Genomic DNA, 143147 nt, shown 5'->3' with positions numbered 1-143147 from the left:
TATATGAATTGACAGGTGTAGTTTATCTATGAAGTAATCGGGTATTGTTTTCTGCCAAACAAAAAAATGGTGGAAATATTGCTAACATTCTTGGCAAAACCTTATAAGCCTATTCTACTTGAAAAAATCTCCGTTTTTCATTGGCATCTTTAGAAGTAGTAGTCACAGCTTCATAATTTGCATCAATAACGGAAGTGTTTAGAGAGTGGGTCCGGTCGTAACTCTTCAAGTGAACTTGAATGCCTGTAAAGTCAGAAGACAATTACTTGCTATTAGTTCTGTGGTTTTTTTTTCTTGACAATTTCGACTTTTTATGGAATCTTTTTTCTTCTCAGGATAAAGACTATGATAGCAATAAAACTTTAAATTTCCTTGGATGCGTTTCAATTTTGTACAATGCACATATAGTTAACCCTTCTATATTAGTATCTTCATAAAGTCACGGATGGCATTCGGTATATCGATAAAAATTATCGTGAAAGAATAAGTAACGGTATAAGATCTGGTATCGGATCGTCTGAAATACGATTAGATACAATTCAACTTCAAAATCTGTGAAACGATATATTGTAATAACAAAAGATGGAGACAATCAGATGAAAGATGAAAAAAATCATATGCCACATTGATTTATAAAATTATAAGATCCGTCAAATATTCATCAGTTTAAACATATTTTATTGTTCAAAATTACAAATGGATCAGACATAAGTTTTACAAAGTAGTAACGTCTTTTTCCAAAATATTCATTGTATCAGAAGTCCATCAATAGACGTCTAGTAATGGACTTCTGATTGTATACAGACAAATCTCCCGATTATTTTCTGTGGAAGCATTCTGTGCAATTCAGCTATTTTAGTCCTTGATTCTTTCTAGCGATAGATGACACATCATATGTGCGACCGATCGATAATATAAGACATGTCAGTTATTGCAGTAATGTATGGTTCGAGCTTTACCTAGACATTCAAATTTTGTTGAAAGAGATTTTAAAAGTTAGTAAGTAAGTAAGTAAGTAGTCGGTCGGTCGGTCGGTCGGTCGGTCGGTCAGTATCACAGTTTAACTAATACTGCTAAGTTGACAGTTGTTTTATTTACTCTTATTAAAGTTTATGCAAGTATATGATAAGGCAAAGTTTATTGGCCCCTTGAATTCGGAATTTTTTGTGTAAATATGTTAAAAGCATCTTTCAGATGTTTAAAACTTATTGCATTTAGTGCAAAACTGCAAAAACTGTCATATAAGCCTCATGTTGGGATCTTGACGTTAAGTGCCAGTCTTTGTACGAATCAGGCAATTTTGAAAAAAATCAAAACATGTCCGAAAAAAACCCACCGACCTAACCATCCTATTTTGAAGTTACCCTCATCCTGATTTAGAAATGGTAGGACTTTTGTTTCTGCGTGTCTGGTAATTCGATAAATCTCTAGATAAATTTTGGTTAGAATGATAGCAAATTACGGAGTTCGCTCCCCTTAATTTTTCATTTCTAGTGCATTTCAACCAAATTATATCTTGAATTACCAGAACAGGACAAGGAAACAAATGTTATATTCATGCACCATTATACATTTTGAACAAAAATTAATGTCAACCTGAGTGGGTTTTTGTTTGTCATGTTTTCACCACTGCCTGATTCTTAGGCAGATTGGCACTTAAAAATAGTTGGATATGAGCCAAGGCTTCAAGTGAACCCAAAAATCTATTTTGTATTTTAAAGATGTTAATACGCAATACGTAAAATATCGTATTTTCTGATACAAAATATATCTTTTGGGTCTTTTTCGGTAGCAGATTCACAGCCTCAGTTTAAACAATATAGCAAATGTTTATATTCTGGACAATGTTTCGCAACATAATCATTTATTGCAAACTTATCTTTTATAAGTTTTTTACCCGATTTGCTAAAAATCACAACTTTGGTTTTGTCAAAATCTACTGTCAATTAGTCCCAACAACTACAATTCAAACTAAGCCAGTATATAGGCATATTTGTGAGGCATTGGCTGTTTAAGAAACAAGACTGACTAAATCATCGGCATATAATAGACAAGATATATCATTCTAATTTGAATGTGTTGTAAAAAATTGGGGGTAAATCATTAAAATATAAAGCAAATAATGCAGGTCATGAGATACGTCCCTGATTCATCCCAACTGTTGAATAAAAAAAAAAAGCCAATGACAAGTCCAGAGATCTTCATCAAGTACCAAATTTCTTTATACATATATATCATTTCAAGAAATAGGGACCGTTTATGTTGTTATTCGCCAGATTTTTTTTTTTAAATAGGGTCTCTCTATAAATAGTATCAAACGCCTACCATAAATAAACACACAGTCATATTTCCTCTTGATGACGAACACGCTTTATCAACTGTCGTTTTAACTTCACTTTCTGAATCCAATTTGCTCACGAAAAATACCGTGCAATTTATTTTCAGATTTTTGTTTTTAATCTGTAATGTAGGACTCGTAGAAAAATATCTTATGCAAGTAGAAAGGGTTATACCTCAATAATAAGATAGACCGCCGTTTATGGTGGGTTTGATCATGAAATTTTCTCTCAATAAGGTGGGATAAATACCAGACGTAAGAACAAATAGATAATTTCCAATCTTAAGTCTGTTTGTTCTCAATTCTGGTATTTATTAAATAATTTTACATAAACATAAACATTCGCACAATGCATTTTCAACATTTCATTTGTAATACAATCTGAACCACTTTCTTCGTTATATGCTACACAACCCCCCTCATCGCCTGTCAGTATAGTGTTGTTTAAATTCTTAGTGCTACATTCTTTAAATGCAATTTTAAGTCTACGTTCTTATCATAATAAATATTCATCAGTGTATTTAGCTATTCAATCCCGCGTTCTTTAAGTTGAATGTTTGAGCTAGGATCCTTAAATTTCTCCTTCATTATCTTTTTAAGTTGAATGGAAAAGTCATTCGTCATGGGGGGAAAATCACAGGCACTTTATCTGAAAAAATACTTTAAAGTATGTAGATTATTTTTTTTCAGAGACAAGTGCCTGTGGAAAAATGTATTCTGCACCAACAAACGAGGGGTGGATGGGGGTCCTTCATCTCTGTATCCTTTATTTTTAGACCATCAAAGTTTTCTCTATTCCATTATAAAGTTTGTCCATTAATCTCCATTCTTTATATTTTACTCCGTTATTCTCTATTCTTTTTTTTTTCCTTTATTCTGCACGTTTTACCAAGGATTTGTATAGTAAGACTTACTATATATACAAATCCTTGGTTTTACTCATTATTCTCTCTTCTATAAACCCCATCCATACCCTCAGAAACATTGGTGTTCACAGTATGACAGTATTTTGATAATTGGACATGACTCATTAGTAATAAATATGGTACAATATTTTGCATTGGAGAGAAATTTTCTCAATTTATTTTCTTTTCGGAACTGAGCCAATCAAATCCTTCTTTCTATTTCAGTTTTGACGGGCACCTGTAAGAAATAGTTCTTCGTAAATAAATCCGCATTTTATATGACAGTTATGCAGTTGAATAAATAGAAGTAATACAAACTTTGAAAAATATTATATTTTACATGACTATGTAAAATAAAGATCGTAAGTCGTCTTCACTGAAATACATGGCACATTTAATCATGCCCTAACTCCGCGGATTAATAATATTGTCGAACGAAATTCGCCGGCTCATCATGTCAATGGATCATCGATCGGAACTATCCAATCTTCCGGAAGTAATCTAGTAGAATATGATATTTTAACAAGAATGTGATCAAGATGAAAGAATGAATAGTATACTTATGTCATATTGCTTGATGATTTTCTAAAATGGGAAACTGCTTGTGTCCGGACAATTCAAACCTTAACAATTCATCATCCCCAGCCACTGGAGCAGTTCAGCTAAAAAAGCCCGAGCCGAATGGAGCTGTTGTATCTCCAAATCAGATAACAATAACAACAAACCCACAGCCTGATAGTCCTGCTGTTTCAGTTGTTTCTTCGCAGCCAGCAGAGCCATCAGCTAGTGACGCCTCCACTAGTAATGTCAAAATATTTATTTCACTTTACGATTATGATGCTAGGACAGCAGAGGACTTAAGCTTCATAAAAGGCGAGCATCTAGAAATTCTAAATGACACACAAGGAGATTGGTGGTATGCCAAATCAAGATTGTCAAAAAAGGAAGGATATATACCATCAAATTATGTAGCTAAGTTGAAAAGCTTGGAGTCTGAACCGTAAGTAAATGTACAATCAATAAGTACATGTAATTTCATTAATAAATGAGGGGGATTGCTATACACTTTAACCCTATTTGGATGCCATTTCTGGACATAACAGATGTTCTTGTAAAATTTTTACTTGACAAGAGGAAATGCCTTGATGCCTAAAAGCAAGAGTGAATGTTGTTAGACATCAATAGTTTTTAAAGTGTCACAGATTCCCAAATATATATATATAGGGATAAGTACATTATTTTGTACGTATCATACAGATATATATATATAAAGAGCTTTGGCATTTGATTGATTGATAGGTGTTTAATGACACTTTCAGCACTATTGTGCTATTTCGTGATGGTCAGTTTTTTTATTGGTAGAGGAAGCTGGAGAGAACCTAACTACGGTAGGAAAACTGACAGTCCTATTTGATTAAGATTGGAGTCTAGTGTGCCTGCCAGGTGCAGGGTTTGAACTCACAACCTCAGTGTTGACTGGCTAGTGATACAGTAGTTCTACTACTTAGACCACTTGGGCACAGAGGCCCCTCTTTGGCACATGAATAGAAATATGACCCATTTATTAGTGATGCACATGAGGTTTGCAGTGTTCTACCCAGATATTTCATTTAGCATCCTGGTAAACAGGGGAAATTAAAATACCATCTTGTTTCTAAAAATTGTAGCATCACATCCATTACATAATCTATAAGAAAACCACTTCAGATAGCATCACATTTAAGATTATAGCATCACATTACCATGATGCTAAAAGGCCCTGGGGAGAACACTGGTTTGGGGTTCTACTTTTATTTGTGAGAAATGGCTGAAATGTATATATACATGTAACTACTCTATAGGTTATTCAGTGATCTCCTCAGGCCATTTTATCGTCGTGGCACCGAGACGCTATAATTTTTCTGCGACGCTATAATATTACGAGGATGCTATATTTTCTTGTCGCTATACATTGCAGCAAAATCGATGTCCTAATTTTTGAACTTTCGTCTAATTACCGCTTGTGATCATAAAAATTATATCACCTTTAATTGTAATCCTTTCAAGTCAGACAATAGAGGCAATTAAGAGTGATTAAATGGGTGTTAATTGCCCTTTGGGTGATAACTGTTTAGATACCAATACCCCAAGCTGACACTTATGACATGACTAATAACACGTGGTCCAATCGCAAATTTTGACATCTTGAAAATGAAATAAAAAATTCATAAACAATTCAAAATCTACGTTTGCATCATGGCATAACCGTCTCCTAAGAGAAGAAAAACTACACGGGGTACCTCGATGTTGACAAAATGGCTGACCAAACCAAGTTTTACAAATACGCATTTTTTTCATGTCGATTAAATAGCAATTTTTCATTTATAAGTAAAGAAATTAAACTTTTAAGCACCGCTTTTGTGCTATTTCGTGGCGGCCAGTTTTTATTGGTGGAAGAAGCCGGAATGCCCGGAGAAAACCACAGACCTTCGATAGGAAAACTGACAATCCTAGTCAATTAAGATTGGAGTCGAGTGCACCCGCACGAGCGGGGTTCGAACTCACAACCTCAGTGTTGACTGGCTAGTGATTACAGTAGTAACTACTTAGACCACTCGGCTAGCAAGGCCCCCGAATTTCAAAGATGAAAACGATTTTTTCAAACTAACAACTTAAAAAGAAGTATTTTCTTTCCCTTCCGGTACTTGTTACTCGAGAGCGTACAATGTACATTAAACATTCTGATTTTCTGCAAAATAAGTTTGATACTTCAATTGAACATGATGAAAATTGCCTTTAGTAAATGTTTCATCCATTTATTGCATTAAAAGCGTCATATTCATTCCAAATCGCTTGTCAAATATTGTTTATTTTCGTTAATTTTTCTACGATTGCCATTATAATATTTGTTCAAACTACGGATCGGATGCGGGATTTTATCGTAAGCGCACCAGCTATGACCAAAATCCACATTTTTAGGATAATAACTACAGAAGTGGATTTTGGTCATAGCTGGTGCGCTTACGATAAAATCCCGCATGGCACAGCTGACAGAATAATAATAATCCAAAAAAGGAAAACTACGCATTCCACACTCATTAACAGACCTCCTTGCTAAATGTATTTATTTCTATGTAAATGCATTGTTTCAATTTACTGATTAAAGTAGCTTAACATTGTTAAAAATAAATATCTTTTTGATGAGAAACAACTGGGACTAATACATTGAGTCCCAGGAAACAATGAATTTCATAAACATGAAGTCATGATAAACAGAATAGTTTTTTAATTGAAATTTTATTAATATATGATACTTTCCTTTCCTTTTTGATATAAAAAAAAGTTCTTTTTTGTACTAAATATTTAGTTGTAGTTTCTGACACGAGGAAAAATGTAATTCTGTAAGAGGAAAAATACAATTCTGTAACAATATAATTCTGTAAGAGGAAAAATATAATTCTGTAACTATAAATGAATATTGAAGACATAAACTGAAACAAATGTTCTACTTTAATTGTATTCTCAGTTATGAATTGAACAATATAAACATTACTTAAAGGAAATACACATCATCACATGTAGAGCATTTTACCTAACTCTTAGCTGACAAGTCTGCTCTTACCCCCTGAATGTTGTGTGCTTAGGAGAGAAGCAGCAATTTGACCAGAGCAGAGATTCAAACCATTGAATTCCGTTCCTGCATTCTAGGCAAACATGAGACAATTAGGCAGATAAAACATCAAAGAACATCAAAGAAGGGTACAATGTACATTTATTCAGAAAGATAAATGTACATTGTACCCTTCTTTGAATGTTTTAACTGCCTAAATTATTCATCAAACATTTAAACATTAAATCAAATAATTTGGCTGATTCTACAAACTTCTGCAAAGCAGGGTTACATATATATGTTTTTTTTGTTTTTGTTTTTCTTCTTCCCTGTTTGGCAAATTGCGGACCATATGGTCCGCAAATTGTCAAAAAATATCATATGGACCTATGAGTTACATCCACAATCACAGGTACATTGTGTAAGCCAGGGGATAAGTGGTAGAATAAGTTCACTTAACATAATCTGGCCTTCGGCTGTTGTCTACTCTTTGGTCGGGTTGTTGTCTCTTTGACATATTCCCCATTTCCATTCTCAATTTTATTGACATAAAATTATATGTTTATGATCATCGCCCCTTTATCCTAACTTATCTTTATACATGCAGACAATCTTTGAGTTTATATCATCATTTGCACTTTAATGAAGCTTACACCTAGAGGTGAAATCTGCTGAACCACATGAACCATGTGCACAGGAATAATCAGTGCCTATTAGGACTTCATGAGTTTATCAATTTTTCAACCCTCATCCTTCAAACTTTATACATGATATACATGTATATGCAAAACAATTGTACTGTTACTCTTGAAATGTCATAAAGAAATTGCTTGCTTTATTTTCATTCAGATGGTATTTTGGTAAAATCAAACGAGTGGAAGCAGAAAAGAAACTCCTTTTACCAGAAAATGAACATGGAGCATTTTTAATTAGAGACAGCGAAAGTAGAAGAAATGACTATTCACTTTCAGGTAAGTTATACTCATCATACATGAATGTACAATGTACCTCATGTTGTATACATTTTTATACGACCGCAAAAAAAATTTTGTGGTCGTATATTGGTATGACGTTGTCGTCGTCCGAAGACACATTAGTTTTCGCACTCTAACTTTAGTTTAAGTCAATGGATCTCAATGAAATTTTACCATAAGGTTCAATACCACAAAAGGAAGGTGGGGATTGATTTTGGGGGTTATGGTACTAACAGTTAAGGAATTAGGGGCCAAAAAGGGGCCAAAAATAAGCATTTTTGTAACTTCCAGACATAACTTGTGTGTAAGTATATGGATCTCTCTGACATTGTACCACAAGGTTCCATATCACAAAGGGAATGCTGGGATTGATTTTGGGGGTAATTGCCTCCAAATTTTAGGAATTAGGGGCCAAAAAGGGGCAAAAAACAAGCATTTTTCTAGTTTCATGACAATAACTTGTGTGTAAGTGTATGGATCTCTCTGACATTGTATCACAAGGTTCCATATCACAAAGGGAATACTGGGATTGATTTTTGGGGGGTAATTTCCTCCAAATTTTGGGAATTAGGGGCCAAAAAGGGGCAAAAAACAAGCATTTTTCTAGTTTCATGACAATAACTTGTTTGTAAGTGTATGGATCTTTATGAAATTGTACTACAAGGTTCCATATCACAAAGGGAAAGCTGGAATTGAGTTTGGGGGTAATTTCCCAAAAAGTTTAGGAATAAGGGGCCAAAAAGGGGCAAAAAATAAGCATTTTTCTAGTTTCCAGACAATAACTTGTGTTCAAGTGTATGGATCTCTCTGAAATTGTACTGCAAGATACCATACCACAAAGGGAAGGCTGGGATTAATTTTGGGGGTAATTCCCTCAAAATTTTAGTAATTAGGGGCTATAAAAGGGCAAAAAAACAAGCATTTTTCTAGTTTCAGGACAATAACTTGTGTGTAAGTGTATGGATCTTTATGAAATTGTACTGCAAGGTTCCATATCACAAAGGGAAAGCTGGGTTAGAGTTTGGGGGTAATTGCCCAAAAAGTTTAGAAATTTGGGGCCAAAAAGGGGCCAAAAATAAGCATTTTTCTAGTTTCCAGACAATAACTTGTGTTCAAGTGTATGGATCTCTCTGAAATTGTACTGCATGGTACCATACCACAAAGGGAAGGCTGGAATTGATTTCGGGGGTAATTCTCTCAAAATTTTAGTATTTAGGGGCCATAAAAGGGCAAAAAAACAAGCATTTTTCTAGTTTCAGGACAATAACTTATGTGTAAGTGTATGGATCTTTATGAAATTGTACTGCAAGGTTCCATACCACAAAGGGAATACTGGGATTGAGTTTGGGGGTAATTGCCCTAAACGTTTAGGAATTTGGGGCCAAAAAGGGGCCAAAAAAATAAGCATTTTTCTAGTTTCATGACAATAACTTGTGTTCAAGTGTATGGATCTTTATGAAATTGTACTACAAGGTTCCATACCACAAAGGGAAAGCTGGAATTTATTTTGGGGATAATTCCCTCAAAATTTTAGTAATTAGGGGCCATAAAAGGGCAAAAAAACAAGCATTTTTCTAGTTTCCAGACAATAACTTGTGTTCAAGTGTATGGATCTCTCTGAAATTGTACTGCAAGGTACCATACCACAAAGGGAAAGCTGGGACTGAGTTTGGGGGTGATAAATCATAAGGGGGTTCAAAAAATTTGGGGGAGGGGGGGTTTCCTTTTATTTTCTTTAAAATTTTCCATTTTAAATTGGTTATTTCTGATTTATATATAAAAGCAAATAATAATGATATGGTTTGAATAGGTAAATTAAAATTTTTTAAGTTCTTAGACCATTTTCATTCTGTGTCAGAAACCTATGCTGTGTCAAATATTTAATAACAATCCAAATTCAGTGCTGTATCAAGCTTGAATGTTGTGTCCATACTTGCCCCAACTGTTCAGGGTTCGACCTCTGCGGTCGTATCAAGCTGCGCCCCAGCGGAGCATTTTATTTTACTAGGCAGGGCCTATGGAAATGTTGATATCTGTCCTTGTGACATTGTAAACATTCTCACATCTACAGTTCTCATCAGATTTCAAAAATTATTCTGTAAAATGTTTGCTTCAGCAAGATCTCTTCACTTGCTATATATGTACAAAAAAAATGTGTATGTCCATGTCTAATCATTTTCCTTAACAAATTTACTGCTATACATTGTCATTGTGTAACTAAGTGTTTGTCATTATAGTGATATAATACCAACATATTACAGTAGACTCTCAAATAGGATACTCAAAATGTAGGGAAAAATATATCATTTCCTGATATACACAATGTATTCCATTAGACGATAAACATGTATAAGTTCCTGAATTTGGCTGAAAGATTGTAGGTTTGAGCATGTGTTTAGGTTAAACATCCAGAAATCCATCCTTATATGTACATGTACGTATGGGCAGGACTTCAGGGAAATGGAATATACATGTAATTTATGTGTACTTAATATTTTTGGTTGTAAACAGTGGCAGTATTAAGGGGGGGCAGGGTTTATGGAGCTTCAGATATGATTAATGCATAGGCTTTTTATAAGTATCACGCCAAACATTGGCTTGATAGTGGTCTTCCCCTTTTTCAAAATCCTCGATCAGTACCTGGTAAATGAAATACAATTCAAAGTTATATGTGCATGTTTACTTTGTATTGCAGTGAGAGATGGAGATACAGTAAAGCATTACAGAATTAGACAACTTGATGAGGGAGGAATTTTCATTGCTAGACGAGTGACATTCAGAACATTATCAGAATTAGTAGACCATTATTCCGAGGAGGCTGATGGACTGTGTGTTAACCTTAGAAAACCATGTACTCAGGTAAGTTTATAATAGTTGTTGCTGTTTGTGCTTGTGGTCATATTTTGTAAATTCGTAAATGGGAAAAATTTCATGTTCTTCCATGTGCGGAACAATATTAATATGAATATATATTTTTTAAATGTATCAACTATTTCAGGTACATGTATGTGTACTTTTTTGGATTAACACTGTTTGTCTTATTTTTTGATGAAGGTTATTATTTACTGTTACATGTATCATGAAAATTTTATGTCTTTTTTTGGGGGGGGGGGGGGGGGGGTAGGATTATTCAAAATTTTGCACACAACTTTACTTTTGGCATTGCACAAAATCTTGTCTTCTTGCAATGTTCATGAGGATGCTGTATAAAATCAATTTGAAAGTACAGTGGCAGATATTATTTTATAACTCATAAGCTGCCCTTAATCTGGAACCTCTTTGGTGTTTGTATAAAATTCAAATGTATATCTTAGTGTGTTTGATCTTTTTTAGTGAATTTTGTGTTTATCTCAGATCTCTGGTAGCTTCTGTGATATTTATTCTTTACAAGTTTAGACTCAGTTTGATCTAGACATGGTATGGTGGCTTGTCTTTTGTTGAAGACTGTGTACATGTATGTTGACCTGTAAATGCCTTATGAGTTTTTTCTCTTGTGTTTTGTGTTGCTGTAGACTGTGTACATGTATGTTGACCTGTAAATGCCTTATGAGTTTTGTCTCTGTGTTTTGTGTTGCTGTCTCATTGATGTATATACCAATTTACCCAAATCTTAAATAGTTGTTTCACAAAAGAGTGATGGTTTTGCTTATTATATGTAAACTTGTCAGTTTTGAATTTTCTTTACATTTATATGCCCCCGCAGTAGGCAACAGGGGCATTAAGTGTTACCCTTGACTGTCCTTCCGTTTGTTTGTCTTTTCATCCGTCCCATTTTTGTTTCCGCACTCTAAAGTTTGCCTCATGCAAATTTTATGAAACTCATACACAATGCTAAGAATCACAAGACACAGACAGAGTTGGAATTTGGGGTGTGAGTCATTTACCATTCTAGAGTTATGTCCCTTTTTATCTTGGAAAATTGCAAAGCTTGAGCGTGGGCATTTGTGTCCTCAGACACATTCTTCATTATTTCATGAGAGTTTGGCATCAGTATGCTGCTATTTTTTTCAATAGGCACTTGTATCCCAGTATTTTATATCATACAAAGTAATGTTTCTATTACAGATTTCCAGGGTAGGTCGATATTTCATTTACCCCACATATCTTTCTCATATGTACATTTTTATTAGATGAATTATGTTATTACAGTTGAACTTCATTCGGTTCAATGTTACATTGATGATGTAGCTTCAAATGTACATTGTACTAGCAATCTATAACAGACTTTAGTAGAGTTTTTTCCCATGTAATTACAGTTAATTGGCTTTGAGTGAAGTTCAATATTTAAAACATTATAGTACATGCAAGCTCTTTACTTTTTGCATCAAGTTTTATATTGATTTTGTAGTAAAGATGATTTGTACACATTTAAACATCCCTACATATAGCTTGTATAGTGCAAGGACATAATTATTGGTCTCTTGATATTTTTCAATTTATTTATTTTATGCAAATCCACATTTAAATAAACTTGGGAACACAATAGATGCAAAAATGCCACAAATTTATTTGTGTATGGGGCTATAATTTTTTTCCTGGTTTGCTGAAGTAGCAGAAAATAGACTTCGCCCATTTCAACTGATTTTTATACGACCGCAAAAATTAAAAATTTTTTGGTCGTATATTGGTATGACGTTGGCGTCGTCGTCTGGCGTCGTCCGAAGACACATTGGTTTTCGCACTCTAACTTTAGTTTAAGTGAATGGATCTCCATGAAATTTTACCATAAGGTTCAATACCACGAAAGGAAGGTTGGGATTATTTTGGGGGTTATGGTACCAACAGTTAAGGAATTAGGGGCCAAAAAGGGGCCAAAAATAAGCAAGTGTATGGATCTCTCTGACATTGTACCACAAGGTTCCATATCACAAAGGGAAGGCTGTAATTGATTTTGGGGGTAATTGCCTCAAAATTTTAGGAATTAGGGGCCAAAAAAGGGGCAAAAAACAAGCATTTTTCTAGTTTCAGGACAATAACTTGTGTGTAAGTGTATGGATCTTTCTTAAATTGTACTACAAGGTTCCATATCACAAAGGGAAAGCTGGAATTGAGTTTGGGGGTAATTGCCTGAAACGTTTAGGAATTGGGGGCCAAAAAGGGGCCAAAAATAAGCATTTTTCTAGTTTCAAGACAATAACTTGTGTTCAAGTGTATGGATCTCTCTGAAATTGTACTGCAAGGTACCATACCACAAAGGGAAGGCTGGGATTGAGTTTGGGGGTGATGAATCAGAAGGGGGTTCAAAAAATTTTGGGGGGGGATTTTTATTTTTTTATTTTTTTATTCTATTTTTCCTTTTTTTTTTTTTTAAATTTTCCATTTTAAGTTGGTTATTTCTGATTTATATTTAAAAGCAAATAATAATGATATGGTAGGAGATACACACCAAACAGGATGTGTAAATTTTTATATAATAAGTATTGTGCAATAGCAAGAAATTTTCAATTGCACAGTATTGCACAATAGCAAGAAATCTTCAATTGCACAGTATTGCGCAATAGCAAGAAACTTTCAATTGCACAGTATTGCGCAATAGCAAGAAATATCCAGTAGCACAATATTGTGCAATAGCAAGAAATTGTCAATTGTACAGTATTGCGCAATAGCAAGAAATATTCAATTGCACAGTATTGTGCAAAAGAAGATACTTCTTATAAATTGCTTATTTCTTGATCAATTTCAATGGGGTTTTATTCTTGAATTCTTGGGGTTCTTTAATATGCTGAATATAACCGTGTATTAAGTTTTTTGATTTTGAGCCCCGTTTTTAAATTGGTCCACATTGAGGTCCAAAGGGTCCAAAATTTAACTTTGTTTGATTTCATCAAAAATTGAATTATTGGGGTTCTTTGATATGCCAAATCTAACCATGTATTTAGATTCTTAATTTTTGGTTCCGTTTTCAAATTGGTCTACATTAAGGTCCAAAGGGTCCAAAATTAAACTTAGTTTTATTTTAACAAAAGTTGAATTTTTAGTGTTCTTTGATATGCTGAATCTAAACATGTATTTAGATTTTTGATTATGGGCCCAGTTTTCAAGTTGGTCCAAATCGGGGTCCAAAATTAAACTTTGTTTGATTTCAACAAAAATTGAATATATGGGGTTCTTTGATATGCTGAATCTAACCATGTATTTAGATTTTTGGGCCCCATTATCAACTTTGTCCACATTGAGGTCAAAAGGGTCCAAAATTAAACTTTGTTTGATTTCATCAAAAAATGAATTCTTGGGGTTCTTTGATATGCTGAATCTAACCATGTATTTAGATTTTGGATATTGGACCATAACAGGTGAATGTCCAATTTAAAATTTTTAAGTTCTTAGACCACATTCATTCTGTGTCAGAAACCTATGCTGTGTCAAATATTTAATCACAATCCAAATTCAGAGCTGTATCAAGCTTGAATGTTGTGTCCATACTTGCCCCAACTGTTCAGGGTTCGACCTCTGCGGTCGTATCAAGCTGTGCCCTGCGGAGCATTTTATTATAGTTTGTTGAGATATTGTACTCTTACACCACTGTCTCAGGTTATGGGGAGGTATGAGCACCCGCAAACATGTTTAACCTTGCTACATTCTGTATGTGCCTTGCCCAAGTCAGGAACCTATAATTCAATAGTTTTCATTTGTTGCTGTATACATGTATCATATTTGTTGTACGTTCATTGTTTTTTACATAAATCAGTCTGTTAGTTTTCTTGTTTGAACTGTTTTACATTAATCATTTCGGGGCCTTTTACAGCTGACTGTGGTATGGGTTTTACTCATCGTTGAAGGCCATACAGTGACCTTTTGTTGTTAACTTCTATGTCATTTGGTCTCAGGTGGAGAGTTGTTTCAATGGCAATCATACCACATCTTTTATATTAGGCATGCGGTTTCTGGCATAGCCTATATTGATGTCAACAAATGTTAAACTTTATGCTTTAGTCGGTTAAAAGTGAAACCACTTATTGTAATTTAATAATATTTGGTATGCAGTTGTATTAACATTGGCACATCACATTTCTGTGGAGATTAATTGGGGTTGTCATAGGCCATTTATATATAATTTCGTTGAATAAAATATTTGAGTTATACTATACACATGATACAGGTGGGAATCATTTCTCTGTGTCAACAGTTCATGTTGTGAGGTGTAATTATTTTTTTTAATGTAAACATATTTGCTATACATGTATATTTGTACAAAACATACATGTAATGACTAATCTAAATGATTATCATGTGTGTTTATATAAGGCATGTAAGGAGAAAACAAAAACATCCTAAGACAAAATTATGACCAAAAAACCAAATAAATTGCAGACAATTCTGCATCTTTCAACACATGGTTGGCAGAAATCAAAACTTGAACACCTTCAACATATTTTATGGGGAAAATGTGTTATTACATGAATTATGTATGTGTACCAAAACATCGAGGTGACAAGTACTTATGTCCATGCACTGTATCTTTAATAAGTTTGTAAAATCAGAATTATTTGTATTGAATGCTATATTAATGCAGATAAAACAGTATTTCTAAAGAAATATTATCAAACAGAGTTATTCTATGCCTGCATGTCAATTATACTATCAGTTTCCACTGTCAGCTTTCCCAATGAAATTCAGATATTTTTAGGCACTTGCATCATGGACTTGTCAATTTTTTATGATGACTGATAGACTTTTCCAAGAACTTACAAGTATGAATATGACAAGCAACTGAAATTTACAATGATTTAAAGGTTCAAGGTTTTAACCTTCAGTATGTTAAAATCTTTCTGAATTAAAAAATACAGAGTATAAAAAAATTATTAGATCAGAGTGTTCAGCTGGTGAAAAAATTCATAAGTATTACATTTATTTGATTAAGTTAATTTGTGTAAACATGATTAAAAGAGATTTTTTTTATGACAAAATTTAAGATTCATCTTGCAAAATGATTAGTTGAAAACTTTCAAATTAAATATTGTGGAAAACATTAAAATTTCTTAAATTTGTAAAACAAAAGAGTTCACAGAATCATAACAAATTAGAAATAAATGATTACAGTATGCATACTAATTTACCAACAAGTAAATGTGTTGTCAATGGGAAGAACCAAAAGAAAGAAAGTAATATGTATCTGGGTTCTTTTTGATAAAAAAAAAAAAAATAAAAAAAAACACAATGTAATTGTAATAACTCATGTGAGTTCGAAAAAAAAACTCTCAATTTTACAAAGATTTGATGAAAGATCTTTAATATTGTGAAATTAAACTTTTTTATCTGAAAAATGTGTATAGTTTTCAAAAATTGTTTTGGACTATCAGCTGTCATTCAGTTTGCACATTTTTATGCCCCCGCCGTAGCAGAGGGGGCATTAAGTTTTACCCTTGTCCGTCTGAACATCCATTTGTCCCGAAATTGGTTTCCGTTCTCTAACTTTAGTTTACCTCAACCAAATGTTATGAAACTTAAACACAATGCTTATTACCACAAAACACAGATCAAGTGTGAATTTGGGTGGAATCACTTTTACCTTTCTAGAGTTATGCCCCTTTACAAATGGAAAAATAGCTGAATTTTTTATTTCTGTTCTCTAACTTAAGTTTGCCTCAACAAAGTGTTATGAAACTTATACACAATGCTTATTACCACAAAACTCAGATCAAGTATGAATTTGGGTAGTGTCACTTTTACCGTTCTTGATTTATGTCCCTTTATAATGTTATATGCAAGCAGGGGCATAATCTGTGTCCCATGGACACATTCCCCCATTTATTTTAAAACTGCAATCCTGGTTCACATGGGAAAAATCACTCAAGGTCACTATCTTCAACAGAAAGACTTAACAGTTGATAAATTAATTAGTTGCAGTCTCAAGGTAAAGAGACAGTATATGACACGGATGTAGTCATTGCAGGTCATTGGAACAAACGTAATTATAATACCGGTAGTCATATAGCTGTCAGTGTAATGAACAATAAGAAGTGTTTTAGATTGAAATAACTTGTAATGAAGATTTGTGGAAGTTGGTACTTATATATTTTGTATTGGGTTTGTAATGAGATACTATGAAATACACCTAGTATGTTAAGTAGGAACTTGTGTCATGTTCTATATTTCCTACAAACACTCTAGCTCTGTTAGCTGAGAAGTATTGTTAATGAAGAGATCGTCATCATATGACATTGTTTAAGTTCTATTCACAATATGGATTAAGAATAACATTGATTAATTTGTACTGTACAGCATTGTACAGTGGACATATATAAAAATAAGGAGATGTGGTATGATTGCCAATGAGACAACTATCCACCAAAGTTCAAATAAAGTGGATGTAAGCAACTATAGGCAACTGTACGGCCTTCAACAATGAGAAAAACCCATACCGTATAGTTGACTTTAAAAGGCCCCGACATGAAAAATATAAAACCAGTGAATTGAGAAAACTAACGGCCTAATTTATAACAAAAACAATTTACAAAAAAAAAAATATGACGGACATGAACCAATGACAACCACTCAACTAAAGGCATCTGACTTGGGACAGGCACATAAAGAATGTGGCGGGGTTAAACATGTTTGTGAGCGCTCAACCCTCCCCTAACCTGTGAGAGTAGTGTTACAGCACAACATAAGAACAAACTATAAAAATCAGTTGAAAATGGCTTAACTCATCAGATGGATTCAAAGCAGAAAAACATCCAACAAAAACACAGATGAGACGTGGCAGGGTATTTATAGATCCCTAACAACAAAAAAGACACAAAAGTACTGTTCTGAGAGTACTTGCAGTTACTGACAGCTAGTTCAAAGCCAATAACAACTAATAAAAGAAATCATGTATCTAAGACTAATATATCAATCAGTACACATCCCAGTAATAAGTGAATGACACACATACATTTTTATGTACTTCAAAGAAAAGTCAAAGTACAGACTTACTGAACTGTTAAAGATAAATTCTTGTGGCTTTTTTTGAACCCATACACACTAGTCTTTGCATTTGCTACTCACTGCCGTGTGGCAATTGTTGAGAGCGAAATAGTCTTTAATTTGATATGGAAGGGAATTGAACTCTCAGCTTCACACACTTGAAGGGAATATCCTATGGGTCAAATTCATTTGTCTTTTTCTTTTTTCTGCTGTTTAGCTGATCTGTAAATGATGATAGAAGCTGTGATTCTGGTTTAATAAATTTTACAGTTTATTTGGAATTTCTTTCCAGTAAACATCTAACTGTAGTTTAAGTTTTAAGTTGGTAAAATTCACTAATGTATTGTTTTGGAAAATATATATAATTGACCTTGTTCTGGTACTCTTTTTACGATTGTTACTATGTTATATAAACATATAGTGTTCAAATGTACAAGTATATGTATACTCATGTCTTTTAAGTTGTAAATCATTGTCAGGTGAAGTATATTTCCAGTGATACATTTCTAGATTTGTTGAGATTATAGTTTGTTTTTGGTTGACACATTCTCCCTCTTGTAAAGCACTGGTTGGCACTAATCATGACCTTTTCTGTAAGATTCTTAATCTTGACTTGGCTTCTATTAAGGTCTCTACACAGTGCATGATAAACTATGTTTGATCAAAGTTGAGGAAACACCCAAATAACAACATCAAACACATTCAACATATAGGATAAAGTTACATCAAACTTGTTTGATGAAAGTTGGATGATTTCGAATTCATCTTTTTTAATCCAACACAATATTGCTGACTAAATATTTAAAGTTACAACTTGGTTTTATTCAGCAAGATACAATAATTGATATATTTTTGGTTACTAAAGGTTCACCAGTAAATATTTTAGGAATATTTAGAATGTGAACAAGCTCAAAAATAAAACTTATTATTCTGTACTTATCTAATTGAGAATAAGTTTTACAAATTCTTGCTATTGTTTTCGTACAAATTTTGTTGCCTTTATAAATCAAAAAGTACCGGGTATCAATTTACATTTTGTGATGTTACACTGCTATGTTTATTATGTTCGGTGATGTGAAACCCATCTATTATAACAGTGTCATCGGTCACTTCAGTACTAATACATGTAATTACCTGGGTGTTTAAAATTACTTAATACACTATGTGTGGTATGTAAGGGGCTTGTATCATTTGAGTAATCTTAGTTTTAAGTTCATAACTCTTTTCATACAAAATGATGAAGTTACTGGTGAACCTTTAGTAACCAAAAATATATGTATGTACTAAAATATTTGTGAAAATACCATTTCAGTTTATAATGTACAGTACAAAAATTAGTCAATCATACACTTCATGCCACAATATTAAATATCTCATGTGAAAGTCATTTCTCATGATTGAAATTCTTAGAAATACTTTTATATTGCATGCCACATTATTAAATATCTTCTAATGTGAAATAATAACTTTTGATGTAAATTCTTAGAAAAAGACTTTATTTCATGTCACATTATAAAATTATAAAATATCTACTCATGTGTAGTTGAACCTTTAAAATATTTCCTTTTTTAAAATTCTTTTTAAGAAATGATTTATAAACTTTGTAGATATCTGTTAATTATTAAGAAATTTAAAGCTACAAAATGTAACCAAGCATATAAATGTACATGTATATCGTGTACTAGGGAGAAGACTTTCTACCACAATACATAGAAAGAAACAATATTTCATGCATATTCAGGAAAACTACGATTGTTATTTGAAAAGTAGGTGGACTAGTTAGACAAGACAGTGGCAGATAATTTTTACTACAATGAATAAGGCAATAAATGTATTTGGATTAGTTATCTACGGGGATTGGGAATTCATTATTATTCGTTGGATACCAATTTTAAAGGTTTAGCTGTACCACAAATTCAAATGTTCAATGAAAAAATTGCAAAATTCTGGTACCCATGAAAATAAATGAATCCACAGTATATATATGGACCCCACATGCAAAAGAATGGGAGCTTTGGATTTAACATCCTCTTGCCAATCTAAATTGACTTGAGTATTTATACATTTCATATCCAATTGAACAGCATTCAGACACCAATCTTTCTGTCACATGTAAATAAGTAACTAAAAGGATAATTCTGTACCCTAGCTATCTGGGAAACTTTTCAATATTACTTCAAAGACTAAAAAAGAATTCACAAGATGATGAATGCCAGAAAATGCACATATGGTACATGTTAATTGGCTGTAAAGTCAAATAAATGGAAACATGGTATTCTTCATCTAAATTCAAACAAGCATAACTTTAACACTTTACCAGGAACACACAGCTGGCTATTTCATTAAATGATGTCATTATTTCTTAATCTGTTATTATACAATAGAGTTCAGTTTTTAAAACATCCAAGTAATTTTCTAAATAATTCATAAGATATTTATAGTAGGTGCATTTCAATTCGTTATGGAATACACTTATATAGCAGGATAAAGGAATCTTATTTTTTCTCTCTAAACTACAACCCTACAGTTTTTGCTGTCTTAATACACTTTCTCTTGATTGGTCAGAACCATTGTTTAAGACTTTTAAAGATATGCCAGTCTGAAAATATCTTGGACATTATCAAATGCTATGAAGTTACAAAGAACAGTAAAATTGATTTATTTCATGAAGAGCTTTTCTTTTTGTGGAATTCATAACTATTAAGGAATGTGGCGATTATTTATTTTTCCTGGAATTTCCATGAAATTTGCATTTAGGTTATTGAATTGAAGGTGAAGGGTAATGCTGAACTAGTAACAACAAGGATTTAGCGCTTAATTAAAACTATAACAAAACCACCTTCTCAGTGTCAATTTCTAATTTTCATGAATGAGTGTATAAACAAGTGTTGTCATTGAGTGAGGTTAATTTCTAAGTTAATGAATTGATATCATTTTTTTTCTGAGATATTGACATAATATTGATCGTAAAGAAAAGGTTGGTTCATGATTCAGGAATTAGTCACCGTCTGTCACTGAAGTTACATAACGGTTGATGAAGTGATCTTAGTCTTTATGTTTAGTGTGAGGATTTATAGGTTAAAATTTAGTTAATAATTAGTAATTCATATTGATTATTAGTTGTTTGGGGAATTGCTTTTGTAATAAAATTTACACATTTGAGATTATGCTGAAATGCACTTTTCAGTTATGTTTCAATTTCTTACAGCAGAGTACAGAATTGATTCATCGGTTTTAATAGAACGCTATGGCTGAGTCAGAATGACTAAAACAGACGATAATCATATAAAATAAAATCTATTTAGTACCTGTCAATACAAGTTCTACACCAAAAATAGGATTAATGATTGTCTCAAGATTGTTTGAAATTGTCTGTATGAGCTGTCCCTTTTTATAAACTTTTAAATTTTTTTATATGAGACTTTCAGGTACCTTTCCACATTGTTATATGTTAAAAAATCAGGAATTATTTGCGATTTATAGAGAAAAATCATTTAAATTTTGGAGCATTTAGCAATGATTTATTTTTAAAACTAGCCTGACTAACAAGAGCTAGCCATGCATACATGTCTTAGGGGTTAGTTAGTTTTATATTTACTTCTATGTAAACCCATTGAAAACACTTTATCATGCATGATTTACTATTTTTTTTCAAAATGTTCATGATTTTCTATTTTTTACAAAATGTTCAAGTTTTTATTTATTCCCTGTTATAAAGTTATTTGATAAGACCCGTTTGGATATTTAGCATTTTATTCTAGTAACAGTTTATACATTTTTCATCAGACAAAAACAGCTGATTTGGTCTTTGCTAACTAATGCTCATTCAACATGTATGAGCATTCATTGATGTTGGTTTAAATTCCTATTTACTAAGTGTACAAGGGTATAGTGAACTAGAATTCGGTTGTTGACTTACTCTATTATGTATCAAGGAAATGGTATAACCACATGAAAACAAGAAAATTATTAATGCACCTTGTAATATCTGAGGGAGATAGCATTATCAATGGAATAATATGGGAAACACATGCAGTAAAATAGTTGTAACTGTCCAAAACAAATAAAAATCGGCCTCATTAGACACATTGTTGTGAATATGAATATTTGCACTGTTAGTATAGAATAATGATTTTAACAGAAAGGGTGAAAAACCTCTTAGCCTACATATTACATTATACAGAAATTTTAATTGGTATTATATATTAATAGTAGCTTTTGTACAGTAAATTTGGTTAAAATTTTGGAAATCATTACTCATATTGTACTTTGTTGCTGTCTTTCTACAATATTTACCGAATGTGTCTTACAATATTATTGTATTGAAGATAATTATTATCCCTAGCCCTTGGTTGAAATAGTATGGATATTGTATAACATGATCTTCACTATCATATGTCTGACTAGGAGATGGATGGGTGTGCACAAGAGCAGTTTTGTTTACCATTAATGTAAAACCCAATTACACCACAAAAAAAATATAAAATAAAACAAAATATAATTTATTCTGACGGCAATCAAGATGATTATAAAATTTTAATTATTTCATTACAGATTGAGAAACCACAGACAGTTGGTTTATCATACAACACAAAAGATCAATGGGAAATTCCTAAGTCATCTCTGAAACTTCTACGCAAGATTGGTCATGGTCAGTTTGGTGAAGTATGGGAAGGAATGTGGAACAGTACTACACCTGTAGCAATCAAAACATTAAAACCAGGTAAGTCATCACATGTAGACAGATAAGTGAACAAAAACAACATCTAAGTTAAAGCATCAGAGAATGTCGTCATCAAAGAATGTGGTCTCATTTGTAGTCTGATCATATAATATAAACAGAAACAAACAATAAAGCGTAGGATGATGTCATAATATATGTAACCTCAGATCACTTAACCAACACATCTAAAACAGTTAAACCATGAAACCATAGGATAGTTTCATTCTACAACTTGAAAGGTAAAATGACAACACTTGAAACCTCAACATATGTAGCACTATAACCAACACAAACATGTAGTTATCAACATTTGTAAGCTGAGGTGAGAGTCACTGTGAGACAAATTCAAACTCAGTTTGTAATAAGATGAATGCCTGTCAGGCTTCTGGCTATTCAGAAATCAACATTATGGCTTGAAAATACCTCATGGAAAGACTATGATCTTTATTGAATTTGGGATCAATAGGTTGAAGTTCAAGTACATAGGAGCAATTGATAGATTTATGCAAAATTTTAGTTTTCAGATGTTTTCTTTTGAACCATATGTCTAACTTTTACCAACATTGGTTTGATAATGCCCCATGGGGTGAGGAAGACCACTTTTGTTTTTAGAGTCAATAAATAAACCAAAAAGGACACAACTGGTATTGACAAAATTTATACCAAATTTTGGTTTCCACATGTTATCTTTTGAGCTATATGTCCAACTTTTACCAAAATTCTATTGGTAACATCCCATGAGATGACAAGTGTCCATTTTGATTTTAATAGGACTATGGTCAAAGTTCAAGGTTACAGCAGCAAACGATAAGCTAAAATTTTGTTTTTGAATGCTATTTTTAAACCATATGTCCAACCTTCACAAGGCCTTGGTGACCAGTGGTCTAAGCAGTTTATTTACTGTATCACTTGTCAGTTTTAGTGCTGAAGGTCGATGGTTCTCTCAGGTCACAGTAACTCCAATATTGGGAACAGTTTTGTTTCAGGACAATATCTTTTGAGTCATAATTCAGATCTTTAACTATCTTCAGTAAATATTGTGCTTTGAAAAGAAGTCATACTTAAAGTTTACAGTCGTTAACTTATTCTTTCAAACCTAAAATGTGTTTCTTGTGCAACAGATCCCTAAAGATGGCAATATAGCTTATGCACCATTGATTCATCGATCATTTTCTATTTGAGGCAGTTAATTATCAAAAATCAGAAAGTTTTTGCTTTGTAAGCAAGAGAAGGACACCTGTTAGCAAAAGTTGAGTGTAGTGGGTTTTATTGTTAGAACTTGGACCGGTGATATAGCCATCTTTTCTCAAAAAGGATAATGATATATACATTTAAGAAACTGTTTGTATACCGGTAATTTCCTTAGAAAAACAGAAAACATATAATTAAAAAAATATAAGAAACAATGGCATACAGGAATCCAACAACTGCTGTTTTCCCACAGCTTATAGACCAGCCTATAAATTTCTAAATTGTGACTTCGTAAAGTAGTGATTCTGTCTGTGAATGCAATATTACTTTTGTAGTTAGTTTACTTGTTTATCACCTATAATTATTAAAGATAATCAGATTAACTTTGAAGTGAATTCCACTTTCAGGTACTATGGATGCCAAAGATTTCCTTGCCGAGGCTCAGATCATGAAGAAATTACGACATCCTAAACTTATACAGTTGTATGCTGTTTGTACACAAGACGAACCAATATTTATTGTTACAGAATTAATGAAACATGGAAGTTTATTGGATTTCCTACAAGGTTAATATGAATAAATATCAGTTCTGATTTACCACATTTAAAACATTTTCCATTACAAGTGACAAAAATATACCAGGGTGTATTATAGTGCAATTATTTATGCATCTATGTATTCATATTGTATGATGCACCAGTGCAATATCAAGATAATTGTATAAATCATACAGTGATACGAGATAACAAAAAACAAAAGAAATCAATAATCGCCTTATGCTTCTACATATAGAAAAATAGAAAAGTATTAGTTCACAAAGGGTGTCCAAAAATAACAAGTAATAATGTCATGGAATACAATTAAATTATAGCATTAGAAATAAACTTATGTAAAAATATAAACATGATGAAGAGAAGGTACAAAATCATTGTTCAAAGTAAGTACAAAAACAACAATGGTTTACTACAATAGTAAATGGCACACAAAATCATGAAACGGCAGTATGAATCCATGTAAACACTTCATGAAAATATTGTTGATACAGAAAACTGTGTGACACTAGCCATGACCAATGGGTATGCAAATTACCAGTGGAAAATCAATGCATAATAAAATTAAAATAAATTCTTCAAATGACCTACAAATTGGTTATTACTTCTCAAACCATAAAACAGGACAGGACGTTAAGTTAAGCAACAATCAATCAAAACATAATTCTGAATTAATGCAAACTGTTTCATTAACATACAATACACAGAACTTGTGAATGATACTATGGCATATGCATTTTAACAAGTACGACAAAAAAACAAGTGTTCTGTGTAATAAAACAATGACAAATAAGAATATGCTGTTATATACATGAATCTTATCTTATAAATATTATTTAGCATTTTGCTTATAATTACCAAGACAAATATTTCCACAAAGAATCAGTACAAATCTTCTTCATTGCATTAAATAAACTGTATTTTCAGTAGAATGGAGCAAAATTTTGTGAAAAATGAAATCAACAAACATTAAAGGACACTTCTTCCCATTAAAAATGTATTGTCCCTTGTATAAAAAAGTGATGTCAACAGAGAGTACAGGTGTTTTTAGAATGCCAATTTTCAAGGTTTATACACTTCTATATGAAGTGAATTTAATGTTGCACTCAGTACATGTGTTTCATTTATATAACATCAAAATTTTATCTGATTGTTTCAGTTAATGATCAAAGCAGAAATAAAATCTTGGAAAAATCAATAATGAAATATACTTTTGAGACCATTTTAAATGATATTTATTATGAATTAACAAACATCTATTTGAATAGAGAAAAGATTGGGGAAATTGGTTTTTGGTTGAAAACCATTAAACAAAACACTTGTTCTTGCATACCTTTATATTCCATATGGTTTAAGTTAGGCACAGCTGTTGGAAATATAGTAACATTTACACATAGATTTGAGTGAAAATAAATGGATTGAACTTTTTAGATGCAAATTATATGCTACAAAGTTAAAATGAAAATTACAACCCCATGTATTTGTCCCTTGATGACTCTGAAGATATATGAATTTTTCCAGAGGCAACTTGCAACCACATAATACCTGTAATAAGGAACATGGGAGATCTAGAAATTACAAAGATTACAATCCTTCCACCTTTGGTGAAATTCCAAGAAGACACTAGTTAATTTTTTATCAAAATTCTTATAATGTATTTGTAGTATCAGAAAAAAAGCAGCTATTACATGGGACAAATTTTCTTCGAGGACAGTAATAGAATTATAACAGGAAAACATTATGCATTTGTTGACATTTTATTTTCCTTTTATTACAGGTAAAGGCAGACAATTAAAACTGCCCCAGTTGATAGACATGGCAGCACAGATAGCTAGTGGTATGGCCTATCTAGAATCTCAGAATTATATTCATAGAGATTTAGCAGCCAGAAATATATTAGTTAGTGAGGGTAATACTGTGAAAATTGCAGACTTTGGCTTAGCCAGAGTAATAAAGGTAAAATTGTTTATGTGTTGTCATCTGTGTTTTACAGGTTTTCACAAACAATGAATAATAAAGATAGAATTTTTACATTTTGACATGTAAATATTAGTAATACCACAGAGGGTGTTAGTTAAATAGTACACCATGATTTTATTGTTTATGCCAAACGATAACTTTAGAAGGGTCTTTCAGGAATAACACCTTATTTTAGGATAAATCATGATAAATCTAGGACATTTAATAACATCATGGGGTAAATTTATAAACATGATAAAAAGATATGGTATGATTGCCAATGACACAACTATCCAGAAAGACAACTATAGATGAAGTGTTTTGGTAAGGGTTTCAATATATGCATCCTAGCTAAAAATGACTAAATATTAGAAAACATCATTTCAGTAAAAGTGTTATGTAAAAAAAAGAAATATGGATCTGTTCTAACCTATTTCACAAACTACTAATACACAAGTTCAGCCATAGCTGGAAATTAAGTAGAAGACTGTACTGTTTTTCCTCTTGATCTAAAATAATACTAATTTGGAAAAGATATTTTCCTATTGGTCAATAATCTATTTGTTATTTTCTAGGATAGTTATTTACCCATTTAGCAGAGTGTCTGAGCATGTCTTTTTTTTTAGAGCAAATGAATGTGTTGAAAAACATACAAATTTTAATTATTTTTTCACAGGAAGATGAATATGAAGCCAGAGTTGGTGCTAGATTCCCCATAAAATGGACAGCCCCAGAGGCAGCTAATTATAATAGATTTACAATCAAATCTGATGTATGGTCATTTGGTATATTACTTACAGAAATAGTAACTTTTGGCAGAATACCATATCCAGGTAGGTCTCAGTACTTATACAAGTATAATATTTACTGCATCATGATTTCAATGTTTTATGCAATCTATAAAAAAATATTGGTACACTGTTATCTGACCAAATCTTTACAATGGCTAACATTGATTTGTTTTCATTTTTTGTGATAATCTAAACTTCTTGAATCAAGTCTGTATTGTAAGAGCATTATATTAATTGCACTGGTATCCCTTACAACTCAGACAGGACTTCGAAGTGCAACCGGAGGTGGTCCTCAGCTGGCCCCTAAATAAAATTGTTTACTAATTCAGTGAAAATGGACATCATACTAAACTCCAAAACATATAAATGAACTAAAATTAAAAAACATACAAGACGAACAAAGGCCAGAGGCTCCTGACTTGGGACAGGCGCAAAAATGTGGCAGGGTTAAACATGTTTTGTGAGATCTCAACCCTCCCCTATACCTCTGGCCAATGTAGAGTAAAGAAACACATAGCAATACGCACAGTAAAACTAGTGTAAAAGAAGTCATTTTCTCATTCATGATTGTGAAGGAAAAGGACATAAAAGAAGATGGTTTTGAAAAAAAAAGAATGCTATGGGAGAGATAGCAAAGAAGTCCACACATGAGGATCTGATGGGAAAAAGTTTTGAAGTCATCAAGGAAATGATTTACTAAAGGACCTTGTTGATAATTTTCAAAAGTTTTTCATAAAAATGTCTCATGTATCTGAAAAGGATTTTTTTCAAAGAAGCTTGCTCTACTGTAAAACATGAATTTCATTAGTGAGACTTACAGTGCTTCACAAATCTGGATTTTTACTATTTGATTTATTATGCCTAAAAACATAATTTTGAATTTTTTAGGTATGACAAATGCTGAAGTGCTTCATCAAGTAGAACATGGATATAGAATGCCAGCTCCGCCAAATTGTTCACAGACTCTGTATGAAATCATGCTGGAATGTTGGAGGAAAGAAGAAATGGAAAGGCCAACGTTTGAAACATTACAATGGAAATTAGAAGACTTCTTTAACCTTGATGGCAATGACTATAAAGAAGCATCTAGCATTCGATAATGTTTTACAATTAAACTCATTTACATATTCTGATTTCTCGGTTATGGAAATACATAGTCACTGGGACAAAGTGCTGGAAAACATACCAGGGCATAATCGAGATTTACAAGGCAGCCTTGAAGATGATGGTTTTATAACAGATAACAGAGAAAAAATGGATGCTATAACATCAATTTTATTATATTTTTTCCTCAATTATGTTGTATGTCAGTGTATGTTTATATTGCTGAATGTGATTTTAATTTTATCAGGCAATTGTACATTATATTGCGAAAATGACTTCTGACAAAAACTTTTCAGCTCAGATTGTTTTTATGTTTAACCAATTGTTTTACAGAGGGTAATATAATAACAGGCTTGGTCACAAATATTAATAGTAGAAAAAAGTTGTATATTAATAAGAAATCCATATCCAAGAACTTGAAATACAAATTTCATTTCAACATTAGACTGTATTCATTATATAATAAAGAGATAGATCTGTTAGATGTACTGCTAAGGGAGCTACCATTTGATTTTTAGGGGGGGGGGGGGGGGGGGGGCTAGAATGAAATTTGAAAAAAAAGGCAGGACAGGAGTTTTGAGTAAAAAAAAAGGCAGGATGACAATTTATATAAAAAAAGGCAGGATAAACTAATAAAAAAAAAGGCAGGACCGAATAGAGTGAAAAATAAAAAGGCAGGACAGAGATTACAACTAAAAAAAAATGCAGGACAATATTTTTCATCCTAGACCCCCCCCCATAAAAATCAAATGGATGGTAGCTCCCTAATTCAGAAATTTGTGCATGCATTTATTATTAGGATTGTTGAACAATGGACACAAATGGGATTTTGGGAAATGCTGCATACAATTAATGCTATCAAAAAAATTTTTTGTTGTTGCAAAACCTATCCGGTTGCAATAATAAAAACAGTGCAAAGATTTCTGAATTAACAGATTCCTGCTTCATTCAGAACTAAATTAGATATTAGGAGAATCATTGCTTATATACCTCCTCCATTATATCTAACTATCTATAGTCCAAGCATTGTCTCTCATCATTTCAAATACAAGTCATCACCTTTTTGCATGCAAATGAGTCATAATAATTTACAGATATTCTAGTTGACCTAACACCTACCTACATTTGATGAAACTGCCTTTTGAACTGATAAAATGTCCAGAATTTGTCTTCATTGTGTTTTTGGCTGGCTGCTGGTTACTGTTTAGGTATCATGTAGTTCTTTGTGAAACTGATGATATTTCAGTTATGTGGACATCACAATGTGAAGGGTTTAAAATTTACTATTTTATGACCTGAATTTCATGGTTGCTTAATCACAGGTATTGAAAAAGTTTTAGGATAATATAGTTTAGTATAGAGGACTATAATGTTAGCATAAAATTTTGCCAATGAAAACATCAAAATTTGAAAATATTTAATACCTTTCTCTTTTCAAGACGGTTTGGTTTTGGTTTTATTGGTCAATCATGAATAAAGGGTTACAGTCATATTTTAATTAATGCTACTTTTGTGTTTTTTATTTGCCATGACAAAGTATTGACTCGTGTTTATATGTAGGTTTTATGTAATATGGATTCAAACATGCAATAAACATTTTGTTTCAGTTAGTGCAGTTCAAATTCTTATGTATTGTGGAATGTTTACTATAAATTGGCCATTTATGCTGTATTGAAACATCTTGTTAACTGTATGTAGCTACAAGTGATTTCCATACAAATTTAAACCTGCAAACATATTTTTTCTTTATTGTTAACCAAATCATTTTCGGAATGTGTGAAATTTCTATGTTCCATTTGTAAAAGTTTTGCAGAAAAGTGTTGTTCTAGTGCTCAAGATGGTTTATTTTTTTTCAAACTGATAATTCAATTCCTAAAAGTGTTCCCCATGGGCCTTTTCTTGTCCTTTTTCTGTAATTTAACACTTTTTTAACACTTTTTGATCAAGAGCTGAATTACTGAACTTATACCTGTGAGATACATAATAAATGAATCCAAACTCAAGCCCCTTCTGTCTGTCTTTGTGTGATGTTTTGGGTTTTTTTTGGGGGGGGGGGGGGGGGGGAGGTAAAAATACAATACTAAGAAGTCTGAATTTAGTTGCTCCACACAGAATAAGTTACACAAATGTCATTAATAAAGTTTTGAATAATTCATCAAATAATCATTGATCTGTTTCATAATTGTATCATAGATAGTTAAGAGTAATACCAGGTTTGCATACATAAAAGAAGTTAAAGGTCCAAATATATAAAGAGAGTGCTACAAAATAAGGTTGTGAAGCTTTGTATTTTGTATTCAATTATTGGTTGTATTAATGTGTATTGCTGTTTTATCATTAGTTAATAATTGGACTAACATTTTATGGGTCTGTTTAAAAGGCTTGTTTTCTTAAAATTTTTATCAGATTTTTTATATCCGTAAATTTTATATCATTGTCAGATGGTTGTTTACTAATTTAGAACCATGGTCAGGTCAAATGAGGTTGATAACATACCGGGCATTTCACTTTATATTTTGATATTGATTTGAAATTTCTGTTTTTAAAGCATCATTCATATAACAAATGTTCATATTTTATGCTTGTGCAATTAATAAGGGAGAAGTGTAGTAACAATTCATTTCCTGTATGAAAACTAATGTATTGAAAATCAAGCATCCTTTCCACACCTTTACTTACTTTGAATGTTATATACATTACATAACATATCTTAAGTGTTTAATAGGCTGTGAAACAATTTTGAAAAAAAAATTCTTCATATGTCAATATGTAGCAAGTATATGTTGTTTGAAAAAGTTAGATGCTTAATATTCCATTAACAGTTTAACCAGCTCATTTGCTATTGGATGTTAATTCTGAATGTGTATGTTAATGATGCTCAGACAGTTGTTTTACTAATATATAATAGCATTTTTAGTAGTGACACTTATAAGTTTTAGACCAAAATGGATCCAAAATATGGATAACTTGCCAAATATTTATCATTTAAAAAATAATTTCAATATTTAGCTATAAATTATACATGGGTCTATTTCTTTTATTTAGTCTCATCAATTTATATGCAAACATGTTTTTGGTTGAATTTGTTTAGAATTGTCGATTTCGTAAAATTTAATGATGTTGTTAGTATATACCTACTTTAGGTCTGAACTCAATTCCTTTAGCCATTTAAACATCATAAATTATTTCAGAATCTCCTTTTTCTCATCTGATTGGTATTGCTATTATTTCTATGGCTTTTTAGCATAGAAAATGATAAATAAATAGATGGACTGTTTTCCAATACCCAGTGCGTAGTAAATGTTGTAATTGTGAAAAGTTCTAGTCAATCTATTGTTCATTTTGACATCTTCCCAGCTTTCTTTGTGAAAGCATAATCTTCTTAGAGAAGTTTATATATATGGTGGCCAGATGTAATTAATGATAAAATTTACTATACGTCTATGATTAAACAATTGTCTTTTTACAGGTCACATTACCATGTGAAGTATGATGCACAATGTACGTGAGCTATTATGTTGTTCAATACACAAATTTTTCAATACAAAATGTAATACATTGATTAGAATAATTATAAATGATCATGAATACTCATCTTTCATCTGAGCCATTCATAATAAAGAATAACAAAAATAGTTTTTTGTTTTGTATTACCACTATATTTATTAGACATTTGAAAGTACATAAAGAGAGGCGAAATATACCAAAGACATATTCAAACTCAAAAGTCGAAAACAAACTAACCATGCCTTGGCAACAGACAAAAAACAATGAAAAGACAAACTACAGTACACAAAACACAACATAGAAAACTAATGACTGAGCATCAAGAACCCCACCAAAAACAGGAGCTGATTTGGGTGCTTATGAAGGATAAGCAGATTCTGTTCCACCTGTTTTACTGACCATTGATTTTATGCTGGAAGTCTTAAAGATAAAGGTTTTACTACAAGTATCACATAAACTTAACATTTTTAAAGATCCATGGCAATGAGGTCAAGGTCAGATAAAAACTGTCACACAGACATGTACACCTTACAATTATTCCATACACCAAATATAGTTGACCCATTGCTTATGGTAATTGAAAAAACAGACCAAAACACATAAACTTAACGTTAACCAATGAACCATGAAAATGAGGTCAAGGTCAGATGATACTGACTAGACATATACATACACCTTACAATCATTCCATACACCAATTATAGTTGACCTATTGCTATTAGTATTTGAAAAACAGACCAAAACACAAAAACTTAATACTGTGGGACAGTTTTTATCTGACCTTGACCTCATTGTCATGGATCTTTAAAAATGTTTAAGCTTATGTGATACTTGTAATAAAACCTTTATCTTTAAGACTTCCAGCATAAAATCAATGGTCAGTAAAACAGGCGAGACATTTCAGCGTGTGCACTCTTGTTATAACTAATCATGGAAATTGAATATTAAAATGAACAAGCATTCTGAGAGTATTGCATGGCAATACATAGTCCCCTACCGGTTAAAAATTCATTGTATTAGAACAAAATGCTAACTTGATCTATAACTTGTCATGGTGTAAACTATATAACAAATATCAAGTCAATATCTTCAAGCATGACGAAAAAAAGTGTTGAAAACTCATTTTTTAAGTGAATTTTCTAAATCAAAGGACCATAACTCTGCACAAAATCATCAGACCGGAACAAAATTCGAACTTGATCTGTAACTTGTCATGATAAAACTATATACCAATTATCAAAACAATATCTTTAAGCGTGACGAAAAAATGTGCGGGAAACTGATTATTTGAGTGAATGTTCTAAGTCCGTAACTCTGCACAAAATCATCAGACCGGAACAAAATTTGAACTTGATCTGTATCTTGTCATGATAAAACAATACACCTAATATCAAATCAATATCTTCAAGCACGAAGAAAAAAAGTGTGGAAAACTGATTTGCCGGACTGACGGATGGACAGACAGACAGACAGACAGAGTGCAAACCTAAAGTCCCCTTCGACTTCGTCGTTAGAGGACTAATAAATATCAAATTGGTCCAAATTGAGGTCCAAAGGGACCAATATTAACATTTTTTTATTTAAAAATTAAATTCTTGGGGTTCTATGACATACTGAATCTTATCCAACAGATAAACAACTGCATCTATCCACATACTTTTTTCAACACATTTGATCTCAAAGTGTATCAAGTTTACTCAAGCAATCCCTGTGAGCAATTCCATTTCACCCATCTGTTACATTTGTGTCATCTGTAAGTTTAACTAGCTTCACAGGATACATTAATTTCCTTCAGAGCATTGTACATGAGGCTTGTAAAGTTGAACTTATATTGTGACCTTGACATTGCATATTCGCAGATAGATTCTTAAAAAGCTGTAATATGGGCAAATATTTCTTAGCCCTTAATTGTGTCACTTTATCCAAAATTTATTTACTGTCATTTATAATAAAGACATTAGAAGTAAAACAAATAAGAGAAACAATAATACATTTTAATAACATAAGGTTTCAGTTATATTACATTACAACTGATGACGATTCTGATACACTAACATGATAAAATGTTTTCTAATTAATCAAGTTTTTATTTTCACACTTCTCTTTATACCAGCTCTGATGCCAGACACTTCACCACCATAACGATTCATTTCTGTACGAGCCTCTCGGACCTGAAATTAAAAAGATTAAAATATAATGAAAGTTCTATAACCAGTATACATTTGAAGAATTAATTTTCTTTTATAAAGAATTTTCTTATATATAGTTTCAATGTATGCAAATTCTCCTCTCTTTTTGTATGTCTGTTATGCAATTATGTGAAGATAATTAAACAGATGATTATTTTCTTATTAGTAAAACATGTATATATTTAATGTAATGGAAAACCGTAAAAAATGTTGAGGTCTTTGAGAGAACCAAGTACATTATAAGCAAATTGTCATGGAAATGACTCCGTCAAACATATAATTTTGTAAACAATTGAAGACACACTGTTAATTTCATGCATCATTTAAGTGAAAGTGTATATATATTCTGTCCATTGAAATAATTTTAGCTTTAATATCTAAGAATACCCAGACATATCAATGAAGAGGAATGGGTCGATATTCTGTTTAAACATTGTTGTATTTGAAAAGCAAATCTTTAGGTATCAAATTTTTTTTTCTTTTGTCATGAAATAGAAGTTCCTTCATTATATTAGTATCAAATTGAAGAAATATTCTGGAATATTATTTCCACTGGAACAAATATTACAGTATTTGTACTAAGGGATTATATGATACAGATACAGAATATCCAACCCGAACAGAATATAAGACATTGTTTATAGGAAAGTTTCCAGTGGAACTTCTGTTAGGCGGAAAAAATATACGTTGACACTTGTCATTTTTCTTTTGATAGTGTCAAATTACCTGTCCCTTTCTCCTAATCTTGGCCTTTCTAAACTTGTTCCTTAGTTTAACTCTTGGGTTTCTATCTTCCTTTTTCTTCTTTATCTGTATATTCTTATTTTTCTCAATCTGCAAATGAAAATCAAACATAGTTAAAGCTTACATGAGTATTTCAAAACTACTGTAACTGCCGCGGTAAAGTAATTAGAAAATGAAATATTTTATTCTCATGATATCTCCTGAGCATTTATCAGTGATCAACAAGTTATTTGTGTACCTTCTTTATCAATTAAATTGTAATTTTATGTTTTTCATAAGTAACAATTTAATTTGGTAATAAGAAGATGTCATTATCATATCTGATTTTTTTAAACAACCCCCTTCCAACCCAAAAATTGGAAGCGAAGCCTTTAATACATGCATTAAATTCATATAAAGTCATTCATCTTTTAAGCAGTCATAAAAGAGGAAAACCATAATTGATTCTTAAAAATAATTCTCACTTCTAATAATGTATATTTGAAATGGCTTTTTAGTTGTTCAATTTTGACAATGTTTGCAGTTTTTCTAGAATCTTACAATGGACTATTTCAAATGCATCAACACAGAGTAAATATTACCAGTACCTTGTGTAAAAACCCCCCTAACTAGTTATGCTTTTTTACATTGTTTTCAATGTATAAAATAATCTATTTGACAAATTCAATCAATTATGGAAAAAAAGGATATGTTGTATCAATGCATAACACAATGTCAATACACAAACACATGAAAAATAAATGTGGATAGTGTCCACATGTGGACACAGATGATGCCCCCCCTTGCATATCATATAGTTATAAAGGGACATAACTGAAGAACAGTAAAAGCGACACTACCCAAATTTGAACTTGATCTGAGTTTTGTGGTAATAAGCATTGTGTGTATGTCTCATAATATTTGGTTGAGGCTAACTTAAGTAGAGAACAGAAACTAAAAATTCAGCAATTTTTCTATTTGTAAACACCCATAACTCTAGAACGGTTGTGTATAAGTTTTATAACATTTGGTTGAGACAAACTTGTTAGAGAACGGAAACGAAAAATTCAGCAATTTTTATGTTTATAAAGGGACGTAACTCAAGAATGGTAAAAGTGTCGCCACCAAATTTCGTACTTAATCTGTATTATGTAGTAATAAGCATTGTGTATAAGTTTCATAACATTTGGTTGAGGCAAACGAAATTAAGTTAGAAAACGGAAACAAAAAATTTGTACTTGATCTTAGTTTGGTGGTAATGAATATTGTGTATAGGTTTCATAATGTTTGGTTGGGGCAAACTTAAGTTACAGAATGGAAACTAAAAATTTTGCAATCTTTCGATTTATAAAGGGGCATAACTCAATAATGGTCAAAGTGACAATACCCAAATTCAACTTGATCCGTGTTTTATCAGTGGAAGTCAAAATTAAACATTGCATTGTATAAAGCATTGATTGTAGTTGATTCAACTATAATCATGGACAAAGGAAGATAACTCCAATTTTAAAATTTACTTGATCTTTAGAAGAAAATAAAAATTTTGCAATTTTTCCATTTATAAAAGGGCATAACTCTAGAACTGTTAAAGTGACGCCACCGAAATTCAAACTTGATCTGTGTTTTGTTTTAATAAGCATTGTGTACAAGTTTCATAACATTTGGTTGAGGCAAACTTAAGTTAAAGAACAGAAACTAAAAATTTTGCAATTTTTCCATTTATAAAGGGGCATAACTCTAGAACGGTTAAAGTCCATCAAAATTCAAACTTGATCTGTGTTTTGTGGTAATAAGCATTGTGTATAAGTTTCATAACATTTGGTTGAGGCAAACTCATGTAAGAGAACGGAAACCAATTTTGGTACATACGTACGTACAGACGGACAAGGGTAAAACTTAATGCCCCCACCGCAACAGCGGGGGCATAAAAACAAAAGCAAAGTAGCAGGGCTTTAATTGCTGTTCTTCATCTCATTGTCAAAATTAGGTCTTCTACAAGCATGACAAGGTTTTGGGTCACATGCCAAATAAAATTGTAAAGAAATAAAAATAAGTAGTTCTATTTCATGAGATTTCATCTAAAAACCAAGTTTCTGGTAAAATTGCAATCTTTATTTAGCTGTCATGTGTTATAATACTTGGTATATAGAAACTCCTTTTTTGGCTCCCTCTAAAAAAAAATTGGGATTGGGTTCCCCTCATCTCCTCATCCTTGCTAATCCTCCTGGTCTGGGAGGCACAACATTTTGTTTAAAACATCTGTAAGCTAAATCAAAACTAGCGGCAAAGTTAACATGATGATACTCCGCTCCTTGCAAAATCCATAATTTGCAAAGGGAAACCCCAAAAATAATTCTGACCAAAAAACAAAATAAGAGGTTCACAATGGAATTATAGGGGATTAGGAAAAGCAGGTACAAATGTGTACTACAACATTTGTACTATAATGTACACATATGACAAAGTCCATGTACACATCATCTCAAAGTTAACCCCCAAAATCATACAGATGAAGAAATGAAATAGGAGGTGCAAAAGTACACCATGTGAGCAAGATTCTGTAAAAGTTTACAGGTTTTTATACGACCGCAAAAAAATTTTTGTGGTCGTATATTAGCATGACGTTGGCGTCGTCGTCGTCGTCCGGCGTCGTCGTCGTCGTTGTCAGCCGGCGTCGTCCGGAGACACATTGGTTTTCGCACTCTAACTTTAGTTTAAGTGAATGGATCTTTATGAAATTTTACCACAAGGTTCAATACCACAAAAGGAAGGTTGGGATTGATTTTGGGGGTTATGGTAATAACAGTATAGGAATTAGGGGCCAAAAAGGGGCCAAAAATAAGCATTTTTGTAACTTCCAGACATAACTTGTGTGTTAGTGTATGGATCTCTCTGACATTGTACCACAAGGTTCCATATCACTAAAGGAATGCTGGGATTGATTTTGGGGGTAATTGCCTCCAAATTTTAGGAATTAGGGGCCAAAAAAGGGGCAAAAAACAAGCATTTTTCTAGTTTCATGACAATAACTTGTGTGTAAGTGTATGGATCTTTCTGAAATTGTACTACAAGGTTCCATATCACAAAGGGAAAGCTGGGTTTGAGTTTGGGGGTAATTGCCCTAAATGTTTAGGAATTTGGGGCCAAAAAGGGGCCAAAAAACACATTTTTTTCTAGTTTCCAGACAATAACTTGTGTTCAAGTGTATGGATCTCTCTGAAATTGTACTGCAAGGTACCATACCACAAAGGGAAGGCTGGGATTGAGTTTGGGGGGTGATGAATCATAATGGGGGTTCAAAAAATTTTGGGGGGGGATTTATTTTTTTTTCCTTTTTTTTCTTTTTTTCCTTTTTTGTTTCTTTTAAAATTTTCCATTTTAAGTTGGTTATTTCTGATTTATATTTAAAATCAAATAATAATGATATGGTAGGAGATACACACCAAACAGGATGTGTAAATTATTATATAATAAGTATTGTGCAATAGCAAGAAATTTTCAATTGCACAGTATTGCACAATAGCAAGAAATCTTCAATTGCACAGTATTGCGCAATAGCAAGAAATCTTCAATTGCACAGTATTGCGCAATAGCAAGAAATATCCAATAGCACAATATTGCGCAATAGCAAGAAATTGTCAATTGTACAGTATTGCGCAATAGCAAGAAATATTTAATAGCACAGGATTGTGCAAAAGAAGATACTTCCTATAAATTGCTTATTTCTTGACCAATTTCAATGGGGTTTTATTCTTGATTTCATGGGGTTCTTTAATATGCTGAATCTAACCGTGTATTTAGTTTTTGGATTTTGGGCCCCGTTTTTAAATTGGTCCACATTGAGGTCCAAAGGGTCCAAAATTAAACTTTTGTTTGATTTCATCAAAAATTGAATTATTGGGGTTCTTTGATATGCCGAATCTAACTGTGTATTTAGATTCTTAAATTTTGGTTCCGTTTTCAAATTGGTCTACATTAAGGTCCAAAGGGTCCAAAATTAAACTTAGTTTGATTTTAACAAAAATTGAATTCTTAGGGTTCTTTGATATGCTGAATCTAAACATGTATTTAGATTTTTGATTATGGGCCCAGTTTTCAAGTTGGTCCAAATCGGGGGTCCAAAATTAAACTTTGTTTGATTTCAACAAAAATTGAATATATGGGGTTCTTTGATATGCTGAATCTAACCATGTATTTAGATTTTTGATTTTTGGGCCCTGTTATCAACTTTGTCCACATTGAGGTCAAAAGGGTCCAAAATTAAACTTTGTTTGATTTCATCAAAAATTGAATTATTGGGGTTCTTTGATATGCCGAATCTAACCGTGTATTTAGATTCTTAATTTTTGGTTCCGTTTTCAAATTGGTCTACATTAAGGTCCAAAGGGTCCAAAATTAAACTTAGTTTGATTTTAACAAAAATTGAATTCTTAGGGTTCTTTGATATGCTGAATCTAAACATGTATTTAGATTTTTGATTATGGGCCCAGTTTTCAAGTTGGTCCAAATCGGGGTCCAAAATTAAACTTTGTTTGATTTCAACAAAAATTGAATATATGGGGTTCTTTGATATGCTGAATCTAACCATGTATTTAGATTTTTGATTTTTGGGCCCCGTTATCAACTTTGTCCACATTGAGGTCAAAAGGGTCCAAAATTAAACTTTGTTTGATTTCTTCAAAAATTGAATTCTTGGGGTTCTTTGATATGCTGAATCTAACCATGTATTTAGATTTTGGATATTGGACCATAATAGGTGAATGTCCAATTTAAAATTTTTAAGTTCTTAGACCACATTCAATCTGTGTTAGAAACCTATGCTGTGTCAAATATTTAATCACAATCCAAATCCAAAGCTGTATCAAGCTTGAATGTTGTGTCCATACTTCCCCCAACTGTTCAGGGTTCGACCTCTGCGGTCGTATCAAGCTGCGCCCTGCGGAGCATTTTATTATTTCAAGCTGTTCAGGAACTGAAGCAGAAACAAATGTGAGACAGAAGGACAAACAAACATGCATATGAACAGATGGGCATCATCACTATATGTAGCCCACCTCAGAAAGCAAGGAGGATAAACAACTCAGGGCAAAGACATTTTTCAAAATAATCATTGTTTTACCTGCATTTGTATACGGTAAATTCAGAAATTATTGTGAGTTTTTATTAATGGGAATAATGCTTCTTGGTGATTATCACAAAAATAATAACTCGCATTCTGATATCTGATAGGTATATCTATATGTACAGTAGATTTTCCTGAAATCACACTAATTTTCACATTTTATCTATTCTTCAATAAAATGCTTCGCTGGGGCGCAGCTTGATACGACCGCAGAGGTCGAACCCTGAACAGTTGGGGCAAGTATGGACACAACATTCAAGCTTGATACAGCTCTGAATTTGGATTGTTATTAAATATTTGACACAGCATAGGTTTCTGACACAGAAAGAATGTGGTCTAAGAACTTGAATTTTTTTAATTTACCTATTATGGTCCAATGTCCAAAATCAAAATACATGGTTAGATTCAGCATATCAAAGAACCCCATATATTCAATTTTTGTTAAAATCAAACAAAGTTTAATTTTGGACCCCAACTTGGACAAACTTGAAAACTGGGCCCATAATCAAAAATCTAAACACATGTTTAGATTCAGCATATCAAAGAACCCCAAGAATTCAATTTTTGCTAAAATCAAACTAAGTTTAATTTTGGACCCTTTGGACCTTAATGTAGACCAATTTAAAAAAACGGGACTTAAAATTAAAAATCTAAATACACAGTTAGATTTGGAATATCAAAGAACCCCAATAATTCAATTTTTGATGAAATCAAACAAAGTTTCATTTTGGACCCTTTTGACCTCAATATGAACCAATTTGATAGCAGGGCCCACAAATAAAAAATCTAAATTCATGGTTAGATTCAGCATATCAAAGAACCCCATATATTCAATTTTTGTTGAAATCAAAAAAAGTTTAATTTTGGACCCCAACTTGGACCAACTTGAAAACTGGGCCCATAATCAAAAATCTAAACACATGTTTAGATTCAGCATATCAAAGAACCCCAAGAATTCAATTTTTGTTAAAATCAAACTAAGTTTAATTTTGGACCCTTTGGACCTCAATGAAGACCAATTTAAAAAACTGGACCCAAATTAAAAATCTAAAAACACGGTTAGATTTGGCATATCAAAGAACCCCAATAATTCAATTTTCGATGAAATCAAACAAAGTTTAATTTTGGACCCTTTTGACCTCAATATGAACCAATTTGATAGCAGGGCCTACAAATAAAAAATCTAAATACATGGTTAGATTCAGCATATCAAAGAACCTCATATATTCAATTTTTGTTGAAATCAAACAAAGTTTAATTTTGGACCCCAATTTGGACCAACTTGAAAACTGGGCCCATAATCAAAAATCTAAATACATGTTTAGATTCAGCATATCAAAGAACCCCATATATTCAATTTTTGTTGAAATCAAACAAAGTTTAAATACTGACCCTATCTTGGACCAACTTGAAAACTGGGCCCATAATCAAAAATCTAAACACATGTTTAGATTCAGCAAATCAAAGAACCCCAAGAATTCAATTTTTGTTAAAATCAAACTAAGTTTAATTTTGGACCCTTTGGACCTCAATGTAGACCAATTTAAAAAACAGGACCCAAAATTAAAAACCTAAATACACGGTTAGATTTGGAATATCAAAGAACCCCAATAATTCAATTTAAGATGAAATCAAACAAAGTTTAATTTTGGACCCTTTTGACCTCAATATGAACCAATTAGATAACGGGGTCCACAAATAAAAAATCTAAATACATGGTTAGATTCAGCATATCAAAGAACCCCATATATTCAATTTTTGTTGAAATCAAACAAAGTTTAATTTTGGACCCCAATTTGGACCAACTTGAAAACTGGGCCAAAAATCAAAAATCTAAATACATGTTTAGATTCAGCATATCAAAGAACCTCATATATTCAATTTTTGCTAAAATCAAACAAAGTTTAATTTTGGACCCTTTGGACATTAATGTAGACCAATTTGAAAACTGGACCCAAAATTAAAAATCTAAATACACTGTTAGATTCGGCATAACAAATAAATAAATGTGATCAAAGATTTTACAAATCTAATGCGCCATACTGTGCAATTAAAGATTACTTCTTGAAATTTTTCAATATTTGAAATTTGAAAAAAAAAAAATATTTGAAGAATAATTCTTTTTAATTTCTGAAATCTGAAATGAGAAAAAATTGGCCCCCCACAATTTCTTTTTATCCCCCCCCCCTTTTTCCCCCAAAAAAATTCTTTCCCTCAAGATATGGTCATAATCTCAATTCAAATTTCCAATGGAGTTGGCAACCATAATTACCCATTTAAATTTACCATAGTGCTAACTTAATCTATTTTATAATAGAATTAATAAAAATATAGTGTCAAATCTTTCATATGGATTTTTTTGTAAAAAAAAAAGATGAAAACATTTGCAGATATTTTTACTGGTCTTCCTTTATAAATATGCATTTCTTTAAACATAATTTAAAAGCAGTGTAAGGGAAGTAACCAAAACGTTGTATTTGGATTACCTCCCTTACACTGTTTTAGATTATCTTTATTGTTCATTAACCATTACTTTATACATAATTTAAAAGCAGTGTAAGGGAGATAATTTCAATGATGTATTTGATTTATCTCCCTTACACTGCTTTAAATTATGTTTTGTACTAAAGTATTTGTCCATTAACCAGGACAACCTTGTTTTTCCCCCTTTTTTGCCCCTAATTCCTAAACGGTTTGAGCCATAACCCCCCAAAGCAAATCCTAACCATCCCTTTGTGGTATGGAAACTTGTAGTATAATTTCAGAGAGATCCATACACCGTTCCACAGTTATTGTCTGGAAACTAGAAAATGCTCATTTTTGGCCCCTTTTTGGCCCCTAATTCCTTAACTGTTGGTACCATAACCCCCAAAATCAATCCCAACCTTCCTTTTGTGGTATTTAACCTTATGGTCAAATTTCAAAAAGATCCATTCACTTAAACTAAAGTTAGAGTGCGAAAACCAATATGTATTCGGACGACGACGCCGGACGACGCCGGACGACGACGACGACGACGACGACGCCAACGTCATACCAATATACGACCACAAAATTTTTTTGCGGTCGTATAAAAACCTCAATAATAAATGCATGCAATAATTTCTGAATTTACAGTATATAGAAATTGATTTGCAAGTAATACCAAGTTTGTAACCCTGTCATAGATGTATCATTACACACCTGATATGTAACTTTTCTTTTACCCTCAAATTCATCATCATCCCCAACATTTTCATCATTATTCATGTCTTCCATACCATTCATTGTTCCCTCATCCAGTTCCTCATCATCACTGCAAACATATTTTAAAATATTGATTATTGATATTTAAATTGTAGAATCCAAGGCGACCTCAATTTGCCAACCTGATTTGTATAGCAACTGACAATTGCTATCACATGACATTGCAGCAGCAATTTTGTTAATTTCCTTAGAGGTGATGTATAATGTAATCACATGTGAGTGAAGGTCAGGAAATCTTTAAGATCGAAGGCCATGATGATCCATGAATTGCCCTCATGTGCTATGATTGGTTAACAAGCTGATAAATTAATCCACAGAAGCATTGTCTATCATAGAGAGATATCAAATCACTAGCAATAAAACAATAGAACTTGAGAGATATTGCTTTAAATCTATTTTTTGTGCTACTCTGCAGAAACAGGTTATAATATTACAGTACAAAATTTACTTCCAATGTTTAAAATATTTTGAGTGTCTGTAATTTTGGCAATATGCTGTAAAATTCTTTCATTGTTGCACTCAAAAGACTTACCAAGTATCTAAGATTCTGCTTTATGCCAAAATTATATTTATCTGGACAAAAAAAATCAATGATAGAATAACAAACCTTTGACCTTTTCCCCTTGATTTCATCATATTGTAATACTCTAAAGCATCTTTCTCATCTTTCGTTTCATATCTTTTGTCTGTTGAATTCTTCTTCTACAATTATAAGCAAGAAAAGTAATTTTAAAAATCATTCAAATCTATTTATATTCTCAAATTTTTCTAAATCATAAAATTTTCTAGTCATGTATTACATGCACACTGTGATTCTGTTTTTATTTCCTTCCACAACCAAGTTGTACATGATATCAATTCTACTTTTTTACTTCATATTCCATAATTAATCATTGTGTTACAATTAACCACAAAGCATCTACAAAGTAAAGAGGAGTGATAGTTTGAAACTGTTGGATAGTTGTCTCATTTGCAATCATACCACATCTACTAATTTCACTGATTTTTGTCCATGGATACATCTTTTAAATTTCTTAACAATGGTCCAACAAAAATTAGGCAACCTTGACCTACATATTATGCATGAACAATTTAGTTAAGGCTTTTTGGTAATGTCAAGCTCAAAGAAAGTGGGCAACAGAGAAGCAGGATGTTCTGGTAATAACACAATCTATGCATGAATGATTCTAGATTACATATCTGTTTATATTCTAAACTAAATTGGATACAAATCAAAAACAGGAGAGAAAATAGATGCTTCTGTGACTGATTAGTTGTGGAAAAAGTCATCAGACACTTGTTAAGTTCCATTCTATTTTCAACTTTTCCTTCATTTCTTATCTTTTAATATCAAATGATAGATAAAAAGTAAATATTTGATTACCAAGAATGATAATACATTCTGCTTAATTATGGCACCCTCAACAGAGTTGGGGTGACATATTGTTATTCTACGTTTCTTTCTTATTTTTATTCTTCCACACTCTTTGTCCAGGCTATTTCTTGGAATTGAATGGACCAATGTTGATGGAACTATACCATAATGTGGACCACTATGTGAAGTTGTGCAAGACACATTGGAATAACTCAAAATGGCCACCATTACCATGGAAACAGAACAAATGTGAAAAAAAAAAATTGTTTTTGGTGCATTATGTGAGTAGGCATGAACTTAAAATCATCAAATTTTTACACATTGTTGGTGTCCACTATATACAGGTTTAAGATGATTTTGAGAATCTTTGGAACTACCATATTGCCATAGCAACTGGATATGTTTAGCATTAAACCCTATGGGAAAACCGTAAAGTAGCATTTACTCGCTAAACAAGGTTTGTGATTCCCAGTGAACTTTAATAGTAATGTTCCTGTTAAGTGCCAATGTTGCAGGTGTCATTGGAATTTTGGAAATGGTCACCGTTAACATGGAAACAGCAAAATTGTCAAAAATTTTCAAAATTCTCCAAACTTAATAAAACTTAACACAAATGTTAACTGGCAAGTAAAGATGATACTTTTGGCTTTGAAATTTTAAAAATGGCTGCCATTGTCATGGAAACGGCAAAAAACTGAAAAATTAAAAAATGCTCCAAACTTCGGGAAAATATACAGATAGATGTGTTGTGATGTTTTTATGTTTTTTGACTGTTTGAAATTTTCAAAATGGCTGCAGTTTAGTGGCAATGTGGGAAGGGTGCCATCCACTATTGCTTGCAATGGCAAATCTAGTTCTTATTATTTTTCTTCCACTTTTTTTGTTCTCGGCAGTTCTCAGAATTGTATGGACCAATGTTGATGGAACTATGCTATACTATTGACCACCATGTGAAGTTGATCCTCTGACTATGGAATGGTTCAAAATGGAATGGAAACAGCAAAAATGTCCAAAATTTAAAAATGCTCCAAAATTCATGAAACTTTATAACAATGTTAATTGGTATGTGTAGATGCTGTTCGACTTAGGAATTTTCGAAATGGCTGCCGTTACCCTGGCAATGGGGGGAATAGGGTGCCATCCGTTATTGCTAGCAATTACAAATCTAGTTTACCTTCTTATTTGATTGTAGAGCAGATTCATCATCTTCCTCCGATTCAGAGATCAATTCACTTAATTTCTTTTGCTCTATCCTATCTCTGCTTTGTTTTGATAGCTTCCTCCTGTTAAAGACACAATGTCATAATCAGCAACCTACTTTTAGAATGTCCTTTATGTGCTTATAGGTCAGAAAGGAAAGTAACAGATATTTTTTAGAACTTCTATGTTATAAATATATTGGTATTATGAGACAGGTGTTATCAGTAAGAGGATAAATTCATTATTTGAAGCATAGGTGATTGTTGGTGATAAGACAACATTTTTGACATGTTAAAGTGTGTGCATTATAGGATTAAACGCCTTTTTAAAGGCATTTATTCGTGTATAAACTGGACCAATTTACTCACAAAATGATATGTTTGTGAGTTACTTAGTCCAGTTTATGCAACAATTAATTCCTTTAAAAATGTGTTTACCGGTAATCCTTATAGTTCTTTGAAATTAAAGAAAACGAATTTAATTTCCCCACTCATAACCTCTATCACACGTAAATTGTATATTTGTGTCATTGAATTGGCCTAGTGCATGAATATATTTTTTGGTTAACACAAAAAATGTACTCCATGAAATTTGTACCTGGTAATCTGAGGTGAAAATAAATTAATCAATCAAATGAATATTTTGTGTTTATTATCTAATTTAACGATGAAGGCAAAGTGAAAATAAATATTTTAATGTTGAGCTGGTTTGTGTTATTATCGCCGCCATTTGTTTATATTGGTTACAAAAAAGAGTTCCGTCAACATCGTCTATCAAAAAATAAATAACTTCAAAAGCCACTACCGGAAGTCTTCTGAAACCAATCAGATAAACGTATTCCCTAATATGCAAATCATATAAGAATTATTGACATGTTATAGAATATGTTGACTCTTATCGTCTTTTTTTTACTTAAATCAATTTTTTAAACAACTGATGTTGTTGGGTTGCTGTCTCATTGACATATACCCCACACCTTTTATTCATAAAATACTTTTTCTGTAACTCCCAAAAACTGCATGTACCATATGAATAAATTATGCAAATGCAAGTAAATCTGGAGAATAAAGGTTATAACATCTAATGAATACTATTTTGACCTATTCTACAGTATTAATAAATAAGGACATGTATTTTAAGTCACCATGTCATACAAGATGTACATTTAATACAAAATAATATCTTTAGATATATACCTTCAACAGGCACATGAATTCATCTTCATAAAAGTTTGTTTTCCTTAGGAAAACCCCAAAAACAATTCTTATCAAAAATGCACAATGGCATTATATGGTTAAGATTTTAAGAAAGTTTTAATGAATTGTATACTGGGTTTCACAATTTTTTAGCTAAAACCACTAAAATTAGGTTTGATAAAAAACAAAATATGTGCACAATAGCATTATATACTGAAATATATACAAAGTTTCATTTAATTCTGAACAGGTGTTTTGGAGGAGATGCAAATAGATAGGTGTATTTTAGTAGTGGCTATGTCAAAGTCAATGTTATGCCAATGTAAACCCAAAAATCATTTGGATGAAGAAATGAAATAGGAGATGCAAAAGTACATCATGTGAGCAAGATTTTGTGAAAGTTTCCATTTGTGGTTTTGATGAGTGAAAACCTCCATCCTGTGAAGATGATCGGACAAAAAATGAAGGTGTTATCCTGGTGACAACAAAACGCTGATGGACAGACTGACAGGTGAAAAACACCATACACTAAAAAGCAACACTTTTGCATGGAGTATACATAACAGTATTGTACCTAATGAAAGTCTTCTGTGAAGATGCAGGTTCTGCAAAGTGAATTTCCTCTCCTTTGTTTAACTTTTCTAAAATGTCCTCAATCTCTGGTCTGACCTTGTCATCAACTGGTTCCAACTGCTTCATTAACTATAAACAAAATATATATAGCTCTAGGTGAAAACATAGAAATTATGTACTGGTTCATGCTTTGTAATAACAAAATTCTAATGATACCTCTAGGATAATCTCAGATTTTGTCAAATCTTTCAATGCAGGCATTTTCCAAATAAATCTATTTAGCCGGTATTTGTAATACATATATTATCTTACCTCCTATACATTTCTAGGAATTTCATTGGTTAAAAGCAAACACGTGGAGACCCTGTATATTTAATATTGGGTTAGTATTTTAATACTAGGTTAGTAGCAGTGTTACATCCCTTTATAAAAACAACATGACGTTGAAGAAAAATCTGAAACGTATTGCCCAGACAACAAATGAAGAAATTGATAATAAACGATTGAAAATTAATGCAGAAAACACATTAAAGGCTAACAAACTGTTATTTTTGGCAATTGTTTTTGTCTAGACCAATGAAAGTTGGTTGTTAATATTGAAGACTTGATCACTTTAATAGGTATCTAGTCTGAATTCCACATGTTAAGATAGTCAGTAAGATAAATTCGTTACACAGTGTGCTAGTGGGCTAATACGATATATACAGGGTCAGCTTCGCTCTCACACCATATAAAATTTACTGACCCCATATATATCGTATTAGGCCACTAGCACACTGTGTAACTAATAATTTCATGCCAGTCCTGTTGAGTCTTATTCAACTTATCACTCTCTCTGGACTGGTACTTTTCAAGATTTTAGTGGAGATATTTGAATGTTCGGTACTGGTATCTTCTGAAAACTTACATTCCTGTGTTGTACTAGTCTTTTAATGACTGGATGATTCTGCACAGGTACTTGCGTTGATTTTAACATCATATAGAAGCTTATGTTTGTACAATAACTAAAAAAAAACATTATAGGTATGTTATTTTAAAGTAAAATGTTATATCAGGTTATGCTTAAATTTAGGTATAATCCCTACAGTTGAAAAGGTCATACCACCTCTTTTTCTGAAGTCATAAACTCAAATAATCATAATTACTATAATCACAAGAAAATACTTTAGGTACTGCTAGCAAAACAAACAAAATCATTCCCTCCAGCCCAACACCCTTGCCCATCCCTTGTATTCATCTTGATATATGGATGTTTACCTTGCAAACAAACATTCCAACTTTATTCGCTACACAACCTCTGGTGGCAGCCAATAATAATACCAAGTATCATTATACTTCAAGGCATTCAAATTTTTTTAGCTGGACAAGATGTTGTATATTTGAATATGGAGATATTTATTTGAACTAAATTTGTGACCTTGACCTTGCACAGACATTCCAACCCAATAGTTCTGAGCTGTAACCAGCTAGCACAATCACACTGATTTCTATCTTAAAAAGACAGATATAGCAGCAAATTTTTTTATGACTTTTTTATGTTCAATTCACCATGATTTCAATGATCCAAACTAATGGTTGATAAATTAGTATCAGGCAAGATTGTTTTAATTTTTGACAACTTACTTGAGTAACAGTTTAAACTTTGTTTCCACATATTCCGCAGCTTTGCCTTGTATTTTTCCTTCCTTAACTAGGGTCAAAAGGGGATGATAAATGTCTTTAACCTCTGTCATCTACAACAAATCTTCACTCATTTCAAACTTTTACACAGAAATCAAAGAAACAAATCTTAAAAACATTTGATGAAATATAACTGGTATATCTGAATGCACAACTCAATCTCATCCTCAATTTCATGTATTTTATCAATGCGTTTAACACTATTATTCAACATATCTGTTCAAAATTATGAATCTATGAACTAGAATTCATATCAATTTGTTAAATGATAAAAAAAGGTTGGGATGATTCAGAATTGAAGTTATGAATCATTTTTCATTAAAAAAAATTACTATAATAATCATTATCAAAGCTGTTTCCGATCAATTAATGATGTTCAATAGAAATTAGAAAATTCAGCATTTTCTAATACCAACTCAGATAAAAGAAATATCTATTTCATTGTTTAACTAGAGGATAGTAATGGTAGTCATCACAGAGGGCCCTGCCATATGTTAATAAGTAAATTGTGATGAAATTTTATAAGTAATCAGGGTTATTCCATTTAAACACAGCTTATACCCAGGGAAGGCAAACTTTTTGCTAATGCACTACTAAAATCATTGATATTCAACTTTTATATAGAATTATGTTACAAAATTTAACATTGAAATATCTAGGCAGAAAAGTCATTTCCTTGTTCCTACATTGAGGTAAACTATGTTTAAATAGATTAGCCCTAAAAAATATTTACATCCTCTAGTGCATAACCAAGACAATTTGAGACATTTCTCACCAATCAGCAGCACTGTAATGAAAATTAGTCAAACCTGCTATATGGGTCACCTTTATTAAACCAAATACTCTCTTGTCACCCTCTTCTTGTCTTGCTGTAGTAATATATGTGCATTTTGAACAATCTGATTAAAACACAGATCCTGTGTCCAAGCTTTGCTTAACAAGGATCTGAAAACACTCTTGTTTTACTTTCTGTTTTAATGAATTTTTGGGATCCTCTGGCTTTGTCGGATTAATGCACACCTTCAAAAATTTGAAGACTGAAATTTCATTGGCTATGTAATAATTACCAGAACAAAAAGTAAAACAAAGTGTTGTCAGATCCTTGTAAACAAAGCTTTGACACTGTATCTGCATTTTATCAGATTGCATTTTGAACCTAAATTCAGAGGTCATCTCTTTAATGAGGTATATTTTCTTTAGTCTCAAGGTGACCTTTATATACAGGTTTTTATGTATCATCCCTCTACCTTACAATAATCTGGTCAAGATTTGATCCTTACCTTTACTTTAAAATCTTCAATCAGTGTCATCAGTTCAGGTGATTCTTTCTTTAACAGCTATTCATGTAAAGACACAATTCAATAGTTTAACATTAACATCTATTCATGTAAAGACACAATTCAATAATTTAACATTAACAGCTATTCTCACACAGACACATTTCAATAATTTAACAGCTATTCATGTAAAGACACAATTCAATAATTTAACATTAACAGTTATTCATGTAAAGATACAAATTCAATAATTTAACATTAACAGCAATTCTCATACAGACACATTTCAATAATTTAACAGCTATTCAGGTATAGACACAATTCAATAATTTAACAGCTGTTCATGTAAAGACACAATTCAATAATTTAACTGACACATAAAATCCTATTATTCTTCACCAAAAAGTTAAGTGACAAATGAGAATATATTTCACAATTCAACATGAATACATGACATTTGAAAGCTGCTCCATTTAACCAGTATATTTTCTGAAAATCCAATTAATTACTCTATTTGAACAACATTTTTTTCACTTAATATACAAAGCTTTCCTCAGCTTGCAGTGATGGGATATTCATTTTGTTATTAGAGGTTAAATAGTGACCGTTTGATTTTTTTAATTTCACTTTTTACCTTTACATTATAATTACGGATATTGCCTTCTGAACAGTATACCACATCTTTTATCTACACTGAATTGGAAACATAAATTACTTTGCAAATTCCTGACTTGAGTATAAAGATTAACAAATTTACATACAATTTGTAAAAATAAGATTGTAATATAACTGAACCAACCAGATTAAAAAAAATGCTATTCCATTACACTGGGAAATTGTAATAATCTGAATTAAGTTATAACTGTCTTCTCAATTCAAATTGTTTACACTCTGTAATTTCCTTCAAGTCAGCAAAAAGGATGATAATATAAATATACATATCCAAGCAAGAGCTCTGACAGTACTTCAAGTTACTACAGAATACTTGAATTAAAAAATAAAAATTTACCTTAATTTTTTCCTGTTTTGATAGTTTCGTCAAATCTTTAATAATCTTCTCTTCTCCTTTGTCTTTTTCCTCAACAACTTTTGTTTTCTGTAACAATGAAATAGCATGAATAAACACCTATCAAAAATATTTCTTTATTACAAATTCCTATTCTTACATATACATGAGAAAGAACTTATTTCATAGATGTAAAAGGGTAAACTGTATGGGAAAGCATATAATCTTATAATTGAGACAATATTGTGACAACTTCACAGAGTTCTGTTTTTCTTTTTCTTCATATTAAGATGGGAAACAACAATTAATTGTGAAAACTGAAACCTGATTATACTGATTCCAAAATGTGCTTCTTAATTAACTTTATTTTTTCGATAACAGATTATGTATTTACTTTAAATATGTCTAAATCAAAGTCCTGTTCATCAAGTTCTGCTGCCATCTTTTTCTGTAGAGCCAGAGCTTCCTTTTCTTCCATTACTGCAGCTGCTTCTTCATCTTCGGAACCTGACAGATCTTTTTAATGAAAGAAAATAAATGTAGTTTTTTTTTTAAAGATTGAGAGAATTCTATTATCTATTATATCAATTAACCAAAAATTTCCACTGAAGTTTGACAGCAACCACTCCTTCACATGATTTTTTCAAAATTGAATTATTGGCAAATTTTCTAGTTTTAGAAAAGTTGGTTGTCATATTTAAAAACAGTTTGGGTCTTCAATCATACTTCTTTAAAGGGGATTACAAATGCATAATTTCCATAAAGTCAGATAGCAATTTGTCCATAACAAGATTTAAAAAATTTTCTGATTTAAAAAACAATTTTAATCCTAAAAGGTATTTTTAGTCATAGCAGCCATAACTTTTAAAACTGACTCCTTACAGATGATGCAATTAAACTTTCCAACTGTCCTTGTCATTTGAGAGGACCAAACATTTTACTATTGATAATAAACAAAGGATTTACATACTAAGATTATGGCAAAAGCTCACACTGTCCCTATCAGATTTAACGTCTTGTAATTTATAAAATTAGAGCACTATCCATCCCAAAATCATTACTGTAATTCCATTTTATATGAATTTTTGTTGATTCCTAAATTTGGCCTAGCTCACAACTTACACTTTTTAAGGTGTATTAAACAATCAGTCTTATTATTTTAATAGCCGCTGTATAATAATTTCTACTCACTGCTTAGGAAAAGAAGAATGCATAACTTCACAGTACCCAAATTGCACCCATTTAGCAGAAATAGCAGCGGAAATCTTACAAGTCTTCTTAGAGACTAAACAATTCATATTTTTATGATCTGACACTATGCACGTCTTTTAACATAGCTAAATATTTTTTAAATATACATAAACCATTCACAGTATATATCAACAGATGAAGTATTCACTAGAAAAAATAAAATTTACTGTCAACATAGGTGCAATTTGGGTACCCTCACGTCACATACATTTCTTTTGAACTTATTTTGTACCTGAAATTATATCCATTTCTGAATGCATTCAGTCTTAAATGGTGAAAATAATTAGTAACCATGGTTATACTTACCCAAATCTTCATCTTCAACATCTCCACCATAATACTTTGACTTTTTTATTCCCCAAGCTTTGGAGTCTGGTAAGCCTAAATAGATTGACAAACTTTACAAATCATGTTTCATGTAACTCATTTAATCATGACATCACTACTTTACTTATACATCAATTTAAATAATTCTTTTGTGCTACTCTGAATGGTTTCTTAAAAAGGATTTTAATTTGTTTATTAAAGGAGTAGGTCCGGTAAGGGCCGATTTTGGCCTCAAATTTCAGGTTCATCTGATGAAATATTTTGGACACTTTTTAAACACTCAAGTGTCTACTTTAGTAGATTCAATTAGTTTATCTGAAAGATTTGGGCCGATTTAGTCACTAAAGACGCTCAAATGCAGGCTTAAATATTAAAAATCTCTCAATTATGCCATAATATGTCACTTTTCAGATGTTTTTTGTCAAAAATGAAAGTGGCCGCATTCGTGTTCATCCTTGACCTTTATATATGATATGTATTATCATCAAATACAACTTACATTTAAATATTAAGAATGAACACGAATGTGGCCACTTCCATTTAAGACGAAAACCGTCTAAAAATTAACTCAAATGCTAAAATTGTGAAGATTTCAGTAATTTAGCATGACTTAATGATGCTAGTACCCGATACATGTGCATTGTATTGTCAAAAACAGCCCATATTTACAGGGCCTAATCTAGGATTTTGAAGAGGGAGAAGTGACTTATCCTTCCATGAGGTAGAAGCGAGAAGTGGTCAATTTCTTGGAGAAGTGAGATTCCATTACCGTTTCGGTTGCATCGTGTTTTCATGATTATCACTAAGGAAATTGTTTTAACTTCAATAAAAGATATACTTGCAGTTTTTTCATATGTTATTGTACACCATGTATATATAGAAAGTTCTTAATAAAAAGGTTTAGACAATTTATAGTTGTTATTTATTTATTGATACCATTGTGTTGAACTGTTCTAAATAAAATTTGTTGATTGGGACATGAGGGAGTAGCCTAGTAATATTATCATGATTTTGATGCATTAAATTCATGTGCATTTGCCTCAATTTATTTTTAAAACTCCAGAAAAGTATATGACTCCCAGTTTACCTGATAAATTTCACATGACTGGGAATTTTATTTATATCACCACTTCAGCACTTGTCATTATTTTGTAAATCATTATTGAATGTCCAGGACATTGTGTTAGTTGTAAATTGAGATTATCGTTAAAGATTGTAAGTCTATGAATGAAAATATCTTTCAATCGCATATTAACTATCCAATAGAGAGCTAATTTCTATATTTTTTTAAAAATATCATCCATATCAACGAAGTGGTCATGAGAAAAAATCCACTGCTGATCACAATCTGGTCGAGTGTCGTACGTTTGCAATCACATTATCAATCAGCTGTCTTTCTACCTTTTATATTTCAATTTTTATTCAATGAATATAATAAATCTACCGTTAATTCCCACCTTTAACCTACCGAATAGTAAAATTGATCGACTCGTGTAAGTAATAAAATTAAAACAAATCAGCTGAGTGATTACGCAACATCCTCAGATGAAAATCATCGTAAAATGATAACTTAAACATACGGTCAGATTTCCATTTGAACAGTTTTGAAAGTTATATCCGAGGATGTTCAAAGTCGCCGTTGTATTTATTTAATTTGATCGTTGACAGTATTAGTCCTGGGTCGTATGAAAATCTAGATTTTCCTTGTCAGCCGCCATTTTTTATACGACTGCAAAAAAATTTTTGTGGTCGTATATTGGTATGACGTTGGCAACGTCGTCGTCCTCATCGACGTCGTCCGGCGTTGTCGTCCGAAGACGCATTAGTTTTCGCACTCTAACTTTAGTTTAAGTGAATGGATCTCTATGAAATTTTACCATAAGGTTCAATACCACAAAAGGAAGGTGGGGATTGATTTTGGGGGTTATGGTACCAACAGTTAAGGAATTAGGGGCCAAAAAGGGGCCAAAAATAAGCATTTTCTAGATTCCAGACAATAACTGTGGAACGGTGTATGGATCTCTCTGAAATTATACTTCAAGTTTCCATACCACAAAGGGATGGTTAGGATTTGCTTTGGGGGGTTATTGCTCAAACCGTTTAAGAATTAGGGGCAAAAAAGGGGGAAAAACAAGGTTGTCCTCATTATTGGACAAATACTTTAGTACAAAACATAATTTAAAGCAGTGTAAGGGAGATAAATCAAATACATCATTGAAATTATCTCCCTTACACTGCTTTTAAATTATGTATAAAGTAATGGTTAATGAACAATTAAGATAATTTAAAACAGTGTAAGGGAGGTAATCCAAATACAACGTTTCGGTTACTTCCCTTACACTGCTTTTAAATTATGTTTAAAGAAATGCATATTTATAAAGGAAGACCAGTATGGCGCATTAGATTTGTAAAATCTTTGACCACATTTATTTATTTGTTATGCCGAATCTAACCGTGTATTTAGATTTTTAATTTTGGGTCCAGTTTTCAAATTGGTCTACATTAAGGTCCAAAGGGTCCAAAATTAAACTTTGTTTGATTTTAACAAAAATTGAATATATGGGGTTCTTTGATATGCTGAATCTAAACATGTATATAGATTTTTGATTTTTGGCCCAGTTTTCAAGTTGGTCCAAATTGGGGTCCAAAATTAAACTTTGTTTGATTTCAACAAAAATTGAATATATGGGGTTCTTTGATATGCTGAATCTTACCATGTATTTAGATTTTTTATTTGTGGGCCCGCTATCAAATTGGTTCATATTGAGGTCAAAAGGGTCCAAAATTAAACTTTGTTTGATTTCATCAAAAATTTAATTATTGGGGTTCTTTGATATGCCAAATCTAACCGTGTATTTAGATTTTTAATTTTAGGTCCCGTTTTTTGAATTGGTCTACATTAAGGTCCAAAGGGTCCAAAATTAAACTTAGTTCGATTTTAACAAAAATTTAATTTTTGGGGTTCTTTGATATGCTGAATCTAAACATGTGTTTAGATTTTTGATTATGGGACCAGTTTTCAAGTTGGTCCAAGTTGGGGTCCAAAATTAAACTTTGTTTAATTTCAACAAAAATTGAATATATGGGGTTCTATGATATGCTGAATCTAAACATGTATTTAGATTTTAGATTTTTGGCCCAGTTTTCAAGTTGGTCCAAATTGGGGTCCAAAATTAAACTTTCATTGATTTCAACAAAAATTGAATTCTTGGGGTTCTTTGATATGCTGAATCTTACCATGTATTTAGATTTTTTATTTGTGGGCCCGCTATCAAATTGGTTCATATTGAGGTCAAAAGGGTCCAAAATTAAACTTTGTTTGATTTCATCAAAAATTGAATTATTGGGGTTCTTTGATATGCCAAATCTAACCGTGTTTTTAGATTATTAATTTTGGGTCCCGTTTTTTTTTAATTGGTCTACATTAAGGTCCAAAGGGTCCAAAATTAAACTTAGTTTGATTTTAACAAAAATTGAATTCTTGGGGTACTTTGATATGCTGAATCTAAACATGTGTTTAGATTTTTGATTATGGGACCAGTTTTCAAGTTTGTCCAAGTTGGGGGTCCAAAATTAAACTTTGTTTGATTTCAACAAAAATTGAATATATGGGGTTCTTTGATATGCTGAATCTAACCATGTATTTTAATTTTGGACATTGGACCATAATAGGTAAATTAAAAAAATTGAAGTTCTTAGACCACATTCTTTCTGTGTCAGAAACCTATGCTGTGTCAAATATTTAATCACAATCCAAATTCAGAGCTGTATCAAGCTTGAATGTTGTGTCCATACTTGCCCCAACTGTTCAGGGTTCGACCTCTGCGGTCGTATCAAGCTGCGCCCAGCGAAGCATTTTATTTTACCTGTGAGACTTGTCAATCACAAGTTGTCTCCCTTTTACCGATATTGATAGCGATTTGACTTCGCTATGAAGTCAGTCGGCTGAACAGATTTAGCGATTTTCAAAATTCTTTGGCGACTTAAATCGTCATTTCGCCGGCAAGATTATGGCCTGTATTTATGTAACAGAAGTATTCTTCTTTCCAATAAATAGCTAAAAGTTTACATTTTAACAACTTTGTAAAACTGCTATATTTTGGGGCCAAAAAGGGGTCTTACTGGACCTACTCCTTTCATTTAAAAACTTGTTATACTGCAATAGAACTATGGAAAGTTGTTTTATTATTCATCTGAGATTAAACATCTATATCAACTATACTTCAGTCTTATGAACTGTCACTTTAAGAGCACCAATAAGAAGAATGTTAATGAATGAAATAGCCTAAAATTTCAAATCTATTATGTGTTCATATGTTGTTTAATATATTTTTGAGACAACAGTTATCTCCACTTATGCCATAGTGTATAATTTAAAATTCAGAAAAAAGAAAATCAAACTTGAAATTTTCTAACAAGTTTACAATATACCATTAAGTAAACTAGAGTTTGAATGGACCTAATTTTATGGAGGTTAATTTTTACATTTATTTTATACTCTCCAAAAGTGAATTATCTTGGGAAATCTGGACAACCATTTGAAAAAAGAAGAAGGTCATCATCATCTTGGATGGGATTGCAATTTATTTTATCATTACTTTTGATCTTTTTGGAAGTATTATGCACCAACAAGCACACAAAAAGGTAAGAATTGTTATATGCAAAATTTTAGCCATCAGTGAAGATTTCATGGCATAATTGGGTCTCAAAGTTGAGAGGAAAAAGTCCAGCTAAAAAAATGGCTTCAGCATTATGATGTCGTAAGAAGGCATCACAGTAAAACATCAAAATAGCCTTTAAAGACATCATAATCATATGGAATAGTTAAATACCAGCTTCTTCATCCTCCTCTTCTTCCAAATCACTTCCCATGGCATCTTTTTTCTTCAATCTTTTAATTTGACGTAACTGGTGTTGATAGTTTCTTATTTCTTCATCACTTTCATCACTATCAACAAGACCCAAAACTTCATCCTATAATATTCAGAGCTTTTTAATATATTTATAACACATTAGTACAAGTTTTGTTTCTGGTGTTTTGTATAAACATGTTAGTTCTGCCAAAAGGGTCAAGTGTGCTTTTAACAATTGCTGAAATCCATATCTGTAACTTTCAAAAATAAACTGTTATCACAGAGATATGTCTCGCCTTTTTGTAATTTTGATAATGCAAATGTTGAAATTAAAATAGCAATACTTTAATATGTACCCGGTAAGTTATGCAAATATTCAAAGTCGATGAACCATGACTGAAGGTACATGGCTAAACAATCTCCATGGAATGAGATGTGCCAATGCTCATACAACTGCATACCAAATACCATTGACTTATTATAAGTCGTTCCCTTTAAACAAACCTAAACTTGTAAACTGTGTAAAAGTTTCAAAATCAATGAACCATGATCAGGGGTGGGGCAATAAAATTTCCATGGAAACGATACTTGCAAATGCCAATACATTTGCATACCAAATATCATTGACTTAACATTAGCAGTTCATCTTAAACTGATCTAATCACAAACTAATACATGCAGTGTTCCCGCCTGCCCTAAATAGAAGGGCGGCCCGCCCTTGGTGCCCTTACCCCCGGCCTTCTGCCCTCTAAAGTAAAAGAATGCACCCCTCTGCCTTTTCAAAAAAATAAAATTTCCAAATTTCATGCCTACCGGCGTTTCCGGTAAAATTGTTACCTGATTGTGTAACACTAATTAACTGACAATGGGATTAAGTTAAATACCTAGTGCTTTGGCAGTTTTATCACCTTTGTTAATGATTGTTTACTGCTAATTAGTGGATTTAAGATAATTGAACAAATACTAGATATTTAATACAGAATGAAATGTCCACATGTTATTCATTTGTAATGTTTATGTTCAGCATGTACACCTGAAAAATTTATTTCAGTAGGCATAACATAAAAAATAAAATCTTAAACAATTTTAAAGGCAAACATAGTTTTGGCTTAATTGGTAAAAAATGTTCTGTTTCATAACCATGAGTATGAAATTTAAAGAGGAATCAAAGAAATTTGTACTTTGAACATAACAAGATTCACTTCCTGTTTTTAATACTTCTTGTATTTTATAATCCTCCTGACATAGGAGCACTCAACAAATTTATTTTTAACAATGATGGAGAAAAAAGTAACTGTTTATACCTTCAGCAATATATTATTGCATCAATATAAAATATGATCATCTCCTGTCTCACCTGTTATATTTATAAAACTCCTTACTGAGGAGCACTTTGGTGTGCACTTAAAAATACTTTTTTGTAACAATTCAAATGATAATTAATAACTCTCAATAACATATATACTATATGTTTGAACAAGTAATTTAAATGTAGATAATTTAATTACATTCAACATTCAATTTTGCATGTATAACTCCATCTTCCAAAACTACTTGTTTATTTTGGTATAAGTTATAAAACATTGAAATTTCTGATTATTATTTTCCATACCAAATGTACAAGTTTGTTTAGATTAACATCAAAATGATATGCTTTGCTTCATGGTATGATAATTTGATGAAAAAAAATTCTTACTGGAACCAACATCAAGAACACATTAATTTCTGAATATGGTTTAGATACAACTAATGTTCTCCAGCAGAGCCTAGCAATATTCAAGGTAATTTACACACTGTCCAACATTGCCCTTAAAATCTTGGTTATAACGCTAAAGTGCCCTTTCAGACAACTAGCACCCTTCTGCCCTGAGATTCAAGCTGGAACACTGACATGTAAACTAAGCAAAAGTTTCAAAGTCAATAGACCATGACTGAGGGGGCGGGGCCATATATTCTCAATGGAAATGAGAGGTGCTAATGCTTATACAACTGAACACCAATTAACATTGGCCTACCACTAATGGTTCCCCTTGAACTGACCTAATCACAAACTAATACATGTTAACTTAGCAAAATTTTCAAAGTCTATAGACCATGACTACGGAGGTGGAGCCAAATAATCTCCATGGAAATGAGATATGCCAATACTTTTACAACTGCATACCAAATATCATTGACCTACCACTAGTGGTTCCCCATAAATTGACCTAATCACAAACTAATACATGTAAACTATGAAAAGTTCCAAAGTCAATAGACCTTGACTGAGGGGGCGGGGCCAAATAATCTCCATGGTAATGAGATGTGCCAATGCTAATACAACTGCATACCAAATATCATTGACCTACCACTAGTGGTTCACCATGAACTAGACCTAATCACAAACTAATACATTGTTGACGCCGCCGTCGCCGCCGACGCCGGAAACAGCATACCTATGTCTCGCTTTTTGACTCCGTCAAGGCGAGACAAAAATTATTTTAATAATCTTTCCTCTGATAACAGTTAAGCTATTTTTCTGAGTCATTCCTAGGTATCAATCTAAAGTTACCTTATGATTCTATTATTGCACAAATTTTCATTGCAAATACACAGCCTATTGTCAGTAAAACATACATGGTTGTCTATAATTGCTTACATCCACTTCATTTGAACTTTGGTGGATAGTTGTCTAATTGGCAATCATACCTCATCTCCTTTCTTTTATATGGAAATGGTCTGATAGTACCCTATTTGGAATGTCTAAAATTTGATACAATGATCCTTTGTGGAATAAAACAAATAGTAAAAATCTAAATTGAAGAAAAAAGTTTCTCTAATTCTTCGTCAATTTATCCCTTTCTGCACCCATTGTATAAAAAAAAATTAATCAACGTGTGGTTCGTTTGATCTCAGTTCTTCATTGGTTAAAGTCCGATTATGACATCGAATTTTCTTGCTTTCCTCTGAATTTCCTATTGTGACGGCATGAAAAAAGGCGACCATGCCTGATGACGTCACATAGAAAGAACACATCTTTTTGCAGATCATTCGAAAAGAAGGAATAAAGCCTGCGTATTGTTTGAAAATCATTAGAGAAACAGATTCCACCACAAAATCTTGTGTAATACGATATTTATCCACTCTCGACAGTTAAATTTTAAATATTTAAAACGCTTGTCAAGCCTCACGTTTTAAATTTGAAAATTTAACTGTCGAGAGTGGATAAATATCGTATCATACTTGATGCAGTGGTAGAATCTATATGCATCTGCAATTATAAATTTAACAGATGACTGTAATAATGCTCTATCAGACTTTGAAATATCTACCTCAGATTCTGATTCCATGTCAACATCATCTTGTATTCCTTTTCCTAGCAAAACCTATAAATTGAAAAAAAGAAATCTATATTAAGAAAGGAAATTACAATGTCTTAATCTTAAAAGTAATGTCAAAAGTTTGAAATCCAAAATAAATGGGACAGAACTGAAAACATTTATTAACTATTTAAAACTATTATTAACCATAATTTTCCTGAGAGAATACACTTTTTAGTACTACATTATAAGTAACAAAATATCAACCATTCATAAAATAGTTTTTGGCATCAATTTTACTGTTTTGTTTCTTCTTTTTCAAGGAGATACTGAAACTTCCTTTCCAAGCTGTTCTAATTACATGTATTACTATAGTGCACAATAAATCTAAAAGAAATAGGTATTCACAAATCTAATCATATACCAAGGATAAATAAAATGCTTCGCTGAGCGCAGCCTGATACGACCGCAGAGGTCGAACTCTGAACAGTTGGGGCAAATTTGGACACAATATTCAAGCTTGATACTGTCTGAATTTGGATTGTGATCAAATTTTTTCTGACACAAAATAAATGTGGTCAAAGATCTTACAAATCTATTGCGCAATACTGTGCAATTGAAGGTTTCTTTTTTCTTCTTGAAACTTTTCAAAAATTTGAAATTTGAAAAATTTTGAAAAAAAAATATAAACCCCTTAAATAATATCCACCCCTCCCCAAACTTTTTGAATCCCTCCTTGGAGCAATTACCCCCAAACTCAATCCCAGCCTTTCCTTTGTAGTATGAAACCTTGTAGTACAATTTCAGAGAGATCCATTCACTTAAACACAAGTTATTGTCTGGAAATTAGAAAAATGTTTGTTTTTGGCCCTTTTTTTACCCCATATTCCTGCATGTTTGGGGCAATTACCCCCAAGCTCAATCCCAGACTTCCCTTTGTGATATGGAACCTTGTGGTACAATGTCAGAGAGATCCATACACTCACACACAAGTTATTTTCCGGAAACTACAAAAATGCTTGTTTTTGGCCCTTAATTCCTTAACTGTTGGCACCATAACCCCCAAAATGAATCCCAACCTTCTACTTGTGGTATTAAACATTATGGTACAAATTCATAGCAATCAAAATACTTATACACAAGTTAATATCCTGAAACTAGAAAAATGCTTGTTTTGGGCCCCTTTTTGGCCCCTAATTCCTAAACGGTTAGGACCATCATCCCCGAAATCAATACCAACCTTCCTTTTGTGGTATTCAACCTTCTTAAAAAATTTCATAGAGATCCACTCACTTAAACTAAAGTAATTGTCCGGAAACCAAATGTGTCTTCGGATGACAACGCAGACGTCGACGACGACGACATCATACCAATATACAATCCCAAAAAAATGTTTGCCGTCGTATAAAAATGTGTTGGGATTCAAAAATAACATATTTATACAGTTACATGGAGACATGGATGAACCTTTGGTTATTTTAGAGCTTATAGTGAAGTGGTCAGACTATCCATGTCGTTTTCAATATCTAATTCCACCAATAAATAATGGTTATTGTGCTGAAGAAACAAAATAATGTGCCACCAAAAAGCCTTACATATTTTTTAAATATAACTCAGAGTGATAGTTTATCTAACCTTGTCCTTTTTAGCATGGAATTCATCAATATCATCCATAAAATACTCCTCAGATGTAGGATCTGGCTCATTCCCTTTACTGAAAGTATCTTCATCATCACTGTTATATACAGCTACTTTTTCTTTCCCTCCTTTTCTCCTGATAAAAGATATATATCAGCAATAAATAGAAAATAAGATAGTGGTAGGCCATATCTTAAGTTCTTTAAGCAAAATAGAGAAATTATTATTTTTTTATTAATTTATGTATTCCACATTTCTGGAGCACAGAAAATGCCATAAAGCAGACACTCATGGTTCTTAACTACCATACATGTATTTGCCAGTTTTGCCTGATTTCAAATACAAATGAATGAAATGAAATTCTAAATTTTGCTGCTCAAATTGGATTGAAACATTTATTTACACCGTGCATTTTTAATGCCCTTTTGTCTAATATTGCAATGATTGGTTATCAGTAACAAAAACATTATTGGCATGCTTATCTCATAATAATACTGTCATTCCGTATTCTGTTACTTTTTCAATGCCACTAGGGGATTATAAGCAAATGTTCAGGACAAAGGAACATTTTCATTGTCTGTTAGACTTAAACACAGGGACACATTTTGGAGTATTCATAAGTGCTGTGGTTAATTCAGAAATTTTTCTTTAAAGAGTAAAAAGAGAGATTGATTGAACGATTGTTAGTCATGTTGGTGTTTAAAGCCACTTTCAACACTTTGGGTTATGTCGTTGTGGATGAAGTGTAAAATGAAGTGACGTCTTCAACAATATAATACAGAGAAATGTGTCCAACAAAGTTATCAATGGTTTCAATGTTGAACCAGACTTGAGAAAAATGGATTGCTGTTATGTACCAATTAGCAAACTATCAAAATGTATCCAGTTTAATGTAATCACTGAAGCACCAGGCAACACAAACATCAACTGTTCACAAAGGAATTTATTTCAAAGCCTGATGAGGAAAACAAATGTTGTTGACTGGAAATAAAGGGCAAATAGAAAGCTAGAAAAACCTTCTGTCAATTCACAATTTAATTTGGAATTCATAATTATTGTCAATCTTCAAAAACTGATGATAACACTAGATCTATAAATGTGGTTCTCATATATGTTTTATAGAAGAATATTACAAAAAAATAATATTTTAAGGTGGTACCAAACACCTTGACTAAAATTAATTTGGCTCGTTTAATTTTCATAAAATTTTGACAAAATATTTACTTTGAACCTTTGACAAAAATATAAAAATTTCAAAAAACTTGAACCACACACTTTATCGAAAAAAATTCATTGGATATATAGCAGTTTGACAAACACTAATTTTGATCATTTAGAAGCTTAATATTTTCTTAACAATAGAACGTGATTAAAGCGTTCAGCTGATTTTTACAGAGTTATCTCCCTGTAGTGTTATGTACCACCTTAAATGTGAGCTTCAATTTTGGCCATATTAAACATTGTGTTAACTGCTTCCTCTTATTATATATGATTCACAAAATTCTTTTTTCTGGTCTAATAAAGAAATTTAGTTTATATCAATATCAAAGTTCCATAAAAGAATAATTTTCTAAAAAATAGTGGAAACATTGTCTTGTTTTATTCAATTATGTTATGCGTAAATGCATAATTTTGCTATACATTTACTATGAAAATATTACATCAAAATTGAATAAAATATAAAACTCAACACAGGGTCCTGTCTGGTATTGGGTCCATTCGCTCCCAATGCACGTTTGCACCCAACACAATCACCCCCTGGGTCAATTCGCACCCTATATTTATTCAAATACCGATTGAATATTAGATGTTTTTATATTTATAAATCAAAATATTTATATTTTCATAATAAAATTTGGGAATTTCAAAATTAAATATTTTTTGGAGGGATTTAATGTGTATGGACCATTAGAAAAACCAATTGACGATTTCCGCCACAGTAGACTTTAAACTTTGATTATTTGAATTTAATACATAAATTCTTAAATGAACTATTTATATTAGTGCATATTAGAAAGTATTGGTGTGTGAATGGTGTACAATGTGATGTGATGTTTCAGGTTTTTTTTTATATTATTTTAGTGCTCTTTTTTAAAAATTGTATCAAGTAGTTACTCTAAACATTTTAGTGCTGTTTTGTAAATGAAATACTTCATGTACGGTTAAAGAACCTGTTTACGTTTTTAGAATGTCACTTTATTTTGAAACAATAAAAAATACAAGTTTACTTATAGCAAAACACTAACTAAAAAAAGATTAAACAATTATCTGTATCTGTATATTATACAGTGCAGGATTGGATTGCGGATATATGCGCACTGGAAAGAGAGCTCGTTCATGTTGGTTAGTCAACACAAAACCAATAAAAAGGGTGCAAACAGACCCAGGGTACTAAAGTGTGGGGTGCGAATGTCAAAGGTGTGAACGTGAATGGGAGCGAACGTAATTTTGGACGAATGGACCCAGATTCATCCTGTCTTCTCATACCAATTGACTAAAATTATCGGTAGGATCCATATATTGGTGGTGGGTTTGGGGAAAATATGCAATTCATCTATCAAAACTTGTATGTTGGCGCTGTGTGACATAATATGAAGTCCCAAATTGCCTTTAAGAAATGTTCTCTTTCAAAATGGAAAAAAAGAAAAGGGGTGCTCTTGGGTGCCACATGCTGACATGGAACCCAAGAAGGGCTTTAAAACGGCGCGTTAGAGTGCACGGACAGAAAGTAGGGCAAAGACCTACACAATAAACCTTGAATAACAGCGGAGAAATAAATGACAAAAGGATCTTTCTCACTTTTTGGGCATTTTCAATGTTTTTTAACTTCACACGTGGTTTTGTTTTTCTTTAGTATATACTTCCGGAATATACTTTTTAAATCTCTCTTTTAGAGAGTACCGAATTACAACTTAGTGTAAAAGTCAAAATTAACCCAAAAGAAAGGTTCTTTGAAAGTCCAGCTTATATAAATTATTAGGTGAAAAAAAGGGATAAAAAAATTAAATCTTAGAATTCGAAATTAAGTAATTTGGGTGCTTTAAAAAAGAAAAGCAATACGTGAACTTAGAAAAATAAATGTCTTTTTTTATCCATTTGAAATACAATACAGAGTGGTGGCCCATGATTTTTGGTACCGTTTGATATAATACCCTAGAATATTCTTTTCAGAAATATTAGTAAATAAAATAAAAAAAAATATTTTAAATATGGATGGATGTGTGTTTGCTATATTCATAATAATTATTTGATTTTGAATATTGCAAAATAAATATTTATTTATACTAAAAATTGATTATCATTTAAAACAAATCAATATTATCTAGCAGGCTATTTCTCAAATTAAAAAAATATATATTAAAATTCCTGGTTTTGATTCTGTATAATATTTAATCAAACTGAATATTTGATATTAACAAAATCGTTTTTTTATTTATCTAAAATATATTTGTCAAATATAAATAGAAAAAAGAAACAATTTGTAATATTGATATATAATTTTCAATATGAAAATAGAATTAGGGTGACTGATCTATTAATCACAGATTCCCCAACCTGAAGAAATTGTTTTCTTGGTAACATGACCCCCACTTATGTCCACTAGCTAAATCAAATTGGACATGTATATTACATCCATTAAATCATAATGAAATTTTAAAAGATTCTGTCAAGTCAATCTTAAGTTATAATTGGGGAAAAAAACTGTTTTAAAGCTAATCAAGGGGCATATCTCTTGAACAGTAAATGCAAAAAACTGTTAAAATCAAAAAGGACTCATGACATATTGGGAAAATCTAAACAGATTTTGTCAAGTGTTATTTAACTCTTATCTGAAAAAAGATAACAAAAGTAAGAATTAAATAAAATAATCTTTTTTTTTAGATTATAAAGGAGCATAATTTTTTTACTGTAAATGCCAAAAGGGTCGAATATGACCAACAGTTTATGGTTTCCAGATTTTTTTTTTTTAACCATTTGTCTAACTTTAAACAAACTTAATTTGATAGTGCCCTATAAAGGGATGACAAACAGCCCTATCGATTTTGGGGTCAACTTGTCTAAGGTCAATTTCCCAGCAGCTATTGAGAGACTGAAATTTCAGCAAAACTTCGGTTTCAAGATGTTATCCTTTGAAAAATTTGTCTAACTTTTATCATAGTTGGTGTAATAATGCCCTATGGAATAAAGATGACCTTTATTGATTTTAATGTCACTAATTCAAAAGTCAAAGTCAATGTAACAGCAGCAAAATTTAAGTTTCTGGGTTATATCTGTTGAAATTAATGGTCAACATCAATAAAACATAATAATTCTGGACTTTGAATATTAATGAGTTATCATTTTATATAATATAAGAACAGAGTTCCAATGTTCTCTGTGTTGCACATATTTTATCTATCCAAGGTACAGGGGCAATGACTAAAAAAGCACTTTTTTTTGTTCTTTAAAACTTTTTATTAATATCTTAAGAGAAATGAAGGCTTGAGAGCAAATGCAATGTGATTTCCATTATAATTTATATTTCCAAGGGGCATAACTCGTTAAAAATATTTGATTAGAACTTATTTTGAAAGAGTCAAAGACATTGCTGATATAAACCTATGATATAAGTTTCATAAAATTCCTGCAAGAATTGAACACATGAGAGCAATAACATTGCAATTTTCCATATAATCAATATTTTCAAGGGGCATAACTCTTTTAAAAATGATTGATCAGCACTGATTTTTGAACGCTTCAAGTACATTGATGATATAAACCTATAATATAAATTTCATAAAAATCTGGCAAGAATTGTACACATTAGAGCGCTCATAACGCAATTTTTACATAAAATTAATGTTTCCAAGGGGCATAACTCTTTTAAAAATAATTGATCAGCACTGGTTTTAGAACTCGTCGAAGACATTGCTAATATAAACCTATGATATAAGTTTCATAAAATTCTGGCAAGAAATGTACACATGAGAGCGTTAACGATGCAATTTCCATAAAATTAATGTTTCCAAGGGGCATAACTCTTTTAAAAATAATTGATCGGCACTGATTTTAAAACTCGTCCAAGAAATTGCTGAAATAAACCTATGATATAAGTTTCATAAAAATCTGGCAAGAATTGTACATGTGAGAGTGCTTACAAGACCGGACAGACTCCCGGTATTTCCAGGTCCCCCACAACGCATTTTGCGGGGAACAACAAATCATTAATACATTCCTCAATGACCTGCCAAAGTGATTCCCCAATATTCACCATAATAAGTAACTAGAGGCTCTAAAGAGCCTGCGTCACTCACCTTGGTCTATGTGCATATTTAACAAAGGACACTCTCAAACATAGACGAGAATAGAATTCATGACAAAAATCTCTGTTTTGTTGATCTTGTATTGCTGATCATTAAGTCTGTTTAGTTTCTCTCTATCTTCTTTAGTTTTTGCTCAAAACACAAAAGAGGGTAAAAAAAAATTATCATTTAAGGGCAATAACTCCTATATAAAGTGACAGTCTACTAACTATATCGGCAAAATTTGACTTGTTAGTAGATCTTGCCTAGCTGATAATTTTTGTGATTTAATGTGTCCATTTATCTATAATAATTTTTATCATATAAGGCAAAACCCCAAAACAATGATTAAAATTGTCATTAAAGGGCAATTACTCCAATAAGGAGTTGTTGAACGACTTTCTCCAAATCACCTTAATTGTAGATCTTGTCTTGCTGATCATTTTTGCTTATTTATCTTTCTATCTATAATAATTTTTAAGATACAAGGCAAAAATGCATAAAATTGGTAACAAGAGTGCACACGCTGAAATGTCTCGCCTTCTTTACTAATCATTGATATTATGTTGATAGTCCTAAATATAAAGCTTTATTACAACTGTCACATAAACTTAACATTAACCAAGTAAACTAAACATTGACCAATGAACCATGAAAATGAGGTCAAGGTCAGATGAACCATGCTAGGCAGGCATGTACAGCTAACAATTCTTCCATACAACAAATATAGTTGACCTATTGCTTATAGTTTAAGAAAAACAGACCAAAACACAAAAACTTAACACTGAGCAATGAACCTTGAAAATGAGGTCAAGGTCAAATAAAACCTGCATAACTGACATATAGATCATAAAATATTTCCATACACCAAATATAGTTGAACTATTGCATATAGTATTAGAAAAAAAGACCAAAACTCAAAAACTTAACTTTGACCACTGAACCATGAAAATGAGGTCAAGGTAAGATGACACCTGCCAGCTAGACATGTACACCTTACAATCATTCCATACACCAAATATAGCTGACCTATTGCATGCAGTATTAGAAAGAAAGACCAAAACTCAAAAACTTAACTTTGACCACTGAACCATGAAAATGAGGTCAAGGTCAGATGACACCTGCCAGCTAGACATGTACACCTTACAATCATTCCATACACCAAATATAGTAGACCTATTGCATACAGTATAAGAAAAACAGACCAAAACACAAAAACTTAACTATAACCACTGAACCATGAAAATGAGGTCAAGGTCAGATGACACCTGCCAGTTGGACATGTACACCTTACAGTCCTTCCATACACCGAATATACTAGACCTATTGCTTATAGTATCTGAGATATGGACTTGACCACGAAAACTTAACCTTGTTCACTGATCCATGAAATGAGGTCGAGGTCAAGTGAAAACTGTCTGACGGGCATGAGGACCTTGCAAGGTACGCACATACCAAATATAGTTATCCTATTACTTATAATAAGAGAGAATTTAACATTACAAAAAATCTGAACTTTTTTTTCAAGTAGTCACTGAACCATGAAAATGAGGTCAAGGACATTGGACATGTGACTGACAGAAACTTCGTAACATGAGGCATCCATATACAAAATATGAAGCATCCAGGTCTTCCATCTTCTAAAATATAAAGCTTTTAAGAAGTTAGCTAACGCCGTCGCCGCCGCCGCCGCCGCCGCCGCCGGATCGCTATCCCTATGTCGAGCTTTCTGCGACAAAAGTCGCAGGCTCGACAAAAATCATCTTCAAAGGGCAATAACTTTAATAATGAGTCGACTGCCAATTTCGACCATGTTTGACTTATTTGTAGAACTTGTCTTGCTGATCATTTTTGCCCAAGTTTCTCTCTATCTGTCATAGTTATCAAGATAATAAGCAAAAATGAAAAAAAAATGGTAAAATTTGTCATATAAGGGCAATAACTCCTATAAGAAGTTGTCTGACAGTTTTGACGTATGTGGACAATTGGTAGAGCTCAACATTCTGAACATTTTTTCACCTGTCAGATTTTCTCTATTTATAAGGGTCTTGTGTGAACTGTATTTGCAATGCCCTTGACTGTTCAAACATAACTATAATACATCCAGGAAATTGCAGCATGTGCATTGTATTATGTTAATTATATTTTTTTCATTTGTGCTGATCATTAATCATAAATTTTGTATAGTAACCATGTGCCTACATAGGAAAGGAAAGTATTGACATAAATCTTTGTTTATATGTTCTTTTAAAAACATTGTGGTGCATTGTTTTGATTTATTTTTTTGTTCTTTTTCCTATGTTGTTTCATTTAGGTACATAGTGGTGCATTGCTGTTTGGATATGTTGGTTTTTAGTTGCATCTTCTGGCCAGTGACAATGGGATATAAGGGATAAGTATTTACATAAATTTCGCAAACTACAATGTTCAAGCTCGCTTCAGAACATACATCATGCTGATCAATTAAATCCAGTATTTGGAAAAGCAACACACAAACCCAACAGTTCTTGGTGATCTTTCTTTTATTTTGTTATAATTTCAATTTTTGGTAGCTATTTAACATGGAAAAAGCCCTAAAAAGTGGAGAAGACATTCATTTATTCAACATAACAGTATGAGAAGATTGATATTATAATTTATAAGAACCAGCACAAATTATATCTTAGTGACCATTTTTAATGATAAGTACTTAAATCTTCATCTGCAGTAAAAACTGCAAATTTTGTAGTTACTAACAAACATTTAAAAAAAGTACCTATACCTGTAGATATTGGGATGTTTAGAAGTAAGAATTTTGTGTAACCCTTAATGCTACCTAGAAATATCAGCCCTGAAGCAAAAATCTAAAAATACACAGCATATAGCATTCAATAGAATAAATATGGCATTGACAAAGAGATGTGTTTTGCCTGTATGCAATTTTGATACTATAATGCAAATGTTAAAATTAAAATGGCAATATTTTTACATGTAATCTATGCAAAACATCTTCAGTCATTGAACCATGACTGAAGTTGCAGAGCCAAATAATTTCTTTAGAAATGAGATATGCCAATGCTAATACAACAGCATACCAAATATCATTGACTTACCATTAGTTGTTTACCTTAAATTAACCTGATCACAAACTTTATAAAACTGTTGATGCCAACACAACTGCCTGAGACAGCAAGCTTAGGTTAAGTCTGCAACTATTTCATAGCAAAACAAAAACAAACTACCCTTGGTTGATAATTGATAATCCACCATAACACAAATATCCACACCCTAGGGCATCATTACAAAAAATATCCAGAAAGGTACCCCTATATTCTAAGATCAGGATGACATCATCAAGACAGAGTGAGACTACTGCCTAAAAACTACTGTCATATAAATAAACAATTTAAATCTGTCATCTTTATTACAACAATACATTCAGTTCCATTGTTGGAAACATGACAAAATATTCAGTTAAAAAAATAACATTTAAAATCAGAAAAGTTTAATAATTCAAAACTATGATGATGATGATGATGATGATGATGGCTGTTTAAAGTTCAGCAGTATAAAACTATGAATAAGGTATATGATAAAATGTTCTATCTTTTTTTAATGCATATATAAACACACACTCCAATTTCACAGTAAAATCATCCAAGAAGAGAAATTAAAATTAAAATGGCAATATTCTTACATGCAACCTATGCATATGCAAAATATTTTTTTCCCCTCAAAATAGATGTTGAGAAAACACAACAGCACATATAAAACGTGTACATGTATAAACCATATCTTGTGAGGAAGTGGCTTAAAATTAAATTTTGAAAAAAAAATTACATATAATATATCTACCAACACATTCATCTAAGGCAACACAAAAATAATGAATTCATAAGTCTAGTTTTGACATAATTAAGATTGCTAACATACTGCAGACATATCAGAACTATAAACACGCCAAACATGTCACTCTCATTAAAGAGCATATGTGATCAACCAATTTTATATACTGTGGTTGTACCCATCTTCAGGGATACCAAATTTTGCGGATTGATGAAAAATTGTATTTTTATGCATTTGGTTTAAACAAATTTTGCATACAGTCCTTAAGGAAATTTGTATTTTTTTAAATAATTAGATAAATGGTTCACTTATACCCATGAAATCCATGAAAATTGTACTTCACAAAAAATAATGAATGAACAATATTGGTTAACTCTGTTTTCATTTTACATGTACGAAAGAAAAAGTAATCTTGTTATTTTACATGTTGCTTGTCTTTATAATTAATTCTTTTTGGGGCCTTTTATAGCTTGCTATGCAGTATGGGTTTTGTTCATTGATGAAGGCTATACAGTCACCTTTAGCTGCTAACTTCTATGTCATTTGGTCTTTGGTGGAGAGATGTCTCATTTGCAATCATACCACATTTATATTTATAACATAAGTATAACAAGGATGTCTTTATCGTGTTTATAACAATGAATTATAGATGTGTATTACAAACATTATATAAATGTTTTCAATCTAGACAGATCATCACATTCCAAAACACTTTAATGTTTACAGTTGTTCTCCTGGTCATCACATTAAGGTCACAAGAATTCTTTCCATAAAAAATTATCCATAAGTTCCACATTTAAGATGGCTGCATTTAACATTCACATTTATTTTCATGTATTACTTTGTCCAGCTGACCTTTGGAATGTCAAAATGTTCTGTGAGATTATCCAAGTGTTTATTAAAATCCTGAAAAATTGAAAGTGCATGTTCAGTTTAAGCTAACAATGTAAAATTTAGCCAATTAAAGTGTATGAGATATCTTGAACATAGCATAAATAGTAATTGCATGTAAAACTAGAAAAACAAATACATTATTTTTTACATCAAAGTTACAAGTCTTGCTATTCTTGTCCATAGCAAATGAACTGAACTATAATTGCTAATATCTTCATCATTTGAACTCTGGTGGATAGTTGTCTCATTGGCAATCATACCACATCTACTTTTTTTTTAAACAGATCTCACACCTTACAGCAAAATCAATCCAGTGTGTTGACTTCACCTTTTTTCATGAAATTTTTAGTGGGTTACTGTCTCGTTGGCAATTCCACAACTTCTTTTTATTTTATATACATGCATAAGAGTGTAAATCTTACTTTGGTTATTTTTATATAATTTATCGTCAGCATCACTGATAAACCAGAAAACCTTACTATTTACAAATTTGCTTTATAAAAGTAAGAAGATGTGGTATGACTGCCAATGAAAAAAATTTCCACCATACCAAAGGATGTTTAATAGTTAGGTTTCTCTTTTGTATTGTTTTACATTTGTCATTTTGGGGCCTTTTATAGCTTGCTACGTGGTATGGGTTTTGCTCATTGTTGACGGCCGTACAGTGACCTTTAGCTGCTAACTTCTATGTCATTTGGTCTTCGGTGGAGAGATGCCTCATTGGCAATCATATAACATTTATATTTATAACATAAGTATAATAAATACCTACCATGATTCTTTCCTTGTGTGTTTTACTAGCCTTTTCAATAATCTGTTCTGCTTTCTGTAAACAGAAAATTTAATAATAAATTATTCAGTCATGAAATTTTTTAGATTTTTGCAAAATGTTCATTTCTCCATATTTTACATGTTTAGGCATATACATTTATAATATCTATAACATAAACATGTGAAATTGTTTGCTAGTAATGTAAACTAACTGCTATTTTAAAAGCTTAGTGACACAAGCCAATGCTCATTGTGGAATTCTTTACATATTACTGTACCTTCTTTTTTTTAGGTATTGTTACACAATATGGTCCAAGCTGAATACTCAAACCCCTTTGACATTTTAGATCTCCAATCAAATTTTGTTCCAATAAATAACCACTTTCAGACTTTTAAAAGAATTCTACTGAACTATTTCCTTATTTTTATTTCAACATGGGACATATCAGGATTATGTGGGTCAGTTGGAGACTTAATTCATCTGGTGAATCTTAAATATATCCTTTCAGAACATTCACTAATCATTATCACAAATATGTGTCAAAACCATATATATATGTAATTTTTGCCATATTTTGTAGAAAATTTAATTCATGCAGTCAGTCTTTCAACTGTAAAGCCTTCCAGCATATTCACAGTTTTGAAAGATCTTAAGGTTTAAACTTTCGCTTACTTATTAAGTATATAACAGCTGATTTTGTAATACATTTTGTACTTCAATGTTTAAGCCAAAAAGGGATATTGGCACAACTCATCCTTCCCATTTTTGTCATGCAGATTTAAAACATTTTCTTATGTTTCAATACTGCTTGTATAACTAGTTCTCAAAGAAGAATGTATTATTTTGGGCCAAATAAGCATGATAATCAAATGTACATGTATTTCAAACTATCTGTTTAGCAGAATCAAATGTCCTTTCTATGACCTTTAATAAAACATTAGAATTTTGCCATGGATAACATAACTTTACAATATACCCAATGTTATACATCAATAAAATAATAGAAATTTCAGAAAATGACAAAATTAGGCAAAACTTTTACTTTTTGACTCACAAATGTTTTAACATGATTTTAATAGTACAGAGCACTGCCATCACCCAAAAGATGTTCAAACAGTAACTGTATTTTGTGCATATTATTTCACTGGCAAAAACTATTTTTGGTAATGCTTGACATTGCTTGTACTGTAGACAAAAATTATGCTAAAATTAGCCTTTTCTATCACTAAAAAGCAGAAAAACCTCCCTATGTTATCACTTTAATGATGTCAAATTCAAAACTGCTTTCCTTATACATGTACATGTATTTACATTTTTGAAGCTTGAAAAATGTGGTTTATAATGGTGTCATCTACCTTTTATCCTGTGAATCTACAGGGCCAAATAAGCTTCAAATTGTACCAAAGTGCTAGACAAAGGAGAACTTTGGCAGATTCCAAATAATTGCAATAGGCAGTGCCCAAGTGGACCTTTGGCCATGAAAAGTTAAAACAAATGGAACTTTCTTTTGGTAAGTTGGAACATTCTTTTATAATATGACAATCCATTTAATATGGAATTATCAAGACGTATGAAAAATATGTTCTCAAGTAAGAAATACATGCAATATCAATATACCCTGTTTTCTCTAGCCTTTTCAAACGCTATTTCTGCTTTTGTACGTTTATCAACTATTATATGTGATGAAGAATCTCCTTCATTTGTCTTTTTGGCATTAGAAATTTGCTCAAACATCTTCTGAGCATCTTTCTCTTTGTCCCTTTTCTTCTTTTTCCTGAAAGAACAAAATCACTTATATAAAATTTTCATATTGAATGTTCGAGTACTGAGAACATGCATTATCAATGTACACATGAAATTTCTCACAGTGGTGATAAATATACTTACATGTACAAATAATTGTTAAAACAACATATACAATATTTCAGTAAATATCTGTTGCTTTTTATTTGGTTTGAAACTGAAATTAGCAAATTTGTAAAAAGAATGAAAATGTTTAATTATCTTTTCATTTGAAAGAAGACATATACCAATAAATTATTTTATTTTATGGTAAAAATAAATACAAAAGCAGAAAATCTTTTGTTTCAATCAAAAATTTACAGGGATCAATCTTCTTGAATGAGTATAAAATATTTGCCACTGGACAAAAATATATAGAAAACAACAAGCAATCAATTACTAATTTGCCGGCTTTTCCCCCTTTTTATAGTAAACCCATGTCTGTATAGTTTCTTGAAATTATTGAGGATAAACGATAGATGTTAGTGAGATGTCTAATGTTGCAAGTTATGTCAGACTTGTAATTTGTTATTTTGGCTGTTGTTTCAATGATACGACAGATTTGTGTATGTTAGTTTGTTAAGAAGTTTTATTTCACGTACTGATTCCATATTTTCGCGGTAGTTACCTTATTAGAATATAAACTCAAATAAAACTCTTCTAATGATCTACTAATGTATTTAAAGTCAAAACCCATCTTTATTGATGAAGATCAATCCATGTTTACAAACAATATCAACATTACGGGAATTTCCCTTATGTGATCCATGGTTGCTGATTGGTAAACAATATGTAACAAGCTCTGTCATTGGTCAGTCGGAAATATAAAAACAAAAGAAACAACAGAACCGGGAGAGTGTTTGGTTGACAAAGAATGGGAAGTGACAAACTTTAATAGAAGCTGGAATATGTCTGAGAAATACAGACAAGCGTTGAAAGTTAACATTGTTTTAATTTAAGATTGTCGGGGTGGGTGACGGTGCTAAATACCGGTGACGGTGCCAAATACGGTTGCCGATACCGGTGATATTGAAGTGATATAAAAGGTGCACATTAAGTGTTCTGTTGGCGGTTCCGACATGATTAATATGTCATTTAATTTGTTATACTAAGTTGTTGTCTTCTATAATGTAGTAGGGTGTAATATCCTTCAATTGAGATTATAGAAAGATTCTAAATAAGTGACAACCTTGTTACTTGACTGTTGAATTATAGACTAGTTTTGTATGTATATGTAAGACCAATTCCATTACTGGGGACCTGGCCAGACCAGTGAGAGAGCCAGCAAGACCCATTCTCTCCGTTGATTATTTTTGATATTAATAAAATATGAAACTTTATTTTGTTTAGATATTTTATTTCACAACTGAGAATATATATATAAACACAAGTATACGTTTTTCCCTTTCTATAACGTGTTTTGGTCCGACGGTAAACAGTGGACGTCGAACCTTACACTTTATAGATTATTTTACTCTCTTTTTCTTTGTGACCCTGTGTTCTCTGGTGGCCGACTCTAGCACCAGGGAGGCAGCGTTTCAATATTCCACAGCAAGACAATAGCAACCATGTAGTATCTAAATAAACACACTTTGCTTATCAAAACTTTGTAAAATATAAAATCACTTCTAGAGTCAATCCATATTATAGTTTAAAAACTTTTTTTTTCAAGAGGAATGTTTTAAAAATCTCGGTCTCACTAATTAGCGACAAGAAAACTTAATAAAAATATTATTAAAATAAATATATTAAAAAAATATGCATTGACATTTTTATTTTAATATACAGAAAGTAAAGTGATTTTCATTTTTTATTAAATATATTGATAGATATTGATAAATATAGAAATTTCGCTGTCATAGTATGATATTAATTTTAACATGTTCTTGTGTTTTAGAACAATAATACATTTATTTTATAAATTTGCTAACACTCTCTTTGTCTAAAATATAATAAACTGACTGCATGCAAAATGCACTATACGTGAATCAGTGTCCGGAAAAGATAATGTTACTAAAACGTGAATATTTTATTTGGGTATTGACTTATCAAACGATATGTATGATGTTTATGCATAGTTTAAAGTTGATTGAAGATTGAAGGTAATTAAAGACAATGTTGAGTGTTCAACAGTTGCTCACTATTTACTATTTACAATTATTGTATATTCTGGCGAGTGTAGTTGTATAGTCTGACGCGTGTACAAAGTTATAGGTGTTATTGTAGCAATACAATAAGGAAAACACGTCCTTTACTCCAACCATGATTCTAATTTGTTCATCCTTAAGCGTCATTATGCTTCTATGAAAAGAAGTAATTCTTGCAAGAAAATAATCAGCTGGTTCGAAAAAAATGCCTGGCCATTCTCTTGAAACCATGAATAAAGCAATAGCAGAATTCATAGGTACCTATCCTATTTAACAAACAAGATATTGCTGATGATATATGCAAGCTGTCATCAATATTAATTCTTTGAAAGAAATTGTTCAGATCACAGGCAAACCCCCAAATGTTATCTTGACTCATTAATTTCTTCATCTATCAATATAATAAAAAAAAATGAAAATCTCTTTATTGCTGTCAATGCATATTTTTTTTAATATATTTATTCTAATAATATCTTTTTTAAGTTTTCTTGTCGCTAAATAGTCTTCTTGTCGCTAAATTTATTCGGGTGCAGGTCGTTTCGTACCTAGTCGATTCGTAACTAACCAGTTCGTTTTGTAACTGAGAAGTTTCGTAACCTTATAACAATATATCATGATATGAGTTGTAGGTTATGGAAAAAATGTTTCGATTAAAAATAATAAAAAGACTTATTGGCACTCATACCCGTGATATCTTCTTGAATCTACTTATTGATGTATACATATCTATATTTATTTATAAAATAATTGATTGCACATAATTTTACACTTTACAAGTACAGTTTTGCACACATACGAATAGAACAGAAGAATTTAAAATGTCTATCATCATTTAGATGTACCCCGTCTTTATCAAAGTATCATTTATAGTCTTCTGCCAAGTGCACTGATGTCTCCAATACTTTACACCACTCATCTCTATTTTGCTTAGTTCTTTATTAATCTTCTTTTTTTTCTATCATAAGTTGTTTCTTTCATGTTTCTTGTTTTAGTCTGTTGATGTTGGAGCCTATATCACTACAGAAGGAACACCAAAGCGCAAATTCGTCAAGACTTAAATAATTTTACAAAGTTTTATATTAATACAATATTGTTATTATTAGATGCACACTTTGATCATTTTTAAATAATAACAAGAACAAAAGACAAGCAATTTATTTTGGCTTCAATAATCAAATATAGACAATTCTAAGATATATATATATAATTATATATACACTTCTAGAGACAAAACTAGTTAATTAATTTATATATAAATATATATTTTCTTTAACTGTTTGATTTAAAATAATTAATTTAAACTAATAGAGACGCACTTTATTACCATATATGATCACACCAGGTACGAAACATCTCAGTTACCAATCAACGTAGTTACGAATCGAACAGGCATCAAACGACCAAGTTACGAAACGACTAGCATTCATTTATTCTTCTTGACGCTTCTAGTCGCTAATTAGTGGGACCCAAAAATCTGGGAAGGTCTAAAAACAGGACAGATAAAACCAGGACAGTTATTTTTGATACGTTTTCATCTGTTACTTTTGTTTTACTCAACATATTGTTGAAATTTAAACTGTATAATAAAGAACAGGGTATATACTTACATTATTTGTAAAAAAAATAAAAAATAAAAAATTAATAAGTTAAAAAAAATCTGCCAGGACAGTTAAATTTTAAGAAAAAAATGGCTGAAATTGCCGAGAAAAATTTACTTATGATTGAAATAATTTCTCCAAAACAACTGTCTGGCATAATATTTTTGTACGATTATAAAGTTTAGGGAATAATCATTCTAAAGATCTAAAATTTAATATAATTTTCGATTTTTAAAGTTAAAAAAATCTGCCAGGACAGTAGCCGATTACGTTAGAAATTTTGTTGAAATTACCTCAAAATCGTAATATAAAGTTAAATATCTTCTTCAAAATGAATGTCTGGTAAGCAAATGTTGGTTCATTGGAAAGTTTAAAGTATAAGCTTTAAGAAAATATAAAAAAATATGGACTTTTATTTCATTAACACAAAAAAAATCTGCCAGGACAGTAGCCTACTCCGTTAAATTTCTGTATAAATGGCGGAAATTCACAACGCAATTTCTAACTATAAATGAAATATTTTCTTTATTTCGATTGTCTGACATACTATTTTGATACTATCATAAAGTAACAGACACAATTATAATATAAAACTAAAGAAATTGATCAATTTTCATTCTTAAAGTAGATAAAAATCTGCCAGGACAGTAACTTATTTGTCTTAACTTGTGAGGAAATTTTTTTCAAATCGAAATAGAAAGTTGAATAGAATATTATTATTTTTGTTATTCGTTGTAAAGTATGAACAATAAATTTTGTGAAAAGAAAAAAAAATATTCATTTGATAATAAACCTCAAAAATCTGCCCAACAGTCGTCCTATAGCTAATTAAATAATTGGTTGGCACGTGCCAAACTTAAGACCTGTCATTGAATCTGTGTATTTGTGTATTCTGTTATGTCAACCGTAAACCGAGCGTGTGGTAATGAGTACCTATGAGAAGATATTTAGTTTTTTTATGTTCTAATTATTTACTAGGAATACAATTGAAAACAAAACACATCGAAACACTAATTGATTGTATATTTAAAAGTAAAATTAGATTAGATCTCAATTTTACCGCAAGAATCAAAGATAACTTGGAACGTATAGGCGTGTGATAATCAACTTAATTAATCCGGTGATTACATGTGAGCACGTGTCATTCTGGGTATATATAGATTGCATTTTAATACAGATGTTCATTATTAAAAGTTATTAGACTAGTGCTATAATATATAATAACTTTCCTGCTTTTGTAAGTAGTCAACACGCTTTGGCAAAGTATATAGTTGACAACAACCTAATCACACTTGTTCCATCTCAAGGTGCTTTCATTGTTCAAGGTCGAAATGGTAAGTATTGTGTCACCTTATTCCCGAAGGAAAGTTGTCAGTGTCCATCTACTACTACATGCTTTCATATCCTTGCAGCAAAAATGAGCATTGGCCAAGAACCCATTGAAAAAAGAACAGTAGTAAATCTCAGACTTTTAACAAAAAACAATAGAAAGAGAGTTGACAAAAAATCAGGTAAAAAACAACCTAGACAGAACGATTACGATCCTGTTGTAGAACCAGCACCAAACTCGGCTTATTTAGTCAACACACCAAAAACACCGTCACAAGGACATTCAACACAAAAATCACTACAAAAATCCGCATTAAAAACAAAATCAAAAACACCACATTCTAAAAAGAAACTACACTTCAATTTGGAGACCGTTAACGAGGACGACAATGATTCATGTCATATCTCACCAGACGAAAAAAAAGATAACATAGTTACATTAGATGAGACACCACCAAGTAAAAAAATGAAACTTGAATTTCCAACTCCGCCGATTTCGATTGAAATTGAACAGGAAAAAAAACCATGGGTAGGTACACTTACACAAGTAGACAAAAAAATAATTTCAGATAGAAAGTGTTTAACTTCCGACATTGTTAATTATGCACAAAACATTCTTTTAAAACAGTTTCCATTAATCCAGGGTTTCCAGAACACATGTTATGCTCCAGTTTTCTGTAATCAACAAAAAAAATGGCTTTCTGAGACAAGTTTTACACCTACACAGGGTCCGGCTGTACAAATTCATCATACAGGACATTCACACTGGGTTACTTCTTTAACCAAACAATCAAATGAAGTTTATATATTGGACAGCATGTACGACACACTTACAACATCTTCAGAAATACAACTTTCACAAATATATTCACATGGTAAAAAACGTCTGTTGGTCAAGATACCAGAAGTTCAGAAACAAACTAATTCCATAGATTGTGGGTTGTTTGCAATTGCAAATGCTGTAGAATTTTGTTTTACAAGTTTTTCAGGTGGAATACATGTAGAATTTGACACAGAAATTTTTAGAGAACATCTTGTGATTTGTTTAGAAAAAGGTGAATTTATTCCATTTCCAAAGAAAAAAAATGGCATGAAAGGTAAACCGAAATATAAAACTAGTGTGGTGGAATGTAACTGTCAGTGTGGCAAATGTGATTCAGTAGAAGACATGTTAGGGTGTGAATGGCAGAAAGGAGTTAAAAAATGCAACATTTGGAAACACGTTTCGTGTACGGGGATAAAAGAAGGTGACACATTCCTGTGCTCTAAACACATTACTAATTAGTGAATAAACACCTATGAGGATTTGACACCAATCAGTGACTTTGAAGTTTTTATTACTGTCAAAACTTAATTTAATTTGTTAAGAGTTTGCTTCCCATAAAAAGGAGATTTTACAGTTTTTAATTTTTGTGTTGTTTTTTTTTATTGTATTGTATGATTATTTATATATATATGTATGTATGTGTATGAAATGTTTTTGATTAATAAAATATAAGCCCATGCCCTTTCAATGATCTGTCTGCTACCTTTAATTAACTGAAAAGAGATCAAATTAATCAACATAACGAAATAAGTAAATATTTTTTTAATGAACACACCAATAATTATGTTTTCTAAATATGTTCACTTTCATGAATATATCACTGATAAAGCTTAAACTGCAAACTTTGAATAGAATAAAACAAAAAAATCTTTGAGAATTATTTTAAATTTAAAACAAATTTCTTCACTAGTTCCAATGTAATAATGTACTGTCCTAGCATATTTGTTTTACTTTAAGAAATGATTAAAAAATAAAGTTATAGATTTTTTGAATGATTTGGTCCTAATAATATCAAAAAAGTATGCCAGACAATGGTAATAAAAATACTATTTCATTTATAATTAAAAAATTACGTTGATTTCCGCCATTTATTCAAACATTTAAGATAGTTGGCTACTGTCCTGGCAGATTTTTTTTATGTTTACAAAATAAAAGTTCATAAAATTTTATATTTTCATAAAGCTGATAATGCAAACTTTCCAATGAACACACATTTTCTTGCCAGACATGCATTTTGAACAAAATATTCAAATTTATCCCTTGATTTTAAGCGAATTTCAACAAAATTTCTGACGCAAAAGGCTACTGTCCTGGCAGATTTTGTTTGTGTTAATGAAATAAAAGTCCATATTTTTTTATATTTTCTTAAAGCTTATATTTCAAACTTTCCAATGAACTAAAATTTGCTTACCAGACATTCATTTTGAAGAAGATATTTAACTTTATATTTTGATTTTGAGCTGATTTCAACAAAATTTCTAACGTAATAGGCTACTGTCCTGGCAGATTTTTTTACCTTTAAAAATCGAAAATTATATTAATTTCTAGATTTTTAGAATGAGTATTCCCTAAACTTTATAATCGTACAAAAATATTATGCCAGACAGTTGTTTTGGAGAAATTATTTCAATCATAAGTAAATTTTTCTCGGCAATTTCAGCCATTTTTTTTTTTAAATTTAACTGTCCTGGCAGATTTTTTTTAACTTATTAATTTTTTATTTTATTTTTTTTTACAAATAATGTAAGTATATACCCTGTTCTTTATTATACAGTTTAAATTTTAACAATATGTTGGTTAAAACAAAAGTTACAGATGAAAACATATCGAAAATAACTGTCCTGGTTTTATCTGTCCTGTTAATAGACCTTCCCCAAAAATCTTAGTCTTTAAAAGATCATCATGATTCATGTCATTTGATCGAAATATCGTTTGATTTGATACTGGTTACCATCACTTACTTCTTAATAGAATGGTCTGAAACACCTTTTAGCTTCAATGATCCTCTTCCAACGTTTTCATATTCGGACATTACAAATGTGTGATCGATATTCAACAAAATAACATCTACAGCTGAAAACGTCAACACAGGTGCCCGGAAATTGGACAACTCCGGAAGTCAATTCGATTATCTCCCTTTATCGTTGAGAACGTTGAGGCGTCCCTGACACCGGAGAGTCTTGTAGTGGTTGTCACAGTTTTGTTGAGTTTCAGAAGGATAAGCTACTAAATTTGAGTGAAAATGCCGAGGAGGGCCTTGAGATGTGTTGTTGATCTTAAAATACGAGCGGTAAGATTGTGTTTAAGCATTTGTCACAATGCATTTTCTGCTGTTTGTTGACATTGCGTGTTTGGTCATGTTCTGAATTTAACCCGCTGGTGTATTCAGCTAAATAGAACTATTTGTTAAAGGTCATTGAAGTAGAAAACATTTTAATTTTGTATGTTAAATTGATGTTATGTCAAATGATATATTTACCGAATGAAATAAATTGAAAGACATTTTAAAGGGAATTTTATAATATATATACTGTTAATTTTATACATTAATTTACATACTATTTGATGAATGCTTTTCACCTTAGTTACCAAATCAAAGTTTTAAATTATTATTTGATTTGATTGATGAAAGCTGATGCAGTTTTCATTAAAAGAGATAATCTTAAATAATTTAAACTGTTTTCATTATGAATTATAGTTTAAATTAGCATGCTTAGTCTGAAAGTTTAGTCAAATCCACATTTTCTTATTGAGTATTAAATATCTGATAGCAGTAATTTTGACATAAATAATTGAATTTTTAAAACTATAATATTTAATAATTATAACACATTGGTGTTAGTGTTAGAATTTAAAACTTCTTTGTAAAACTCCCACTCATTTACAGACATACACAATAATGTATTACTGTAAAGTGAAAGTTACTAACAATTCTTCCATTGATGTGTTATTAAAAGGGAATAAGATTTAAATTTTTAAATGGCCATGTCACTGTAACTAACAAAGAATTCTTTGATAAATTCTTTCAACATAGAGACATGTTGTATTTGTATAAATATTTTATTAAGTCTATAATTGTCAAGGACAATATGTTGTGTGTTAAACACAGCCAGTTACATTCTTTCTGAAATATTTCTACTTGTACTAATAAGATGTACACCTTAAAATTACAAAACTTGGTTAACATCTTACCATGCTTAAAGCAGTGTGTTATTTGAAAACTATAAAAAGTATTATTAAATAATATTAACATGATGACCAATAGTGACAGATTATTGTTTAAAATATGTTGTGACTTGTATGAACCAAGAATCCTTTAAATAAAAGAAAAGGATAGGATGTACCTTGATTATGTTTGAACCAGACTGTTTCACTTGTTAACAATAGATTTGCCCTGGGTGTAATTCAACTTTTGACTTTTTTTTAGGGAGGTGGGGGGGGGGGGGGGGGGGGGATCTTTTTAATAGAAGATACTGACCCAGAAGTTTGACTAGAAAAAGGCAGGCCAACAGAATTGGTTTCTGTACTTGAAAATGTGGAAATGTGTTTTATTATGGACACTATAAAATAATTTTCCCGGTTTCTTTTGCTTAAATCAAGAATGTCAGTTTGTAAAACTATCAACCCTTTAAAGACGGAAATGTAAAATTTGAGTTATTGATTTTTCACGGTTACAGAAAAAAAAATGATAAAAATATGGAAAATATCATAATTCCAATAATAACAAACAACACCATGACCAAATGACATTATAGTCTAAAAAAACTTAAAATTGAGCTACATGATCTCCAACAAAAAGCTGGTGGTGACCTCAAGTTCTCTTTAAAGCTTAACAATTCCTGTACTTTAATATGTTGTTCCTTAATGTTGTACAATGTAGTAAAATTCTAGCAATGTCTGTTGATATAACCATAGAAATCCTTTATTTCTATCAATATTAAACAGTAAAAAAATAAAATGTATTAAATGTATAGTTACTTAGAATAAATACATGAAACAATGGCCTAAAATATGAAATCCAGATGTTTATAATATTTCTTTAATATTACAGGTATCAGCACCAGGTGTATGGTTAAGTAGTAGAGAAGATGTTTACCTAAGTATAAGTCTATTTGGACAGTACAGAAATACCAATTTAGTACCATCTATTTTCCCTTTACTATTTAAAGAAGATTTTGTTTTTGAAAAGGTAAGTGATGGTAAAAAAGTTCAAGTATGCACATGTTTCATGATGAAAAATAAAATTTTATTATGATAAAATAAGTTACTATGAAAATTTATCTAGTTTTAAAAAAAAATGTGTTTAGAATTGCTTTTCTATATATGTTTTTTAGGTTCATCAAAGCAATTGTTAACAGTTTGAATGTCTATGTTTTTCATTTTTTTTAATCTGCTATCTTTTGAAATTGAAAAAAAACTGCACCAAAATTGATGTACTTAATCTTCCCCAGCCTATAAATAAAAGGATATATATTATGTAATTAATTGTCAAGGAGACAGCAACCAACAACAAAAGTAAGTGTTCTTGTCAAGCAGTTTAAGCAAGTTGGTACCAAGATGTGATTCCACACAGAGATGCAAACACCGTCTTAATTTCCTTAATTACATCAAATTGCTACAAATGATTAAAAGAAAAATATAAGACCTTTAATTATAATCCCCTTAATTTAGATATTGTGACAATGAAGAGTGATTTGATAAGTATTAATTCCCTTGGAGACGAGCTGACAATTATGACGTGTAATGAAACGATTAAAAGAGGGTATCATCAACTCAGTAGTCAATTCTTCTGTACTGACAATATTTAAAAAATACTTTTCTTAAAATGTATTAAGAATCTAAGGTTCCAACTCCCTCAGGCAATGCTGACCATAGATTAAATTGGTTTTTTTACTTTTTAGGTCCCTTTTGGTCATAAACATGTAGCTCTCTGCCTAAACTGCTATATATATATCCTTGATTTTTTAGCATTTCTGATTTAAGTAAACCCAAAAAAGAGTATCAGTCTCATGATATTTTCATGTTCTATAGTCTGTACTTGATTCAATACCATACATTTACCCAGTAAACATTGTGATTACTTTTGTAGACATACTACACAGCTCTAGACCCGTCAGATATATCAGACTATTTAGAAGGTAAGTTTTTTTAAATAGAATATATTTACAGCAATAAACAGATAGTGTATTTTGTTGTTGTTAATGGTTTTTTGTCTTTACTTGAAACAATTGGATATTTAAACAAATATTAACAGGAATAACAAAAAACATAAGAATTTATCTTGATAAGGCAATGTTAAAAAAATGTCTTATAGATTTCCCTGACCACTTCAGTTTTTGTTTTGCTTTTTAAAAATGTCACCAAGGGCAATTTAGAAGTATGCCTATTCATCATGGGGGCATAACACATTTGATTTCAAAATATTGCAGAAGATAGAAGGGGTGTCTAGTCAAAGTTTTGTGTATTGGTCAATTGACCATGACCTTACATCCATTGTTAATTGATTTATATTGTGATAAATTGTTTTTATGAGCGTGTCAGTTTGTATTTATATCTGTAAATTGTTACTTGCAACTGGTCCTTGTCAATGCTTCTGAGTTAGTTGCATTTAGTTTGTGACTTTGTATTTTCTACATAATGCACTCAAAATCAAGTATGTAGAATATTAGCATTTCGTGTGGAGATGAAGGCAATCCTATTAAATAGTTATACAATGACTCCTCTATAAATATGTAAATGAATGAAATGATCTAATGGTAAATGTCTACTTCAGAAAATACTTATTTATATACAAAGTAATGTGTGTTTTTGTTTCAACAAGTTTTATTGTGTTATAGTGGAAACCAACATTGACAGGTAATTTATATTTTAAATGTCTAATCATTAAATGTAAAATCACAGTTTTGTAACTTTTGTAACGTATAGACTTTCAGTCAAATGAATTCTGTTTTGTATTTTCAGATGAATTAGTTATATTTGAACTTCTACAACTGTCAGAGTACTGTGATGGTGCTGTTCGACTTGGTTCCTACTCATGTAATGCTAAAGACTTTCTCTTCCCATACCCATCATTAGCTCCATGTTATGCATCCACTGCAAGAGAAATATTGCTTAACAGAACGATTGACTTCCCAGTAAGTAGAAAAAAAACCCAAGATCTGCACTAGCAACATCAACTGTTAATACATATACTGTGTCATATAGTAGTAGAAAGATAAAAACTTCTTTTTACAAAAATATTCACCAAATATTATAATCTGATTAACGGTCATTTAAGTTGATATTATTCAGGTTTTTCTATTAGTCAAATCAATAAGCTTTCTTGGTATGCACTGTGAAGAACTGATCAACTTGGAGTAGCACTAAGATTTATCATCAAATACATTGCAATGCTAATGGTAAAACAAAGTATATCAGTACTTATTATTAATAGGAGGCCAATTGCATGTTTCAAAGCATATGAAGAAGCAAAGAAGCAATATTATTTGACTTACTATTATTTATTTTTTACTTTTATTTTCAGGGAATTTCTCCAAAGCTGGAGTTTATCACTGTCACAAATATCAAAGAATCTGTGTCACCTGAGTTGGATGCATTAGATGAGGCTTTAATGGATGCAAGGGTAAAACTCAAAATAAGATGAAATTCTGTTTACATTACATGTGAAAAAAATAAAATGTGTGGTAAACTTCAATGAGACAGCAACTCAGCACACAAAATACCCAACTGACATTAAGAGTTCAATATACAGTCTTCAAAAATAGACATACATGTATGTCTTACGTGCTGAATGATTACTCTATTTGTTGAATACAATTTATTTGGCTTTAAGATTTATTGTTGTTTCAATTTAGATAATTATCTCCCCTTTCTAACAGTTTCTATGACTACAGCAGAATGTTTAACGTTCTTGCATATGTTGATATATATTTAATTGAAAAGCTCAAATACTAGTATACATTTTACCAAGCAATAACTTATGCATTTATCAAAAAAGTGAGAGAGATAAATTGAATAAAAAAACTGCCAATAAATTAGGAATTGAAATGATAAAATAAATCCTTCACTTAGTACAATTATGTGGAAGCACTTTTAATGTAACAATTAGTATTGGTTTTTTTTCTTCTCTTTATCACAGAAATCAAGAAGGAGATCAAGATCAAGGTCAAGAAGTAGGCCTTCATCCAGAGCCTCTATGAGGTTTGTAACAGATGACTGTTGGTTCTGGTGAAATGAATGTTTGTTTGTGCAATGACGTATTTTTCATTCACATTAGCACATTTTACCCCAGATTTGATTGCTTTGTTTAAAATTGATAATGTTAATTCATTTAGTTTCTTTCTTATAATTTATGCATAAAAGGAAAAAAAAATAATATCATTTCCATATATATATATATATATATTCAAGAAATAAATTGAAGATTTAATTTGAATAAAGATGAGTTTTAAGTTTAAAAGGGAAAAGAAGAGAAAAATTAACAGAATAACATATTCATATTACAGTTTGTAGACATAACCATGTGTCCTTGCTTGTATGTAGTGTTAATTTGCTGTGTGTAAGCTAGAAATGAGCATCTGTGATTCAAAAATTTGAATTATATTTTAAATTTTAAAATCCCTCTGTTCACATATTAAATCAAATTATGGTAAATGTAACAGAGATTCCAGAAAAGATTGGCTTAACCATAATGTAATGCTGAAAATTGAATATTCATTATACATGTATGTGATTTTAAAAATTGTTCAGTCAGCTTCAACACAGAGTCTTAATTTTACATATCGTTGTTTATATAAATTGTCTAATTTTCCAACCTCTGGTTCATATCTTGCACATTGGTGTATTTTATCATGCACTGAAGGAATAGATAGTCTTTTAATCCACATTAAGGAATCCCATTTTTTTTCAATTTTATATGCACAAGAATATATAAATCACAGATGTACAAATATATCTAATCCTAACTAGTCAGCTAACTTGTTTTACTTTGTTTATAGAAAATAATTTAGTGATGGTCACTATGTTACCTTTAACCTCAGTTACAATATTTTATTGTTTTGTTTTAGAAAAAGATATATTTTGACACTTTTAGTTATACATTTTCACTTTATTTTGTGCAAAAATCCTGAAGTTCTACACTTTTAAAAGTGAATAAATTGGAGAATTGGAAAGATTTTTTTTTATGGTTGTGGTTAGAAAATCGCTTAAAGGAAAAATCATATTCATGATGTTTCTTTCCCTATAGGACCTTTGTGCATGTTGAACCAGAGGAGAAAGCAAAAAGCTACCACCGGCCAACGGTCTCCTCTGTTTGTCATTCTAGGTCCCCATCCCCTTACCTCAGGAGCAAGTCACCAGGTCCAATAACAGACAATGGAAGACCACCATTTGTTGTCAGACATGTAAGTTATTTAATTAAAAAAAATAGAATTTTTTGTTTCTCATAAAAACTCCCTTTTAAATCATTTTTGTTTGGAAAAATTCAACATAATCCAAGATTTAGACATATCTTGGTCATTTATGTACTTGCTGGTCAAAACTGAAAATTATATTGACGGCCACTGTCAGCTAACCTAGTTGACATTTCATTTCTGATTGGTTGATTATTGTTTGTGTAAATATCTAGTTGAAAATATTGCATGCATATTGAAGATGAAAAAAATTACCTTATCTTCTGCAAAGTGTCTCTGTCAGCTATCCTTTCTATGAATAGAAAATATTTAGGAGAAAATTTTGACAAAGATTGTTCTGCTGTGATCCATTTTCACCATTATATTTAATAGCCTTCTACAACAATAAGAATGCAATCAAAAGACATAGTTTTACATTGGACCTTAATGGAAATTACACTTAAAAATAATCAATATTGGGTTATATGAGTTATAGAAGCCATTATAAAAAAAAGGTGATGTGGTATGATTGTCAATGAGACACTTGTCCGCCATAGACCAAAGAATGAAGATGTAAACAACTACAGGTCACTGTCTGGCATTCGTTAATGAACAAAACCCATACAGTATAGGCCCTGGGCTAACAAAATAAAAAGCAATTTAAAAGAATAGTCCAAAGCCCTTTTTTATGCTAATATTATTAGATGAAAATCTGCAATCATGGAAGACAGCCATCAACGGTGTCCCTGGACTACAGACTCCTGGCTTTGGATAGGCACATAAAGAATTTAGTTCACAACTTCTGTAGAATTAAGTTTACAATCCATTAATAAATTGTTTCCATAGCATGTAATTTTAGGAGAAAGTGGGTGGAAAATGTTATTTATTCCTTTTTACTTTTGATTGGGGGAATTTTTTGTCATACTAAAAGCATACATCTCTATATTTACCAAAAAAACAGTTGATTTAAATTGTAATTTCTTTGACAACAGCTGGATAAAAGTTTAATCGGGAGATTACCAGCTGGCTTAGGAAGCTCAATACTTAAGAAAGGAAAGAAGAAAGGAAAGAGACTCAGCCGACCATCAAGTGCTATGTCTGATACAGGTAATCTATACCAAAGAATTTTAGTTCTTATGGATACAGTATTGAAATGTTGGACAGAAACAGAAAAGATATGTCACTTAAACCCTTTACAAGTTCATACTTTCTCTTACAATCATGACAATTGTATTAATTTAAAAATTTTAAAGAAAAAAATACTATCCTCTACTATGGGAGTGTTTTACGACCCTGACTATGCGTGAGGGTATTGCACTGTTGGTAGGAATTGATCTTTTGCAAGTTAAAAAAAGAAGTTCCATATTATTTAAAATTAAGATAATGATGATTCTTTCTGCTTGTAGACATGTAATTATTGTATAGGTAGTTAGTATTACTAGTAATATTTCTGTTATGACAGCTCTTGGAATAAGGTCTTCTTCCCCAAAGGCTTGCTATGTTATGTCTGAGGATAAGTGTTCTGTGTGTAAAGCTTATCGCAGACATATGGGAAAACGTTACTGGGGACATTCCCCAACATATCATCCCACAGGCCTTGTTATGAAAAAGGTATGTCCTGTTTGGCATGATGTTTATGAAACATTGCAAAATAGTTATATGCTTTTTGTTTATTGAATACATGCATGGTCTCTAGGTACAGTGTCACCAGCTTTTAACACATTTTAAAATTGTTTAGAAAAAGGTGAGCAATGCACAGAGTAAAACACTTATTTGCATGATTATAAATAAACCTGTGAAATGGTTATACTTATAATCAATGTACAGAATGCATGTTTTCCAGGGTTTTTTTTTTAATTTATTTTGTAAAAGTTCAGTTCATCATTATATCAGTTTTGTAATAATTAACTCTGTGATAAAAGTTTATCTGATGCTTGAATGTTTTAGTTTAGTTTTTTTTTCATTTTTGGAGATGGGAATAAAAAAATCAAAATTGAAACCAGAATCTTGCATTATTTTACAACCAAAACACTTGTTGGCATCACTGTTCCCAAACAAAATAGTTTGAAACCTAAATAAAAAAAACACAATTTATTTTGTTTTCCAGTTTACTTACCAGGTATATTACCTAGACTGTGTAACTTACTAAACTGATAAAATGAATGAAAATAATTAAAGGAACTATTTAAGCATGATTTTAGTTTGTGCATGTTTTTATCGTTTATAGGGTATTATAGTGACTATAGCCGATATCCTCTATCATCCAGTGCCAGCTATAAGGTAATACTAATACTAATACATTAAATTATAAAATGCTCATTAAAAATAAATAAAGTAATTAAACAAATATTTGCATGTCTGTCAGTCAAATTGTTACAGCATTTTTATTTTGGGAATATTTTAATTTTGAACGACAAAATGTTTTGAATTTTTATGAATTTTGTAAATCAACTCAAATATATCCTTAAGCATATCAATGAACAAGTTTTCTTCATTTACTTATATCCTTTTATAATTCCAGGAAGAGGTAACCTCATCATCGCAGCTCTTATATAAAGCAACAAACATATATCTTACATTGGTACCTGTGGATTATCAGATTTATCCAATCCAGAAAATGAAATTATTGAATTTTAAAGTCTGAGCCTTGGCAATGACTTTAAAATTTTACAATTTAACTATGGGGATTGGATAAAACAAATAATCCCCTGGTATAAATGTAAGATATATGTATGTTGCTTCATATAAGAGCATGAGGTTACCTTTTCCTAGAATTAAAATGATTAAATTATATGTACACCTCTATTACTAATTTACTATTCACATTATTGACATGTATCTCAAACTCAGTGGTGGGGATGGAGAAGTGAGGACTTTAAATCTTTTGTGGTAGGCGTGAGCAACTGAGACTTCCTAATAAAAATTACAAGATAAATTTGATCTTTATTTGTGCAACTCTTTTATATTTGTTTTTTATCTGGTGAAAAAAGTTAGTTAACCATGACAAATCATGTTTTTTTAAATTTTTTATCTACAGTTGTTAACTTAATTTATCAAGAATAGTACATGGCAATTAAAAGTTTCATACTCAATTGAATATTATTGCAATAAATGTTCAAAAATCTTCTTTTTTTTTAAGAAACCAACCTGAACCATTGAATTCTGTGAAGCTCTGTTTTAAAATATCTGAATTTAAAAATGATTTTTAATCCTAATTTCAGAAATATCCAGATGCAGGAGATGATCCATTGTACAGATCTTCTTACGCAGTTAGTGATGATGATGGTATGTATATAAATAAAAAGGTTATTTAAAAAGAGTAGAACAAATATATTTCAAAGAGAAATAGTTTTGAAATAAATCAAATAGACACCTGTGTATGGTTGAAAACAGTATGTTGACCACTAGATGCCTTGATTTTTGGTATTGTTGAAATAGTTGAAATGCTATGTCAAAGAATTATACCTTACATCTCAATTTATTCATACAAACAATGTTATTCAGATAGTATTTTCTTTCTGTTTTAAGATTTGGAAGTTGCTGCATTGACTTCTTCCTTGAATAGAATTCGAGCTCGCTCAAGGTCACCAAGTCCATTTGTCTACAAACCATCATTTAGAAGTCGTTACACCTACAGTCCCTTAACAGCAGCAGAAAGGGTCGACTTGAAAGTTCGTAGTGCATTGAGAAGAAATAGATCTTTAGAAAGACTGAATATGTTGTCACCAGCAATTGTAAGTGTAATTATAACAAATGTGATTTATCATACTATTTGCTATGACTGTGCATTTTTGTTATTACTTGGTTTCTCATATCATCTTAAACAAAAGATTCATTGTATTAAGATCTGAAAGTCAGATATTTAGCATTTCAAATACTATAGATGAAGTGGATTGCCTCAATGTGTATTTTGAGAATTTGAGTGATTTTTGTAGAAGAAAAAGAAAAAGTACAGGGTAAGACATACATTCACAGGAAGGCCTTATTTGGTATGATTTTTTCATCTGAGTTAATTTATTTAATCATCCACCATTTTGGGTTGGGTACACTGCTTGTAAACACAATTTATAATTAACCTGTTTTGGGGGATAAAAGTTTGTTGTATTTTTTCAATTTTACTTGATTGCAATTTTTGTAAAGATAAAGATTGTGGCAGTGTAAATTTTATTAGTTATTTAAACCTATCAAAAATATTAACCAAAAATACTTTTATGCTTTTCATATATGCATTTGTAAGAACATCTTAATTTTTGGAATATGATAAGGCCTTTCTGTTATATAACATGCATGAAAATATTAAAAGAATATTATGCATCTTTTTTTTAGATGGAAATTGCATTTTTTTTCCAACCAGTTGTTTTCAATCACTTTAAATAATAAAGTAGTGTAGACTAAAATTATGAATTTAAGTTTATAGGTGAAATATTTTGATTTTTGATTATGTTTAGATATATACATTTATAATAGAACTTAGGACGTCAAAAAAGGTGAATGCCTGATGATCTACATGCATTGCAAATTAATTCACTGAACATTTTATTTCAATGATAATGTCGTGTTAGAATTATTTGCACGTGACAGCTTGTATATTAGTTTATCATGGATGTAGAGCAAAGGAGGCAATTGATACAAATATTAATCACAAATGCAACCTATAAGTATTTAACACAGCAATTGAAAGATCACAATAGACACATGTAGATATTTTTAGTTCACCTGATCAACATCATTTGGGAACTGTCATCTTACGTTACTTGAAAAAAAGTAAAAGTTTGGAACGCTGAAACAAACTATATATATGTATATTGCCTGCAAGAAAGATTATCATCCGTAGATTTAAGGAAGGGATAAGATGCTTTTGTTGTAATGTCAAAGGCTCCTTATCATGAAAATTTAAAATGTTTCATTACTGGTTTCTAAATATCAAAATCACTCAGTGTTAGTGCGGTTTGGATACTGTCTGGTTGATTGTGATTCACTTGACATCTCCTTTTATTTATATGGATAAAAACTGGCTTAATGCGATTAATAAAATGACAATGTAAACTTAAAATAGTTTATATGACTATCTAATTTTAAGGTGGTGTATACTTTTACATCTGCATTTGTTTTACATAAAAATATTTTTTGTAATGAACATACAAAGTTGGTTTTCTTGTTTAAATTGTTTTACATTTTGTCATGTTAGTACCTTTTATAGGTTACTATGATATATTTATATTGGTTTTGCTCATTGTTGAAGGCGACCTATAGTTGCTTGGTTGTCTGATGGATAGTTTTCTCATTAGCAATCAATCAACATCTCCTTATTTTATAATTTTTTTGATTTTTTTAAATGTAAAGGTATCATTTTCTAATTATGTAAGAATTAATTATAGAAATGTATTTCTTTGTTTCAGTCTCTTTCAAGACTTACGCCAACTTATAGACCAAGATATGTATCTCTATCTCGAGATTCTCTGGATGATCTAGCGATAGATACAACTCTAGCCGAAAGAAGGAGGTATTACTACTAGCGTTGCATGACTGGCATGGTACTTGTCAATTTTATACTTTATCACTAACTTTAGTTCTCTTTGTTATTCTCAGTTTAATAATATCATGGATATAAGTAAACATTTTTCCTGAATGTTAAATATTAAACTATTTCTTTTGACTTAAACTTGCATAGCCCCCCCAGAAGCTGAATGATTATAGTAAAATTCTTATTGAATAAAAAATGTTTTATTAAATTATTTGTAAGCACATGCTTACAATTCTTCACTGGTGCTACGCCACTGACTTGATATTTGCAAGGAATTATATTTATGTTCAATATTTCTAAATATTTATGTATAAAGAAAATTTTTATGATCTTTAAAATCGTAGTATTTAGTTATACAATGTAGCAGGAATGGCTGTGACTGTTAATTACTGACAACATTAAATGTGAGAATAACATTATAGTTTATTAACAACATCAAATGTATGAAAAAGATCTTTTTAAAAAATATAATATATGCAAGGAAGTATAATACATTTAAATGCTATATGTTTTATCTAGGTAAAAATATGGCATATCAGACTAACTCTCCAAAGTCATTTTTGAAGTATGGTACATTTATGTCAAGTTATTTTTTTTTTATAGAATTCAGATTAACTTGTCAGAAGCATGATAAGTACTGTAGAATGTTTATATTTCTTTTGCTTTATTGTATATTGGCTGCATATCAGGCTGTTATGATCTTTCATTCATCTGCTGCTATTTATGATAAAAGAATGCATGCATGACACGAATGTTCTTATTTAGGAAAAAAAATTAATAAAAAAAAATCTTGTAGAGATTACAACACAAATTATGAGGATCTGCTCACTGTCAAAAGCTTTTTTTAATGGACATTAGATGTTCATGTGTTAATGCATTTTGTTTGGTTCCTACCTCATTGACAAAAGAATTGTTCCTATTTCTTCCTCAACTTAATTTTTAGTTTATTGTACTTTTGATTACTTAACAAATTATTAATGTATGACTCTAATTTTCTTGTCAGTTCTCTTTTTTATTCTCCTAAAACTCAAATGGTTGTCCCTTATAGTTTTGATTCTTAAATTAACTTTCAAAACCTGTAAGCCTTCTAATAGTGAATAAGATATCAAATTTATATTGTTTTTATGCCTCTGCCAAAGCGGACGGGACATTAAGTGTTTTACCCTTATCCATCCGTCCTGCATCTGTATGTGGAAGTTGACTCATGCATATTTACAAGCGGGGGCATCTGTGGCCCATAGACACATTCTCCATTTATTTTAGTTTAAAATACATTAGACATATTGATTTGAGAAATTTTCTTCATAATCATCTTGATATTTTTTGTTTACAGACCTCAAGTTCATTTGGACAATGGTAAATATTGGTCAGAGAAGTCAGCTCAGTATTCAGGAACGTCACACAGACAAGTTTTTAATGACAGTTTGAGCTCGTCTTACAGTAAAATGTACAGTAACGCTAAGAAGAAAATTGTAGTCTAAATGTTTTTATTATTGAGCTAGTATAAAGTTGTAACATGCATCCAATGCTATTTTCTAGATATGTTAAAATTCTTATGCTATTTCTAGAATATTTTTCTTTTCTTTTTTCTCTTTTTTATTGCAGGGGGGAGGGGAATTGAGATTGTTAGGGGAAATCTTCAGCATAATTGATAAAGTATTCCCACGAAAGAGTTGGGCTGGTTTTTTTTAATTCTTTTCAATATAATTTCAATATGTTTTAGTATTTAAAAGACAAAGGAGGTTTTTCAATAATAAAAATGCTTAATAAAAATAAAAATTAGTACCGGGTACTGAAAAATAGCATTTGGATGTTGACACATTGTTAGATACATATCCTGCCTAAAACTGACTGTGATAAATATTTATGAAAATAATTTTTTAGTTTTAATTTATTTATACATGTATTTAAGATAACTGATGTTATATTTCAACATTTACTCACTGTTTTATTTAGTTTGTGATAGTTTATCCTGTTGTTTATAAACTGATTAAATATATGTATTTTCTTAATGAATTACTTATTTATGTTATTCTTTTATGAAGAAACAAATCTGAATTTAAGTGATGATAGTAGTGTTTTAACAAGATATATAGAATACATTCATTGTATATGATATTTTTAAAACTAACTTTCTTTTTGTAAGTTTTAGAATTTAGAATTACTAACAGACTGCAACTCTTTTCACAAAAAATCTTACGATTAAAATTGATCGTAAGTTATACTGAAATGTGTATGAATACTCGTAAGTTTTTTAGTGAAAAGAGCCGCTGCATGCTAAACATGTTACAAATGTCCTTTGAACTACCTCCATTCTGAAAAATGTTTAATTAAGATACTCAAGGAACATTTTTCAGTTGTAGGGTTTCTGAAATAATTGTCATTTTTATTAAGTTTCTGCTTTTAACAAGCTTTTGTTTTAATTGTTTTAGAGTACCAAAGTGAATATATATTTATATTTTAATTTATTTGTATGTTGTAAGTGTGTCTCTGTGCTATACACTTGTGTAAATTTCTGATTTTCTAGTTAATAATTCAAGTGAGATTCCAAAAAATATTAACACGAAAACTGTGAAAAGTACGACATTGTTGACATCTTTTTGAGAGATCTAAAACAAAATATTTACCATAATTAAACTGGTATCAAGTTTCTTTAGAATTGTTTAAATGATGAAACTAATAGATTTTGTTCACAAATATTGTATTGAAATAACAATTTCTTATCAATAGTTAGTTTTCAATTGACATAAATTGCGTAAGAGTTTTTCCTCTTTGCTGTCATGTTGGAGGTCATCTTGAACAAATTACTTCATAAATCAACAAAATTCCACTTTTTATACTGACTGCTAAACTAAAGAAATTGTTGTTTTCTGAACAATTTTATTTTAATTGAGCCTTGTTTAATTCATCACTTCGATCTAGTAAGGATTTGTTTTTGTGGCTTGCTTGTGCCACATGTTTAAATGTGGTAAGTCAGTTAAGGAAATCAACCAGTTTGCCGTTCAATTTGGCAGCTTAGGAAAATAATTCCAACTCAAATTACATCAGTTTAAAACTATCTTAAGTAAATCATTGGTTATTAAGTTATATTAAAATATTATATTTAATTCATTTACACAACAGGGTTATGAAAGATGAACAGGGAATTTTAATTGTATATTAATGAACCTCAGTTACATAGATATCTCTGAATATTTGTTTTCTTTTTGCATGTAGCAAGTCAAAAATTATTCTTTCTTTTTTTAATTTGAAAAAAATAGAAGTAAAGATATTTTTATCTAAATATTTATTGATATTTGTTTTATTGTTCACTTTTTGTTGTTATTTTGGTTATGGTGCATGAGTAAAATTTATAATCCTTGGCAGCCAGTCATTAGTTTACAAAATTATTGATTTATATCAGACATTAAACAAAATTTTATTTTTTAGAAATCTATTTTTAACATTAATAGATGTATGCACCAATGCTACACATGTTTTATACAACAAATTATCATGTACATTTGTAACCATAGCGTAGTCCATATGTAAGAAGCATTTAATCATAAAGTATTATTTATGAACATCTTGTTTTGCTTGTTTTAAATTACCTGTTGGATAGATACATGGTTTATTCTCTAAAAACTAATAAAACATACAATAAAACATGCAAAAAATGAGCTGACAAGTGTCATGAACCAAACTACAAAAAAATGGATACACTTTTTAGCTAACCTGGCCCAAAGGGCCAAGTGAGCTTTTCTCATCACTTGTTGTCCGTCATCGTCATCTGTTAACTTTTACAAAAACCTTCTCCTCTGAAACTACTGGGCCAAAGTTAATCAAACTTGGCCACAATTATCATAGGGGTATCTAGTTTAAAAAAATGTGTCCTTTGATCCCACCTGCCAACCAAGATGGCCGACATGGCTAAAAAAAGAACACAGGGGTAAAATGCAAGTTTTGTCTATTATTTTGAGAACCATTACAAATAGAGAAAATCTGACGGGAGCACAAATGTTCAGAATGTTGAGCTCCACCAATTTTTCATATACGTCAAAACTGTCAGACGACTTCTTATAGGAGTAATTGCCCTAAAATGACAAATTTTACAATTTTTTTTCATGTTTGCCTATTATCTTGAAAACCATAATAGATAGAGAGAAACTTTAGATAGCAAAAATGATTAGCAAGATAAGGCTCACAAATAAGTCTGATTGATGAAATCGTCAATCGAATCCTTATTAGAGCTATTGCCCTTTGTTGACAATTTTTACCAATTTTTTGCGTTTTTGCCTTATATCTTAAATATTATAATAAATAGATGGAAACTTTAATAAGCAAAAATGATCAGCAAGACAAGATCTACATTTAAGACAAATGGAGGAAATAGTCTGCTGACTCCTTAGTAGAGTTATTGCCCTTTGATGACAATTTTACCATTTTTTTTTTGCCTTTTGCCTTATATGATAAAAATTATAATAGATAAATAGACACTTTAAATCACAAAAATGATCAGCAAGGCAAGATCTACTAACAAGTCAAATTTTGCAAATATAGTTAGTAGACTGTCAATCTTTATAGGAGTGACTTTTTGCCCTTAAAGTAAATGAGGATTTTTTTTACCCTCTTTTGTGCTTTGAGCAAAAACTAAAGAAGATAGAGAGAAACTAAACCTATTAAATAATCAGTAATACAAGATCAACAAAACAAAGATTTTTGTCATGAATTCTATTCTCATCTACAATGTTGGCGAGTGTCCTTTGTTGAATATGCACATAAACCCAGGTGAGCGACACAGGCTCTTTAGAGCCTCTAGTTATTACAGTAGGAATATTCTGGATTTCGTTAAACAGTATATGTATTTTAGTTAAACATTAAAACTGCAAATAAATGAATGAAAGTTTTGCACTGTTTTAACAAGGCAATTTTTGTCTCGCCTCAATGAAGTCGAAAAACCAACCTTTTGACTGCTGTTTCTAGTGGCAGCAGTGGGGGTCAACAATGTTTAGTTCATAATTAGGTCAGTTTAAGGGGAACCACTAGTGGTAGGTCAATGATATTTGGTAGGCAGTTTTATTAGCGATTGTAAGTCTCATTTCAAAGGTGATTATTTTGTCATGCCTCCTCAGTCATTTTCTTATGACTTTGAATGTTTTGCATAGTTATTGTTAAAGTATTACCATTTTAATCTCAATTTTTGAATTATAATGATACCAAAATGATAAAGGCGGGACATATCTCTGTTTCAATGTGGAAATGATCGTTATTGGAAGTTTCATTGATCTTAGCCATGCCAATTCTATACATTCCAAGACAAAACCATCCCAATACTTACAGACATATACGAACCACAAAAGAAACATATAAATGGTCATTTTTCCCGTATACCATCATTCAGTGGAACATGCTACCAATAGTCACAGTACAGCTATAGTCAACCACAGTTGACATCTTCAGAGCACACCTTACACAAGATGTCCTCTGTCAACTGATTGAAACCAAATTTTGTAAATATTGTTAAAAGTTTAATCATTATTTTGTAAAATACATGTACTTATTATATATATTTATTATATATATATAGTTACGATACTGTTGTCAGGTCATTAAAGATTGCATATTTTGGCTTTAATATTGATTCACTTATAGGGTCTTTGCATCGGAATTAACACATTTATTCTAAAACCAGTTGTTGGCATGACACGGGTTATGTTCTTCTCATATATTTTATGACGGTATAATACTAAACCCCCAACAGGAGGGATTGTGCCTGATATTCATATGATGAAGACATAATCTTTCAATCAGTTTGATTGAGGTCTGGAGCTGGCATGTCAGTAACTGCTAGTAGTCTGTTGTTATGTATTATTGTCATTTTGTTTATTTTCTTTTGTTTCCTATTCTGACATCGGACTCGGACTTCTCTTATATTGAGTTTTACTGTGTGTACTGTTGTGCGTTTGTTTTTCTACATTGGCTAGAGGTATAGGGGGAGGGTTGAGATCTCAAAAAACATGTTTAATCCCGCCGCATCTTTGCGCCTGTCCCAAGTCAGGAGCCTCTGGCCTTTGTTAGTCTTGTATCATTTTAATTTTAGTTTCCTGTGTATAATTTGGAGTTTAGTATGACGTCCATTATCACTGAACTAGTATACTTATTTGTTTAGGGGCCAGCTGAAGGACGCCTCCGGTTGCGGGAGTTTCTCACTGCATTGAAGACCCATTGGTGGCCTTCGGCTGTTGTCTGCTCTATGGTCGGGTTGTTGTCTCTTTGACACATTCCCCATTTCCATTCTCAATCTTGAAATTTACTTATTGTGCTATTTATATAATACTTTATTTTTTTGAGGGGTGGGGTTAAAGAGTAGCTTTTAAATACCAGGCATGTGCAACAACAAGTAGTCTTCAGTATCCTGAAGTTTTGCTGAACTACTGAAAAAGAAGAAGAAGATTTGAGAGCATTGTTATTTTTCCTCTGAAAACAAAGATCTTGCACAAGATAAAAAAATTTCGAAGTATCATTTCGTCTAATGGTGCAGACGAAGTTTTTCTACATCCTTCACTTACATTATGTCATCAATGATAGCATATTACACCACCAATAAAATCAAGAAAGTGACTGAAATCCTCTTGAATTCAGACCAGGATAACTATTGACAACAAATGCACTGCAATAGGAGGATATTGCATAGACAATAAAAGTCTCTTTCGCCTGCATGATTCCTCCATCTCAGTTTCAATATGAATAAAAAAAGCAACACCAAATTTCTCACTTACTGAGGCATTAAAACGAACAGACACACAGACCAGAAAACATAATGCCCCTATTACTATCATAGGTGGAGCATAAAAAAAAGAAAGACATATATCAAGATTAAAGTTCATTACAATTTAGCAATAAATATTATAATTATAATAATTTAAAAAAAAAATTAGTAGCACTATTTTGATAATAAACAGTAGGAATATACTAATTGTACATTTAAATGTTTATGAAACAATTAACACAGAACAAAAAATATTACAAGAATTCGGCAAATTAAGTTTTATTATTGGTAGAAATAATGAAATATTTTTTGAGTGAGTTGAATTCAAAGTGTCAAAGAGTACATACATTGTAGTTAAAACTATTTTTGTACTGCTGAAGAAATAGAAGAGTAAATATGAGCAAAATGAAGGGAACCACAATTAACAGATTCCAAACAACAGACTCCCCTGAATGAAATTGTGCCGTATTATGTATTATAAGTTCTGTCATAAATTAGGTTCCAAGTGGAAGAAATATTCTGAAATATTATTTCCACTGGAACAATTATTATAGTATTTGTTCCTTACAGAATAATGTAAGGGTAGAAAATATGTGTACATAAAGAGTATGGCTTATTTATAACAAAGTGTCCAATGTAACTTCTGTTAGGCTGAATACATATACGTTGACAGTGGAAAAGCATAAAAAGTTACCTTTCAGTAAACTCTCCATGGCAATGTCGAAACCAATAGTGCTTAAAAGGGGATTTGATATACAAATTAAGCATCACAAAATTAATCCTAAAGTTTAATAGGACCATCTTAAGAAGACCATCCTAAGACACCTAAATTGGTGTCCTATACTTAGGACAATTCATATGATACATTATAAGTTGCAACACTTTTGATAAACCCACCGAGGACAAAGATATCCTAAGATGGAACATTGTTCTAAGGACCATCTTAAGAAGACCATCCTAGACACCTAAATTGGTGTCCTGGACTTAGGACAATTCCTATGATGACACGTTTAATAAACCCACTGAAGACAAAGATATGTCATAAGATGGAACATGGTCCAAAGATGGTCTTAGGACAGATACTATAGTCCTAAGACTGCTTCGATAAACAGGCTCAATACCTATTAGCGATGTAACTTAGTAAATTTGTTGAAATACGTGTATATGAACAAAGCAAAATGTCTAAAATGCAGGCTTAGCAGTTGAATATGACGCCTAGAACTGACCTTAAATAACTGAGCGATATGATGATTTTGATCCTCATACATTGACTTGATCAAAACCTTTAACACTTTTAGTGTCAATTGACCATGACGGTTCGAGTCCAGGTTTAATCTTCATAGAAATCATGTGTAGATGCTAAAGTATATTTCTGTAACTCATCTTCAGTTGGAGTTGGTCCTGATAATTTTACCCATAAAAAAACTAGGAAAAAACGTGTTTCAATGGACCATGAATAAAGAAAAGAGGACGAGTGGTTGAACACCAAATAATTTTCAATAGAATTATAACTGGTATTATGATGTAAATCTGTACCAAACATCATTGACCTCGTCCTTTTAAATTGATATCACCAGTTTTTTAAACTCAAAGTATCAGCAAACAGAAACTAGGTGTCTGACAGATCTGAAAAGTCCTCACGTTACCACTCATCACTGTCGAGCTGCTGACCAAAATGATAGCCATTCTGTTCAGCAGTACCTGAGAAAAATGTGACAGAAATATTTGTTGAACAAACTGCCAGACAGAAGGACAGACAAGGTGAATGCAATATAGCCCAACTCTTAAGAGTAGGGATATAACAGGACAACAAGCCATCATTGCTTAATTTCAATACAAATTTTTATTAATGAATATTATAATTTCAATAACCACATATTTTACACAAAAAGCCTTCATTTATTCCATATCAACACAGCAGCTAGACTGCATTTCTCTGAAGTAAATTTTATTACGAGCAATATATATATATAACAAATGATCTCTAGCTGGTAATCAGGGTGAATATTTTGATTGCAACTTTGTAATACAAAAAGAGTACATTATTCTTAAAAACACACATCTTGGCATACAAAGACAGAAAAAAAAAACAAAGCCGTACATTTTCCATGTGTACACAAAAAAAAAATCATGTAGGCAAAGAACATGAGATAAAAAAATTATTATGAGTAAAATATGCTGTGAAGAGTACAATTGCTGCAAATTCAGAAATTATTAACAATGTTGTTTTCTTATAATGGTTCTTTTATTGTAAAAAGTGGGTCTTGATAAAGGGAGATAATAGCTGTTTTTCATTCCATTGTAAATATTTGTCAAAATTGTAAAAGCTTCTTTTAAAACTGTTAGCAAATAAGTTTTAATTAAAAAAAAAAAAAAACACTTATTAAATGTTTTAATAAAATATCATGTTCTCCGCCTTCATCTAACAATTAATTATGAAAAATGTCTATATAATATAACAAAATTAATCTAATCCAAATAATGATAATATTTTACCCTCTTTCTAGACTTATTCAATTTTAATCTACTGACAGGTTTTAGTAATTTTATTGAATACAGTAAGATGAAAGAAGCACCTGCTGTTAGATTAAAACAGAATAAACCTTAACAAAGTCTTGTTCTCTCACTCTATCACATATGCAAATCAGATGAATTTAAAATGCAAAAAGAAGAATTTTATATCCAAAAGAAATCATTAAATTTCAAACCAAACCATACTGCTATTTCCTAGAACTTAGTTTACAGTTTTTTCATTTTTTGTTTTTTTTTTGTTTTCGTTTTACATTTTTTTTTACTAAGCTCTACAAAATGGCAAATTTTGATAGCATCTGATGTGCTCCCATTAATGTCTAATTAACTACCTTTCACCAAAGGAAGCAACCAGAATAAGGAGGTAAATAGGTGTATTCCCTCCCCTTGCCATAAACTTCCCCCTATTAGCTCCTCATTCATCACACCTGGATTTTGCTTTCTGTGTTGAAAGGTTTAACACATGACATAATACACATAGAATAGAACATGACTGATGTTTAAAAAAATGAGAGCTGATTTCTTAAATTTTGATCCATGTCATATTCAAGTGTATTTTCTTTGTTCATAGATAGATTCAAGCCACAAAAAAAAAGTCTAAAGAAAAAGTAGCATCTCAAAATACTATCTTCCACTTTAAGATTTATTCTATCTAAACCAACAGGCTGGTTTTGGCAACTTATTTGAGACCAGTCTACTAAAAGATATAAGAAGCACCTGCTGTTTGGCTGAAAGAGAATAAACCTTCACAAAATATGATCTTTCTCTCCCTCACACATGCACAAACATATCAGATGTATTTAAGTTGTAAGAATACTTTTGGATCCAATACAACTTATATATTTCAGAACAACCCATACTGCCATTTCCTGGAACTTAGTTTACAGTTTTTTCTTTTTTTTTTATAGTTTTTGTTTCTTTTTTTTTGTGATTTTTCTTTTTAATCTTTTTTTTACATTTTGTCTTTACTAAGCTCTACAAAATGGCAAATTTTGATAACATCTGATGAACCCTTAAAAAAACTACACATAATTATTAAAGTATAATAAATTAACTTTCATCAAAGGAAGCAACCAGTATTAGGAGGTAAATAGGTGTATTCCCTCCCCTTGCCATATCTAAAACCTATTAGCTCCTCATTCATCATACTTAGATTACACTTCCTGTGTTGAAAACTTAAAAAAAATATATAAAAAAATGATACACTTAATATATAGCATGATTGTGATAATTTAGATATAAAATGAAATTTTTTTTATCTAAATATCTTAATATGTAATATTTTAAGTGTGTCTGAAATGCATATATAAAAATACAGTTTTCAATACACAAAGTTATACTCATCCAAGATTTATCCAATTTAAACAAATTGGCAGGTGCTTGATTATTTCAATACAAGAAATCGTACAGAAGAACCTGCTGTTTTGCTGAAAAAGAATAGACCTTTACATAGTCCCTCTTTCTCTCTTTCATACACTGCATGTTTCCTTCCTCTTAGATTAATCTTGTTTAAACCATAAATGCAACAACAAAAAAAATAGCAGTGACAGTCTATTGTCAAACCGCTCATTAAAAAAATGGTAATAATATTATGAGCTTTATGGTTGAAACAACTTAAATCTTTACAAATGAATACTCAAACTCTCCTCAAATTTTAACATGATGACTTTCAAAATCTAAATTTTGAAGAAAAAAAACCACATTTTTAATCAAACTTTGTAGATAAGTAGTGAGCTTTAAAGTAAAAAAATATTCTTAAAAAACCCTAGCTGACTGACTATCCCTTTCACACATTTCATTTTTGAAAATTATATTCGACTTTCTCTCCTCAAATTTATAACTAATAAATAAAACAAAGTTTTCATTTCATCACTTATTATATTCTATAGTTTTGTTGTTTAATAAAAGTTTCTTGTCATGCAAATCATATTCCTGAGTTAATTTTTTTGTTTTTTTTAAGTCTCTTGTTTTGCACAACATATTTCTGAGTCTGTTGTTTTGTTTTAGTCTCTTCCCCTTGCACAGCTTGTTCCTGAATCCAATAGTGTTTTATTCCATATTCTATCACAGCAAATTAATTCCGGAGTTATATTTTGTTACTGAGTCTCTCTTTGTTGAAATCCTTCCTTCATTTTCACCTTTTTTCCAAAATATCCAGAATTGGAAGCATCAAACATTACCTACAAATGGAATGATAAAAATTATCACACGATTCTTAAATATAAAACAGAAAAACAGTTTTTCTGTATTACAATATTTGCTCTTCATAATTTGGTTAATCATTGACAGTTTAGATTATGTTTTGCTGCTAAGTGACGAGGATGGTTTTAACGACCTTGACTACCCATGAAGGTCTTGCACGGTCGGGTGGCTAAGTGCAGAAAGGTTCTTGATTTTTATACCATTTGGTGTCCAACATTGACTTTCCATTTACAATGCAAGCCAGGTGGTGAACATTTGGTTTTAAAAATACAAAATGTTTCAAATGGTAAAACTTTACCATTCTGTGGTTCATGCATAAAAAAACTAAACCATACAGTAAGATCAGGATGTCATTTCAGCCCTATTTGCAAATCTGATTTGATGGTATGATATTGTATTTATAAATTATTCATGAAGAAAAAAAATCACTAAAATTGTCTCCCTTGAAATAATAATTTTCTGAATTAATAATTTTCTGCAATGATTAGCATGTCTTCAAAATAATGAGTTATTAATGAAAAAAAAACATTCCATAAGCAATGAGTCGTGATCTTTTGTTTTTACCCATATGTTCCATTTGCAATAGTTGTCCCCCTTCTTGGAAGGATAATAAATTAAGAATTACGAAAAATCCTAGTGGTTATTTTTGGTTTGAAATAAACTTAATTACCTATAGTAGATTATTATACAAAATAATTCAATACTGTTGTGTGTCACCTAGTTTTGAGGATATAAAATATATATTGTAATAGCTACTGTTTGAAAAAAGGGAAATAACTGTCACCTGAATTCTTTAACAAGGGAATTTTGTACAAGGATACAACCAATCTCATATCAATGCATTTGTGTAGTTTTATAATAGTAATGCTGACCTACCAAAACATCAGATAATGTCTTCCCATAAAGTCTTCATCTTAAATCATGGCACTTTGTGAATACCAACAATGCATGAATGAAGCTGAAAAATAAATTTATCTTGTTTTACTGTCATGAGATACTTATTTCTTCTTCAATTTCTGTGTGAAACAATTTAAAAGCAATATAAAATATTACTCATTTCTATTCTGGATTTTGCGTCTTTTTTTAATATAGATATTCTGTAAAAGTAAATCCATCTGAGCAGCTGCTCTAGAAAAAATCGGCCTTCGTTGCATTTTCCCCAGAATAAATCACATCCATCATTCTGATTGGATTTTTCTGTTTTGTATTTCCCCAATATTGTCACAAATAAGAGAGTTCTAAGGTCACGAACTGATAGTAGACTGGGCCTAATTGATACATGACCATTATAAATGAACGTTTTAAATATAAAAAATAACTTCAGAAATATTACCTCATGATTTGCATTGAACAACTTCCGACTTGCGGTAACAATTTCTTGACAACTTCCTGTATGCCATTTTCATCCTGAAAAAAAAGTTGGGAATGCATATGATCCGATTTTAATGATATTTAAAATTTAATTCCTTTAACTTAACTTTGAATTATTTCATTCACACTTTCTTCTAATTAAAATCAAGATATGGCGCCTGATTTTCTGTGCGTCTTTCTTACATTCAAAGATTGAATGGATGCATCAAAGGTGAAAATTATTTCCTGAATGAATTTAGAATATGCTACTTACTATTTTGTTGATGAAATGTTGTTTTTCATTCTCAAGTCTACAGAAATTTTGACAGCAATTTATCTCAATTTCTGTTCTACACTGAAAATAAAAAGTAAAATTGAGAATGGAAATGGGGAATGTGTCAAAGAGACAACAACCCGACCATACAGCAGACAACAGCCGAAGGCCACCAATGGGTCTTCAATGCAGCGAGAAACTCCCGCACCCGGAGACATCCTTCAGCTGGCCCCTAAACAAATATGTATACTAGTTCAGTGATAATTGATGTCATACTAAACTCCAAATTATACACAAGAAACTAAAATTAAAAATGATACAAGACTAACAAAGGCCAGAGGCTCCTGACTTGGGACAAGCGCAAAATTGCGGCGGGGTTAAACATGTTTTTTGAGATCTCAACCCTCCCCCTATACCTCTAGCCAATGTAGAAAAAACAAACGTACAACAGTACGCACATTAAAACTCAGTTTAAGAGAAGTCCGAGTCCGATGTCAGAATATGTCAGTTCATTTATGTATCTTAAAATACTAATTATTAATATGTAAATGATCTTCAACATCAAAATAATTTTTCTGCAAAAGAAGATTAATTCACCATTTGAATTACATTTGAACATATTTTCAATTCATTGATATATATTTAAATTTGAATGTGTTCCAGTTTGAAAGATTATCAACATCCTTAATTGTAATAATTTTTTTTATGTTACAGAATTTTGACTAAAAATCATGTTAGTCTTTGCAAAATGTTATGTTCACTATATACTTCCCCTTAAAAATATAAGTAAACTTGACAGAGCAACAAAACAAAATCATTGCTTTCTTTACATTGAATATTTTTTACAAACCTGAGATAAAACGGGATATAACTTCCAAGTCCTGCAGCAACATTGAATTAACCTTTTTGTGTGATGTCGGCATCTGAAAAAATGTAAATACTAGCTAGAAATTCAGAAATTATTGCATGCATTTATTATTGTGATTTTTGAAGAATGGATGGAAAAGTGAGACTAAATATTGCAATTTCAGAAAAATCTGCATACATATCTACATGTACTCAATATCAGAAAGAGTTTTGTATTGTGATTCTCACCCAGTCACATTATTTGCAATTATAAAAAACAATAATTTCTGAATTTACAGTTTATATTTAAAATCCATATCATATCAAAATCATTTTAACACAAAAGATGATGAATTGAACTTATTCCTTATTATAGATTTAAATTTGAATGTGTAATCTAGTTTAAAAGATAATCACCATCCTTTGAAAATATTCTTTTTATGTTATAGAAATTGACTGAAAATAATGTTAGTTTTTACAAAATTTTATGTTACTGCCCCTTTAATAAAGATGTCAATTTAACAGAGAAACCAAACAAAACCATTGATCACTTTACTATAAATCTTTTTTTAACAAACCTGAGATAAAATAATACCAAACTTCCAAGTCCTGCAGCAACACCGAATTAAACTTGTGTGAAGTCAGTATCTGAAAAAGGAAGGATTAACTTTTGTCAATGAAATATACTTCACCACTGCCACTTTATTTTTTATAATCCATTAATGGAAATCTACAAAATGTTGAATGAATATATGCAAAAAATTTCAATTTTTAAAGTGTTTAAAAAAAATATTACTTAGTTTTTTCTGTTTATTAACTTATCAGTTAGCAATGCATTACTGTGAATAATCAAATACAATTTTACCTGTTAATGTTCGCTAGTTTAGTATATTTTCTGTTAGGTTGCTGTTTTAATTAAATATTCCCAATATTACAACTTATGCAAGCAAAATTATATAAACAAAATGGCATACCTTAAAATAAACACGGAAAAGCCTTGATTTCTTGATACATCTGAAATAACCATCTTTCTTGTTGAAATTAGTCTGCCATCATCAATGGAAAGTTTATATTCTTTCATCAGACCTTTGCTCTGGTCATGGATAACCTTCTTTCATCTCGTCACAGCCAGTTGATGTCCAGTTGCAATTATTTCAGGCATATTCAGGACATTAACTCCAGTAGGTAGGTTTTGCAAAATTAGTAAACCAGGATGAAAGGTATAAAATTTAATCTATCATAGAAAAAAGGGGCAGAAATTTTGCCTTGCAACAGGCAACCTAAAAACCCCTCAGAGAGTTGTTGCAAGGGTTCTTTAACGTGCAGAGATCACTCTCCCTACACAAGGCATCTGATTTAAAGTCCACATTCAGACTGTATGTGGCCGTATATTTAATATATTCCTCACAACAAAAACAGCTAGATGACCACTTAAAATAAGTTTTACTGCTGAATGGGAGAAGTCTAGATGACAATATTTCTATACCCCAATCAACCCATGGTGTTTCCCAATTTGGATAAACCTGGTAATTTTATATTGATAAGATGTTTGAGATTGCCTCTATAAACCACCTTTCCCCCTTCCAACTTTATTTGTAATTTGCTAATTCATAGTTTGTTGTAAATCTTTGTAGGAAAAATCTACATTTTGCCCATATTGTATTTTTCATCATGGCAAAGCATAAAATGGGCAAAATATTAAAATATTATAAGAACTGTAGCATCATAAAATAGGACTGGCAGTTCATATTTTCACTGTTTTACAATTAACCCCCAAAAAAATTAAAAACTTTTTTTGAATTACTAAGATCATATGTTTGTTTAACTCATGAAATTTTGTTTATTTTTTTTATCTATTTTTACTATATATGCTTTTTCAAAGGTACCATAAACCTCTCATCTAAAAATCATAAAAATACTAAAAAGTGTGTTGGGAAATCATACAAATTTAAAGCATACAGATATTTTAAAGTGTTTGAAAATCGAACTGATACAAAAAGGTGTGTTTACACTAAAATCGAACTACTATACATATCCAAATTGATAAATGATTGAAAATGTAAAATATTTTGTTTACAGAAAAGAAAAGATCCTGATATGTTGTGTCGATTCGTATTAGAAAAAGTGCTTTTATTGAGCTTCTTCAAAAACACAACTTTCTACACATTTCTGAAATTTTATAAGTTTCCTTGGAGAAAATAAAAAGGGAGCAAATCACATTATTTTCTGTGAGTAACTGAAAAACCTCTTTCCATATACGTATTGAGAAAGCACTTTGCCATTTTTCATAAATTAATGACTATTTAAATCTGTTGTGTGAACAAAGGTTCATTTAATAATAATATATGGGCTAGGGTGCGTTTTATAAAGTGTCATGACAGGCAAGTACCTCACTAAAATAAAACAAATGAAAAACATGCAATATTTGTGCCAAAAGTCTGTAAAATGTCTTCCACCCACTGTGCTCAGCAAATGAATTTGATGCCATACCCCTAAAACTTAAAAATTCCTGGATCTGTTCCTTTTAAAAAATACAACTTTTCAGCAGTTGTAATCTTTATTTAAAAATTGTTAGGGCCCGTCCACAATCCCATTAAAATTATTCCAGTAAATGATATAAAAAAAAAAGGTCCGATTTCATTATTTCAAGGAAATTTCTTTCTCTGTTTTAATTAGTCTTTATAAGTTTTAATCATAACAGTACATTCTATTTAACACTGAAAATCTATTTGATAAGATTTGTCTGTCACAGGTAAAAGCATATAAAACTTCTAAAAACAATATAAAAACAGTTTAAAATCATATAAAACACAGCTAAATCTTGTTATGACAATGGTCTGATTAGAACAGTTTTTTGGAAAGGTCACATCTCCTTCGAGACAGAAGCAAGAATATCCTGATCATCTGACAATGATAAATTAGCAAGTAAAATAAAATCTGATAAAAGATCTTCATTTCTGGTGATGATCTTATCTCCTTCAAATAAAAGCAGAAATAAAAAAGGACATGTTTAAAATTCCTGAACACTTAGTTCTTATTTCAGTGTACTGAATAGGCTCAGATTCAGGAATGTCTAAAAATGGGTTGATTAACCAAAATTAGCTGAGCAAGGCAAGTCAGACATAAATTCCATTATTTTTATTTTAAAAAATATATAGTACATGTATGTTTTGTAAGTCTGTTTATATTTAGTATAATACTTTCCTATTAATCCGATTTATATCATTTTGGAAATTCCTACTTAAGTCAATTTTGTAACAAACTTTTGGTTGTTTTTCATTTCTCATTTTTTAAGTTATATACCTAATTAAAATTTGTGTTCTCATATTGACCATATGCATACAGAAAACCAACGACTACATAGGGAGTTTAAAATGGAACAGTAATTTCTTTTAAATAGCAGAGTGCATTTGATCCATTTGTTTGTGATAAGAGTATTTTTGTCAGTAACACACAGAGGGTTTTCAAGGTGAATGATGCTAGGAATTTTCAACCAATTATAATTGTAATAGATAAGTCATGAAATTGTTCAAAATCAATATATAGAAAGTAGCATTATACCTCATAAAAGAGGCAAAATAAAGTTATCATTGGATGAAAGTGTCCATAAATATCAAAAATAAAATTACCTCTGTTAGCCACAGAGTGTCAGCATAAAACCTTTCGACTAATTCTGCATTCATACATGTATATGCAATTTAAACCCTGAATTTAAACAAAAAGGGGTTCAATATCAACAGTGTATTTCTAATCTAGAAATAATAAAAAAAATAATTTTACTGTCTGCTCAATTTCTTAGAAAAGTTTTTTCTATAGTCTTTCGTGATTTTCTATATTTTTTAATTATTTTGAATGAAAATGAGATATCAAGAGCATCTTCTACAGTATGTAAAAATGCATGCTTAAAGCAATTCGTATATGATCATGACGAGAAGGAAAAATCTAACTAAAACTAACATTTTTGAATTTTACAAAAATATCTTAATGTACATTTTTTTTTTTTAAATCTGCTTTTAAGCATTGAACATTTAAAATTTGTGAATACATTTAACAGAAAACAGTAAAGAGCTGCTATCAACACCAAATTCTCTAAATAATTTAAATGATATAAGACAAATATGGACAAGGATCTGGACAACTTTAGTAAAAGAATAACATGCACTACACTGGTTATATAATTTTGAAATAATTTTTTTTTTAAATCAAATTTTTACAAAGTGACACCCGTAGAAAAAACTTTTAAGGCTTAAATATCAAATAAATAAACTTCAGAAATGCATAACTAAGGAACTCTTATAAAAACTAGACAAAATTTTAACTATCAAATATAGGAAACCATTCAAACCAGCAAGAAACAAAGAAAATACAACTCAGAAATGACCAATGAAGCTTAGACCTACCAATGATAAAGAAAAAAGTTAGGTCTGTTAGATTGTTAAATGTTAGTACAGAAATGGCTAGTAAGTAAGATGTATTTCTGAATTCATCATTTGATATTTATTAGCATAAGTACAATTACTTATGAATAAAAATATTTTTTTTCTGTCAATTCATAATGTAGTGCACATTTTCCCCTTTACATAATGTAATTAATAATTACATAAGGTAATTAATAATGACAATTAACACCCAATAATATCTTTAACAAAATATCAACCGACATTCAAATTGATTAAACATGAAGAGATTTTTTTTTTGTTATTTAGCAAATTTGTTGATGGAAGATCTTTGATAGTCTCAGCTAAATTAATTCACTTTTTCTAGATTAGTGTTTAGTGTAAATCTTGACATATTGTATAAGACACTTAATCCTTGATTGTTGGAGACCATAATCTTTTTTATGTTGATTTTCTTATTTTTGTCACTGATCAATGATCTATGATCAAATCTTCTTTTATTCATATAAACAAAGCCTTTTTGTAGTTTAACAGGTTGTGTCAAATGCCAACTTTCAAAGTTGCAATTTCCAAAATATAAATGAGTATAAATCTCATTAACTATTTATAATTCCTTTTTCTAAATCGTTCATTTTGGTTAAAATCTCCTTGAATGAAAAAAATTATAAAAAGATGTATGTGCTTCTAAATGGATGCAAACTTTCCAATATCTGCTACATCTGTTTTTTTGCTGTGTATGTACCGATTTTGTGTCATAGATGGATACCCCATATCCTTAGTTTTTCAATAAAAAGCTAAAATTAAATCTGATATGTTAAGGATACAGCATGACATACAACCGATATTTTAAGGATATAATCTGGAATATGTCTAATATGTTAATACAGGTCGGCATACATCTGATACATTAAGGAGGGTAGGCATGCCCTTTACCGTCAGGCGTCAAACGGTCATTTTTGGCTACCGTTAGCATCAAATTGGTTAAAATTTTACCGTGATTTGTCAGAGGTCTCAAATAATTATCGTTACCGTTATTTTTGGGGAAAATTAAACATGATTTGTCAAAATCTGTCGATTTTTTTTAACGTCTAAAAGAAAATGTTCATTTTATCGTCATACACCAAAAATTACCGTTAACATCATTTGGCAAGAATTTTTACCATTATTCGTCATGAAGGTACCCTAATTACGACCCTCATTAAGGATATAAGCTGGAAAAAATCTGATATGTTAAGGATACAGGATGGCATACATCTGATACATTAAGGACTAATTAACTACTTAGATTTAAATCCTTCAACAATGACATTAAAAGTTCTGTTTGTAGATCCTGCAAAATATTTAATAAGATATCTGTGGGATATCTTCTGCTGTCACATCCTCAAAGTACCCAACTTAAGATGATTCTCTTGGTCCATTCTGAAATAAAAACAAATTGGGAGAAAGTCTGCTGTCACATCCTCAAGTAATTATACCCTTTTACAGGCTCTGAGTAGGAGGTCTGTAACTGCTGCAGGAACACAGTGGAACTGTCAACTACCCCGTCCGGGTCATCTACAACGGGGCCATTCTCAAAGTGTACAACTTAAGACTATTCTCTTGGTTTATTCTGAAATAAAAATAAATCTGATGTGTTAAGGATATAGCATATGGCATACATTTGATACATTAAGGATACAAGCTAGAATAAATCTGATATTTTAAGGATACATGATATGGCATACATCTGATACATAAAGGATATCAGCTGGAATAAATATGATGTGAAGGATACAGGATATGGCATACATCTGATATGTTTAGGATGCAGGCTGACATACATTTGATACATTAAGGATACAGGCTGATATACATTTGAAATGTTAAGGATACAGGTTGGCATACATCTAAAATGTTAAAGATACATGTTGGCATACATCTGATACATGAAGGATACAGGCTGACATACATCTGATATGTTAAGGATACAGGCTGGCAAACATCTAATGCATGGCGGATAGAGGTTGGCAAACATCTGATACAGGAAGGATATAGGCTGACATACATCCAATAGGTTAAGGATACAGGCTGGCAAACTTCTGATACATAAAGGACACAGGTTGGTAAACATCTGATAGGCTAAAGATGCAGGCTAGCATATAATCTTGTTCAAGCCTATATCTACATACAAGACAAAAGTCTGAAAAGAAAAGAACAGTTTTGAAATTATGAGTTTGTATAAAATGGATGTGGCCTAACTGTCTCTGTGGTAGAATAAATCAAAATGTTTATGATAATCCAGCAAAATGGAACCAAAGACATCAAAAACTATATGAACAATTTCCATTAAATTTTTTAAACATTAAAAAATTAAAACACAATAGGGAATATATATTGAGGTATACTTAATTTTAGTTGTTTCATGCTTATAACTTTTCAATTGAATGATTGTGCAAAACACAATAGTTTTGTTTTTAAATATATAGTCTAATTCAGATTCAGAATGAAAAATCCAGTGAATGTACATCTAGAGTTTGCGATCATCAGTAAATTAAAATGTTAAAGATTTACAGATCTGCAATTCTAACTGTTATATATTACTGTGCTAATGTTAATCTGTAAGCCAACATTTACAAACCATAAAACTGGTTCCGTCATACAATAATTTACGAAATACTGTAAATAGAGGAATTTTTGTGTAATTTTTCGCAGTAGACATTTATCCATGTAAATAACATTTCTCAGTTCATTAAAATTAACTGTAGTCATGAAATAATAAAAATAAATTTGCTGAAAATTTAACTGTAAAAATTTAAGATCTAAACCAGGAACAAACCCCAACGCAAAAAATAGAACCAGATATAAATACCAGTAGTATAAACTTACAGACTGACATACATCTGATATCATACGCTATAGTACTAAAGTTGGCAAACATCTGCTAGGTTAAGGATACAGGCTGGCATATAATCTTGTTCGAGTATACATAATAAGACAAAAGTCTGCAAATAAAAGAGTTTTGATATTATTAGTTTGTAAAATAAACCAAAAAAGAACATTGCATAACTGTCTGTGGTAGAATCAATAAAAATATTTAAGATAATCCAGCAAAATCAAACGGAGGACATCAAAATCTGTATGAATAAATTCCATTAAATCTTTTACACATTAAAAAACATTTAAGAATCCGTAGTGGAGTACACTTAGTTATAGTTGTCTCATGCTCATACCGTTCTAATTGATTGATTGTACAAAACACAGTAGTTTTTGTTTTTAGATATAAAACTGATTAAGATTCAGAACAGAAAATCCGGTGAATTTACATTTAAGAGTTCACTTAATTAAAATGTTAAAGAGTTACAGTTCTAACAGTTTATCTTATACATCACTGTGATAATGTAATTCGGTTAGCCAACATTTACAAACCATAAAACTGGATCCATCATATAATAATTTTATGAAGTGCTGTATATCTCGAAATTTTTGCAGGTTTAATTTTCGCAGTAAACATTTAACCATGTAATAAATTGTACACCAACATTTAGCTGTTTATCAAAATGCACCATAGGCGGATCCAGGGGGGGGCCCTGGGGGGCCCGGGCCCCCTCTTTCGTGGGAAAAATTTGGTCGATTATAAAGGGAATCACTGAAGCATGACTAGAGCGGCCCCCCCTCATGAAAAGTTCTGGATCCGCCACTGTGCACTGTATAAAGCCATGAAATATTAAAAATAAATGCAGTGAAGATTTAACTATCAAAATTTAAAGTCTGAAATGGGAAGAAAACCCGACGCAAAAAATAAAACCTGATATAATATAGTATAAACTTACAGGCTGACATACATCTGATATGTTAAGGATACTGAGGTTGACCATCATCTGATAGGTAAATGATGCAGGCTGGCATATAATCTTGTTCAAGTATACAAGCTGAAAGTCTGAAAAGAAAAGAAAGTGAGTTTTTAAATTATGAGTTTGAATGAAATGATCAAGTCCTACTTGTCTCTGTGGTAGAATAAATGAAAATGTTTATAATTATCCAGCAAAATCAAACGGAAGACATAAAAATCTGTATAAATAATTTCCATTAAATTTTTTACACATTAAAAATTTGAAGAACATTTGGGAATACGTAGTCGAGTATACTTAATTTTAGTTGTCTCGTACTTATAACTTTTCAATTGAAATTTTTGTGCAGAATACAGTAATTTTGTTTTTGAATATAACACTGATTCAGATTCGGAATCAAAAATCCAGTGAATTTGTACAAGAGTTACCTTGATTAAAATGTTAAAAGATTTACAGGTCTACAAGTCTGTATTATATATTACTTCTGTAAGCCAACATTTACAAACCATAAAACTGGATCCATCATATAATAAACAAAATATTGTATATCGTGTCTTATTTTTGCAGCAAACATTTAACCATGAAGTAAATCGTACACGAACATTTTTCTGTTCATTAAAATTCACTGTGGCCATGAAATATTGATAATAAATGCAGTGAAGATCTAACTGTTGAAATTTAAGGTCCAAAACCTGACTTAAAACATAACCTGATATATATACTATAAACTTACAGACTGGCAAACATTTGATAGGTTAAGGAAACAGGTTGGCAAACATCTGAAACATTAAGGATGCAGGCTGGCATACATCTGATAGGTTAAGGATGAATGTTGGCAAACATCTGAAACATTAAGGATACAGGCTGGCAAACGTCTGATAGGTTAAGGATATAGGTTGGCAAACATCTGAAACAATAAGGATATAGGTTGGCATACATCTGATACATGAAGGATACAGGCTGGCATACATCTGATACATGAAGGATACAGGCTGGCATACATCTGAAACATTAAAAATACAGGCTTGCATCCTTATGAAATAGAAAGGATACAGACTGGCATACATCTGATATAGTAAGGATACAGGCTGGCATACATCTGATATAGTAAGGATACAGGCTGGCATACATCTGATATTGTAAGGATACAAGCTGGCATACATCTGACATTGTAAGAATACAGGCGGGCATATATCTGATATAGTAAGGATACAGGCTGGCATACATCTGATATAGTAAGGATACAAGCTGGCATACATCTGATATAGTAAGGATACAGCCTGACATACATCTGATATAGTAAGGATACTGGCTGGTATACTTCCGAGTCATTAAGGATGCAGGCTGACATATAATTTGGTTCAAGTACACAAGATGAAAGTCTGAAATGAAAAGAACAGGTTTGAAATTATGAGTGTGTACTGTCTTTGTGGTAGAATCAAGCAAAATGTTTCTTTCCAGCCAAATTAAAGGGAAGACATCAAAATCTGAATGAATTATTTCCATTAAATTTTTTACGCATTAAAAAAATTTAAAACATATTTGGGAAAACATAGTGGAGTATACTAAATTTTAGTTGTCTCATGCTTTTAACTTTTCAATTAAATGATTGTGCAAAACACAGTAATTTTGTATTTAAATATAACACTGATGATTCAGCTTCAGAATCCAGTGAATTTACATAAAGAGTTTACTAAATTGAAGTTTTAGGTACAAACCAGGAAAAAAACCTAATGCAAACAATAACCTCATATATATAGCATTAACTTAGAGGCTGACATACATCTGATACGTTAATGATACTGAGGTTGGCCATCACCTGATAGGTTAAGGATGCTGGCTGGCATATAGTCGTGTGTTCAAGTATACAAGATGAAAGTCTGAAAAGAAAAAGTTTTGAAATTAAGAAATTGGGTTTAAAATGAACATGGCCTAACTTTCTTTGTGGCAGAACTAACCAAAATATTTATGATAATCCAGCAAAGTTAAACAGAGGACATCAAAATCTGTATGAATGATTTCGATTAAATATTTTACACAATAAAAATAAATGCAGTGAAGATTTAACTGTCAAAATTTATAGTCCAAACCGCGAACAAAACCTGATGCAAATAATAACCAGATATATATAGCATGAACTTACAGGCTGACATACATCTGAAACCTTAAGGATACTGAGGTTGACATCTGATACGGTAAGGATGAAGGCTGGCATATAATCTTGTTCAAGTATACATAATAAGATGAAAGTCTGAAAAGAAAAAACAGATGCTTACAACTTTTAGATTGAATGATTGTATAAAACAAAGTTTTGATTTTAAATATATAGTCTGTGTTGAAGACCGTACTTTGACCTTTATTGGTTTACTTTTATAAATTTTGACTTGGATGAATAGTTGTCTCATTGGCGCTCATACCACATCTTCTTATATCTATCTGATTCAGATTCAGAATGAAAAATCCAGAAAATTTACATTAATAGTTCACTAAATTGAAATGTTAAATATTTACTGGTCTACAAGTTTATCTAAAAACTGTGATAATGTAAATCTGTATGCCATAAAATTGAGAATGGAAATGGGGAATGTGTCAAAGAGACAACAACCCGATCAAAGAGCAGAAAACAGCCGAAGGCCACCAATGGGTCTTCAATACAGCGAGAAAATCCCGCACCTGGAGGCATGCTTCAGCTGGCTCCTAAACAACAATATGTACTAGTTCAGTAATAATGGACGTCATACTAAACTCCGAAATATATAAAAATTAAAATTAAAAATCATACGAGACTAACAAAGGCCAGAGGCTCCCGACTTGGGACAGGCGCAAAAATGGGGCTAGGTTAAACATGTTTTTGAGATCTCAAGTTACCCTCCCCCTATACCTCTAGCCAATGTAGAAAAAATAAACACACAACAATATGCACAGTAAAACTCAGTTTAAAAGAACATTTACAAACAATTAAACTGGATCCATCATAAAATAATTTGACAAAATTTAAAGTATAAACTTACAGGCTGACATACATCTGATACGTTAAGGATACTGAGGTTGTCAATCATCTGATAGGTTAAGGATGCAGGCTGGCATAATATCTTGTTCAAGTATACAAGATGAAAAGTCTGAAAAGAAACAGTTTTGAAATTATGAGTTTATATAAAATGATCATGGCCCAACTGTCTCTGTGGTAGAATAAATCAAAATTTTTATGATAATCCAGCAAAATTAAACAGACGATTCCAAAATCTGTATGAATAATTTCCATTAACTTTTTTACACATTAAAAATTTAAAACATATTTAAGAATACATATATATAGGAGTATACTTAATTTTAGTTGTCTCATGCTTATAACTTTTCAATTGAATGATTAGGCAAAACAAAGTACTTTTGTTTTTAAATACAACACTGATTCAGATTCATAATGAAAAATCCAGGGAATTTATATTAATACAAAAATGTTAAAGATTTACAGGTCTACAAGTCTATATTATATATTACTGTAATAATGTAAATCTGTAAGCCAACATTTACAAACCATAAAACTGGATCCATCATTACTATATATATATAAAAATATTAATTATCGCGAACCATTTAGGTCACGGAAATTCCATTTTTTGCCATCAGTAAGGAGAGTTGTACAAATAATGTGAATACACAGAACCCCGATCCAATTCATCTTTTGCTAAAAATATTTATCATTTTCTGTTTTATATCTCCTAACATCATTCCATTTTTCTCTAATTTCGATTAAAATATGCCAAAACCTGCAGTAAAAATAGATGTATGCCCCAAATAAACATTCCCCGATTGGTTGAACTACAATGGCGTCGATGTAAAGCAACGCAAGCCTCGATGTAAATCACACGCTTCCCAAGAGTAAGGAGAGTTGTACAAATAATGTGAATTCCCAGACCCCCGATCCAATTTATCTTTTGCTAAAAGTGTTCATCATTTTCTGTTTTGTATCTACCAACAACATTCCATTTTTCTATAATCCCGATTTAAACATGTCGAAACCTGCAGTAAAAATAGATGTATGCCCCAAGTAAACATTCCCCGATTGGTTGAAAAGCTGTGGCCTCGATCTAAAGCAACACAAGCACACGCAAAAATTTCCGTTGATATGTTGAACTTCGACCCCGGGATTCAGCCAAGGTAACCTTCAGCCGATTCACATAGAGATTTTCTTGGGCTCAAATGTAATTCTAAGTGAAGTATACTGGTAAAGTAAAATTATATTCATTTACAGAAATATTTACACATTTTATCATTAATTTATTGTCATGCTTCTGCATATTTACGCTGAGCTTTAGTTAAATATAATTCTATACAAATTTTGTTACGTCAAGCATTAAGAGTAAGAATATATTTCGCGCCAAAACAAGAAAATAATCTGTGTCACAAAATAAGCTTATCAGCATCTTTCTGAAATTTTCCAAAAGAAAATAGTGTTAATTATAGAGAAATTTTGGTGAGTATTACTTATTAATGTTAAGGTTCTCCAGAGGTGGTTCTCTACACCTTCTTGGCGGTCAATTTAATCCCATTTATCAATTATCCCCGATGGCGATGACACCCAGTCGATTTGTGTCATGAGCGAAAATCTTATCTATTTGATGAAATAACTTCTTCATTAACTGTACATGCAATTTTTTTTGTAGTTTTTGATAACCGTGCACATTCCCATTGCATGTCCGCAAGATAAATGGGTTATGCATTTGTGAATTGTGTAAGAACAGTAATATTGTGTAATGGCGGAGGATAAAAATTTGTGACGGTCAGTGCGTGATCACGTGACATTATTATTTGTAAACAAACGGGCTCCCCATGTAACACGTGTCGGAACTATCCATACAAGGTGCAATCAATCTTATATTTCACTATTTGATGATATTTCTGTGTCTGTTTGTAGGTTTTGCAGATCAGATGTCATAGTGTAGTTTCATAGACAAAAAAGTACCATGATTGTTCCTGTTCAGTAGTTGTGATTTTTTGGAAAATGACGCTATCAGCGGCATGTTTCCAATACCATTGACCAGAACTTACGGAAGTCGATTATTGCCTCCGCCTACCGCACTCCGTTTCATATTTACTATTTTACATACTAACTGGTATAATAAACAAAATATTGTTTATCGAGTCTAATTTTCACAGGAGTCATTTAACCATGTAATAAATTGTACACGAACATTTTCTGTTAATTAAAATTCACTGTGGCCATGAAACATTAAAAATAAATGCAGTGAAGGTCTAATTGATGAAATTTTAGGTCCAAAACCTGACGCAAAAAATTACCTGATATATATAGTATAAACTTACAGGCTGACAAACATCTGAAAGATTAAAGACACAGGTTGGCGAACGTCTGAAACATTGAGGATACAGGCTGGCAAACATCTGATAGATTAAGGATACAGGCTGGCAAACATCTGATAGGTTAAGGATGAAGGTTGGCAAACATCTGAAACATTAAGGATACAGGCTGGCAAACATCTGATAGGTTAAGGATACAGGTTGGCAAACATCTGAAACATGTAGGATACAGGCTGACATACATCGGATAGGTTAAGGATACAGGTTGGCAAACTTCTGAAACATTAAAGATACAGGCTGGCATGTGATATAGTAAGGATACAGGCTGGCATACATCTGATATAGTAAGGATACAGGGTGGCATACATCTGATATAGTAAGGATACAGGCTGGCTTACATCTGATATAGTAAGGATACAGGCTGTCATACATCTGATTTAGTAAGGATACAGGCTAGCATACATCTGATATAGTAAGGATACAGGCTGGTATACTTCTGAGTCATTAAGGCTGCAGGTCATCGTATTATTCGGTTCAAGAACACAAGATGAAAGTCTGAAATGAAAAGAACAGGTTTGAAATTATGAATTTGTACTGTCTTTGTAGTAGAATCAAGCAAAATGTTCATATCCAGCCAAATTAAAGGGAAGACATCAAAATCTGTACAAGTAATTTCCATTAAATTTTTTACACTTTAAAGAATTAAAACATATTTGGGAAAAGATAGTGGAGTATACTAAATTTTAGTTTTTCATGCTTTAAACTTTTCAATTGAATGATTGTGCAAAACACAGTAATTTTGTATTTAAATATAACACCGATTCTGAAATTTTTACGTGTCTAATTTTCGAAGTAAATATCTAACCATGAAAGAAATTGTATGTGAACATTTCTCTGTTCATTAAAATGTACTGTGGCCATGAAACATTAACAATAAATGCAGAAAAGATCTAACTGTAAAAATTTAAGGTCCAAACTGGGATCAAAACCTGATGCAAAAAAAAAAAAGGAACCTGTTTTATATAGCATTAACTTACAGGCTGACATACATCTGATACATTAAGGATACTGAGGTTGGCTATCATCTGATTCATTAAGGATGCAGGCTGGCATATAATCTTGTGAAGTATATAAGATGAAAGTCTGAAAAAGAAAAGATCAGTATTGAAATTATATGTTTGTATAAATGATCATTGACTGACTGCCTTTGCGGTAGAGTAAATCAAAATGTTTGATAATCCAGCAAAATCAAAATCTGAATGAATAATTTCTATTAAATTTTTTTTCACACATTAGAAAATTAAAACACATTTTGGAATATGTATAGTTGAGTGGAATGTACTTTATTTTAGTTGCCTCATGCTTATAACTTTTCAATTGAATGATAATGCAAAACAAAATAGCTTTGTTTTTAATTATTAAACTGATTCTGATTCAGTATGAAAAATCCGTTGAATTTATATTAAGAATTCACTAAATTCTATCTTATATATTACTGTGATAATGTAAATGTGTAAGCCATCATTTATAAAACATAAAACTGGATCCATCAAATAATAAACGAAATACTGTATATTGGGAAATTTTTTAGTATCTAATTTTTATTATTTCACACTAGACCTTAAACTTTGCAATAAATTGTTCGCAAACATTTTTTTGTTCATTAAAATACACTGTATAAGGCCATGAAACATTAAAAATAAAAATAAATGCAGTGAAAATTTTACTGTCCAATTTGAGGTCCAAACCTTGAACAAAACCTGAAGTTAAAAATAACCTGATTTATAGTATAAACTTACAGAATCTCAACCTTCATAAGAATCTTTGGCTTTCTACTGCCTCTTCACAAGCACATCAGAAAACTATCAATTCATCAACTTTTGTCAATTAAAATAAAATTTACCAAAAATTGAAGAGAGTAAAAACAACCATAAGATCAGGAGGTCAGCATAGCATTTATGTTATATATTACATGTTAAATGCATGCTATTGGTTGTGGTAGGGTGGTGCTGCTGTTATGTTAATCCATGCCATGCTTGTGCTTTATCGTGTTTTGCCAACCAAAGGTTACAATCCATTTTGCTTTGAAACAGACTGTAAACACTGACAAGCAAATCTGTGCTACGCTGAACTTTCTAACATTATGGTGTTTTGCTCTTAGATCATAAATTTTAACTTTGAAATGAACTTTTAAAACCCATTTAAGCATAACTGCTAATAATTTTGTTTGAATTTCTTGCACCTACTTAAAGGTTGAGAGTACAATGCAATATCATCTTTCAGTAACAAATGAAAAAGAAATTTTGAATTGATGTCATACTAATAACATTCTGATGTACAAGCCCTGTAGCATCCATCTATGGGGAAGCAGGAAATGCTTGTATCCATGCTTATTCCTGAATACAAAATTTATAAAATTACGGAAAAAAACTCAAAACACATCTGGTGGTCACAATACTGTCTTCAGGAATAGTAACTACAGATTTTATCAAGCTATAAATTATTCAAGTTGAGAATTTCAGAGATTATCAAAGATCTTTCCTTAGCCCAATTTCTCAGGAATGACACCAAACCCACAATAAGATTTGACAAAATATAACAACTATACATTGTTTCCTGATTTGGAACAAGCTTATGCAGGTCGCTGGATTAAATTAAAAAAAAAAACAATGTATTTTTGTTTAAGTGTGCGCAATTGTTTACACTCATCATATCACAACTCTATCTCAGGTTTCAATATGATGTACATATTTCTCCTTTGAAAACGACATATTTTGCTGATTAAAGGGAGATAATGTTATAAAAGTGGGTTCTATTCTAGTTAGTTTTACAAAACGTTTGGTAGGAAAAACTATTTTATTTATTACATATAGAATATTATTTCTGTAAAGCCCTATTTTTTTTTCCTTCTTATACATTTGATTTAGTAAAGATGTATTAATCTTTAATTTAGTATACTATAAATATGGGAGATAACTCAGATTTTCAACAATAATGAAATTATTTCTTCCTTGCTAAATACAAATGTAATCACTATACATAAAAAACATTTACTTACCATCCAGCAACCAAATTTCTTTCCTTTATGGCTTGCTGTCTTGTCATTATGTAGTCATTCTGTTTACTTTGATTCCTTATAAAACAGTAATAGCAAGTTCCTACAAAACAGGAGCTAGCTGTCAGTGAATTTTCTCACTCAAATGTACTCTCTTTACAAAGCCAGTCTGTATCATTTATTAATAAACCATTTATTCTGATTAAAAAAAAATATTTTAAAGGAAAACAAATTTCAGGTTTTTTGCCACTAAATTCAATAATAAGTTCTGGAGGAAAAAAATCAAGCTTTTTGTGAAAAAAACAAAAATTTGATGGTTGCATGGTAAAGTACCAAAAACAGATTACCCTGATCTGACCAGTTTTAATAAATTATTTTTGATAAAACCTTTCAACATTGAAAAAAACGCAATGTAAAATTCATAAAAATTTCCAATTATTTCCAATATTCAACAAAAAATAACAGAATTTATATATAAAAAAAAAAACTAAAGACCAACAAAACAGTACTGTTGTGTTTATCTCCTTTAGTGGGACACTTACCTAGAATGCATCTCTCGCTTGCTCTACAGCTATAATTTGGTGTTGCATTTTCCCTACTGTACAAATATTCCTTAACTTGAAAGTTTGACTACTGAATAATGCTGATAAAGTAACAAAAAAAATCATATAGGACCAATTTCAAACTTGATAAAAACTAGAGATGTCGGAAAGACACGAGTGGCCCAGCTCTGAAAAAAAGCTTGAAGCCATTTTTGGGAGAGGAACCAAACATAAACTCGATCTGTAACTCATCATAGTAGACTCACATACTAAAAATCAGCCCAATATGTGAAGGCCTTTAGAAAAAAAATCTGTATAACTGTTCATTGCAGAATGACGGATAAGGGTAACACTATATGGCCCCAACCTAAGTTGGAGGGGCTATAAAAATCAGTATCCATGCAGGTATTTCAAAGATTTTTCAATGACACACAATATTTTCACAATGTGAACTAAAATAGGGTGAATGAATATCTAAATTAATATAATATCATAATCCGAAATTACAAGTAGCAGTGACAACTGGCTCAAACTAGACCATCATATGTAAAATTAATGTTTGCTAATTATTGCTATTACAACAACATTAGTTTACATATGGTGCGCTTATATTCTTATTTTCTTGGAATGTGAAATGATAGGAGCTAGAACACATTAAATAAGTGGAAATAATTCAAGTATTAAGGAATATTTACTTTAAAAAATTTAAACACAAAAAAATAATATTATATATGTATAAAAGGGGTCTATTTCCCAAGCACTTGTGCCTAAACCATCAATGATCAAACGAAAATTGAAAAATATGGCTTGGTTTACACCACTAAGTCTACTCTGAGTAGACAAACTGATGCAACTAGGAAAGTTTTAAGGTATGGCTGGACCTAGATATATAAAAGTGATATGTTGTTCAAGTTCCAGAAAATTAAAAACTTACCTGATTTTCAATGTGCATTTTGTTTCCAGTCTGCAGATGATAGAAAAATAAACAAACAATTGAGATTCATTTGATACAGTCCACTCAGAAGTATACTTAACAACAAAATTATTTTCATTTACCTGTCTATAATATGACGCAGGTTTCTTCAAAAGTGATGATTTTCTATAAATTGTTTGAAATTTCACAGTGATATACTTTAACTTTGTTTAAACCTGTTTATTTACTTTTGACTTTAATTATTTATCCATTGTAATTTTTTATTAACTGTGTATTTGCATTCAGGTGTCACAGGTCAAATTTATTCGTTCATTGTGTGTTAATTTACGTTTTTTGATTGAGTTAAGCCTTCCAATTGATATTTTATAGTGTGTTTTTCTATGTTGTGATGTTATACTATTGTTTCAGAAAAGGGAGAAGGTTTGGTACCATTAAAACGTTTAATTCTGCTGCAAATGTTTGCACCTGTCTTAAGTCAGGAATCTGATTACAGTAGTTGTCATCTGTTTATGTAGTTCATGTGTGTTTCTCGTTTCTCGTTTTTATATAGATTAGACCGTTGGTTTTTCTGTTTGAATGGTTTTACACTAGTAATTTTTTGGGGCCCTTTATAGCTTGCTGTTTGGTGTGAGCCAATGCTCCGTGTTGAAGGCCGTACCTTGACCTATAATGGTGTACTTTTACAAGTTGTAACTTGGATGGAGAGTTGTCTCATTGGCACTCATACCACATCTTCCTATATCTATACACAGTTTAAATCACCAATTGTTTGCAGATATGCGATTGTCCATTTAAATCAATACAACTCACAATATTTATTATATGAGGGGAGCTTCTTAAACCTCTTTTCAAACTTAGTTTATTTTAGTACCTTCTGCAGGAATGAAAAAAAAATGAATAGTTAAATCCAGTTAAGTTTTTAATATTCTAAAACTTAAATGCATTTAAATTTTATATATCTAGATCCAGCCATGCTGTAAAACTTTTCCAGATGCACAGGTTTGTCTGTACCCAGAGTGAAATTTGTAGTGTAAATACGGCCATATTTCCTAAAAGGTTATGATGAACCTTTAAGCAGGTTTCCGTCCCTTCGTTTAACGTTTGGCCTTTAAATTTGGGAGGAGGATGACATCTCTCCATTTGTTGCCCATTTATAAGACCTGTAATGTTACTTTCGTTCATTTTAAGAATAAGTATGAAACCATTTTTACTTACCTTAAGTTTTGTTCGTCTGTTTCAGATTCTAACATGTTGTTTCCCTTGTTTATGGCCAATAGCTGAAAAAATATTGACGAAACTTAAGATATTTATAACTCAACTGGTATTTTTACTTTTCTATCGATGCTCAATGCAACGTAACATTTGTGAATGCACGTGGATTCTCAAATTTAAACAGATGCATGCGCAGAGGTGCGAGAGGTTAAAATCTCGAATAAAAGCATCTTCCGCTTTCTTTGACCTTGACCACCGACAAAAGTCCGTTCGATTTGAATTTTTATACGCCCGTCAAAATTTTGACGGGACGTATTATGGTATAGAAATGTCCGGCGTCCGTTTGTCTGTCTCACTCTGTCCGGCGTCCACATGTCGCACCGTAACTTGAGAATGACTTATCCAAATTTCATGAAACTTAACATAGTTGTTTCTTATGATGGTCAAACGATCTGTATACTTTTTGGTGAAAATAAGATTAAAACTTTTTGAGTTACGGGACTTTGTAACTAAAACAGGAGGTGTTTTTTTTCACGTCGCGCCGTATCTCAAAAACGATTTATGATTATTGCTTAAAACTTTACACACTTCCTAGTTATATTAATCTAAAGATCTGTATACTTTTTGGTGATGATTCAAAATCTTATTTTAAGAGTTATTGATTTTTTTGTAAAAAAAAGGGGAGGGGTTTCACATGTCGCGCCGTATCTCAAAAACGATTTATGATTATTGCATGAAACCTCACACAAAAGACGGCAGGCGTATCATGCGCTCGTGGCGCAGCTGTTTATCAAAAATAGATTGATTATTCCTTCGGATTGCACTGATGACTTTCAGTGCAAATATTTCATGCATATGCAGGACGATCAAGTAAATAGAAAAGACAAGCAAAAACTTGATAAAAATACAAAACATCCGGACATAGAATTTTCAATACGGTGAACCCAGTGGGGCGGGTAAAATTTTTTAAAAAACGTACCATATCGCACTTTCCAGCAATTAATAAAACATGGGTTCTTCACCACCCTCTATCGATAGTTGAGCAAAAAATATGCTATCTGTCATGATTAATGAATATATTTTTTTCAGTTGGTGCCAATATCAGGTATTTGCTATTGCAAAGTTAATTTGACTGTTATGTATCGTTTGTTTTTATTTATTCCGTTGTCTTAAAGGCAATTATGAACACGAGACCGCTTCTCAAATTTCATCAGTTGCTGCTTTTGAAATTTTGAATACAAGTAAATAAGTAAATAGAATATTAAAGAATAATATGTCGCTAATATAACGAAAATCATTATAAAATTATATATACTTTTTATTTAGTATTTTAAAAATATCTGTCAAAGTATTGAAATCTGATATTTTGCGTCTTTACCTCAAAAATTCTAAATCATATACTGAAATATATCGAGCCATGAAGGCATATTTTTTCTTTCCATATTGAGTGAGTGCATATATGATATCATATTTAAGTCATAACTTCATCGAAAATTCAACGTCAGATGGTCTTTTGTATCATATCCAAAATTTATGAGAAAAGATTTAAAAAGTCAAGTTTTGATCCATATGACGAAAATAATGTGGGAAAATATCAAGGGGTAAGTATCTACCTTGTGTATGTGTGGCTTCACGAACAGCTTCAAAGTTCACATCAAATCTTTTGCTTCTGTCAATTATGTCCGACTTGTTCGTCTGAAGACAAAGTGCTATTTGAAACACTTCGGCGGGAAGTTTTCCACTGGCCAAAAATTAAGGGTCACAAAACTTCAAACCAATGAGAACCAACAAAACAAGACACACCCTCGGCACTAAAACTACTCACAAAATTTATTTAAACAATAAACTTTAGATCTCAAATCGAGCATAAAAATGTAGCCTACGGACAAATTATAATGATTAACGAACATGCATTTTAATTCTAGATAAGAAGTTCATGAAATATTGTTTTTTTAATATGTATTTTTAACACGAACATATATACCAATCGAAGCCTTAAATACTAACTAACCGGCGGAATTGTCTTAAACGGACATATCTCATAATATAGATTTCATTACGGCAACCTGATTTGAATCTATATAGAAATAATCATATATTTATTGCCTGACACAACTTGAACAACTTCAGTGCTTAGCTCACAAGTTACAATGGGGAATTCGTGTACTTACTCAAAAGACACACTTCCAACAGCAGTAGACCAGCGTTCCCCTACCGTGATCAAATAACCTACGCATTAGTTTGTTCTTGTCTAGAATATTCATGAAATATTTGCAACTGAACGACTACCAAACAATACAATTAAAAAATCGGTATATCTGAATAAAAAGGAAAAAATAACGAAGCATATTATTAAAAGCAAAGCCATATAATTTAACAGTAAATGTAACAGTGATATATGGTCTGCAACATATAAATTTTTTATCTATGTTTTACTAATACATTTTTAATCAGCTTTGTTAAACTTGTAATACAGGTTTCATAAGATATGTCTTAGGACATTATTTAGGATGGTCTAAGGACGTGTCTGAGACATGTCTTAGGATGAAATCAGCGGCGGATCCAGCCATTTTAAAAAAGGGGGGGGTTCTAACCACATGTCCCCATTCAAAAGCATAGATCGTCAAAAAATGGGGTTCCAACCCCCGGACCCCCCCCCCCCCCTTTTTGGATCCGCCACTGGTAATACAAGGCTATCTTAGGACAGTCTAACTACTGTTGTCCTAGGATTATCCAAACACATTTATTTAATTAATAAAAATATGTAGAGAATTAAATGAAATATATTTTAATGTATTTCAGTATATATATATATCTATATATATGTAAAGGGCGGAAGGTTGCATCTTTTATGAACAGATTTTTTTTTACGCAAAATAAAGTTTTAACGTAATACTAATAGATACATTATATATATACTGTTAAAATGATCAATAAATTCCATACAACAACTAAACTAAATTGTCACAAAACTTTGTAAGAGGCTAGTTTTGTCCACATGTCCACTCGATTTCATTACATGTATTGAATCAGTCTTAGTAAGAAAAGAAGACCATTTTTATCTGAAACCGAAATTCTTAAAATTTTCCACATTCCAATTATTAATGTACCATTTGGTCCGATGCAATAAATGTTGCTTAGATTGATATAATTTTTAAATTTCAAAAAGGGCAGCAAAAATTATTTTAAATGAGCGTAATAATATGACATCGTCAAAAAACTTTTTTTGAGCTCCGATGGATGCCCATTTCACATTAAATTGTAGCACTTCACCAAATGACTCCGGAATTTCTCAATGTATTTAGATATACTGTGCATCAGGTTAGATCTAGAACAACCAGACAAAGTACTTGAAATATGCTTTTTGTTCCAAAAAACTAAAACTGAATATTATAAACGCCCCTTGCTGATATCTGGAAGAATTTCATGGAACAATTTGTCTACAATTTTAAAACAATGTAACACAATTGAATATTTTAAATACATATATTGAAGATTATTTTATCCGGCAAAGGGGATGCTATTTTTTTTTTTTTTTCATGACAATTTTAACGCGGAAAAGCAGATTATTTTTATAATCTGACATAAGTCAAGCATAAGCTAGATTCGCCGTAATCCTTTGAAGAGTTTTAACAGCAGCACTGATGGCACCTTTTTAACAGATGAAATGTGATCCGCCCACCACCGCAATTTCCTGATTCAGATTTATTGAAAATATTTTCACTTCCTTAAATAGAAAAAAAAATATGGCATTGAAGAAATCTTAAATAAGTTTGTACTCATAAACTATTAACGTGATACTATAAACGTTTCATATTTTAACAGTTAAATTGATGGAGCTTCTTTAAATTTTAGTATGTATGTTATAGATAATGCATATTTTATGTTTTTTCTTGTCGTACAATACACCCCGAGGTGTTTATCAAAGGGGATGCTATGTTTTTTCTTTTTTTTTCATGACATTTATCGCGGAAAAGCAGATTAAAAAATGTTAAAATTATTGACATTGACGAAGGCTATTTGTTAAGCCGAAATTTTTAACAACACGATTTTATAACATCATCTTCGTATATAACCATCTTATATTAGTACCGTTGTGCAAATATTTAGACTTGTATATATAGATTCTACCACTGCATCACTGCATCGAGTGTGATACGATATTTATCCACTCGAGACAGTTCAATTTTCAAATTTAAAACGCGAGGCTCGCCGAGCGTTTTAAATATTTAAAATTTAACTGTCGGGAGTGGATAAATATCGTATTACACGAGATTTGGTGGTGGAATCTGTTTCTCTAATGATTTTCAAACAATACGCAGGCAAATTTATTCCTTCTTTTCGAATGATCTGCAAAAAGATGTGTTCTTTCTATGTGACGTCATCAGGCATGGTCGCCTTTTTTCATGCCGTCACAATAGGAAATTCAGAGGAAAGCAAGAAAATTCGACGTCATAATCGGATTTTGACCAATGAAGAACTGAGATCAAACGAACCACACGTTGATTAAATTTTTGTTTATACAATGGGTGCAGAAAGTGATAAATTGACGAAGAATTAGAGAAATATATGAACCACACGTTGATTGTGGTTCGTTTGATCTCAGTTCTTCATTGGTTAAAATCCGATTATGACGTTGAATTTTCTTGCTTTCCTCGCACCAATTGTATAAAAAAAAATTAATCAACGTGTGGTTCATATATTTCTCTAATTCTTCGTCAATTTATCACTTTCTGCACCCATTGTATAAAAAAAAAATTAATCAACGTGTGGTTCGTTTGATCTCAGTGTACGTGTACGTCTAAACAAGTCTAAACAAGTGACAACTCTACGCTATATCCATCCATTGGATCACGGCTGAAAACACATATTATATCCATAATTACTCTAAATATGATACACGACTGAAAACACATTTTATATTCATAATTTCTCTAAATATATATAGTTAAGAGCTAGCACGAAGAGAGCACGAAATCGTGATGCATATAAATATACCACGAAAAACGAATATCCATAGGTCGCCGTAAGTATGATTTCCAATTAATACAGTGTGAATCAATATGTGTTAAATATTGCTTGTTATTAAAGTGTTGTGCAAAGTTTTACATTATCAAATTCATCTCACACAATGACGTCCCTTTATTGTAGCGATAAACTTCACATTAAAAACCAGTTGAACGTTTTAATTACGTTCTATTGGTAGGTAAATATTAAGCTTCTCAATGATCAAAATTTGTGTTTGTCAAACTGCTATATATCCAATGATATAAGTTACTATTATAAAAATTTGGTCACATTTATAAGAAATACAGATAAAGAGTTCTTAGAATAACGCACTTATATTGACTTGAAATGGCATATTTTCGGGGGATGACAAAGTGTGTCTGTTGTCCGTTTTGGACACTTAATGACCGCCCTGCTTTCCCTTAATGTACAGAACATGAGTGCAAATATGGAAATTATGCAGTTTAAAGTGATATAATGGAATAGGTAAATATTCATATAAGTTGGTCACAATTATGTGAAATAAATACAGAGTTATTAAGAAAAAGGCACTTTTACAGACTAAAAATGGCATTTTCAGGGAAAAAAGGGGGGATGACAAAGTTTGCTGGTTATCGGTTTTGGTTGGTTCAAAAATTCTAAATCTTAAACAGTGTTACCTAGTAATGTTCCTTAAATCATATGCACTTTTTTAGGGAAATTAAACGACACAATTTTTCTACATCTTTGATTTCTTTAAAAAAATGGATCTTTAGCCATTTCATTTTGGGGTATTTTCTTGTACAATATTCTATTTTCAGCTCAAGATTTGGCTAAAACTTATAAAATAGCCTTAAATTTCAGGTTAATTAGCTGAAACTGATTCCACTCTAACGAAATAATGTTAATTGTTAAGCAATTTTATTATATTTTACTCCCAAAAAAGTAAAATTTCCATTAACCACTCTTTAAGCCTTGTATGGTTATATCTTTGATTTAAGGGGGGTTTTAAACTGAAAATGTGCGGAAACCCTTGGTTAGAATTCCAAGAATTTTTGATATTTTGCAGGTTATATCATTATGTTTCACCATAAAAAAAATCAAAGAAATTAAACGACAGCAATTTTTTGCTGTCACCTGTTGGGTACCACCTTAAAATGTACGTCAACGACGATTCTAGGTATTTCTGTCTAATAAACGGAGGAAAGGATTGTTTCTGCCTGAAACCTATCAAAGATGGAAAATTAAAAAGTAAAACCCCAATTGGCAACAACACACGATAACTATCAAGTGAATTAAATGTTTAAGTAAATTATAGTTTGCATTTCAATCAGAGAAAATGATGACCTTACAGAGATCATTATATTATGCCTTGAAGCAAAGTTCATTGAAACTTAGTATCGTCCGGGTTGATTCTTCAAAAGAAAGACCTATCGTTCTGAAAGAAAATAACTCCATAAAGGTATATAAAAATCGATAAAACATGAACTATAACATTCTTTTCTGACTTTATAAAATGGAGATTATCAGTTCGCAGCCATTATATAACTATATTTTGGGTAAATTCAGTAAATAAATATCAAGAACCGCCCCGTTTTTTGGGTGGAGAGCTTTCTGTATAACACTGATTCTTGTGCGCCACTGATAAATGGTAGATAATGTTTGTAATAAATAATTTTTGATATGAAGGAAAAACACCAGGGTAAACTGTTTTAGCTCACCTGGCCGAAAAGGCGAAGTGAGCTTTTCTCATCACTTACTGATTGTCGTCCGTCGTCGTTAACTTTTACAAAAATCTTTTCTTCTGGAGGCTACTAGGCTAAATTTATCCAAACTTGGCCACAATCATCATTAGGGTATTTAGTTTTAAAAATGTGTCCGATGACACCGCCTGCCAACCAACATGGCCGACATAGCTAAAAATGAAACATGGGATAATATGCAAGTTTTGTCTATTATCTTGAAAACCGCTTTATAAAGAGAAAATCTAACAGTTCAACAATGTTCAGAATGGTAAGAACTACCTACTATCCATTTTGAATAAAACTGTCAGACGACTTCTTATAGGAGTTATTGCTCTTAATTTCAGAGGACTCATATATATTTGTAAAAGTTAACGGACGACGACGGATGACAGATGTCAAGTGACGAGAAAAGCTAACCTTGCTCAAAAAAGGATAGGTAGGGATTATTTTCAAGGGGAGGGAGACGATTATATGAGTACATTACAAGTGTACATTCCTTTCAATTCTTGAGTTTAGAAAAACTGCTAAATTAAATGTTATAAATGATACTTTCGTATCTATATTGTTTTCAAACCAAACGTTTTGACTAGGATGTAGAAATATGGTGATCTGGACTTCTCCCATCCGACAGTTAGGTCCTATTATTGAACTGGCAGCCGTTCGGCTTTACTCTCTTTCGTATGCCATACATGTTCTGTTACCGGGTTTGTACTAACATGAGCAACACGACGGGTGCCACATGTGGAGCAGGATCTGCTTACCCTTACGGAGCACCTGAGATCACCCCCAGTTTTTGATGGGGTTCATGTTTCTTAGTTGTGTTTTTTGTACTATTGTTTGTCTGTTTGTCTTTTTCTTTGTAGCCATGGCGTTGTCAGTTTATTTTCTATTTATGAGTTTGAATGTCCCTCTGGTATCTTTCGCCCCTCTTTTATATACAGCGTTCCTGATGAAGGTAAATCCAGAAAAGCGCTTCGGACGCATGAAATTATCAAACGTGTTGTTTTCAATTTTTAACAGGGCATCACTCTTGCTCTACCCAACAAACCACTATTTAGGCTGTATTAAATATCCTGTTATTCACCCTGTTTTATCTTAAAGTACATTTATTCCATTAAAATATTTAATTATTTCCATTACCGATATAACGGTATGTTTGGTGTGAATCATGTGAGTTTTCAATGTGGCTCCTATAAAGACAATGCCATATGACAAAAAAAAAACGAAAAATGAAAAATGACAAACAACAGTAAACTAAACACAAAACACTAAACAGAACATATAAAACTAAAGACTGAACAAAACGAACCCAACCAAATTCCGGGGGTGATCTCAGGTGCTCCGGAAGGGTAAGCAGATCCTGCTCCATATGTAGCACCCGTCTTGTTGCTCGTTTAAGTACAAACATGGTGATAAGTCTCATTTGAGGAAAAGTGGACAAGATTGTGGTTACGATAATTGGAATATATGCGTCATCATCTGTGAACAAGATATTCCGTGACGATCATCCAACTCGTGAGGCGTCCGTAAAATGTCCGAAGGGATGTTTTCAACTTCACAACTTGGAACTCTTGGTTATATAGCTTCCTTGTAAGCATCAACCCTCTATCAAGGAAATCATGATAGGAAATGCAAGCTCTTGAATATCGTATCAATTGGGTGATATATACTCCATATGGAGGCGCTACCCGCGGAATGTTGCTACATAAAAATAGAAATGCACAATTGGGATTCTGAAATCATCTCTTTTGTCGTAAAGTTTTGTTCTCAACCGACCCTCATTTTCAATTTCTACATGTAAGTCCAGATAAGCGGCAGTCTTAACTGTATCTGTTGTATCTTTTATTTTAAGTTCGATAGGATAGATGCGTTCAACATAGCCACCAAACATTGAATTATATTGTAGTGAGAGGATATCACCTTTAGAGGGGAACGTGAAATTTAAGGATAATGCTAGCTTCTTTTCATTCTTCCTAAGAAGCTCCTGTATGAAGTCAGCCTCATATGAATAAAGGAACAAGTCGACCAGAAGAGGAGCACAGTTGGTGACTGGCATACAAGTGCGAGGTTTAGCTAGCTATAAAACCATGTTTAATCCACCATTTTCTACATACGGAAATGCCTGTACCAAGTCAGGAATATGACAGTTGTTTTCCATTGGTTTGATGTGTTTGAGCCTTTGATTTTGCCATTTGATAAGGGAATACCCGTTTTGAATTTTCCTTGGAGCTCGGCTTTTTTGTTATTTCACTCTTTACATATGATCTGTAAAATAATTGGGAGCATTCAAAAGCTTCATCTGTCAGGCTCATCCAAAAGGTCTTTGTAAGGGACTTTCCGTTTTGAATTTTCCTTGAAGTGCGGTATTTTTGTTATTTTACTTTTTTCCATGGGAATGCAGATTTTTTGTTAACAACACGTTCTCCAACGTAACAAATTTTTGTCAATCAAGAAATCAAGCATCTTGATAATGTCAGTTTCAGAGAACCCTTTTCCACAATCAGAGCGATATTTTAAAAAAGCAACATTTATTCCTGCCTAAGTTGGTCATTTGTTTTAATGAAACAACGCAGGACCAATTCTTTCAATTTGTCTTTTAGTTTGGAATTGGGAACACCCGTGCAAAGGGCAGAAAAGCCAAATGCTTTAATACTATTGCAATAGGAAAGAGACCACAAAAGTGATGTGATAGGAAAGATACTTCAAAAATGAAGTTTAACGGAAAAAGCGGCATAACTCAGACCAAAATTTTTAAATCTGTATAATTTGACTTCATAATGTTGTGCTTTTTTACATGTAAGGGACTGGTCATTTATAACTTGAAGGGGATGGGAGGAAATTAAGGAGGCCTTGAAAATTTCTGGGAATGGACAGGGGGGTATTGAAATTATCAATACTTCAGATGGGGGGGGGGGGGGGGAGCATCGAATTTTTTAAAAAGATTTGAGAAGTTCTGTATTTCAAACATGCAAAAAATATAGCTCATTTGATGCATATCTAAATCAGTATCTGATTAATCAGCAGAAGAGTATAATTCTTGATTCAGATATCATATCTATATCTCTTGTGTCATAATTTTTGGTTTCAAACTTCATTTCAATGTTTTATTCATGTGAGTCATAAACCATCTTCTGTTTGTTTGTTGGTAGTTTGATGTGTTTGCAGGTTGTCTAGAAGGTTTTCAGGCTTAATATTAAACCCCTTTCCATATAATAAAAACACTGATAATATCAATGGTTGTTTCCTTAACATGATTAATCGTAAAATTCGTAATTGAGTTATATTTCAAGGTTCAAGATGATATTTAGATGTCAAGTTTTGAATTTTTAATATGTCTTTATTTGAATAATTTTCCGTTATGACCTGGAGATGTGTAGTCAGGTGACACATGCCAATGCTTCCCCTTGCAATAATAAAAAAATGGGCAGGAAAGACATCAAGTTAAGTTAAAATTCCTAAGTTTCAACATGTTCTTCTAGGAATGTATTAAAGAAAATGTACTTGGTTTTTTTAATAAAGGTTAGGAACAATGTGCTGAAATTAAACGAAGGTGTGATAAATTTCAATGAGACCATAACAGGCACGTCTAAATAAAGTTCCCTGAAGTCACAAACAACTCCCCCACTTAAAGCTTTCATTTCTACTACTGATATATACTACACTATTTTTTTAATGATAACAATAGAAATAGAAATTGTATGCAAACATTGTTTGTTGTAAATAAATAAAATATTGAAAGGTGTTTTTTTTTTTTTTTTTGGGGGGGGGGGGGGGGGATTTTCATGTCTTTGTAAGGGGTGTTGACTTTATTTTCCTTCTTCAGGGTGGGGACTTGATAAAAACAAGAGAAATTCAGATTTTTCCTCCCATCCCCTTAATGAAAGAAAATGACCAGTCCCTTACCGATAAAAAGAATTGAAACAAAAATGAATACTTTTTAATTATTTGACAATATGTTGCTTTTGCCTTTTTTTTATTCACGATAACCAAGGATTTGTATAGTAAGATCTTACTATAAAAATCCTTGTAATAACATATAATATAAAAAGAAGATGTGGTATAATTGCAAAAGATACAACTCTCCACAATAGACCAAATGACACAGAAATTGACTTGGCAACTATAGGTCACCGTACGGCCTTCAACAATGAGCAAAACCCATACCGCATAGTCAGCTATAAAAGGCCCCGAAATGAAAAATGAAAAACAATTCAAACGAGAAAACTAACGGCCTAATTTATGTACAAAATAATGAATGAAAATCAAATATGAAACACAGCAACAAACAACAACCACTGAATTACAGGTTTTTGACTTGGGACAGGCACATACAGAATGTGGCGGGGTTAAACTAGTTTGAAGGCGCCAACCCTCCCCCTAACCTGGGACAGTGGTGTAACAGTACAACATAAGAACAAACTATAAAAATCAGTTGAAAAAAGCTTAACTCATCAGATGGATACAAATAGAAATACATCCAACAAAGACACAAAGTGGATGTGGACGGGTACTTGTACATCCCAACAACAAAAAGACACTTAGCACAGATCTGAGAGTACTCGCAGTTACTGACAGTTAGTTCAAAGCCACAATAACAACTAAGACAAAAATATGCATCTAAGACAAAATTATCAATCAGTACACATCCAACATCCAATGGATTTCAATGAGTGTAAAGACGTCATAAACAGTCAGAGAAAAACATGACCTTGTGCGATGCCAAATACAGGTATCGACAGATAGCAATGAATGTGCATATGTATATAACAATAATATTTATAGTTTGATTTTAATTTACTGATAACAAAATCAATATTAATGAGGGGCCTGATTTGGGGGGGGGGGGGGGGTCTCATCACGATTCACGAGTTGATTTTTTTGTCAATCACGATTTACAGAAAATAAATTTCCATGATCACGGATCACGAAAATATAAAAAAAAAATCTGTAGAAAAACGGATCCCGATAGCGAAAATGCGCCGACACGAAGAACGAAAATAACCCATCAGGCCCCTCATTAGCTTGATACCATTAAAGGGAAAATTCGCGATTTTTTACTTTTCATCTTATTATGTTCATAATACCATAAAAAACATATTCACCAAGTTTTATCTGGATATGAACACTTATAAAGAAGAAAATTGGGAATTAATAATTTAATTTATTCGAACTTCCTGACTTATGTGACGTAGTTTAAGTCTTTTTGCATGCCGGGAGTGAATAAATCTCATTGTAAATCTTGTTCGTTAATCATCTAATAACGCGATTGAAAGCGCATCGACGACTGTTGGTGTAGCTATTAACCAACTAATAATTGAGAAAGTAAAGTGATCAGCCGTGCAACTTTCAAAATTAAAATGTACGATTTATATTTAAAGGATTTCTTATATGATTATAGTAATAAAAGTAAATCATACAATAGAATATATTTTTATGAATTTTTTTTCCGACGGATATTTTGAACAAACATATATAACTGATACTGTTTTAAAAATGCATGTTTGTATTCATGTACAAGAATTACGGACATTTCAAGGCGAGATAACTCGTGTTACTTTTCTATTCTGGTTCCCATCTTGTTCTCATCGTCTGGTGACCAGTAGATAAGAATAGATAACTCCCCTAAACGAACACCCCGCCAATAGATGTCACTTTGACGTTATGCCTATATGGTAATTTATGATATTAGCAGTTATACGATAATTCCGAACGCAGTTGGATTTAAGAAAGGAACCCCGCGTACACTATACACAGATGAATGATGAAGAAATTGCCGATAGGAAAGAAATAATTAAAAAAAGAAAAGTTTTGCATGCCCTATGATGTAGAAAGAATATTTTCTGTTAACGATGGTTCAAAAGAGATACGTTTACATGTTATTATATTTCCTATATTTATAATATATGTATATCTCTTGATCAATACTTTTTTTAATTTTTTTTCTTAATCCAGTAAATTTTCTTATTGTATGAAATTTGTAACCCTGTTTATACTACACACGACCTTTTCGGAAGCTTTAAGATAGTCCAAATAATTTATCATCGGTGTTTCTGATTTTAACAAGTTCAATAAAAGCCGCAGGCAAACTGATCTATCCTTGTAAATTTCTTTTTAATTGGTTTAGATGAAAATCCAATATACAAATCCTTTCAACATCAAGCAGGCTTTCAAGCAGGCTTTCAAGCAGGCTTGAGTATTATGTAGATTATGTTTTATATATATAAAAAAAAATAGCATTTAACTCTTCAACGTGATTCTGGAAAAGGATAGACAATTTATGAATATGACGAATACATAATCTTTCAATCAAATTGAAGTGTGGAGCTGGCATGTCAGTTATTGCTGTTGTAGTCCTTTAGTTAATTTATCATGTATCATTGCCATTTTGCTTAGTGTCTTAAAAGACTTTTGTTATCTTTTCTGACATCGGACTCGGACTTCTTTTTACTGTGCGTATTGCTGTGTTTTGTTTATTCTACATAGGCCAGAGGTATAGAGGGAGGGTTGAAATCTCATAAAACATATAAATAAAAGCTACTGAAGGCAATATCATAAATATGACAAGATGTACATTTTTTTTACTGTCAATTTTAGATTTTATTTGATATGGGTAGGTCACATGTATTCGACATTGACATTGTATAAGCCAGATGTATACTCCATGCTGAATTTTATTTGATCTAGGTAACACGTAAACTCATTAACACCTGTGGATTAAATTGTAATATTTTCCTGTCCTCTAGGAACATAAAACTTACATAATTCACTACCCTTAATTAGACATAGATATCAGTAAATAAAACCGCAGACTTTCACCCATTATTTTACATCTTTGATTATTGGTCCAAGTAATTATATTTTTAGAGTATACTTTTGTTCCACATCTTAATATTATACTTGGTTATAATATTATTTTATGTCATGATTTATTTGTACAGCAGACAATTCTTTAAGGTTATAAATTCAAAAATTTTAAAATAAATCTAATTCCAATCTATTTATCATAATTATTCTTTATTTTTAAATATATCTTTGACGAAAAAAGAAATAAACTAGGTATTATACATAAACAGTGTACCAAATATGTTATGTTTAAAAAAAAATACAGGTAAATCTTAGGTGAAATTCTAATTAACCTTGATTGTTATAAAAACAAATTATTTATCAAAACATCTATTGTTATTTGCATGTGGGAATTGAAGGAATAGTATTTTTAAAAAGTGGGAATTTAGTGGTTTGTACCATATATAATAGAAATTAATATATTGTTTAAAACCTAACTAGATATTTAAAATGATGGATATAATTAGAAAAGAAGTTCACATCATAAAAATGAGAATTCAACTAAATAACAAGACCAATTTGTCTTTGAATACGGCCAATCTTAGTTGAATGAATATACCGGTACATCGTATTCATAAATAATGAAGTTTCACTTTCAAATGCTTAGGGACAACAGTAAACATTATTTTAAAATGACGATTCTTATACCATTTGATAGGAAAATTATTTGCCAATACTGTATAATTTGTTAATTTGATTTACAATAAAAAATGAATTTAATATGAATTTTTATAAAATATGTATACCTCGTAATTTAACATATCTCAACCAAAAGAGAACCCGACGTTCAACATGATAGGGACACCAGTAAATATCAAGATAATTTGGATTTTATTACACCATTTCAAAGCTAAAAAATTGGTGATATCTCTATAATTTATTAATTTTATATGAGATTTATAAAATAGACATAGTATTCGTTTATTTAGCTAGTGGTCATAATTCCCCATAGACAATAACGTTGAAAAAATTTCAATGATTACGGTTCTCTGTGTGGTAGCTGATAAAGCCATCCAGCTGAGCTGTCCGCAATTCTTGTGTATGCTCACCTGAAGGCTTTTACTTCAGTCTAGCAAACATTTTTCACTAGTACTGTGTAAATACAATGTGTATTGTACTGTGACACTTAGTGACTACCTGTTGAATGCGTGGTTAAATTCAAGGTAATTAAAAGATTAGCATTCTGTAATTCTATTCTTTTGATCTTCACTCAGTGAATTTTAGCCAACACGGTGTGAACAACATTTCGTATGAATGATAAAAACATTAATTATTTGGGGAGGAATATGGTGGCAAATACCTGAATCGCCGTTATATATATCTTTTATATTTTGCGTAAGCTTAATTTTATAATAGATATTAACCTGGAATATTTCAATGTTTAGCGAACATTATCGTGGTTACATGATTAATATAGCTTGGTCCGTCCACAGCGATCTACATTTACATAATCGGGAATGCCCTTATTAAAATATT

General features: G+C 31.3%; 4 protein-coding genes across 9 annotated transcripts; 2 read left to right on the top strand and 2 right to left on the bottom strand.

Annotated features, from left to right (window-relative positions):
- The first annotated feature begins 3606 nt into the window (after window positions 1–3606).
- Window positions 3607–31669, top strand: LOC127706211 (tyrosine-protein kinase Src42A-like). Its single transcript, XM_052210696.1, has 8 exons — window positions 3607–4243; window positions 7682–7803; window positions 10502–10665; window positions 22270–22438; window positions 24037–24195; window positions 25958–26136; window positions 26816–26972; window positions 27819–31669. Exons 1-8 carry the CDS (start codon window positions 3834–3836, stop codon window positions 28028–28030), a joined length of 1572 nt encoding a protein of 523 aa, XP_052066656.1. The 5' UTR covers window positions 3607–3833; the 3' UTR covers window positions 28031–31669.
- A 1852-nt stretch (window positions 31670–33521) lies between these two features.
- LOC127706220 (something about silencing protein 10-like) lies at window positions 33522–65366 on the bottom strand. Its single transcript, XM_052210704.1, has 16 exons — window positions 65296–65366; window positions 62494–62632; window positions 60871–60924; window positions 57539–57680; window positions 52686–52760; window positions 51523–51644; window positions 51132–51218; window positions 50126–50182; window positions 48789–48898; window positions 48073–48169; window positions 47167–47294; window positions 45371–45479; window positions 43429–43523; window positions 42759–42870; window positions 34457–34564; window positions 33522–33712 (listed from the first exon to the last, which is right to left on the bottom strand). Exons 1-16 carry the CDS (start codon window positions 65304–65306, stop codon window positions 33620–33622), a joined length of 1539 nt encoding a protein of 512 aa, XP_052066664.1. The 5' UTR covers window positions 65307–65366; the 3' UTR covers window positions 33522–33619.
- A 5796-nt stretch (window positions 65367–71162) lies between these two features.
- Window positions 71163–83077, bottom strand: LOC127706502 (protein FAM32A-like). The gene is made up of 4 exons (XM_052211160.1): window positions 82913–83077; window positions 74887–75043; window positions 73270–73323; window positions 71163–72509 (listed from the first exon to the last, which is right to left on the bottom strand). The coding sequence occupies exons 1-4, from the start codon at window positions 82981–82983 to the stop codon at window positions 72441–72443; spliced, it is 351 nt and encodes a 116-aa protein (XP_052067120.1). The 5' UTR covers window positions 82984–83077; the 3' UTR covers window positions 71163–72440.
- Window positions 82999–98428, top strand: LOC127706231 (spermatogenesis-associated protein 6-like). 6 transcript variants are annotated; one of them, XM_052210732.1, is made up of 14 exons: window positions 82999–83241; window positions 85003–85140; window positions 86041–86089; window positions 86913–87085; window positions 87475–87573; window positions 88090–88151; window positions 89275–89353; window positions 90334–90448; window positions 90804–90952; window positions 92563–92626; window positions 92870–93075; window positions 93277–93297; window positions 94741–94844; window positions 96199–98428. In XM_052210732.1, exons 1-14 carry the CDS (start codon window positions 83194–83196, stop codon window positions 96344–96346), a joined length of 1455 nt encoding a protein of 484 aa, XP_052066692.1. In that variant the 5' UTR covers window positions 82999–83193; the 3' UTR covers window positions 96347–98428. The 6 variants fall into 6 exon arrangements, with proteins under 6 accessions (XP_052066692.1, XP_052066672.1, XP_052066709.1 ...); XM_052210712.1 differs by having other exon boundaries at window positions 89197–89353; XM_052210749.1 differs by having other exon boundaries at window positions 89197–89353; window positions 94741–94875; window positions 96199–96346.
- The last annotated feature ends 44719 nt before the right edge of the window (window positions 98429–143147 follow it).

This window comes from Mytilus californianus, unplaced genomic scaffold (genome assembly GCF_021869535.1).
Source record: "Mytilus californianus isolate M0D057914Y unplaced genomic scaffold, xbMytCali1.0.p SCAF_1, whole genome shotgun sequence".
Classification (NCBI taxonomy): Eukaryota; Metazoa; Mollusca; class Bivalvia; order Mytilida; family Mytilidae; genus Mytilus; species Mytilus californianus.
This window is presented reverse-complemented; position numbering and strand designations above follow the sequence as displayed.

Coding starts and splice junctions, on each gene's coding strand:
- LOC127706211 (XM_052210696.1), top strand. CDS start 3,834: ATGGGAAACTGCTTGTGTCCGGACAATTCAAACCTTAACAATTCATCA. Junction 22,439..24,036: donor AATCAAAACATTAAAACCAG/GTAAGTCATCAC, acceptor TTCCACTTTCAG/GTACTATGGATGCCAAAGAT. Junction 26,973..27,818: donor TGGCAGAATACCATATCCAG/GTAGGTCTCAGT, acceptor TGAATTTTTTAG/GTATGACAAATGCTGAAGTG.
- LOC127706502 (XM_052211160.1), bottom strand. CDS start 82,983: ATGTCCGAATATGAAAACGTTGGAAGAGGATCATTGAAGCTAAAAGGT. Junction 75,044..82,912: donor TCAGACCATTCTATTAAGAA/GTAAGTGATGGT, acceptor TTGTTCTTTCAG/GAAAAAGAAGAAAAGGGACA. Junction 73,324..74,886: donor AAAAGGCTAGAGAAAACAGG/GTATATTGATAT, acceptor TTCTGTTTACAG/AAAGCAGAACAGATTATTGA.
- LOC127706220 (XM_052210704.1), bottom strand. Junction 51,219..51,522: donor TTGATTTAGACATATTTAAA/GTAAATACATAA, acceptor TCATTGTTACAG/AAAACAAAAGTTGTTGAGGA. Junction 50,183..51,131: donor CAAAACAGGAAAAAATTAAG/GTAAATTTTTAT, acceptor TTACATGAATAG/CTGTTAAAGAAAGAATCACC.
- LOC127706231 (XM_052210712.1), top strand. CDS start 83,194: ATGCCGAGGAGGGCCTTGAGATGTGTTGTTGATCTTAAAATACGAGCG. Junction 88,152..89,196: donor TCATCCAGAGCCTCTATGAG/GTTTGTAACAGA, acceptor CTTTCCCTATAG/GACCTTTGTGCATGTTGAAC. Junction 93,076..93,276: donor ATATGTTGTCACCAGCAATT/GTAAGTGTAATT, acceptor TGATTTTTGTAG/AAGAAAAAGAAAAAGTACAG.